A 144,179-nucleotide genomic window follows, 5' to 3' on the forward strand; every position below is an offset into this window, starting at 1 on the left:
TATCAGGAATGAGGGAGTGATCTAGGAATGAATAGGCGTGCAGAAGTGCAAAATAAAAGAGGGAAAAGCTTGCAACGTATTATTTAATTACACGCGTGTCACAGTTCGTTTTATGTTAGGACAGAGAGAAAAGGAAGGAACGTCTTCAGAACGAAAAACAGATTACAGGTAAGGTGATATAAAAGAATATGGTCTCACAGGTTTTGAGAGGAATTATAGAAGACAGTAAACAAAGCATAAATTAAACGAGAATGCATTGTTTCAATGGAAACTGGTAAATCTGTTTATAACGTTTTGAGAGAATGGAGTAGCAGTGCGATTGAAGTGATAATGTAAGAAAGGCGAAAGAGAGTGAGAGAGAGAATGGAGGATCAGTTACCAATGAATAAATGTAAGACGAAATAATTTGCGTAATTTTTGAAGGATGGAGGATGGATGGAGTGGAAGAGAAAGATATATTTGAAACACCACTAAACACTTTTAAAGCATCCATCTAAATTGATTGCTTTGTAAGTATCTAGACAGGGTATAAATGAAATTGAAATAGAATATTTAACAAACTGTATATTCAGAAGAAATTCGCTTTCGTTAAAAAGGAAACTCAGAGGAAAACTAACTCAAATTTTATTTTATCTGTTTCCATGGGATCTTCTACTGGCTCTCAGTGAGCAAAAACGAAGAAAAAACGACATAACAAAACGCCTTTCAGCACTCTAATAATTTACCAGAATCTCACATAAATTTTTTTTCTTCTGCCATGCATGTCGGCATAGAATCCATAAACCATCTGACATAACAGCTTGAAGAAGCAACTTCCTTCCAGACATCAAGAACACACTCCCAAAGAGCGTCACCTATAGTTGTTTTGTTTTATGGCCAGTTCTCTGTTAAGGATACAGGGTAATTTTCCGGCTTAGTATTATGTAAAAATCAACACCTATTTCTTTCAGGCACTGATTATAATGTATACGTTTTACAGATTTTTTGTTGATATCAGGTAAACAGATTAACAAATCAGAGGTATTTTGAATATTTTTGAACCTCCTTATGGCTATTAAAAAGAATTACAAAGAAACTGATGCATTTTTTCCCAAAATGCTTCCTCAAATTGAGGTACCGTTTAATCCAGTTTTATACGTTTGAAGGAGACCAAATTTTTAGCAGATATGCATGACATGATGCCTGAGGTACTAGACCTATTTCATTCCACCTATTATGTATATTACAAGGATAAAAAATATATCATTTTACATTTTAATTTTTACAATTTTTTTCCTAAAAAAACGTTATTTAGGCCTACTATAATTTAGTTGATTCTGCAATAAAGCTTAGGTCTACTACATAGATATGGACTATTGCAAGTTACAGAAAAATTAGAGCGATGCTTTATAAACTTTGGAAATATTTGTACCTGAATTCTCAAAAATACAACTTGCAGGAAGTTGTGAATGACGATATGAGTCCAATTAAACTGTGCCTCAGAATATTTCTGAAGTATAGTCTTCATCCTGCGGCATTTCTTCATCTTCAAGCTTCCTCTTGACATTCCTTTTAGCCCTTCTTGCTTCTTTGGTAACTTGAAGAGCGAATCTTTCAGCTTCATGCACCCGTTGTCTGTCACACGCAAGCAATTGATCTTCCATATTAGAGCCACATTTTATGCCTAAATTTCTCAGGACTTCCAACCTACCTATCACTCCATCACTGAAGCATATCACTGCATCTAGTACACCAACTATTAATGTATTTAGTCCTACAGAAACATTCTAGGGTAATCTTTCTCATATGCAATGGCTGAAACGTTCATTTGTATTCTGAGTGCCCCCATGAAGACCTTTACTAAGCAAAAGAGGGTCACTTGAGTTTCTAAAAATTGATTTTATTTCAATCATAGCAGGCTCAGGAAGAGAATGCTTATGATGGTATATTTGACCACTTTATTTTGCTTTTTGGTAACCACACCAAGAATCTGCTCCTTTAGGGCAAAGTCCGTGAACAGGGTGGTCATCTGTGGACAACTTATGAAAGTAGGTGGCTCATAAAACTTTTCTCGTTGCTATAACATCATTCAGAGGTGCAGTTCGTCTAATGGCCAGTCCATAATAACTCTGAAGAAGGTCTATTTCAGTTTATGTCAATCTGGCTCGGCCAGATAGCGATTATCCATCAGATAGCAACTTTCCTTTTATTTCTCTTCGTAGCTTCCTTAATCTAGCACCCATCCTGTTTTGCAAATGTCCACAACACTTCAGTTTTGTTACCAAGATATCACCATAAACATTGAACTCATTAATTTTATTGAAAGCTTTGCGTTCCCATCGCCTAGGTGCTTCGTATATCTAACGTTATAAACAGGGCACCGACCTCTGAAATATTTTTAGAGCTCCATCACACTCCATACCTCTACTGTAACCATCATAATTCTTAGAATACTGATGTTCAATGTGTTCTTCAGTGTTACCATGACAGTTGTGACAGTACTTAAACAAGCACTCAACATCAACAACTTTTCCATTCTTCAGAGAAGTAGCACTTACAACACCATTCAAGAAACGATGTCCTAGACGTTGCCATGTCCCATCAAGTGCAACAGCAATGTCCCTGGTTCCACTAATACACTCCTGGAAATGGAAAAAAGAACACATTGACACCGGTGTGTCAGACCCACCATACTTGCTCCGGACACTGCGAGAGGGCTGTACAAGCAATGATCACACGCACGGCACAGCGGACACACCAGGAACCGCGGTGTTGGCCGTCGAATGGCGCTAGCTGCGCAGCATTTGTGCACCGCCGCCGTCAGTGTCAGCCAGTTTGCCGTGGCATACGGAGCTCCATCGCAGTCTTTAACACTGGTAGCATGCCGCGACAGCGTGGATGTGAACCGTATGTGCAGTTGACGGACTTTGAGCGCGGGCGTATAGTGGGCATGCGGGAGGCCGGGTGGACGTACCGCCGAATTGCTCAACACGTGGGGCGTGAGGTCTCCACAGTACATCGATGTTGTCGCCAGTGGTCGGCGGAAGGTGCACGTGCCCGTCGACCTGGGACCGGACCGCAGCGACGCACGGATGCACGCCAAGACCGTAGGATCCTACGCAGTGCCGTAGGGGACCGCACCGCCACTTCCCAGCAAATTAGGGACACTGTTGCTCCTGGGGTATCGGCGAGGACCATTCGCAACCGTCTCCATGAAGCTGGGCTACGGTCCCGCACACCGTTAGGCCGTCTTCCGCTCACGCCCCAACATCGTGCAGCCCGCCTCCAGTGGTGTCGCGACAGGCGTGAATGGAGGGACGAATGGAGACGTGTCGTCTTCAGCGATGAGAGTTGCTTCTGCCTTGGTGCCAATGATGGTCGTATGCGTGTTTGGCGCCGTGCAGGTGAGCGCCACAATCAGGACTGCATACGACCGAGGCACACAGGGCCAACACCCGGCATCATGGTGTGGGGAGCGATCTCCTACACTGGCCGTACACCACTGGTGATCGTCGAGGGGACACTGAATAGTGCACGGTACATCCAAACCGTCATCGAACCCATCGTTCTACCATTTCTAGACCGGCAAGGGAACTTGCTGTTCCAACAGGACAATGCACGTCCGCATGTATCCCGTGCCACCCAACGTGCTCTAGAAGGTGTAAGTCAACTACCCTGGCCAGCAAGATCTCCGGATCTGTCCCCCATTGAGCATGTTTGGGACTGGATGAAGCGTCGTCTCACGCGGTCTGCACGTCCAGCACGAACGCTGGTCCAACTGAGGCGCCAGGTGGAAATGGCATGGCAAGCCGTTCCACAGGACTACATCCAGCATCTCTACGATCGTCTCCATGGGAGAATAGCAGCCTGCATTGCTGCGAAAGGTGGATATACACTGTACTAGTGCCGACATTGTGCATGCTCTGTTGCCTGTGTCTATGTGCCTGTGGTTCTGTCAGTGTGATCATGTGATGTATCTGACCCCAGGAATGTGTCAATAAAGTTTGCCCTTCCTGGGACAATGAATTCACGGTGTTCTTATTTCAATTTCCAGGAGTGTATTTACAGTTTCTTCTACTGCACGTTTCATAGATGCTTTAGACACAACCGTCAAGGCACCTAAAAGTATTTTATGTACTAGCTGAACGTACTGGGAGGAGGCGGAAGGTCCATAAAACGACAAAACGTTTGAGCAGCCTTTTTCCTTTTCCTATTGCACGCATTGCATACACTGGCTTCAAATTTACATCATATGAATTATTCACAATGTTCGAAGTCATTTTCGGGGTAGATTTATTGCTAAACCATTCCTGCTACTTTGTTGTTCAGTTATTTCCAGACAGCCTACACCATCACATTGTTTGCATTTCGCCACTTCCTGTGTCAAAGAAGATAAGATGCCCACAACAACAACAAATCCACTAAAAACAGCGTCACTGTTAAAACACAACAATTTGAATCGCCAGGAGACGTGCCATGTGGGAGTTTCTTCCCTGTAGGACTGATACATAAGTTGCTTTCAACAGTCTGTGTGGGTTGCTTTGTTTGTGAACTGATTACCACGGAATTTCCTTTGATTGAATTTCTTGATATGTGGCATAGTCCGTATTTATTGCACACTGAAGGATATGTACTTCCGAAATATATGTAGCACTTGGACAACAAACATCAAGTAACACGTGAACAAACTGCTCCAGCGAAACAAAAGTGAATGCTAGCAAAGATAATCATTTACAGGCACTAGAAACTCACTTTCTTCCTGCCTGAGCCATGAGCGCTGTTGGTAGTCCCTCTTTCAAGGTAGTTCCTCCACCATTTCGTTGCAGTAGTGTGTGGTACGCAATGCCTTCTGCCAGATTCTCTGGTGGAACATCCACCTTCTTCAGCAACAATGATGACTCTGTCTCGAGCTGATCTCTTCCACTGAGCCATCGAAACAGACACCCTGGTGTGAATTTGTGCTTGCCACTCTGATATTGCCAGGAGAGGAAGTAAACATATTTATGTCAAAAGGAGAGTCAGAGGCAGAGCCATGTGCTGCAGCCGTGCTGGCCCATCTCGGGCGGGGGAGCTGTTGACATGCCACCGCTGGCTCATTCGCTTCGGTCTCGCCTTGGCCCTCAGCGTCAGACTGCAGCTATCCGACCAGCCCGTCAAGCCGTTAGACCTGGCTGGCCATAGCTCACGATCCGCGGCTACAGGCCCAGGCTGAAAAGCCACGCTCATCCCTTCAAGGATCGAACGTTTCATCTAACCTACCCAAGTCTGCAGCATAAACTAACGCAGCTGGAGCTATTTTGCTATAATATGAACATTCACATGTACTATTGACGTTTCATTCAAATATTTAACGAAAATTAAGTTAAAGAATACATTCGTGATAAACGTAGCTACCACAAAATATTTCAAGTAACTAGAAATCGCACGACACAGGAGACTATTCTTTCTTGTAAGCGCTCTGCATTAGAGCTCACCTTAAGAAAGTACGAATTCTACCAATATAGCTAAGCGAATTGTAAAAGTAAATAGTTTTGGCGACAATCTTGCTAAATAATCGTTTATATGTAGTATATCATTCACAGTTTGACCACTTATAAAGTGTACTTGTTCGTGTCTCTGAAACGATAAGTGCTGCACGCTGGAAATTAAGTTCTGCAGAGGCATTTCATTTACATCAGAATGATACATGAGTACTCTGTAACACGCAGTTAAGTGTTCCATAAACGGTTCACAGAATCACTTCAATTTCTCGACTGTTCCACCGACGTACGAAACTCAAGAAAAACGAACGCCAAAATCTCTATGTGTGAATTCTAATGTCTCTTAACGTTATTACAATTGTAATATCATCCTTTGTACGGCAATGGCAACAAAAACTATCGGAGGAGGAAGATGGTGGTTGATCTGTCGCGCAAAATAAGGTGCTGCAGTGCAAAAGCGTTTGTTTTTAATATTGTATTCCCCAACTAACAGCTCTGCCCCCTCCCCCCTCCAACCTAAAGGAACAAAAAGAAAAACATCCGCGACACACTCTCCCCTAATTCGCTGTACTACTAATGTACTACTAAATCGGCTGCCTTCTTTGAACATTTTCGATGTCCTCTGTCAGCCCCGTGATGTAATGATCGCACAGTGCTCAGCAATATTCCGGAAGAGGCGGAATAGTCATAGAGCTGGCAGTCTCCTCAGTAGACTTCTTGGGTCTACTAAGGGTTGTGCCAACAACACAACACGTGTTTCTCCTTCGCCACAACATGCGATGTTTCCCAGTTATGTTGTTTGCATTGTAACCCTAGAACTTTCGTCAGATCTACAACTCTCAAATTTGTTTTACTTATCGATTACTCGAAGCTTGACGAAACCTTCTTACTAATAATGTGGAGAATATCAAACATTTTATTGGTTATGGTCTGTTGCCACGTTTTGCCCCATGAAAGTACGTTTTCAGCATCATTTCGCAATTCGCCTTGCTCTTCTGAGGAGTTTACTAGATGGCAGCTTTACTTGCCTGAAATCTAAGAGAAAGGTTCTGATTATCTGCTACATCGTTTATATATGTTACAAGTAGTGCCAACGGCCTTGCCGCAGTGGTAACATCGGTTCCCGTCAGATCACCGGAGTTAAGCGCTGTCGGGCTGGGCTAGCACTTGGATGGGTGACCATCCGGTCTGCCGAGCGCTGTTGGCAGGCGGGGTGCACTCAGCCCTTATGAAGCAAACTAAAGAGTTACTTGATTGAGGGTAGCGGCCACGGTCTCGTGAACTGACTTACGGCCGGGAGAGCGGTGTGCTGACCACATGCCCTTCCATATCCGCATACAGTGGCGCCTGTGAGCTGAGAATGACACGGCGGCAAGTCGGCACCGTAGGGAGGAGTGTAGTTATTTTAAAAATAGCAGAAGGTGCATATCACATTACTTGCAGAATCAGACTCATCACGTCCATTTCACTACTGCGAACTGTGACAGATTATCACGAATCCAGTCGCATACTGCGACGATAGACCTAGGAAAGCAATGTGGTTGGAAACTGCTTATGAAGAATGAGATCAAAAGTCTTTTTCGAACTATATAAATTCAGAATAAATCTGAGAGCCCTTGTACATAGTACATCATGTGAATAAAGTGCCAGCTTTGTGTCACAAGAGTGACGCTTTCCAAATCCATGCTGGTTTTATGTCAGTAGGGTATTTCTTAACGTTTTTATCCATACGTCCTGTTACATGTCGATTGCAATGAAATGGATCGGTAAGTCAGTGGATTACGATTGTTTCCTTTTGTATGTATCACAGTGGTCTGTGCAACTTTACATTCTTCTCGCTCACCATAAGTAGTAGAATACTCCTTATGACGTCGTAGGGCCGCTGCATCGTTGATGCATAAGACGCACTCCTAAATTGTTAGCCCACTCACGAAAGACATTGCCTGCAGGAACATAATTATCCCGCTACCACCATGATACGGTCATGACAACATAGTGGGACATGTCTGGTGACACTGAGGTAGTTTGGTTACTTCCTGGAATGACAGAGAATTATCTTGCAAGATTCGCGTCATACATTCGGGGTATACCAATCAGAGATTCTGAATGAATTACACTTAGGTGTGTCATCGACATATGAGATGTACCTTTACAGACAGCGGAGATTTTTTTTTCAAGCAGCAACTACAACTAATCTCGTTGTCTACATTGCGAATTATCTGTATCAGGCATCACAAGGGCAATGAGGAGGCGATGAACGTTGCAGTTGGACGTTTGATCCAAGAAAATGTCGACGCACTGTAAAGAGTAGGAGGCAATAGCTCTCAGTTCAAAACTGATGTGAGAGTAGCATTTTACCTCCTCTACGTCAGATCTATAAACAGCTATATAGAACTCAGAACGACATCTTTAGAATTTTCGTCATCGTAAGACGTCTTGCAAAGTTCAGTAACCTGTAGATATAGAGGCAAGAAACATAAAATACTGCAGAACTGCTATTGAAAATACACAAATCTGTTAATGAAATTGTATCAATGAACACTTTGTGAACTGTGTTTGATTCAGCAACTACTCTAACAGCCACATTGCCGTATTTTCCTTGTAGACAGGTAAAGCTACCTGAGTATGACAAAAGACTTCACGTTTAATTAAGACAGCTATTCGTTGTACGGCATTAAGATGAGACACCTGTTGTATTAGTGTAGTGCATATTAACAGCGTTTCCCGATGGGTTACTGAACAAAATAGACACAAATATCAGAGAAATAGTCAACAAAATATTCCACTTTGTTATTGAAAACAGTCTGTTGATGTGCAGGTAGTTTTTCGATCCCACGCATGTAATGACTTTCTGATTCTGAGTTAAGCCACGTTTAAAGCGCAATCGTCAAAACAAATCTAACAAAGACTAGCTTTCTTGGCGGTTGATCAATAAGGCCGAGAAAGGGTGCAGATTAGAAGACGTGTGGTAGGCGTGTTTGCCGACCAATCTCCTTGGTGCTATCTTCCAGGTCACATTTGTTACTCTCCGACTACAGGGCATCTCATTTGTTGACAACAAGTGTCAACTGCGAAGGACACATCCCTGTAAAGCAATTCGTAACACAAAACACCTTCTTTGTACCAACAGGAAATAATCAATAACAATATATTTTGTGGACGTATATAGGCCATCGTTTGAGATAATGTTTGTTATGGCTTACCCACTATTTTCCCGTTATGAAGCTACTATATAGTAATTCAAATCAGCATCAGGCTACACTGGTTTAGGTTTACGGTGATCTCCTTAAATCTATTACGGCAAATGTCAGGATCAATTCTTTGACGGGGCACAGATGACTTCCTTCCCCATCCTTCCCAGTTCTAGATTCTGCTTAGCGTCTAATCGTCTAATCTAATCTTTTAATCTCAATATGGCTACTGAAGGCAAGTGTCGCAAGAAGGTTAATTGGTTGTCATATCTGCCAATTATTCGACACACTGTCACTGTAAATCTTAGGAATGTCCTTCATCAAGATCTGTTCGTCTTCCTGAATGTTTTGATTAATTTATCTCAAAACCATCGTACCTGAAACTAAACTGCTTGACTGTCTCGATAGCACCCAATCCACACAGGGTAGAGGTGTTTCGAATTGCCTCCACTGCTTTCACGCGTTTATTAAACACGAACAGAACACAGTGTCACAAATATTACCCTTTACTCCGTCTTACACTACATTCATGCATAAATGACGCTCCTCATAATGTCAGTACTCGGAAACAATCAAGTTTTTATGGCACGAACTGTACTACATACCTCAACAAAATAAGACCATAGCTAAATATGCTTATAGCAAGATGCCATAAAAAATCGCCGTGGCGCATGCTGAAACATAGTATTATATCATATGCAACATTCTATAATGTTATACTTGCTATTTTGAGCACAGAATAGGCGGCTGGAGATCATAGGCTCTATGGCCGATGCATCACAATCACTTGGGCGGACGCTGGTCTGAATCAAGCGGCCGCCGGCTGATGTTAAAATCGATCTTACGATGCCAGACATCCATGAACCCTTCCACAAACACTTTTCCACGAGATTTTTCTGTTACTGGTTGATTAGAAGATGAACCAAACTGTCTCTGACCTTCTATCAAACTGATGCTCTTAGCAGACAGACAGAGTATAGCTTAAAAAAGAAAGGAAAAAGATGGATATGGTATCACGGCTTTGTGTTAGCACTGCATGACATTGACTACTAGACCACGAATAGGTTATTCACAACAACAGACAAACAATAACAGGTCAGATGAAAGTCAACATTTCTTGTACTGTGTGCTGGGTACCCCATTGTGACAAAAACATTATGCTAATACTTGTGAAATTGGGTGCCTGGTTAGACTGAGGCTAGCTTGTAATGGCTTTGGTGTGGGTTCGATTCCGTCTGGGGGAAACAGTTTTTAACAGCCAGAAACATACCATCTTCCCGCCAGTAATGCCGAGTAAAGAGCGCAGGACTGTGTCATGGTTCCAAATCAACATTAAACATGTCCATTCGCTGCTGACTGGAGCAGAGGTAGGTTAGTATTGGCTGTCAGATATGGTTGTTACTGCTTGCAGAAACTCTCTACTAAGCTTTCCTAAACTAGTAATGTTATTTTAGCTCATGAACCAGTCGTCATGTAATGTCATATGACCTTCATTTCTTGCTTTAAGTGACCTTGAGATTTTGGAAATATTTGCACTGGACCGGGGTTTGAGCTCCAATTCCAATTTTTCTCTGGATTTGAACTCTTCGAGAGGATTCTCGATGTTTCCTCATGATGCCTCTATGTACAGCGCGAGCCTAACTACTAGTGAAAGAGAATTTGGTAGTTGACACCTCTTCGTGTGTGGTCAACAACGACGATATGCGTGGGTTTGGAGTCCCAGGCATCACAGAGCTCTTCATTGTGTTTACCTCTAGCCGAGCATCTGCATATCTCTCTACTGCTGGAGAAACAATAAATATTTCATGTCTATTTGCAGCTATACGACAATAGTGAAAAGTGCTGTTTTCGAATCCCTGCCAGCAAAAATGTTTTGTATCGTCGTTTCAGGTTTCAATATTACGCTATTGGTGAACATATTTAATATCTGACATCTGACTGTGCTTAGTTAACAGTTTATATAGGTACCAGTTTCTACTCCCCATCCATCACTACAACTTTACTTCTTGGTGTTTCACACTTGTGCATTGCACTTCATTACATACCTTTCGTGGTTGCTTCTCACGGGCAATACAACCTTCACTGAGTTCCCGATGCAGTGCTAAACACATCGTCATTTATTTCCAGGTTCGGACATTCGACCTTGTACACTGAAACTGGTGATCGCTTCAATATCTTACGTCTCTTTGTGCCTAGTCGAGTCTCGATCAGACATGCAAGCTTTATTTGGTTAACAGTGGGTTCAAATTCGCATCAAGAACAACAACTCTTCATGTCATTTAATGAGTGTGATGATACTTCTGCATTGTCACTTATTGGAATGAAGTTTAATTTACAAGCGTTAGGGGTTATCTCATCTCTAATAACTCGTTTTCCAACATTTATTGTATGGCAGTATCGGTTTACATCTGTACTGACTGCCATAAAGAGCATCTTTCTCTAGTAGTCTCAAAAGGTACCCATTGTGTATAGTCACACAACTATACTGCACAGAGTTTAGAGGACCTGTGACACAGCTATGCTATGTTGGTTGCATACAGTCAGGTGGGGCTTACACATTAGAATTCAGGCGTGGTCCGCTTTACGTGCAGTCAAGTGTACCTACAATAGTAGAACAGTTCATGCTGGGAAGGACTCACCATGATACACAGTCGTCACAAAGAAACCTTTAAAGAAACGGAGACTTTTGCATAACAAGTGTAAAACAAAGTTAAGTCTTTAAATGGGGAGGTGTGGAATGGAATGCATTTGGCTGTAGAGGGAAATGCAGCTGCCACAGTAGAACATTGTTAAGGGATTTCTCAAAAATCCCAAAGATATTCTGGCTATATGTAAAGGCTGTAGTAGCACCATAGTTAGTGAGAATGAAAATGACGATAGCAAAGCAAAATTAAAAATACAGAACTCCATTTTCAAATGTTTCTTCACAGAGGGTAATCCTGGAGAATTGCTCCAATTTAATTCTGATATCACAGAAAAGACGAGTGAAACAGTTAGAGTAGTATTAGTGAGTTAAAGAAACAGCTGAACTCATAAAAAATGAGCAAAGCTTCAGGCACTCATAAAATCCCTGTCATATTCTACATAGATTATGTGGCACCTGTTTTAATCATATCATACTGCAGATTTTTTCAACACAAAGCCATGCTCAGAGATTGGAAGGAATCGTAGGTCATATCGATCTACAAGAAGAGTACAAGTAGTGATCCACAAAACTACTATCCATCATCCTTGTAATCCATTTGTTGTCTTTGATAAACGTCCTCTGCTCAAAAATAATGACATATCTCATACAGAATGAACTCTCCCATGTCAGCCTGCATAGAATCTGAAAACACTGATCATGTGAAATCTGTAATGTGGCAGAATAGGACAACGTATTCAGAGTACATCAATACCATGACAACAGTAAATTACAATACCCAATTTGATTATTGTATACATTTATGACAGTCAGTTATCTGTTTTACATATCAATGTATCTGTACATAAAAAGAAACAGTTTGCAGTATAGTTACCAGATTTCCACTGTAGTTTCAATATGTACTGTTTGTTAGTGGTCTTCACTGTAACTGGAATGTAAACTGGAATGTAAACATTTTGGCTTCCCGAATTTTTGGGCAGAAAAGTGGTAGTTACTATCAGACACAGTATAAAAAATAGTTGACATTTTCATGTAATGCATTGTTTACTAATTTGAAATCATACATTTGTGGGAGACAATCTTTGTATATCAACAGAACTATTACTTGGGATGGATATTCGAATCATAAGCACGGTTAATTCATCACTAAACTGTCAGGTTTATGAAAGTTTAATTGTAACTGATATGAAATGAAATGCCATGTGACGAGGGCCTCCCGTCGGGTAGACCACTCGTCTGGTGCAAGTCTTTCGATTTGACGCCACTTCGGCGACTTGCGTGTCGATGGGGATGAAATGATGATGATTAGGACAACACAACACCCAGTCCCTGAGCGGAGAAAATCTCCGACCCAGCCGGGAATCGAACCCGGGCCCTTAGGATTGACAGTCTGTCGCGCTGACCACTCAGTTACCGGGGGCGGACATTGTAACTGATAAAAAGTGGGCAATCAACAATCTAACTTATTTTTTGTTGTTGTTAGTTTATATGAGGTGTGTGGTTAGAGCAACATTTGAGCAGTGTTAATTCAGTATTCAGTACTCAGCATTTACACCAAGTCCTGGTACAGTTTCTGTCACGTGGATTCTGTATATGTTATTGTTACAATCTCAGTGTTATAATAAAGGTTAAAGTCTAGCTGTGGTTTGTCATCATTAGATCCATCCTATGTGGTGTATTTTTGCTGTGAAGTCGGTCATATAGATTAGATTAGATTAGATTATATTTACTTTCATTCCAATTGATCTGTAGTGAGGAGGTCCTCCAGTATGTAGAAAATGTCAGAAAAACAATACTACATGATAAATATTTGCAACTAAAACAAATAAGCTAATGTACCTTCCACAGGTCCCAAGCGGAAAGATCGTCATTTTTTTTAATGTACATGATATGAAAGGATCATTTTATAACACTCATTTACTAAGATCACATTAATGCACTGAATTTAAAATTTAGAAAAATGTTTTATTTATTTATAAGGTGATAAACATATAATAGTACTACTAAATACTTATTTACAATGAACACATTACTCCACTGAAATGGTGCAGAAGTTGGATTGTACTATATATATATATATATATATATATATATATATATATATATATATATATATATATAATCAGTTGGTTCCACTGAGAAATTCATCAATGGAGTGGAAGAAGTTGGTCACCGATAAATCCTTTAGGCTTCCCTTAAACTGAATTTCATTGGTTGTTAAGCTTTTTATGGCTGCTGGCAAGTTATTGAAAATGTGTGTTCCTGAATAATGCACACCTTTTTGTACAAGAGTAAATGACTTTAAATCCTTGTGAAGATCATTCTTATTTCTAGTATTGATTCCATGAACTGAGCTGTTGGTTTGAAAAAGTGATATATTTTTAATTACAAATTTCATTAAGTAATAAATATATTGGGAAGCAGTAGTTAGTATCCCTAGTTTCCTAAACAAGCCTCTGCAGGATGTTCTTGAGCTCACACCACATATAACTCTTACTGCCCGTTTTTGGTCCAGAAAACTTTAGCTTGGCTTGATGAATTACACAAAAAAAATAATCCCATATGACATTATGGAGTAGAAGTAAGCATGGCATGCCTGCTTTTTCGAGTTTGTATCCCCTATGTCTGACAGAGTTTGCATTGCAAACAGAGATTTGTTTAGACACTTCAGCAGTTCTGTGGTGCGCTCCTCCCACTTGAATTTATTACCAAGCTGTAATCCCAAGAATTTAAGTCTGTCCACTCCTTCTATTTGCTTGTCATCATAGTGCAGGCATACACTCATGGGATACCCATTACAAGTTCTGAACTGTATGTAGTGTGTTTTTTCAAAGTTTAGTGACAAAGAATTGGCTAGGAACCAGTGATTAATGTCCACAAATATTTTATCAGCTGGTCTTTCCAAGACTACACTTGATTTGCTATTTATTGCAATGTTTGTATCATGAGCAAGCGAAACAAACTTGGCATCTGATAATGTTATTGATGAAAGGTCGTTGACATACACAATAAAAAGTTAAGGGCCCTAAGATGGAACCTTGTGGGACCGACGTGTAATTAGTTCCCAGCTAGATGATGCCTGATAGCTTAACACATGTTTCTTTCCTAATAACACCCTTTGTTTCGTGCCAGAGATATAAAATTTGAACCATCTTGCAGCATCTCCTGTTACACCATAATATTCTAATTTCCTTAAAAGGATAATGTGATTTACACAGTCATATACCAGTTGTCTGCAATTTTTGTCTAATGAATTAAGTACATTCTCACTGTAAGTGTAGATAGCTTTCTCAATATCAGATCCCTTTCGAAATGCAAACTGCGACTTTGACAGTACGTTATTTGTGATAAGAAGGTTATAAAGCCGATTGTACATTACCTCTTGTAACACTTTTAAGAACTCTGTCAGAAGTGAAACTGGATGGAAATTTGATGCTATTTCTTTACCTTCCTTCTTAAATAGTGGCCTAACTTCAGTTTATTTCAACCATTCAGGAAATATTCCACTGATAAACGTCTGGTTACTTCAGGGACTCACACCTAGTGAGTACGTGGCTGGCGACCCCGGGGTCCCGAGCTGAGTCCTGGCATTGCTTCCACTTACTTATGCCAGGCTCCTCACTTTTATCTTTACTATTTGGCCACCCTCGGCCAACTCTTGTTCTTTTCCGACCCTGACGCTATTAGGTTTCGAGGGCTAGGGGTCTTCCATTTCCAACCTATACTTCTACTGAGCCGAATATCTCCTGGGATAAGGAGATTACCTTCTATCAATTGCCAACGGCCTTCTAGGAGGGCGGATGAGCGGCTAGAAGGAAGGGCACTCTTTTGCCCTTGGGGTGGGAAACTGCTCCTAAAGGCGGAGGAGCCACAAGGTGGCCAATGGCATAGAATGGAGAAGGCAACGGGAAACCACTCCATTAAAGACCCAGGCGGCTATCCTAAGTATCAACAGCTTATGATGGAAAGCTCTTTGGTTAAATTCTCCAGAGGTAAAATAGTCCCCCATTCGGATCTCCGGGCGGGAACAACTAAAGAGATACCAAAATCCAAAAGCATTAATGTAAGAAGGATAGCAACATGGAACGTCAACTCACTTCTTAAATGTGGTAAACTAGAAAATGGAAATGAAACGAATGGATATTGATGTACTGGGAGTCTCAGAAATGAGATGGCCAAACGCTGGCGACTTTTGGTCAGAGGATTACAGAATCATACACACTGGAACAGCAAAAGACAATCCCGGGATTGCAAGAGTGGGAATTATCCTCAGTAAAGAGATGGGGTTAAGAGTAAAAGGATTTGTTCGACATAGTGAGAGGATAATTTATGTCCGATTGGAAACTAAACCAAGAGACACAATCATAATCCAAGTATACATGCCAACTACGAGGCACAAGGATGATGAAATCGACATGATGTATGACCACCTTGAAGAAGTAATTGGCAGAATTAAAGGAGCTGAAAACCTTGTCATCATGGGAGATATGAATGCCGTTGTTGGGGAAGGTAAAGAAGAGGATGTGGAAGGGAATTTTGGATTAGGATTAAGAAATGAAAGAGGGGATAAACTTGTAGAATTCTGCCAAAGAAATAAACTTTGCATTACAAATACCTTCTTTAATCATCATCCAAGAAGAAGATATACTTGGAAAATGCCTGGTGACATTAACAGATATCAAATTGACTTCATACTAGTGAAGCAAAGATTTAAAAACCAAGTTAAGGACAGCAGATCATATCCAGGCTGTGATGTGGAAAGTGACCACATACTCATTATGATGACGACTGAACTAAAATTCAAGAACATTAAAAAAAGAAGTACATGTAAATGGGATTTGACAAACCTGAAAAACGAAAATACACTGAAGCACTATCAACTAGAAACAGACAAGAAAACAAATACACAGGGCTGCCATAACATCCAAAGCAGCTGGGAAAAAATAAAAACTGGTATTTTAGAAGCAGCAGAAGAAGTTTAACATTAAACAAACTACTATTCAGTGTGCATGGGTGTACAAGTGTAATACTATTAGTGACGTAAGCCCATCCACCACCGCAAGGTAATATCGCATAGGATGGAAAAAATCGGTTTTCATTTGTCCTGAGGCCAAAAACTGCATAAAAAGCATCATAACATCCAAAGCAGCTGGGAAAAAATAAAAACTGGTATTTTAGAAGCAGCAGAAGAAGTAATAGGAAAAGAAAGGACAGAGAAAAGGAAGGAATAGATCACTAATGATCTACTAAATATGTTGGAAGAAAGAAGGAAATTAAAAAATTCTGTGAAGAAGGAAGACCAAGAGAAATACAAGAGTTTGAAAAACAGAATCAACAGAGAGGCAAAACAAGCAAGAGAAAAATACCTTGATGATCTTTGTATTTCAGTTGAGGACAACATGAGCAAGGGAAATATCGACAAGGCCTATAAATGTGTGACACATTGCTTTGGAGACAGAAGAAACAAGTGTAGGACTGTGATGGATGAAAATGGCAATATGTTGGATGACGATGATGAAGTTGCAAGAAGATGGAAACAGTATATAGGAAAACTGTACAGCGGACCAGACCTGTCTGAAAACATCATGGAAGAAGAAACAGAAGTAGATGCACACAACATAGGTGAACCTATATTAAAGGAAGAGTTTGAACTAGCTCTGAAAAAATTGAAAAACAACAAATCGCCTGGTATAGACAATATCCCAGCCGAACTTCTGAAATCTGGAGGAGCCAAACTGACTCAGGAGTTGTATAATCTTGTTTTCAACATGTACGAGCAGGGTAAAATTACTACAGACTTTGAGAAAAACATTATGATCCCCATTCCAAAGAAGGCAAATGCTACAAGATGTGAAAATTATAGGACGCTCAGCCTAGTTACGCACGACTCTAAAATATTAACCTCAATTATCTTAAAACGCATAGAACAAAAAGTCGAAGCTACACTCTCCGAAGACCAGTTTGGATTCCGGAAAGATAGAGAAGCAACATTTGCTCTAAAACTAATAATAGAGAAACGACTAGATAAGAACCTGAAAACATACATAGCTTTCGTAGATGTAGAGAAAGCCTTTGATAATGTTAAATGGGATAAGATGTTTGAGGTACTCAAAAAAGTAGTAATAGACCATTAAGATAGAAAAATGATATGGAACCTGTACAAAAACGAGACAGCAGTTATCCGTGGACGGACAAAACAAGAAGAGGTGCAGATACGGAAAGGCGTCCGACAAGGTTGCGCACTATCCCCTGTTATCTTTGACGTATAAATTGAAGAGGCGCTGAAAAAAGTAAGGGAAAATTCACAGACAGGTGTCATGGCCAACGAATAGATATGATAAGATATGCCGATGATATAGCTGTCCTGGCTGAAAGTGAAGTAGTCCTACTGAATAGAATGGATAAAGTTATGGATGAAGAATATAATACGAGAATTAATAAAGCAAAAACAAAAGTAATGGCATGCGACAAAGAAGATCAAGTGAAAGTCCAAGTTCATGTAGGCAATGAACTGCTTGAACAAGTTGATAAATTTACTTATCTGGGCAGTAATATTACCAGGGATGGAAGGAGAAAGGCAGAAGTGAGAAGTAGAATAGCTCAAGCAAAGGCTGCTTTTAACAAGAAGAAAAACATATTAACATCTAAGAGCATCAGCCTTGAAATCAGGAAAAGATTTTTGAAATCATATGTGTGGAGTGTGGCATGCTATGGGTGTGAAACATGGACTCTCGGGGCAGAGGAAGACCAGAAGCTAAATTCTTTTGAAATGTGGTGCTATAGACGCATGCTCAAAATAAAATGTATCGACAAGGTCACAAACGAAGTGGTTCTGGAAAGAGCAGGTGAGAAGAGAAGCTTCTGGAGTTTCATTGTTAAAAGAAGAGTGCAATTTACAGGCCATCTATTAAGACATAAAGGACTCCTGAACACAATCACAGAGGGATATGTCAAGGGAAAAAGACCAAGATGAAGACCACAACTGAGGTACATGGATCAAATCGTGAAAGATGTGGGATGTAACACCTATAAAGAAATGAAGAGAAAAGCTGAAAGACGCACAGAATGGAGACAAGCTGCCATTGTAGCTGTTGCAAACCAATCCTTGGATTGACCACTACAGAAGAAGAAGAAAACGTCTGGTTACACAGATAGCTTAATACGTTACTTAGCTCAGAATCACATTCTTCAATTAACTTTGTTGATATTTCATCCTATCCACTAGATGTTTTTTATTTTAAAGATTTTATGATGGACATTACTTCTGCTGGGGTAGTGAGGGTCAAATTCATATTATGGAAGTTACTTGAAATGTCTGGTCTGAAGTATCCCATAGCAGCATCTTTTCAGTAACAGTTGTGTCACCCATGTGTCATTTACTCTTAATGCTATTTGCCCTTCTTCATGTCTGGTTCTACCAGTCTCCTCCTTCACTATATCCCATATTGTCTTTATTTTGTTATCTGATATGACTATCTTTCCCTTGCAATATATTTACTTTGATGCCCATATTACAGTCTTTAATATTTTCCAGTATTTCTTGTAATGTGCTATAGCATCAACATCAGAACTGTTTCGGATTGACAGATACAGTTTTCTTTTTGTTTTACCAGATACCTCTATTTCTTGAATAATCCATGGCCTCTTTGTAGGCTTTGCTCTAACCTTGGTTAGTTTTTTTTGGGAGGGGGGGGGGGGGTGTTCAAGTAAGGTAAGCACTTTATTAGCAAAAGTGTTATATTTTTCATTCATGCCACGAGCACTGTAAACAACACTCCAATGAATGTCTCTGAGGAGTGTCCTGAAATAATCAATTTTTGGCTTATTGACTGCCCTCTTGAGTTCAAATTTAACAGATTTTATATCCTGGTCAGCATTAACATTTAACATAAGGAACTGCGTGTTATGGTCTGAGAGGTCTTTGACTATTGGTTTTGTAATATAATTTTGTTCATTGGACTTTTCTATAAAGATATTATCAATGGCTGTTTGTGAGCAATTAGCTACCCCAGTTGGGAACTTTAAAATGGTAATTAAGTTGAATGACAGTGTTACTGACTCATATAAAATCTTATTGGCAGAGTCTTTAAGGAAATCTACACTGAAGTCACCAGCAACCACTATTTCTTTGTTTTTGGTTGTTAAATAGACCAGTACAGCTTCAAGGTGGTTTATGAACAGGTTAAAGTTACCTGCAGGTGCTTAATATACACTTAATGTTATGAAGGATTTTTTGTGAAATTCTACTTCTGTTGCACATTCTTCCATATGCTATTCTGGGCAAAATTTATGAATGTCTATGTTCTTACATTTATGACAGTTCCTGATGAATGTGACAACTCCTCCTTTCCCCATTTCTGGTCTACAAAAGTGAGATGTTGATCTAAGTCCTGCAACACTTAAAAGTTCTATACCAGCGGAGTCATGATGTTCAGAGAGACAGATTATATCAGCTGGGTTTGAGGACTCTAATTCATCTATGCAGATAATTTATTCATTAATTTTATTCTCAGTTCTCGAATACCATATTTTGATGCAATAAAGATAGTTGACATTTCACACTGACTGAGTTAATTTGTATAGAGTTGAATTTTCTGCTGATTGTTGAAAATTCTTAACCAACATCTGTTTATGCTGATGTAATAAGCTAGAATTACGTGTTTTTTGTTTCTTTCTCAAATTGAAGGTTTGTCTCAATCCTAACCTCTCTTAAAACTTGGTTTCTTTCTGTCCTCCCTACCCTAAAAAAGGGTCTTTTCTGAACCCTGTAACCACTGGTATTTTATCACTCATGACAGTGACTCCCCCTTTAACTTTTCTGCTATTTTCACAGCCAGTTTACCCTTCCCTTTCCTGTTGAGGTGAAGGCCTAGTATGATCCCACCTATTGAGAGAATCAACAGGCACCACACCAATTCAATATGTGACCCTGCACCCAACATAAGCAGCTGTTCCAACTCCAAATTAACTCTTCTGACAGAAGAGTTCAAATGAGGTCGGTCTTGGCGCCCAAGAACAGATACAAACTCAACACTAGTACACTTCGACGCTGATGTAATCTTTGCCAGGTCACACTCTATACTGTGCCCAGGAACTTTGTCAGCGCTATTTTCTGACCCACCCACTATAACCACGGTGTCTTCCTTAGTGAAATCTTTTCAAAATATCCTAAATTCTCTGTCACCTGCTCCAGACTAGCACTAGGTATAAAAAAATTGGTGATCTGGTGTTCTGATCCTAGTTCATCTTGCAAAAGTTGGCCAGTACCTCTTCCATGGGCACTACCTAACAACAACACGTCGTTTCTCTTTACTGATTTCCCTACATTTTTACTTTTCAATTTGCTGCTGAAAGTTTGTTGTGCACTGTCTACACCTGCAGCTGCTTTCATTACTGCAGGGGCAGTTTCTGTACACGGGCCATCACCTATATTTGTCACACTTACAACACGGATGGTTTGAAAATGGACGCAGGTGTCCGAAACTAGTCATCATCAAGAAATAAAAAATAGATACTTCTCAATGCAACCTATGACTGAGTTACAACCACTTACTTCAATTATAAAACAATTTGCTGACCTATTTTTCACCTGCTGCATGCTCCAAGTTCGAAAATAAACTTCGTGATAAAATACATAAGAGTGAAATGTACAGTGACAGTGCAGCAGCATAATTGTGAAAAGTCATTTGGGAACATCTCAGGGCATTGACACAGCGGTAAGCTTCTAGGGCTATTAAATTTGGTCAGTATAGTTTTTGCACTGTTTTTTTCCTTAATTGTCCCAGTTTTTTGTAAACTTTTTTAAATGTCCCGTTTTTTAATAAAAATTAAATGAACATACTAACTTAGAAAAAATATATGTATGTATGAACATTATTCACATCGACGATGCGCAAATAGCTGCACTGTATGTGCTTGTATCGATGTTCCGAATGAAACGTAACATATCGACAGAACAGCGCGACACGGATACGTCACTGAGTTTCAAAAAAGTGTTTAATAACATTCGTGATAAGGAGGTATAGTTAGGTTTTGCCTTTGCCAGTACTTGAATTTTGCCGAATCATCTGTTATAATGTCTTGATTAAGAAGCATAATTAGACACTGAAACAAGAGTAAACCATAATTGTCACTGTCAGTGAAAAGGAGTTTGTTCTGTTGAAGGTACGAGGTCCCAAAAAGACTCACTTAAAAACGTAATTTCTATGGAAATAACACTTGCCGTTGAGAGCGCCAGCTTATGTATCTGTCTCACGAAGCGTTAAAATACAAGAAAAATTATTGTTTTGTTATAAGCAATATTTCTGCTGATATGCCGGTACCCGTGCAGACCCCATCTAAATTTCTAAGATCTGCCTTTGTAAGGAATACTTTAACTTTATTACGGATGTTTTCGCAGTGATTTTATGGTGCTGTCTGTTCAGTTGGTATATGTATTTTATGACCTAAGAGATTAATTTCTTAAATGTAGTGCCCAGAAAGCATTCGGAAAGGTTTCTGGCACCTGAACATGGAGATTTCAAAAACCGTATTTAACCTCCAGACAACGAAGAAACTAAGTCAGTATTAATGACCCCCATGAAGTGCCGCATTTAGATATCTCCGCCATGCAGATTGATTGATTTTTACTTGGTCCTATTTGATTACATTTTGTGCAATGTATGTGCCTGTAAACAGGACAAGTCAACGTAATCTAATATCTCAAGCCTACATTTTACTATACAAAAACCTCAAATAGGGTAGTAATGTTACCTACAATGTTTCATTTGACAGTACCAATTGTGTACATAAGAAATGGTCTTTTTTGATCTTGTAGAAAACATTAACTCTACAATTAACTTTTCCTCAGAATGGGTGCCATAGGAAGATATGGATTCTTCATTGTAAGCACACTGGGGCTATTTAGTGCTATATTTTGGACATACATATCACAAGTACCACCACTTCCGGAAATTAAACCTCAATGGTGGGGTCCAGGCAAGCCAAAGGCAGTCGACAGATCAATAAGACCGTTCAAGATTAACATATCAGATGAGGTAATAAATTATTTTTAATTTTCTGTGACTCTTGTTAATTTTTTATATAAATCTCATGTTCAATAAATGTCATTCGCCAGATTTTTTTCCAGTAAACGCTCCATGTAGAATCCTACTTGTTTTTTCTTAATTTATTATTAAGCTAGGTGTAACTAGCAAAAAATATTACACATGGAGTGTTGTTAAGTTTTATGTTTACCAGTGGAGCCATTATGCTGCTACATGAATTCTTTTTAGGTAAAAATAAGGAAATGATGTCATTCTGAGTTAGTGTCAAAATTTTGGCAAGCTATAGTGGTCCAGGTTCAAATTCTGGTACAATACACAGTTTTAATCTATTTGATTTGGCCACTGCCAACCCCTGCAGTCATGGGTATTAGGCTTGTATGATGAAACCAACAAATCCTGCACTCCTACCTCATCGCTGTTGCTACCACCACTATTGATGCCACCATTTCTCACCCTCCCGTATTCCATCCCAGTAGCTGAGAGAGGTTAGAAACAAGAATAAAAACTTCACATGCACATACAGCAGTCAACTGTTTAAGCAGAAGAGAACGCCCTGTTCAAACTGCCAGAGCTTTCATTGTTGGTACCTTGTGGACTTAAAATTTTGGGGGCAGACGTGTTTGTCACAATAGCAGTTGGCTCAGATTAATCACCATGGCAACCAAACTGTTGGTAAATATAAATGTCATAAACTGCGGGTCATTTCTGGCTAATGATGATAAAACTGGCAGTAGCCTAGAAACTCAATTGTGACACCTTCAACTACTAGCCCACCAATGTAAGAGAACTTTGGTACTCATAACTTTGGAAGAATAATTATTGATGGCCTGAGAAGTCTTCATGGTTGTCTTTAATGCACTTTAATGGTAATAATTATGATAAACTATATAATTTATTTGTAATAAAATACCACAGGAAACATTACATTTGAAATAACTGCTACATACCTTACCCCCACAATATAGTAAATTGTGCACTGTATTCTTACATTCTCATTCCATTTGTAGATCTATATGGACACAGTAATTAAGCTGCTTGTAAACTTGCATTACCAGAAATAGAATGGTGCAGTTGTACATACTACTGTATTTTTTGGGTCAGTGGGTATGATTTAGCAACTGCTTCGCTAGGCCAAACCAGAAAGCAAGCATGCAGCCTCCTAGGGGAGGCTTCATAATGAATAGATATTGTCCCCTTTTGTCTCTCAAGGACAGTATTAGTCTTGAGTGGCAGGATCTAATATGTTTTGATAAGTCAGTATTTTCCAGTATGAGTGTATAGGCTACACAGTGTCTGTTTTGACACCAAATGCATCTGCATGACACCACAAATTGGCTGGTTTGTAAATGAAATGTTCCTCTGGACTTTGCTTCACAGGGTAGAGAGACAACATGGTGCTACCAAGTATGTCTGTATTATGAGTAATATTGTGATAGAATCAGGGCAACAATTACAGTGGTTGACAAAAATTTGGAAACACCATGAAAAATGCAATCTCGAAATTAAATGCAGATGCTAGCCAATCGTGCAGGTTGTGCTGTTGTATTTGACCATGAACAGTGCTTGTGCAATATCCGCAATACATTGCAAGCATCAGTTGTAGCCAGGACAGTGAATGCATTATATCAGAACTAAGTGAACTCAAACATGCCCATTTTGTTGCTACTTGTATGGTGAGTGCGTCTGTGACCAAGATAGCTGAAGGGTTTGGTGTTTCAAGAGGCACCTTAGATCGGTCTTTTATACAGGAAAAGTGGATAAACATCTTCCACAAATCACAATGCGGACGAAAGTGCGTTGAGTGATCATGACAAATGGTCATTTAAGAGGATTATAATGGAAAAATAAAAGGATGACAGTGCAAAAGTCACTGCAGAACTGAATGTTGCACTTGTTTATCCTGTCAGCACCAAAGCAACATGAAGGTAGCCACAGGAATGTCTCTGCAGGGCAAGCTAGAATTCCAAAACTACTCATCAGTGTTGCAAATGCTCGTACCCAGAAAACTTGGTGCCAAAGTCTGTGGAGCAATGGAAGAAAATCATTTAGTCGCATGAGTCTTGTTAAACACTTTTTCCAACTTCTGGCCAATTTTACATTACAAGAGTAAAACTTGGTAAGGGTTCGGCAATGATTCTTATGACATTTCAGAAAACTTTCCCACAACCAATATTCTTTTTCATCTCTTGTGATTTATTTGTAGATTCTCCTCTTCACCATTACCTAACCTTTCATTAACAACTACACTTAATTCCATACCAAGTATTACTAAGTCTCCCTATTAACTGAGCATGCAGTCATTTATATAACCATTTAACAGTGAGGTTAGTCTTAATTACTTTGTTAAAACTTACAATATAATTACAATTTTATAACCGAAATTATCTCCCTACAAGACTTGTATTAACATTTGCTTGGCATTTAACACAATTACAGTGGCAATTTTTATCAACATTATCCTTTTTTATGAAATTAGCAAACTAATAACATTCTCATACAGAAGAACTAGAATAGTAATTAGTGGAATCATCTTTCCAGGGAAAATCTCTCTTCAAAATCTGACATTTACACTCAGCGAGGTAGCGCATTGGTTAGTACACTGGACTCTCATTCGGGAGGATGGCAATTCAAACCCGTGTCCAGCCATCAAGATTTTGGTTTTCTTTGAATTCTCTAAATTGCTTCATGCCAATACCATGGTGGTTCCTTTGAAAGAGCATGACTGATTTCCTTCCCCATCCTTCCCTAATCCAAGCTTGTGCTCTGTCTCTAATGACCTGTTGTCGATGGGACATTAAACACTAATGTCCTCCTCCTCCTCCTATTTGAAAATTGCATGTATTACTTGATGTTAACAATACAATGTTTTATGTATTCCTCTTATTTGACTTAGTCAGCTACACTGCTTGACAAAAAAAGTGAAGAACAATATAGAGTCAAATTTACAAAGAACTTAGCAGTATGAGAGCTGACCACAACTGTTCAAATGTGTCATTGATATCCTGAATGTTGGTGTCAAAGCTGGTCCCAAACTTTCTATCACAGACAGATCTGGGGACCTTAATGGCAATGGGAGTTCCCCAACAACACATAGACAGCTGCTAGAGACACATGCTCTGTGTGGACAAACAACATAAGGAGGCAGGATGTCCATGACGTACCAGTGTCCCATCAGGTTACACTTAGTAATCCCTCAGCTGTGACCTGAAGTCATACCTATGGCTCGCCACACCATGATGTGAGGCTTAACCTCAGTGTGCCTATCCAGATATTTGGAAGAATGCAAACACTGCCCATGTCCCTGCCACACTCGCCAACTATGGTCATTTGGGGTAGTGCATCACTCAACACAGTGCAGCCACATTCATCAGCAGTCCATGTTTCTTGGTCACAGCACCACTCCAAACACAGTTGTTTATGTAAACGGCAACCTAAACATGGGACAGTAATTACCTAGTCCAGCTACTGCTTATTGCTGCCTAATGGTGTGGGGTAGTACAAAGTGCTGCAGGGAGTCAGTTATTTGTTCTTGGGTGGCATGTGCAGATGTGAAGGGTTGAAATGTGTCTGGTGCAGAATATGGAGGTCCTCGCTTGTGGTGGTCAGACATGGTTGACTAGAACTGTGACAAAGAGTATACCTGCCCTCATGCTCCCAAGCAGTTAAACATCCACTGCACCACATCTGAATGCCGCAAAAATCTATATATTGCATGATTCAACTAGGTGACTGAGTGGAGATTCATGATGACGCCCTTTTCAAACACTGTTAGGTGCAAATAAAACTCTCTTGCACAAATACACAGTATTTCTTTGTCCTTCTGTGACCACTCAATATCTGACAGTGCTATGCCTCGTATGTAGCCTACCAGACCTGTTAATAACTCTAAGCCCAAACAACACTAATGTACTCTGGTGGCCTTTCTACCTGTCACAGACAATTGCAACTCTTCCAGTCCACTGCAGCTGCCTAATGCTGTTTCATAGGATGTTGAATGTTGGCGGTGAGGGAAGAGGAAGAGAGTGTGGACCACATCTGCTCAACGTATTTTGAAATCTTGTTCCAGAACACTTCTATGTGACAAACAGTAACTATTATGAGTATGTAATATGTTCGATATTATTTTAACAGTATTTTCATTTTGATATTCTGCCTCTATATAATGAGGTGACAAAAGTCATGGGATACCTCCTAATATCGCATCAGACCACCTTTTGTCCAGTGTAGTGCAGCAACTCAATGTGGCATGAACTCACCAAGTTGGAAGTTTCCTGCAGAAATATTGAGCCATGCTCCCTGTATAGCCGTCTGTAACTGCAGAAGTGTTGCAGGTGCAGGATTTTTTGCACGAGCTGACTTCTTGATTACGTCCCATAAATGTTCGTTGAGACTCATTTCGGGTGATCTGGCTGGCCAAATCATTTGCTCAAATGATTTGGCCACCCAGATCACCCAACATGAATCTCAACAAACATTTATGGGACTTAATCAGGAGGTCAGTTCGTGCACAGAATCCTGCACCTGCAACACTTCTGGTCACAACCCCAGTAGAGGTGCTGAAGGTGATATCATGCTGTTAGCGTAGGCACTCACGTTGGTTGTCTGCTGCCATAACTGATTAATGCCAAATTTCATTACACTCTTTTAATGGATACATTTGTCGGTGATCCCACATTGATTTGATTATTTAATACAGTGTTGCTTATCTGTTATCAACGACAACTCTTCACAAATGCTGCTGCTCCCAGTTGATAAGTGAAAGCTGTCGGCCAGTGCGTTGTCTGTGGTAAGAGGTAATGCCTGAAATGTGATATTCTCATCTTACTCTTGACACTGTGGATCTCAGAATCTGCATCTACATTTATACTCCAAATTCCCTAACGATTCTCAAAAACAAATGTCTCATTCCACATTCAATTCTTGTTGTGCGGCTGTAATCACATCAGAAAGCTTTTCACATGAGTCAGCTGAGTACAAGGAGAGCTACACCAATGTGTTACCCTTTTATACCTTGTGCATGTGATACTACCACTGTCTGTATATGTGTGTGTGTGTCTGTCCTATGACTTCTGTCATATCACTGTATACACGCCTCAAAATCAAAATGAATAAACCTAAGCAATTGTAGAATTACTATGAAATGAAGTTAATTGTTTCATAGTTACAATTTAATGTTGAAGAATAGGGCATCTCCTGCAAGTGTTGTACTTTATTTTAACAGTGCTAGCTGTAAAATCCAAAGAAAGTAACACACAACAGCAATGTTAATAATTAGATGTGGTACACTACTACTGTAATGACATACTGGTTTGTTTTTATTCATTTACACTGTTTGTGAAATGGTTAAAATCCATGTTCATCCATCCTAAATTAGGTTTTCTGTGATTTCCCCAAATATCTTCAGGCAAATGCTGGAATGTTTCCTTTCAAGGGGCATGGCCAATTTTCTTCCCAATCCTTCCCTAATCCAGTGGGACCAATGACCTCGCTATTTTGTCCCGTTGTGCCAGCCAACCAACCAACCAACACTGTTTGTGGACTGCAGCATAAAAATGTTCAAAGCACAGAGATCTCTGGCACCAGTTATATGTTAGATTTGACACAATGAACAAATCATGCCATCACTGTCAAACAGCTGTTCAAAAACCTCTTACTTCGCTCTACAGTACTTCACGCTTGGGCACTTAAATCAGTTACATCTACCTGACTCCTCTAAATGTTGCAGGGAAGTTATGGTAGAACATATTTGGATTAAAGGGAATCACTCACTGGAAAGCAGAATTATTGAGTTGTCAACAGGCACACAAGAAAGAGGAGGAAAACTTGCTAGCATTCGGAGTAATCCTGTATCGAATGAGAGTAAAATTACACACACACACACACACACACACACTCTCTCTCTCTCTCTCTCTCTCTCTCTCTCTCTCTCTCTCTTATGCCCATGTAACTGGCAGAGGGTTCATCAAACCACCTTCGACCATTTCTCTACCATTCCACTCTCCAGCAGCGATAGGGAAAAACAAACAGTTAAATCTTTACATGTGAGTTCTGATGTCTCTTATTACAATGATTGTTTCTCTGTATGTAGAAATAAAATATTTTCAGAAGAAAGTTTTGGTTGAAATTTGGTGAAAAGACCTTACTGCACTGAAAAATGCCTTGGTTTTAATAATTACCGTCCCAACTCACCTGTAATAACCTTGATACTTACTCCATTATTTGCAGTAACAGAAAATGAGCTTCCCTTCTTTGAACTTTTTTTTTTGTCTCCATCAATCCTGCCGGGAACGGATCCCGTACCATGCAGCAGTACTGCAGAAGAGAATGGACAAGTATAATTTTAGTCTCTTTAACGGATCTATTGCATCTGTTAAGTGTTCTGACAATAAAATGCAATTTTTGGTTTACCTTCCCCACAATACTACCTGTGTGACCATCCCAATTTAAGTTGTTTATAATTGTAGTCCATAGGTATTTAGTTGAATTGACAGCCTTTAGATTTGTGTGATTTATCATGTAACTGAAATTTAATGGATTCCTTTTAGTACTCATGTTCATGACATCTACCTTTCATTATTTAGAGTCAGTTGATATTTTTCACACCATACAGATACCGTGTTTAAATATTCAACCTCATCTGCAAACAGTCTAACAAGGCTGCTCACATTGTTTCGTAAATCATCTATACAGATTAGTAACTGCAGAGGACCTATAACACTTGTTCGGGAAATGCCAAATACTCCTTCCATTTTACTAGATGAGTTAGACTTTTTCCATTCTACATGTTCATTGTTGTCAGTACATAGTCACACTAGTGATTACTGTAGCAAGTAAACATTTGTAGACTTCAAGAAGGCATACGACTGTCTCCATAAACCTCCAGTATTAAAAAATTTAAGGAATTTGGACACCATCCAAAACTAATTAAACAAATGGAACTTATTCCAACCAACACCACAGCGAAGGTGGAGTTTAGAAGAGAAATTTCTGAACTATTCTGCATAAAATAGGTGTTAGACAAGGAGACTGCCTATCACCATTATTAGTTAAACTGTTCAGTGGAATATAAAGTCTGAGAACCAAACCAAAGAACATAACAATTAGAAGCGTGAAAAATTATATAAGTTTAATATTCAAGCGGGTGTGCCGAGTTTTAAAAAAAGCATGTTTAGGTGCATGGAATATTCAGTACTCCACCTATGAGACATTGTAATTTCTGTAGGAATCAATTAAATAGTTATATTTTGGAGTAATATTATTATATATTTGTTTCAAAAGCTTTAAACAGCACCTGAATGAACCAACTCATGAAAAAATAGGTAACAAAAGTAAGAAATAAATTATTTAATTCACATATGACTGATATTTAACTTATAACCAGTATAAAAATGACTATAAATTTAATTTTAATTCTTTGATGTTAACTCTTTAGAAATATATTGTGCAGTCAATCTCCTCCTGTTGGTATGTAATGCACGTATGCTCTCTAATCAGATATGGTTGACAAGTAAACTTGTTGCTTCACACAAACTGTTGTCGTGGAGTTGTCTTTTTCCCTTCCGCGCACATGGCAGTGCACTTTCTACCTCTTCTCTGATGGCCCTGCTGTGTCAATGTCTTCTTCTGAAGGGAATTTTCTTCTTAGAAATTCCGAAATATTCGTCAGCAGTAATATGATCTATTTTTCAAGTGTTCATTCATCAGCGGAAATGTTTCTGGTTTGGAAAGTGAATGTAAAATTCGGCAATTTATCCCAACTATATTTAGAATAGTATAAAACAACACCATAGGGCATCTCCTTGTAATTCTGGAAACAGAGTATCCTGATACCATTTTGTGTAGTGAATCCAGCCCTCCTCTCGAGCAATTGTAATTGGTAATGATGATTGGCTTCCCTGTTTTCTGGCCGATATCATCCATGTTGTTCACTGTGAATGGGAGTATCAGTGAGTGATTTCTTTTTGTTTAGTATGACAAAAGATAATTGTTACCTTGAAAGCCAAATTTCAACACACTGACAGGTTGGTTTTTTAGAGGCAAAAATTGAGGCAGGATTGTCCTTTTGTTCATGTAAGGAGTGTCTAGAAGGTCAGTTTTGTCTCTAACATGTTCCACTAATTGGCAGTTCATGTACCAATTATCAGTGGTCACATTTGTGTGTATACCTTTGATATGACTGACACGCCTTTTCTTATAAGTTCCGCTGAGCTGTTTGGTGCTTGAAATGATCCATCCATCAGCTTTCACACAAAGTATTTTACTGGTGTAAAAATGCTTTGGGCCACACATCGAAAATATTTTTATCCCATATTTGGTGGGTTTGGATGGTATGTGTAGCAACCAGAACTGAGTGAGACCAGAGCGCACTGGTCAACAGGCCAACAGTTTCAATGGGGAATCAGCAGTACAACACAGACACACACAACAGGGACGACTGACAACACAGACCACAAGGCAAAATACAGAAACCAGAGAGCAAAACCAATTCGGATACCAAGATGTAGCATCTATTGGTGTCCAGAGCAATGATGAATAGATATACAATCACAAGTGGTGTCAGAACACAACTGTGGTCTGAGCCCAGTCCCGGAGCTTGTGATCAGTGGACATCAAAACATAAGTAGGCCACCCATGGAGGACACAGTGCATGACACATCACAAGATAGGGTCGCAGCATGTGTCCACCGCAAAGTGAGTGGCAGCAGTGGGAAACCCATCTGAGGTGTGTTGTCGTTCCAAATCGATGTGAAAACAGGATATCTCCAGTTGGTCAAGTGCCAGGTCTGGGACTGAGGGTAAAAGCAAGAGGGCATCTGCATTTGCATGTTGTGTAGTAGGTTTGTACTTGGTGGTACAATTGTAGGAGCTAAGGAAAAGAGCCCAGTGCTGGAGCCTTTGGGCCATCCGCTCTGGATGCCAAGAGTGTGTCCCAAAGAGTGGTACTAATGCTACTGTGGTCTGTAACATGGGTAAACTGGGTCCCAAATAGATACACATGGAATTTCTTCATGGCAGAGACAATCACCAACACCTCTTTCTCGATCCAGAAGTAATTGCATTGGGCAGGTGTCAGCATTTTTTATGCATAGGCAATACCATCATCATTTTGGTGTGCCAGTACTGCAGCAATGCCACAGGGAGAAGTGTCCACAGCCAAAACAATGGAGCATGATGGGAAAGGGGGCTAAGGCAGTGTGCAGAATGTAACATGCGCTTCAGCTGCGTGGAGGCCTGCACACAGGCTGCTGACCACTGAAACAGAATGCATTGCTTCCACAACTGGTTGGGGGCTACATAATGTGTGCTACCTGCAGAAGGAACTTGAAACAATAATTCACCATCCCCAAAAAAAAGCCTGCAAATCTTGAAGGTTTTGGGGACACGGGAAAGAGTCAATAGTGGAAACATTACAGTCAGTGGGCTGAATCCCATCTTTGGTGAGCAAGTGGCCAAGGTAGTCCACTTGATCCTGAAAAAAAAAAAGAAAGAAAGAAAAAAAAATGGCATTTGTGCCGATGGCACCTGGGCCCCACATCATGCAATGTAGTAAAGAGGGTATGTAGGTTACACAGGTAGTCTTGGCGCATAGGACCCTTAACAATGAAACCATCAGGGTAATTGGTATGAGCTGGGATGGACATGGTTAGCTGTTCCAGGTATTTCTGGAAGATCACTGAAGTAGAAGAGATCCCGAAAGGCAAACGTTTGAATTTGTGTAAGTCTAATGGCATATTGATGACAACAATGTGTTGTGATTCCTTATTGAGTGGAATCTATAAATAAGCATCAGCAAGGTCTATTTTAGAAAAACATTCACTTCCAACAAGCTTTGAGAGGAGGTCCTCTTGACATGGTCTGGGGTATTTATCAATTCAATAAACTTTACCAACAATTGCAGAAACTGGTTGCTTTCAGAATAAAGCAGGTGTTGGGACAAGCCCGTAAATTCATCAGCAACAAAATTAAATTAATGGTAACAACAACTGTCGTTGACTTTATAAAGAGATGTGTATCTGAGGGTGTCATTCGTAGGTATGCACAAGCCAAGATTAAAAAATCTGACTGGGTCAGCTGTACCATTAACGAATAATCAGTCTGCAGAAAACTGTGGAAGTCCTACATAAAGAAATCGTATACCTGAAGAAACAAAATCAGCAGCTAAGACTCACTCAGAGAGCATGTGGGACTTCAGAAGCAGTAAATAACAAATCGCAGATATCGAAGGTAACATGTACTGTAAAGGAACCTCCGCTCTGCGAAACGGATCGCCATAATAACAGCGTAGCAGCATTAAATAAACCACCAAGAAGAGTAAGGTTCGCCAACGTAAACAAATATTCGCAGCTCTTCCCCGTAGAAGACAGTGCAAAAACCTGTAGGGTGAACGTAAGTAAGCTTTGTCAACGAAGTAATGAACAAGAAACATTCGCAGCAAAACGGCATAATGCCAAAAACAGCATAAGTAGCCGCAGTGTGAATGTTAGCAAGCTTCATGAACAAAGTAGCGATCAGGAAACATATGCAGTGAAACATAATAGTGCTAATAAATACCAAAAAGAAATTCAAACAGGAGTGAAACAGTGTGATGGTCAAAGTTCAGTACGTAAAACCTGTAAAATTACCTTATTGAGTGATAGTCAAGGTCGTAATGTTTCAAGTTACCTTAATGAAAACGTAAATATCGAGTGTCTGGGGTATGTGTATCCTTCAGCAGAAGCCAAGGATGTCTTGCAAAACACTAACAAAAAGGCTTCTGAAGCTGATGTCGTCGTAATTATGACTGGAACAAATGACATAGCGAAAAACAACAGCGCGAACTTAATAAAAGGTTTAAGAAGCACATTACCAAGTATCACATCAAAAAAAGTGTTTGTTGTCGATGTTCCATTTAGATATGATCTTACAAAACGATCCTGCGTAAATCGGAGGTATTGGACGTAAACAAACGGCTATATCACCTGTGTTCGAAATTCAAAAATACCACAATCATTAAAGCTAGCGAGTTTGACAGGGAGTGCTATACACGACAAGGATTCCACCTCAACAACCAAGGAAGAAGATTAATCTCGAAACTGATTACCAAAACTGTGAGTAAAGAAATGGCCACCTTAACAGTAATACCGCTGGACCAGGGAAACCTGTAAAACCTGCTGGTCTGTCTGGCAAAATATTAACAGATATGCTCCAGCAGGATCAAAATAACCTTCAAACCATTCACTCTGAGTCCAGGAAACTAGATGCATCCAAACGTTGTCAAAATGGGGCCTGGCTACCAGCAGTAGACTTACAAAAAACTCAAGATATCAGCTGTGTAGAAGTGCCCTTAAGAAGACAATCTGAACCCTCATCTTTACTGCCCAGGGTTAGCAAAAATAGTCTTCTGTTCTTACATATTAATATACGGTCTTTAAGAAAGAAGTTGGAAGAATTGCAGTACTGGTTAGAAACTTCCAACTGTGGTATACTTAGTGTAAATGAGCACTGGCTATATTCATCAGAAATTGACCTCAATATTCCATTTGGTTACTCCTTAGCTAGCAGTTACTGCAGATCAACAATTGGACATGGGGGTGTTGCAATATATATTAAGAATAGACTAAATCTACAATACTTTACTATTGATGTCACAGACCTGTGTATAGACACCATCTTTGAGGCTGCAGTTGTACATATACCTAAACATAATATTATTGTTGCATCTGTATATCGCACACCATCTTCTAATGAATATGAATTTATTGTAAATTTAAAAAAACAGTTAGTCTTACTAACTAAGCCTAAATATAAATACCAAAGAATCTTAATTTTTGGTGATATTAATATGGATATTAGGGTACAGAGTCATATCATATTGGAATTCTTGGATAGCCTAAGAGCTTTTGATTGCTATTGTCTAAATGATAAGCCTACAACATATAATGCATGCTTAGACAATATAATAAGTAATATCCATGAAAATAATGTTGAAATTGGAGTAGTGAAGTTAGGCCTAGCTGACCATGATGGCCTATGGATTACAGTTCCAGTCAGCATTCCAGATGAACAACACAAAACTGTTAGACCTATGAATGAATGCAACATAAGAGAGTTTAGAACTAGATTAAGGTCAGTTAACTGGAATGACATCTTATACAAAGATATGTGTGTGAATAACACAAGCAAATTATTTATAGAGGAAATTGCAAGAATATTTGATGAGTGTTGTCCCAGATTAGTAAAAAGACAGAATAATAACCGAGCTCATAAACCACAGAGACTAAATAATTGGTTTACGCCATACCTCAACAGCATCAGGATTATGCTTCTTATGCTTAAGGACAGATCTCATAACGGCAACGAGTACAAGGAGATGTACATTAGAATAAGAAAAATTTATAGATCTGAAATAAGTTTGGCAAAATGTAGGGCGAATGATAACTATATTCTTAAATCCAGAAACAGCTGTAAAGCTGCCTGGGAAGTAATTAAAAGTGAAATAAATAGACCAACAACTCAACTAGCTATACCCATAGCCCCAGATATCTTAAATTCACACTTTGTTAACTTCAGTTTACAACAAGATTTGTCTCCCCTCAATGCCATGCTTGATGCTAAAACTCTTTTAGGTTCAAATAAGTATGTAGTCCATAAATTCTGCTGGGCAACAGTAACTGAAAATGATGTTAGCAAAGCAATAGGCAAACTAAGTAGTTCCAGAGCAGAGGACTTCTATGGTCTGTCAAACTATGTCATAAAGAAGATATCAAGTGATCTTCTGCCCCCTCTAACCACTCTCATTAGCCATATATTACAGCAAGGGATTTTCCCCGACTGTTTGAAAATAGCAGTAACTATTCCCAGATTTAAGAAAGGAGATAAATCAAATCCAAGTAACTATCGCCCTATCTCATTAATCCCAATAATATCTAAAATAATCGAAGACTGTGTTCACCAACAAATGAATCACTATTTTGAGAGGAATAATTTGTTAAGTAACTCACAGTATGGATTCAGGTCTAAACTATCCACAGTTAAAGCAGTTGAAAATATTGTTAGTGATATATATGATGGCTTTGAAAATAAATTAATCTCATGTGCTAGTCTCCTAGACCTGAGTAAAGCATTTGACACTGTATCCCATAGTACTTTGATCATGAAATTAAGACACTACGGCATGGAAGAGGACACCCTGAAATTATTAGAATCCTACTTAAGCAACAGAGTACAATTTGTTAGTGTAAATGGGCAGCTGTCAAACCCACAAACAATAAAAAGAGGTGTGCCACAGGGCTCCATACTTGGGCCCTTCCTGTTTGTAGTGTATGTTAATGATATGCCACAGTATTTACCCTGTAAAACAGTCCTCTATGCAGACGATACAACTTTTATCAATTCAGGACAGACTCTTGAATCTGTACGAGAAAAAAATAATACACTATTTGAAAAATCAGTTCATTGGTTTAGTGCAAACTCCCTATTCATAAATGAAACAAAAACTGAGGAAATATTCTTTAATTTGAAGGTATCAAACAAAGAAAATAAGTCCGTTAAACTGCTAGGAATGATGATTGACCAGAAACTTAGCTGGGATAAACACATCACATACGTCTGTTCTAAACTTGCACGTGCTATGTTCCTACTTTATAAGCTTAGGAGTAATGTCAGCCAAAACTTACTGCTGCATTCATATTTTGCTTATATCCACCCCCATCTTTCTTATGGTATTCTGCTCTGGGGAAATTCTCCCAGTTCAATATCAATTTTCAGATGGCAAAAAAAAGCTCTTCGATGTGTAGTGGGTTTATCTCCTAGGGATACATGCAGGGAACATTTCAAAAAACTTAACATCATGACAGTTCCTTGTTTGTACATCTATTATTGCTTACTACACGTAAAAGAAAACATAGCTCAATATCCCCTTAGGTCATCTGTCCACACCCACAATACAAGACGAAACCACACAATTGATCTGCCATACTCTAGACTGTCTAAGATACATAATAGTTATAAATATGTAGGCCTCGAACTGTTTAATATGCTCCCTAAAACTGTACAAACAGTATCTAAAAGTAAATTTAAGACAACATTGGGTCAATGGCTCAAAGGTAAAGCATTTTACTCAGTTGATGAATTTAAAGATTGTAATATGGCAGATTTGCTGTTTTAACATAGAGAAAGGTACCTCTGCCTGTAGTAGGACCTAAATTTGTATCAATAGCTTAGGATAATGACATAGTGTTATCAACATGTACATGATAATGACATAGTGTCATCAACATGAATACTCCCTGCTTAATATAAATCTGTATAATGTTTTCCTTTTTATTGTAAAATTAATAATATATAAAATTCCAAAAGTGTGCTATTGTAGTACACTAAATTTCACATGATTTATATATACATTGTTAAGAGAATATAACCATCTTTATACTGTAATTGAACTTATTGACGAAGCCCATTGTATAAGTAAATACTGCACGGCTAATAAAGATTCTTATTCTTATTCTTAAAGACTGAAGAATTTTGGATGAAACTATAAATAAGAAATTTGTACTCTAAATACGATGACCTTAGTAGAAGTCTGTATTTGAATCACCTGAGACTCAGCAAATTGTTAAGTTGTAACAAATTAGACAGTTTGTTCCAGTTTTCTGAGTGGGTAGTGGAAAACAAAAGAGGAAATATTTTTAACAATCACAATAAGAAAATTTGTATTCTAAAATGACGCCAGAAATTATGCACCAATAATGTGGTTAATTTTAGGAGTCACAAATTTTTCGATACAGCAGTTAATAGGACTGGCATTATCTTCAATAAGAAAGAACTTGAGCTGTTACAAAAAGGCAGTAAGTATGCAGTACACAGATCAATACATAATAAGGACATAAAATCATTGATTTTAGAGATTAAAAGAACTTTAAACTACTGTAAGGTCAGCAAACCACATTAGGTTTTCCTGGGTAATAATGTGGCTGAAGCTGTATCCTCACTTCATAGTATAAAATAAATAAATAAATAAATAATTTAAAAAGAAGAAAAGTAAAAATGTGAATGATGAGTTAGTTGTACACAGTATCAATGAGAAACTCAAAACCCATGAAGCAGTTGTCATTAAGGCAGATAAAGGGAATACCCTTGTTACGTTATACATATGTGAATATGTTAATAAGGTAAAGGAATTCTTTGAGAAGAATGAAATTTCCTAAGTTAATCATGATCCCACTAAATATTTTGCTAAGGAGATCAAACGTCTTCTAAAGAATATCTCCTTTTTATTTTTTAGAGTTTAGAGGCTATGAATCCACATGCCCCAAGGTTAAGAGGACAACCTAAGGTACATAAAGCTGATGTTCCTATCAGGCCTGTTGTTAGTTATATTGGTACTCCTGCCTACAAGGTGTACGACAAACTGAATGAAATTCTAGTTAATAATTGCATTTTTGAGAGATGTTTCTCTGTGAAGAATACTTACATTTTAGTAGATAAAATAAAAATCCCAGGTGGCTCCAAATGGGTATCCTTAGATGTGACTAATTTGTACACTAATGTGCCTACAGCAGGCTGGACTAGCTGTGGGGTGTTGTTTATCAGGGACATTAACCAATGTTTTTCTTAACTATATCGAAGTACCAGTCTTTGCACAATATCCTGGGTTGCATGACAATGTTCTATACTATTTTCACTGTGTGGATGACACCATTATGTTTTACAAAGAGGAGGACGGTGGCCTTGATAAAATCTCTAAGAATTTTCAATAACCTTCACCGAAAAATAGAATTCACGTATGAGCAGCAGGTTAATGAAAAAATTTATTTCCTCAACATATATGTGAGGAATAAGAGTGGTAGGCATAGTTTTGCTATTTTCAGAAAACCCAGAACTTCATGTGCCTTTATACCTGTGCATCCCATGCACTTCAACAGGTACAAAACCTCCTTTTTCTATAGCCCCGTCAACTGGCTAAGTAAAATCCCTTTAGAAGATACAGAAATCGAAAAAGAAAAGAATATACTAAGGGATATAGCAGTAAACAGTGGTTACCAACCTGAGATTATTGACTTAATTCATAATAAAATTGTCAGAAAGAACTCTAATTTGCTGATGAAATTACTCTCACCCAGGTTGAAACCAGTAGAAAAATGCACTCTAGCATGGAGTTTATAGGTCCTATTTCCTAAAGAGTAGCACAAGCATTCTGTAAAATCAACATTGAAGTTGGTTTTACTAGTAAAAATACATTACCCAAAGGCTCTTACTCATTCCATCAAGAGACATGAACCTTTTTTGAGGTCTGGGATCTACAAAATTAAATACAGTGACTGTGATGTAATGTATATTGGGCACACCGGTAGAACTTTAAAGAAAGATTTCGAGAGCATACAGCTGTGCATATCATCAAGCATTCTACTTTTAAGGAACACCTGCGAACAACAAAACAGGATTGTATGCATTAATGACAATCTAGATATACTGCACATCATTGATAAAGGTGGGGCTATGGATGTTTTTGAAGATATGGATATCTATGTCCATGCGGGGAAAGAACATCGAATTCTTTTAAATGAGCAAACAGAATCAAAGAATAATTTCTTTTTCGAAATTTTTCACAAACTATTGTGAATTGAAGTCTGGTATCTAAAAAGGAGATTCTATGGGTAGCACCTGCGCATGTTAGTTCTTCCCGCAGTCTGTTTCGTGTTGTGTTTGTTTATCACATGCATTCTACATGTCTATGATTTTATGATGTATCTATCCTTACCATTGACTGTCTTTTGACTCTGTGGAAATATCTTTGACCATGTTCATGGAATGTAGGTGGGCTCAGTTGCTGTGTCACGCTTTTGTATGAAGCAGCTGCTCAATGTTAAGTTGACATGCAGCACATATGGATTTGACGTTCATCTTGAACCTTTACTATAAGCTTCACTCCTTTGTGTTTTAAGATTGGAATTCACAATATCCAGTTTTATGGCGTGATACGATAAGTTCATTGATTTGAAAAGTGCATTTGGTGAGTTGTTTTTATTCTGTAGTAGCTATTGATATGATGAAATGGTTGATGCGATTGAAGTAGCCTTGCACCAATGTGGCCTCACTGGAATGTTATGATTAGGTTGAGGTATCATACTTTTGTTATTAGTGTCACTTGATACAGCTTTTTGTAGAATGGTCATTGTGCTTTTACTGTCCAGTTCCCTACCGATTTTATTGTGTAGATGTGCGATGTAGTTTTACATTACATTTGTTCACTTTCTTTTCATAGAGATCATTCTGTCTAGATGTAATACCTGTTAACACTGCTATTTTTAACTCCTGTCAAATGGTATAGGATGACAGCTGAAGAGTTATTGTTAGGTTTTACTGATCTTCTGTTTTGTGTTCAGTATCAACATTAGTGTTACCATATTTTGATGATTATATATTTTCATGGGTTGACTTCAGTAATAGTGGAGCACTTTTGTGGTTTTTATCCAATACAATTTTTATAATTACCGTATTTCGTATTGAAGTAGTCTTGACTTGAGGCCAAATCGATTTTTGTGAAGCATTTTACATTCATTGGCCAGTATATGATGTTCCTTTTAGTACAGACCAGTTTTTCCTTCACATGGTAGTCTTTGTTAGTGGTGCTCCTGTCAGTAGTCCAGTGGGACTGTTTTACAGAAGTGCGTGTCATATAAGAGATCGATTTTACCTATAACAGGGTGTGGTAGGGTCATGATTTTGTTTGTGAATACCTATATAGCTGTTTACACTTCAATCATTTATTTGATGATGATCCATGTTTGCTGATACTAGGGTTTCAAGGAGTTTCACCATGATATGGTCGGTTCATTGAGTGTGATATGTAGTTTGATAGCGACTTACTGTATTCCAGTGGGGCGATCTCTGTCATAACTATAGTACCATTTGAGCTTGAATAACCCATAATGATTTTGGCATGTCAGGGTCTAGTCATACGTAGTTTTTAGGACTTCATATTGTTATTTTTGGAGGCTTTTCTTTGGATGATAGGTGCCACTTTTGCTTAGCAATATTTATGTACCTCATTATTTAAGCCTTTACATGTTTTACCATTCTGTTTCTGACAATATACAGTTCTTCTTCTATATTTTGTTGTCTAAGAATCTTAGTATGAATGTAATTTTTCAACTGTACTGTAACACACTGATTGCTTACTATATGTCACTTTCATATGAGCTCATAGATCTTGTTTCCTCAATTCTTTGTATCTGCTTTATAGCAATCTACTCCCGTGGTAGGCAGCATATGTTTGTTAGTGACCATGTTTTCAGTTTATTGGTTTGTTATACGCTACTTTTATACTTAGGACAATGAAGCATTTAATGCTTCCTTACAATGAGAACTAGTGTTATCTATTGTCAGTTACCACCTTTTAACCATTTGCTTTCTAAACCCAAATTGACACATTCCCTAATTCACTTATGGGAATTCGGTATGTCTTGACTACACCTGATGAGTATGATTAGGATGCAGTTAGTTCATCAGTGTGTCAGTTTTGTCCTTACTTCCCCATGCGGTTTATGGAAAATGTTATGTTATGATGTCCTTTGTAGAGATGAGTTTTGAGATAGATGATGATGCTCGCTTTATGGGCTTCAGCTTCAACAACGTGGCGGTCTTCGCACACTCATTTACCTTTTATTTTTTTTCTGTACCCACATTTCTGATCGTGACACAACTTGCTATGTCTTATTATTTAGATGGTATGGCATCTATAGATGGTCACGTTAGGTAGTGCCCTATACTCCCAGTGAAATTCTACGAAGTTATCAGCTGTGAACTTCAGAGGATTTGCCTTGCTTAATGATTTGCTTTGCTTAAGTAGGATTTGACTTTCTTGTTGATTGGTTTCACTTTGGTAATGCCAAACTGTTAATCGATATAAAGGAAACCAAATCATATCATTTATTACGATTTCCTGTATAACCTAGGCCACAAGGTAGTTGTGAATATTCTTAGTGTTCACTATGCATGCTATTTTCTCTTAATATGTCAATTGCCATTGGGTTTTGCATCAGGCTATTTTTGATGCTGTGACAACTACTTGTCTTACCATCTGTGATATTGCCTAGGCTGTAAATATTCATACTATTGTATTTCATGGCTTACTGTGTGTCATTCTACTTTAAATGAAGATTGATACTCATATATACTAGGGGATTCCTCATCTAAAAGAATTTATATGGTGTTATTATTTAAAAGGAAAAAAGAAGCTGTGTTTCTACAGAGCTCTTAATTGTACACTGTCTAGTGCTGATCTTTTTAATGAATTTACATGTTCCCTAGTAAATCTGTGATATTAAATAGTTTTATGATGAACAAATATGTACACGTTTTAGTCTATTGTGCTGGATATACACAGAGATTTGGTTTAATGCTACTAATAAATGTGTACACAATTTAATTCCAATACTTTCACCATGTTTAAGCTGAAGCGATATTATGATTACCTGTCACATCCTGTAAGCTTTATTTGGTACACCCTTGTATTACTACATGTATATTCTTTTCCTATGCAGAGGCCTGAAGATGGCAAAATGAATTGCCGAAATTGGTTGCTTTAAGAATAAAATAAAATATCTTAAAGTGTACGGCTGTTGGTAAAGTTTATTGAATTGAAAAATGCGTATCAGCCGATGTCCGCTGGCCATAATGGACCAACAGAGATTAGTATGGGGTAGGTTTCCATCAGAGCTTGGGCATTAATCATAGACTTAAAATCTCCACACAGCCAGAGGGAGCCCTTTGCCTTCTGGACAATGACCAGTGGTGTGGTCCAAGCACTAGTTTTGACCAGTTCTATGACCCCCAACGTCATGAAGGTGATAGAGTTAGAGCTTAATGGTCATCCGTAAGGAGACTGGAAGAGGACGTGCTCAACAGAAACGGGGCACTGCATCTGGATGCAAAGAGATATATGCCTCAAAATTGGTGGCGCACCTGAAGCCAGGCTCCAACACCCCGAGACGCGAAAGAGGCACAAAGGTCATCATGTTCCTGGAAGGGGACTGTGTCTGAGACAACCCAAACTTTGTCCATGATGGAGAACCCAAACAGCAAGAAAGCATCTATGATGAAAATGTTGCCAGTGGAATGACTGTTGCCAACATACAGTGTTAGTGGCCATGTAACCATCTTACATGTTACCGTAGTGGAGAATTGACCTCTGTCACCAAATGCAACCACCTTATGAGAGGTGGGGCAATGTCGGGTAACTTGACAAGCGTATGTCGGGAGATGGACCAGGGAGACCATTGCTCCCATGTCAACTTGGAAACAGATGTCCTAACAAGCAGTTGTGAAATTAATAAACAGCTTGGGGGTGCAAGTATTCCCCTGGGGAACAGTGGCCTGAAGTTCATGCACTGTCCTGTGACACAAGTTATGAGTGGGGTTGGATTGATCAGATGCCTGATGGCAGACAGTTCAGAGTTGCCCATCCTTTTCTCAATGAGTGCAGTGCACCCAGCAATCAGCGCAGTCTGCACACTGGTGCATCACAAAACAGTTAGGACAAGAAGGCAGACCCCACTCTTAGCACCAACACAGCTGGACAGGCTGCTCAGAGGTCATTGATATGTACAAAAGTGATGAATCTTGATGCTGTCATCAGGAAGAAAGCTTGAGAGAACTCCCATCTCCATGGTGGTGGTCGAACCATTACAATCTGGGGGCGGGCCATAGAACGCTTGTTTGATGCCTGTGCGATCTTAAGAATGCATAATTTTTATAGAACGTTTGTTTGATGCCTGTGCGATCTTAAGAATGCATAATTTTCATTATGTTGTCAAGGAATGGTTGTCTAGCGGGAGAGCCATGTGCAGACTTCTGGATTGGGAACCAATTGGACCACTGCAGCATGAATCAGGGAATCGGTATATGAGGTTCTGCAAGATGTGTTGGCTCAGGTGAAATCACGACGACAACTCAGACACTGCAAATCTGTCACCCATTAGCGATAGGACTTTCATGGTTGCTTGTGGTGCTGATGGAACTCAGAGCGCAATGTGACCATGTTTAATCATTGTGAATAATAGTTTGACAGCAACAAACACATTTCCTTGAAAGTGATGGAGCCGGGTTTGAGAGGGGAGCCAACTTTTTAAGTAAGAAAAATGCCTGCAGGGAAACCCAAGAAAGGAAGAGTGAATGTTAGAGGGCATCATCAGAAACCTGAAATGTGGTGAAGTGCTGTTTCAGCCACTGCAAATACATGTCCCAATCCTCCTTGGTATTGTTAAACAACGGAAATGCAGATGGGCAGGACTCCATCTGAGAGGTGACCTCAGTCGGGATGGGTTGAGAACCTTGTACCTGTAATTCTGCACAGAAGCTGAGTTTCCTGATGCAAAAGGTCCATTGGCTGCTGGAACTGCTGTTGCAGGAGCAGCTTTTGCTGTTGTTGTTCCACGAGCTGTACAAGTTTTGCATCCATAATGCACTGTTAACCTTTTACCTCATCGCCAGTCCTAGTAACTGCAATCGAACTAGACCGGAGCACACCAGCCGACGGTGTCAACGGGGAATCATGGTACAATGCAAACACACACAACAGGGACGACCAACAATATGGACTACAAGGCAAAATAACAAAATCAGAGAGCAAAACCAAAGCAGGTACTAAGATGTAGCAATAATCAGGGACCAAAGCAATGATGAATAACTAAATGATAACAAGCGCTATCAGAACATGACTGCAGTGTGAACCCTGGTGATGCCGGCTTTGTAGGACCACCATGAGCTCAGGTAGGCTGGCATGGCAGGTGTGTGTAGTGCCCCCCACCCAATATATCCAAACCTGCACCGTCTGACTCCCAGAGTTCTTGTACCTTTACTTGTTGACTTTGACTTTTCTTTGTATCTTCCAAAAATAAAATGTCCAATGGTGCCATAATTTCGCATCTGTCCATAACTTTACAATCTTGTGCGTGTGTGTCTGTATGCAGAAGAAGCCGAGTAGCAGCGTCACTGTGGTGTATTTTAATTTCTATTTTCAGTTCGAGGACATTCTAGAAGAATCCACAGATATCAAGAATCATTGTACTGGAATGTTCCATAACTATACAAGTATATCTACCGTATGTGTTCTGGCCGCAGGCAGTTTGCTCCACGCTCTTGTATGTTCAGGTGCTGAATAAACCTTCGTTAAGTGAAGTTATGGTTTGTCATTCATCTCTAATTACACCTTCTTCTACATGACATTATTCTGGTGGAGGCACCGGATATTGAAACTTGTGATAGCTCACGTTATTGACGACACAGTGGCTCCCATCAGGCCACGACAGCCGCTGTTTACGTGGGCAGAAACTGGAGTTCGATCCACATTCAGCAGATTGCAATCTATCGGAGACAGAAGAAGACGACGATGTTACAATGACAGCAACTGTGTGCCACCACATGAGAAATCCTTCCGGGTTCTCTGGTGACGATGGCCAAGATCCAAACAAGTAGCTGAAGGTATATGATCCTATAGTCAAATTTAACAAATGAGATGACACCGTGTGTTTGGCTAACGTATTTTTCTACTGGGAGGGCACTGCCAAGCAATGGTATGAGAACAACGAGGAGAAGTTCACAAGCTGGGAAGTATTCCAGGTGGAACTGCGCAAGTATTTCCTGCGACACACGACGACAGAAGTGCAAGGTTGAAGACAAATTAAAGTGCAGGGCACAGTGTCCAGGAGAAACTACAGCATCCTACATTCAAGTTGTCTTGTAGCTGTGTAAAATAGTGGAACCTAGAATAAAGGAGGTAGGTAAGGTTGCACATCTCATGAAGGGTGTTTCTGAGGACATGTATCAAGCGTGATACATGTCCTGAAGCAGGTTTCAACAGCAGACGACTTCATAAAAAGATGCCAGTATATCGAGAAAATTCATCAAAAAATAATTACACGCAAGAAGTTTGAATGGCTTCCAAATGTCGTATCGATGTCCGTGATGGAGGAAGGAACGGATTTCACAAGTGTTCTCCGTCAGATAGTGAGAGGGGAAGTTCAGAAGGCACTTGGATTGCACAGCGAGCAAAAAACAGAGATGCTTCAAGAGGTCATAAGGGAGGAAGTGGAACAGACATTGAACCCAATCTCTCGTCCTTCATTTCCCTTTAAAACGGTGAAAAAGTCAAGACCCAGGCGATATGACGTTCCTACAATGCCGCATGAGGAACCTGTTTGGACACCAAGAGGAACCAGGGTAACCAACCAGTATGTTTCCACTGTGAACGACTGGGACATGTGGTGCACTATTGTCAAGAAAGACGGCGGATATTTTATGATGTCCGCACCAGAAGACAGCATATGGATCTTAGCAAACGCCAACTCCGGGACACCGAAGATGAAGAAGATGATGATAGTGCAGGATGACGTAGGTCACCATCGCCACAAGCTAGCCGCTGGAGAGGACACTCTCCAACATGCCAATCAAGGTCTCCATCACCGTTTTGAAGCTCCACCCAATCACCTAGCCGCCACAACTTGGAAAACTAAAGGGTGTGACCTTGGAGGTGAGGCTGTCGAAGAGAAAAGTCCTCCGCTGTCAATCACTACAAAAATTATAGGAAACTACGTCGATATCCTCATGGATGGCCGACCAGCCCAAGCTGTTGTGGACTCTGGAGCATCATATTCAATCATTTCGGAGAAGTACCATCACCAGTTGCAGAAAATCCTATTCGTCGACAACAAAACATCTCTGCTGAAGGTGGCTAATGGGAAATATGTAAAACCTACAGGAAGATGTGTCATTTGTGTGGGTATAAGTGGCCACACACATCCCTTAGAATTAATCGTCTTAAAAGAGTGTATTCATGATGTCATTCTCGGTTGGGACTTTTTGAAAACTTCTCAGGCAATTATAGATTGTCGTCACTCGAAGATTATGCTAGACGAGATGAGATACTGTGGACAGGAAGATGCGCATCCGAGTGTGTGTGCTGGATGAAGTGATCATTCCTGCAATCAGCACTGGAAAGGTAACTGCCATGTGTCATGCCATGCATCAACCCATGGATCGTATGTAAGAGAAACATACCACTGAAGAATAACTTGGTCATCCCAGCCTCTGTCACCTCGTTTAAGAATGGATGCAGCGAACTGTGGATAGTTAACTGTCATCAAGAACTGCAGATCCTTCCAAGATGCATGCGCGTAGCAAATGCTGAGCCATTAATTGCCGAACAGCTGAGCATCATAGAAACCTCCCGTGCTGAGTCTGTGGGTGAAATTGAAGCTACCACTACGAGACAAGATCTTCTAGCTTGACTATCACCAGATCTCACTAAGGAACAACAGAAGAAGCTACTTGGCATTCTATAAGAGTTCTCTGAATGCTTCAATCAGCAGGTGAAGAGCAAATTAGACAAATAGACAGTGAAACACTGGAGACCATCAACCAATAAGCCAGAGAGCATACCGCGTGTCAGCAACGGAACATCGAATAATTCATGACGAGGTACAGAAAATGATGAAGAATGACATCATTCAGCCTTCACAGAGCCCATGGTCGTACCCAGTGGTCCTCGTCAGGAAGAAGGATGACAGTTGGCACTTTTGTGTTGATTACACGAAGCTTAAGAAGATAACTAAAAAGGACGTTCACCCCCTGCAACTAATTGATAACACTAGATTGTCTGAAGGGGGCTAAGTTTTTCTCAACCATGGACATGTACTCACGATACTGGCAAACTGAAGTAGATGAGGCTGATCGTGAGGAAACTACATTCATCACCCATGAGGGCCTGTATGAGTTTAAGGTAATGCCATTTGGTTTGTGTAATGCATCAGCAACTTTTGAACAGATGAAGGATAATCTTCTAAGGCACCTGAAGTGGACGATGTGTCTTTGTTATTTAGATGATGATATAGTGTTCTCAGTGACATTTGATGAACATGTAAAAAAGACTGAGGGCCGTTCTTAAGTGTCTCCAAGGAGGCAGACTGAAACTTAATCCAAGAAAGTGTCTCTTTCGAGCAAAAGAAATCAAAATACTTGGACACCTTGTGTCAAATGAAGGTGTGCATCCAGACCCAGAAAAGGTAATATTAGAGATGTGAGAAGCTTCCTCGGATTATATTCTTATTACCGTCGTTTTATCAACGACTTTTGTATCAAAGCCAGGCCACTCCAAGAGTTGTTAAAAACCGATGCTAAATTTATCTGTGGTAGTGCTCAACAAGATTCTTTCAATGTGCTGTGAAAAGCTCTGACAACTGACCTTGTACTTGGTCTGCATGATGAGCACCTACAGAAATACACACAGATGCCAGCGGGTATGGGATCGGTGCTGTTCTGGTGCGAATTTCGGATGGAAAAGAGAAGGTTATAGCCTTATCTTCTAGGACACTTACAAAAGCCGAGAGAAACTACTCAACTACAGAAAGAGAATGTCTTGCTGTGATCTGGACCATGTGCTAATTTCGATAGTATCTATGGAAGGCCATTCACAGTTGTTACAGACCGCCATTCACTTTGTTGGTTGACAGGTCTTAAGAATCCAACAGGACGACTCGCCAGGTGAGCACTACATCTTCAAGAGTATGACATTACCATAGTGTACAAAAGTGGAAGAAAATGCGAAGATACTGTCTGTCTCTCAAGAAACCCTACCATAGTGTACAAAAGTGGAAGAAAACACAAAGATGCTGACTGTCTCTCAAGAAACCCTGTGCAAGAGTATCAAGACTTTGATTAAGATAGTGACTGTCTCGCTGCACTCAAAGATCTCTCTGCTGAGCAGGAGGAGGACACCAAGATATCTCAAATTACGCTTGCCTTAAATCGATCAGAGGATGTGAAAGGGCAATTTAAGGTAGTCAATGGATTACTTTGCAAGACTTTGATCCATTTGGAAAGAGGTGGCTACCAGTGACTCCTGAACACATGCGCTTAGATGTTCTACAGAAATTGCATGACACACCAGGATTTATTAAGATATACGATATGATCCACAAGAGATTTTTCTGGTTTATTTAGGAGTGTCCGTCACTATGTGTCGCACTGTCGAGAGTGCCAAAGGAGAAAGGCAGTTCCTCAGAAACCACCTGGCCGACTCATACCAATTCCACCAACTGAAACACTTTTCCAGCGTGTTGGGATTGACCTCCTCAGACGATTTCCAACATCTGCTAGTGGAAATAGATGGATTATTGTTTGCACTGATTATCTGACACGCCATGCCATTACAAAAGCCATGAATACAGCCGAAGCATTCAAGGTAACCAAATTCTTCATGGAAGACATCATATTAAAACACGGTGCCCCAAGGTCATTAATTACAGATTTAGGGAAAGTTTATCAATCGAATCTTGTGACAGAGAGAAACCGTCGGTATAACATTACTCATCACATGACGACTGCCTACCATCCGCAAACTAACAGGCTTACTGAACACCTTAATAAGACCTTGGCCAACTTGCTATCAATGTTCGTCAATGTTGAGCAGAGCAACTGGGATGAGGTGCTACCTTTCGTGATGTTTGCCTAAAACACCGCCAAACAAGACACCACAGGATTTGCGCCATTTTCCCTGATGAATGGGCGTGAAGTGGCTACGATGATGGACACTGTGTTTACATTACATCCTGATGACTTGGACGACGACTACATTGGCCAGATGTTAACCAGAGCTGAGGAAGCTCGGCAGTTAGCACGAATCTGCACGCTGCAGGCTCAAGAAAACGATCTCCGAAGGTATGACGGGAGCCACTGCCCTGTTGTTTACCAGCCTGGTGACCTCATCTGGATCTTAACTCCTGTTCGGAAGGTTGGTCTCTCTGAGAAGCTCCTCAGGGGTGCTAGTTTGGACCTTATAAGGTTGTAAGACAGTTGTCTGATGTTACTCATGAAGTTAAAGTTTTTGACCCCGACACAAGATGACAGAAGATCAGAGATACGGTCCACGTCCTTCGAATGAAGCCCTATAAGGATCCTGCAACCCAGGGTAAATTTGAAGTTCCAGTGACAAGCAGCAAGGTGATGAAGAGCATAGCGGCAAAGGAAGTTCTGAGAAGATCACCGCCAGGGCGAACATCAGTCATCGGGAGTCGGAGTATGCAAGACCGATGACTCGTTCCCGGACTAGGCCGATGTAACACCGAGACGCTGTTCTCTTAAGGAGGGAGCAATGTTGCAGAAGAAGCTGAGTAGCACTGTCACTGTGGTGTAGCTGTTATGATACTAGACTGTTGCATGGGGGGTCTTGAGTTCAAAACTCACCTGAACTGTAAAATTTTAACTTCTATATTTGGCTCGAGGAAATTCTAGAAGTATCCACAAATATCAAGAATCATTGTACTGGAATGTTCTGTAACTGTATATATACGTATGTGTTCTGGCCGGAGGCAGTTCGCTCTGCACTCTTGTATGTGCAAGTGCTAAATAAACCTTCGTTAAGTGAAGTTAGTGTTCGTCATTCATCTAATTACACCTTCTTCTATGTGACAGTATATTAGTATGGAATACTAGCATACTTATCAGTTTCATAAAGCTTGAAAAATGCATCAATTTCATTAGAAATGTTGTTTGAATAGCTTGTGAGCTTGTGAAACTTAATAATATTTTTTGCTTAGTTTTTTGTCTTAGAGGCTGGTTTTTTACTCATTTTCATAGTTTGCCTTTTTCTGAGAAAAAACCAATTTCTGAACTTCTTTCTTTCTCATTCCCACTTTGTCTTCCTGTTCAGAGTTAGTTTCATGGTCTTGATTGCTACAATGAACTTCTTTGTCACTCAGCTCACCTTCCCTTTCAGCTATCTCAACAAGATTTATTCCACGTCTCTCAACTTCAATGAGTTCTTGAAGGTATGCGAGTATCTTGTCAAGCTCTATAAAATCTTTGGACCTGGGAACAAATAGACAAAAAATTATAATTGTTGGCTAACAACTCTTACATAATGAAAAACATACAAAACATTACTTTTATATTTTTCAATCCTTGTAATAAATACTGTTATGAGTACTTTTAGAGTTCAGTCATTTTCTTAGATAAAGTAAAGTGGCACACATGTTAAAACTGACAAGAAAGTATAGCACAAGCAGATGCTTGGGATACGGAGTGCTCCATTACCCTTATCCTTGTGAAACAACACGATGCTGAGGGCCCTGAGTTGATGATGGGGAGGGGGGGGGGGTCAAGTAACAAGTAACAAATACCTAGACCTACCACAGTGCAGGGCTTTACATTACGCTACAGTACCCCAGTGCACCCACTCGAAGGTTAAACTGCTTGAGATTTACTGCTGATCTTTCTCTCCTAGCCAACAATGTTCAAGAAACCAGACAAGAAGTTGAAATCGCTATTAGAAATAGCACAGAAAATTGGCGTTAGAATATCATTCCTCCTGTGGGCTTTTGTAGCTGCTCCTATGGGCTTCTGTTGCTGTTAATAAGAATGCAGACATTGTTCATAGTTTGATAGGCTGAAAGAGAGATAAATTTATAGAGCAGAAACATTTGTGAAAAATTGAAATTGTATTTCAGACCAGAATTTGGACTCTCACCACTGGTCTCCATTGCTCTCGAGATGCCCCCCCCCCCCTGGCATTTAAGTGACCTGCGCTTTCTAACCTTCTCCTACCTATCCTTCATTACTCTCCTAGGAAGGAAATAATAGTTCTGAAAGCTAGGATAGTTTCTGGTATTTTTATGGATGTCTGCTGCCAGTTGTAAAAAAATAGTTTCCTGAAGGTAAATAAGGTCAAACATTCTCTCTTGTAATTGTTAAGTTTTTAAGAATATTTGTTTGCTAACTGAGACTGACTGTTAATTGCAAGTTGTAGAATGTAGTAAAATGGTGTGTTTTGGTGTTAGTATGCTTAGTCCCTTAAACAGTTTTCTGCATGAAATCTAGGTGTATACCATATGTTATTCTCATTGAATATTTTCTGCACACTGTATTGATAATTTGTAGAATTTGGCCTAATAGTTAAATGAGTAAATGAGTGAAAAGACACAAGATAGCTTTTGGACTCTCGTTTTGCCAAAATGAGCTGTCCTATGCAGAGGAAAAAGTTCATGAATTTGAATGTTTGTGATGGTCAATTTTTTTTCTATCAAAGCACGTAGTAATTTAGAATATTCTGTTACATTTATTGGTCCATGCTGGGTAGCTGCGCAGTCTGGGTGCCTTGTCACGGTTTTGCCCCCCCCCCCCCCCCCCCCACCACCACCACCACTCCTCACCCCATTGGAGGTTCGAGTCCCTCGTGCATGGGTGTATGTGTTGTTCTTAGCGTAAGTTGGTTCAAGTTACATTAATTACTGTGTAAACCTTTGGGCCGAGACCTCAGCAGTTTGGTCCCATATGACCTTACCACAAATTTCAAAATTTTCATTTATTGGTGACTGAATTTCTGCTTCTGCCATTACATTGGAAACTGAATGCCACCATGGTGTGTGTTAAAATTATTGGTATTTCTGTTGTGTGTACATGTGGTATAAGATAGCTCATAAAACATCAAATTTATATCATAGTGATTCAGTATTAACTCTTTTTAACTATTTGTCACAGGTCTTGGATGATTTACAAGACAGACTTGAATTATTACCAACTCTTACTCCACCACTTGAGGGCATAGGATTCCAGTATGGGTTCAACACAAAATATTTGCAAGAAGAAGTAATAGAATACTGGAAGACAAAATATAATTGGAGAGAACAAGAAAAGTTTTTGAACAAATTTCCACAATTCAAGACTTGTGTAGATGGCTTAGATATTCATTTCATTCATGTTAAGCCAACCAGTGTTCCTGAAGGAACTGAAGTGTTGCCATTGCTGCTACTTCATGGTTGGCCGGGATCTGTGAGAGAATTTTATGAGATTATACCTCATCTAGTGAAGCCACAAGCAGGTTTCAACTTTGTTTTCGAAGTTATAGTGCCCTCATTGCCTGGCTATGGTTTCTCTGATGGTGCTGCAAAGCCAGGCCTTGGAGCTGCTCAAATTGCAGTAATTATGAAAAACCTTATGGGAAGAATTGGGCTGCAAAAATTTATTGTACAAGGCGGAGACTGGGGAGCTGTGATAGCATCTAATATGGCCACCCTTTTTCCAGAGAAGTATGCTTTTATTTTATTTGGATGCAATCGAATAACTTTAATCTCCATTTTAACAATACAAGACTTGTTATAAGCTTGAAGTTACTTAGAATGTATTTACATGAAATATAGTGTTTCCGCGTAACTTATTTTTGTCACAACACAGTTTGTGTTTAATAGTACTAATTTTTGGCATATATGTGAGACAATTCATCAGAGCAGAGCAACTGTGACGTCTGTTATTTCTAAATTTTTGTAAGATGTCTGATTAATATTAACAGTCTTGGGTCAATTTCAGTGTAAAGGGGCTTCATTCAAATGCCTGTTTTGTACAGAGCTTGAAAAGCACAATAAAGCTGTTTTTGGGGAGTCTTTGGCCAACATTTGTGGTTGAAAAGGATTATGTTGACAAAGTTTATCCTCTGTGGGAACATTTTCAGTTTTTGCTTGAGGAATCTGGTTACCTGCATCTCCAAGCCACAAAACCAGACACAATTGGTATGCTATCATATTTTATCTGTATTGTTGTAAACATAGTTCCTTTGTTTGAAATTAGCTGTAAGACTTATACTTAAACATAAACACAAAAGGCAAAGTCAGGAGTGCATTAAGAGATATTCACAGTCAGCCAATATCTATAGCTCACACTCACTCTATACCAAGGATAAATAATGATCAGTTTGTTTCAAACGCTGTTACACTACACACTAGTCAAGATTACTTAAACAGTGAAAAAGTATTTTTTGGTCATTTACTAGAGGGAAATATAATCCATATTTTATAGTCAAAACTGGTAGTAAAGAGGATAACATGATGGGGGGGGGGGGGGGGGGCAGAGGGTAGCAATTTGTTGTAGCTTCATAGTGAATGACAAAGTAGTTTTGAAATTTTAAAACAAGTGGATCTAAGTGCACTTATTACAAGTCACTGGCCAATAAGTGTTATGATTGCTTCAGACTAATACTGAATTTCCAGAGTGAGATTTTCACTCTGCAGCGGAGTGTGCGCTGATATGAAACTTCCTGGCAGATTAAAACTGTGTGCCTGACCGAGACTCGAACTCGGGACCTTTGCCTTTCACGGGCAAGTGCTCTACCAACTGAGCTACCGAAGCACGACTCACGCCCGGTACTCACAGCTTTAATTCTGCCAGTATCTCGTCTCCTACCTTCCAAACTTTACAGAAGCTCTGTTCGAGTCTCGGTCGGGCACACAGTTTTAATCTGCCAGGAAGTTTCATATCAGCGCACACTCCGCTGCAGAGTGAAAATCTCATTCTGGAAACATCCCCAAGGCTGTGGCTAAGACATGTCTCCGCTATATCCTTTCTTTCAGGAGTGCTAGTTCTGCAAGGTTCGCAGAAGAGCTTCTGTAAAGTTTGGAAGGTAGGAGACGAGATACTGGCAGAATTAAAGCTCTGAGTACCGGGCGTGAGTCATGCTTCGGTAGCTCAGTTAGTAGAGCACTTGCCCGCGAAAGGCAAAGGTCCCGAGTTCGAGTCTCGGTCGGGCACACAGTTTTAATCTGCCAGGAAGTTTAATACTGAATTGCTGCATCTGTCTGTCTGAGACAACTCCCCTCTCCTGCCCCTCAGAGAGTACAACCTCATTAATAGTCGTTACTCAATGTGAACATGTTGCCTTCCATCACTAATTAATATTTGCTGTTTGATATGAATTATTTATTGTAATTAAGCACACCAGACAAAAACTCACCCCAAAGAGACATCACTTTAATACCACATAAAACTGCCTGTAGCCTTGATAATGGCCAAAGTTCAGTAACGGAGATGATTCACAAGCTTCTTCATTTATTTATGGAATACTCTGTCAGTTCATGGGAGGAGCATGTACATACTAAAAACTCGAATACTTAGTATTAATGTTCCAGAATAATTCTTGTTTAATATTAGTTATGAACTGGCTTTTGGCTTTCTAGGCCATTGGCAGGTAACTTTATACTAAACAGATAGTCCACACAACTTCAGCAAGAGTTCATAGCGGTGCAAAGATTACTTTTCAATGATACGTAACATTTTACAACTATAGCGATACAAAAACAGGTATGCTGTATCCAGCTGAAGCCACCCATTAGAGTGCTTAGAAATTCCCATTACAAACTTTTAGGACTTGTAAAGGAGAGTGCGTACATAATATTTTGAATAGGAACTCGTGTCCAGAAACATACCATTTCCATTCTCCAACAGTTTCAGTTCAGATGATTAACTCATCCACTTCTACTTGAGTGATTTAATTAGCTGTGAGACAGTACAGTTATTTAGATAACAATTTGAAAGAAAACAGAAGTAAACATCCATTTATCACTTATGCATATTTGTTTACATTAACCCTTAAACATTGTCTTTACATTATTCCAAAACAAAAAAGAAGCCAGCATACTGTGTGTACAGGAGAGTACTGATGCATTACAACAGTGGCTCAATGTGATGACCACCAACATTGTTACAGACATTGTACCTATGAAGCAGGTTCTGATACGCATTTTCCATGCCACCTGTCTCTCTTCAGTTTCTAGAGAAGGAGCCACAACTCATGCAAGCAGATCTTTGTCTGTCTATGTAGGAGTGTCATAAATTAAACTTTGCATACAACCCCACAAGCAGTAATCCCTAAGAGTTAAATCTGTCGATCACAGTGGCCATGCTGTTGGACCACCTTGGCCTAACCATCTTTCACCGTATCATCTGTTAGAGATGTCTCCTAACCACTTGTTAGAAGTGATGTGGTGCACCATCATTCTGAAACCACAATTTCTTGGCAGAAATTGAGTAGCACAGCTTCCAAGAATGGGTCCAATACACTTTGTAGGAAGATTAGGTGTGCAGGACTAGATAGCTTGAGTGGAAGGAGGTATGGCCCAGTCACGTGACTGACATGCCTACATGTTTATCCAGAATACTTGCCCACATCTTAATACCAAACCTGTGCTGAAATCCCTGAACTTGCATGGCAATAGGGGTTCTGTTTGCCCAGACATGGCAGTTCTGTGAATTCTGAGCACAGTCCCCTAGTGAACTTACATAACAGAACTTGACACGGAAACAACAGCCATGTTCAGTAGGCAATGTACTGTGGAAAATTGGCTGGACCCATAGCCATACCCTTTGTAAGTGGTATGGATGTAATTATTGCTCAAACACAACTTCCCAGATTATACTGTGACTAATATCCAGTGTGTGTGTGCGCAACTGTTAGAGTACTCATTGACGGGTTCTCTTCAATGCAATGCAGTACATCTTTTTCAGATTCAGGCATACAGCTTTACCATGGAGTACCACAGTCCTGCCTCCTCATCGTGAAAGTATCTATTTGCGGAGCCACTGCAGAACTTGGGCTAAAAGTTTGTACAATGGTATCCTATGTTGCAGAAAATGTTTTTGATACAGCCAACTAGCAGCTCTTCCATTACCTCGAGCTTCGCCATACACGAGGAGCATGTCTGTGTATTCCGAAAAAGTGTACTGAAACATGTTTACTGTATCAGAGATGCACAGGCATTGTATGGGTCTCACAGCAAGGCATACGTTAAGTGACATCAGGTGACAGTCTGATGCAGTACACATCATCCTGTATACCCTTTTGTACACCAGGACAAGCAACTGTGAGATTTTTCTCTTTTCCTCAGGAGACATGGATGAATTACACATCTGAATTGAAACCATTTTGAATTGAAAAGCATGTTTCTGGACATGGGTTCCTATTCAAAATATTATACACTCACTTCTCTCTACAAGTCCTAGGAGAATTAAAGGGAATTTCTGAACACCCCATATACTACAGAGCTCCATAATTGTGGGGATGCTGATTGCTGTGTTTCATCCACTGTTTTAAATAGTTGTGCTATTTCTTGTAGGATTAAGATCAGTTTATTTAGCGGGCCAATCAATGTGTGAGAGGTTGTAGACATGTTTGTTGTCATCATGGAAGATGGGATTGTTCTCGGCATACACATTAGGAAATTTATTTAAGTCTGCATGCATACCTGCAGACCAATGTGAAATGCATGACAGAGGGTATTGTATATGGGGTGTTAAAAAAATAGGTTGCCATGTTTTCCAAGATAGTAGTGTTTACCAAAACAAGACCAATGTGGGTTTTAAAATGCATAACTTAAGAGCCATCATTTCCAGTAAGAGCAAATCACCACAGACTTCGCACCATTCATATTTTTGTTGTGGAGGAATGAGAACTGCAGCAAGTCGAAGAAGATCCTGGAATCAGTGTGCATAGAATTTCAGCATTTATCAGAGTTAATCACTGTCTTTTTCTGAGAAACCATGCATGACTAGTTGGTATACCAGCATCATTTACAGCCCTAAGGCCAAAACATCATCCTGCCAGAATGCAGTTCTGCCAGTGGCTGTAGCAAAGATGTGGCGAAGATCCACTTTTCACAATAAAGATACAATTCATGGACAAAGTTGGTTTCACATAAGATGGGATTCTTAATTTTCATAACCAACATGCAGTCCTGATGCAAATCCAGTACCAGATGAAAGACAGGTAGTGTGATTCATTTTCTCCAAAACATCTGTGAAGTCCTCACACAGACATTTAATGGGCAAAGGACAGGTCGAGAAGGTCAAGTACATTGGCCAGCTTGCTCCCCCAATGACAATCCCTTGGATTTTTAGTTTTTAGGGTCACTAGAAATCTTTGGTTTATGCAAGCCCCATTAATGATGTACATACACTACAGGAACACACAAACAATAGCTGCCAGCACATCTGTGACCAACCTAGAGTTTTTCAGTGTGTGCCTAATCCCTGAGATCCATGACAGAAGGATGCTTTACTATGAATGGACACCATATTAAGCTCTACCTTTAGCGGCAGCCTACAAGTGTAGTTGATATATAACAGCAAGCAAATTACATTAGAAGATCTGCTGTTTCACAGTTTCATATGACTAGAAAATGTGATGGTTTCATTTCATACCCCCACAAATTGTTACATCTAGGTATTTGTGTGAGTTAACTGATCCAGTTGCGACACAATGATATTGTAGCTACAGATGCTATGTTTTTTCATTTTTTGAAGTGCACAATTTTACATATCTGATTGAACATTTAAAACCAGTTGCTAATATTTGCAACACTGTGAAATCTTATCAATATATAACTGAATATTTGGGTAGCATATTCAGGTGGCACTTCATTATAGATAACTGCATTATCTGCCAAAAGTCTGAGGCTACTATTATTATTGTTTGCCAGACAGTTCCTTCTATTTATGTCAGTGACTAACCATGTGTTTTCCTTATTAAGAAAAATTCTCAATCCAGTCAAAAAAAAAATTTTTAGTACCCCATACAGTTGTACTGTTGTTAATACTTGTTGATGCCCAGTTTCTGTATTGTTGTACCCTTTGAAGATGTGCCATTTCATGTGTTGCTGTGACCAGTGCATTTGGTAGGTACCAGACTCCAAATGACCAATGCATGCAGTTCCCTTGACAATGTTCATTCAAAAACTGGTTGAAGTGGATCTCTATTCACTGACAACAGCAATTCCTGCCAGGACTGAAACAAATTGTCATACGAGGAGATGGCCACCAATAGATCTTCTAGATTTATCTTAAAATGTATTTTTTTAGGACCTAAACCTCTTATGACTGCTGGCAAGTTGTATGTTCTTTAATAATGGACAGCTTTCTGAATCATAGTGAGTTTGAATCTTTATGTAGATTATTCTTAGTTCTAGTATGGATTCCTCAAAATGATGTTAGTTTGAAAAAAAAAGTGCTAATTCTCAAAAAAATTCATTAAGGAATAAATACACAGTGATACAGTAGTTAATATATACTGCGAAGAAGTAGTTAAATTTCCTAGTTCAAAGCCAGATGGTCTTGTACCAAACCTAAAACAATATTGTAGCATATGATAAAAGTCATTGTAATTCTTTGCAGAGGCCAAGAAACAAGGCTGCTTGCACGTGAAACATAGCGTTGCTGCCTTGACAAACATTGTTTGAGCTGTTGTGACAGTTCTTATAGGAGACAATCTGTTTTATGTAGCTATCTTGATAACCATTCCATTAACTCACCCAATGTTTTCTCATACTGGAATTACACAATTTCCTTTGTTTCGAGTTGACTTATTTTACATTCTTGGTTACATAATTGAAATGAAGGTAAATGGTATAATAATCAGTACCACGAGTGGTGAAAATTAAATGAAATTTCTGAATGTCAAGCAGGCCCAAGAGCCTGACAAGAGTGCCTATTAGGTTCTGTACCCAATGAACAAGTGAATTAGGCTCACTCTAAACTATGATTTACCACAAAATTTCTGTTCTATGGGACAGATATCTCAGATATATTCTGATATCACACTGTTGGACTAAATGCAATCAAGTTATAATGTCTTATGATGAATGAGATTCGTTGGATAAAAGAGCACTTGAACACAAAACATCAGAATTAACAGTGGTAACAGGGAAAGGGTATGCAGTGGAATAAATTGCAGAAGATAAAAAATACATCAAATGCAAAATATATATAAGGATTCCAGGCGTTCGAGAAAGTGGTTGGTGTCTTTGATGAAGGATGGGAGACTGCATGTAATGGGTTGACGGTGTTGATCTGGAATCCTTACCCAGTCTGTTACCCCCGGAAACCATCCTTGTAACCATTGATGCCACTTCTTTATACACAAATATTCCGCACGTCCAGGGCCTCGCTGCGATGGAGCACTTCCTTTCACGCCGATCACCTGCCACCCTACCTAAAACCTCTTTCCTCATTACCGTAGCCAGCTTCATCCTGACCCACAACTTCTTCACTTTTGAAGGCCAGACATACCAACAATTAAAGGGAACAGCCATGGGTACCAGGATGGCCCCCTCGTACGCCAACCTATTCATGGGTCGCTTAGAGGAAGCCTTCTTGGTTACCCAGGCCTGCCAACCCAAAGTTTGGTACAGATTTATTGATGACATCTTCATGATCTGGACTCACAGTGAAGAAGAACTCCAGAATTTCCTCTCCAACCTCAACTCCTTTGGTTCCATCAGATTCACCTGGTCCTACTCCAAATCCCATGCCACTTTCCTTGATGTTGACCTCCATCTGTCCAATGACCAGCTTCACACGTCCGTCCACATCAAACCCACCAACAAGCAACAGTACCTCCATTCCACATCAAACGGTCCCTTCCCTACAGCCTAGGTCTTCATGGCAAACGAATCTGCTCCAGTCCGGAATCCCTGAACCATTACACCAACAACCTGAAAACAGCTTTCGCATCCCGCAACTACCCTCCTGACCTAGTACAGAAGCAAATAACCAGAGACACTTCCTCATCCCCTCAAACCCAAAACCTCCCACAGAAGAACCACAAAAGTGCCCCACTTGTGACATGATACTTTCCGGGACTGGATCAGACTCTGAATGTGGCTCTCCAGCAGGGATACGACTTCCTCAAATCCTGCCCTGAAATGAGATCCATCCTTCATGAAATCCTCCTCACTCCACCAAGAGTGTCTTTCCGCTGTCCACCTAACCTTCGTAACCTCTTAGTTCATCCCTGTGAAATCCCCAAACCACCTTCCCTACCCTCTGGCTCCTACCCTTGTAGCCGCCCCCGGTGTAAAACCTGTCCCATGCACCCTCCCACCACCACCTACTCCAGTCCTGTAACTCGGAAGGTGTACACGATCAAAGGCAGAGCCACGTGTGAAAGCACCCACGTGATTTACCAACTAACCTGCCTACACTGTGAAGCTTTCTATGTGGGAATGACCAGCAACAAACTGTCCATTCGCATGAATGGACACAGGCAGACAGTGTTTGTTGGTAATGAGGATCACCCTGTGGCTAAACATGCCTTGATGCACGGCCAGCACATCTTGGCACAGTGTTACACTGTCCGGGTTATCTGGATACTTCCCACTAACACCAACCTGTCAGAACTCCGGAGATGGGAACTTGCCCTTCAGTATATCCTCTCTTCTCGTTATCCGCCAGGCCTCAACCTCCGCTAATTTCAAGATGCCGCCGCTCATACCTCACCTGTCTTTCAACGACATCTTTGCCTCTTTACTTCCACCTCGACTGACATCTCTGCCCAAACTCTTTGCCTTTACAAATGTCTGCTTGTGTCTGTGTATGTGCGGATAGATATGTGTGTGTGTGCGCGAGTGTATACCCGTCCTTTTTTCCCCCTAGGGTAAGTCTTTCCGCTCCCGGGATTGGAATGACTCCTTACCCTCTCCCTTAAAACCCACATCCTTTCGTCTTTCCCTCTCCTTCCCTCTTTCCTGGCGAAGCAATCGTTGGTTGCGAAAGCTTGAATTTTGTGTGTGTGTTTGTCTATCAACATACCAACACTTTCGTTTGGTAAGTTATATCATCTTTGTTTTTAGATATATTTTTCCCACATGGAATGTTTCCCTCTATTATATGTATACCTGCAGCACTCCCAATCTTGCTTGGAGATTTTGAAGACACAGTTGCTGATTTGCAATTTGTTTGAAAATTTTTTTTGAAAGGGTTTCTGTAAACACGTCTGCCAGTTGAAGTGATTTAACTTAAGAAGCAAGAATGGAACCATCATTTATTTTTTCATGAATGTAATGGAACTTACTGTCAATGTGATTATTCCTTGTGTGATGTTCATTGTTTTTCATTAATTGTAATTCACTGTATGGACAGTCGGAGCTGAGTTGGTTATTCCACATTGACACCAAGCCCCTGTAAGAATTTACAAATCCAGGTGATTTTGCATCAGATGCTGCAACATACTCTGCTTCTGATGTATACCTGGCACCACATTTTTGCTTGCAAGATGATCAGGTAACAGGTCCTGCAGTCAGGATACCGATATGGCCTATTGTTGAATGATGAACATAGATATCTGCAGCAAAATCAGAATCTAGATACACATGAAGTTAATAATTACTAACACTAAATTTAATACCCTTGCCTCTTGTAGCTTGAAGACATTTTAGGATAAGTTTAACAGCAGTCTGATGAGCAATTCATGGTTGTTGAGTAACCCACTTACTTGACTGACAGAAAACATTATTTCAGGTCTTTGTCTTCATTAGCTGGGCACTGACTCAAATGCAACTGTATACTGCAACCAGTGTGTGTTGCATGGGACATGCATGTTGAATTTTTCTTCGAGGTGATGAATATAACCCTTCAGGCAGACAAACAGTTGTTTACTTTCAATGGGTCACATGATTTATAATCTTTCAAAGTGGACAGAATCATCAGCCACAATGTTTCATGAATTCTTCAAATATTTTTTTTTATAATTGTTGTTGATTTAGTCAGAATTACTCCATGAACAAAAATAGTTAGATATATTTCTTGGTCATCAAAATGAGGATGAAACAATTATCTGAATAAAGCAGTCTCAAATCAGAGCACCTGAATTGCAGGCGCCCGTGACAGTTGATCGAACATGATTGTTGATCACTGCAGAAAGTCCTGGGGGTCTCTCTCAGTAAACTTGCACCCTATGTCCTCAACTATTTGCTAATGTAATCCCATCTTTTGTCCTGCCTACAGTTTTTACCCTCTACAGTTTCCACTAGCACCATGGAGGTTATTCCCTGATGCCTTAACACATGTCATATAACCATGTTCCTTGTTCTTGTGAATGTCTTCCGTATGCTCCTTTCTTCACCGATTCTCTGGAGAACCACTTCATTCCTTACCTTATCAGTCCACCTGACTTTCAACATTCTTCTGCAACACCACATCTCTAACACTTTGCTTCTCTCCTGTCCCAGTTTTTCAACTGTCCTTGACTGACTACCATACAGTGCTGCGCTCCAGACATACATTCTCAGAAATCTCTTTCTCAAATTAAGACCTATTTTTGATATCAGTATCCTTTTTATGTCCTCCTTGCTTCATCCATTACTGGTTATTTTGCTTCCAATGTAGCAGAATTCCTTAACTTCATCCACTTTGTGACTAACAATTTCAATGTTAAGTTTCTCATTATTCTTATTTCTGCTACTTCTCATTACCTTTGTCTTTCTCTGGTTTATTTTCAGTCCCAATTTTGTACTCACTAGACTCTTCATTCCATTCAACAGATCCCATAATTTTTCTTCTCTTCCACTGAAGGTAGCAGCAAATCTTATCATTGATATCCCTTCACCCTGTATTTTAATCCCATTCTTGAACTTTCCTATTATATCTAGTATTGCTTCTTCAGTATGTAGAGTGAATAGCAGGGAAAAAAGGATGCATCCTTGTCTTACATCCTTTTTAATCCAAGCACTTCAAGCATATTCTCCAATCTTATTGTTCCCTTTGATTCTTGTTATTGTTGTTGTTGTTGTTGTTGTTGTGGTCTTCAGTCCAAAGAGTGGTTTGATGCAGCTTTCTATGCTACTCTATCCTTTGTGAGCCTCTTTATCTCCATATAACTGCTGCAACTGACATCCTTCTGAATCAGCTGACTGTGTTCATCTTTTGATCTTCCTCTATGATTTTTAACCCCCACACTTCCCTCCAATACTAAATTGGTGATCCCTTGATGTCTCAGAATGTCTTCTGTCAACCAATCCCTTCTTCTGGTCAAGTTGTGCCACAAATTTCCTGTCTCATTTCTGTTCAGTACCTCGTCATTAGTTACATGATCTACCCATCTAATTTTCAACATTCTTCTGCAGCACCACATTTTGATAACTTATATCCCCCTTTTGTCTAAATTGTTTATCATCCATGTTTCACTTCCATATGTGGCTACACTCTGGACAAATACTTTCAGAAAAGAGTTCCTAACACTTAAATCTAAATTTGATGTTAACAAGTTTCTCTTCTCCAGAAATGCTATTTGTGGTGTTGCTGGTCTACGTTTTACATCATCTCTACTTCGGCCATCTTCAGTTATTTTGCTGTCCAAATAAGAAAACTCATCTACTACTTTAAGTGTCTCATTTCTTAAATTAATTATCATAGCCTCGCCTTATTTCTTTCAACTACATTCCAGTACCTTTGTTCTGCTTTTGTTGATGTTCGTCTTATATTCTCTTTTCAAGGCAATGTCCATTGCATTTGACTTCTCTTCCAAGTCCTTTGTTGTCTCTGACAGAATTACAATATCATTGGCAAACCTCAAAGTTTTTATTTCTTTTCTCTGAACTTTAATTCCTTCTACAATTTTTTTCTTTTGTTTCCTTTACCGTTTGTTCAATGGACAAATTGAATATCATTGGCAATAGGTTACAACCATATCTCACTCCCTTCTGAACCACTGCTTCCCTTTCATGCCCCTTGACTGTTATAACTGCCCTCTGGTTTCCGTCCAAGCTGTGAATAGCCTTTCACCCTGTGTATTTTACTCCTGCTGCCTGCAGAATTTCAAAGAGACTATTCTAATCATCATTGTCAAAAGCTTTCTCCAAGTCTACAAATGCTGTAAACATAGGTTTGCCTTTACCTATCTTCTAACATAAATCATGAGGTCAGTATTGCCTCATGTGTTTCTACATTTTTCAGAAACCAAATTGATATTCCCCAAGGTTGGCTTCTACCAGTTTTTCCATTCTTCTGTAAAGAATCTGTGTTAGTATTTTGCAACCATGGCTTAATAAACTGATAGTTCAGTAATATTCACACCTGTCAGCAATTTCTTTCTTTACAATTGGAATTATTAAATTCTTCTTAAGCTTTAAGTGTATTTCACCTGTCTGATACATCTTGCACACTGGATGAAAGAGTTTTGTCGTGACTGGCTCTGCCAACGCTATCAGTAGTAAGAAGGAATATCATCTACCCCTAGGACCTTGTTTTGACTTACATCCTTCAGAGATCTGTCAAATTCTTCTTGCAGTATTATATCTCCCATCTCATCTATGTCCACTTCCTTTTCTATAATGTTGCTTTCAAGCTCATCTCCCTTGTATAGACACTTAATATACTACTTCCACCTTTCAGCTTTGCTTTCATGGTTTAGGACTGGTTTTTCATCTGAGCTCTTGATATTCATATGCCACTTCTCTTTTCCCCAAAGGTTTCTTTAAATTTCCCTTAGGCAATATTTACCTTTCCCATAGTAAAACATGTTTCTAAATCCTTGCATTTGTCATCTAGCCATTCCTGCTTAGACATTTTGCACTAACTGTCAATCTCATTTTTTAAATGTTTGTAATCCCTTCCACCTGCTTCATTTGCTCCATTATTATATTTTCTCCTTTCATCAATTAAATTCAATATCTCTTGTGTTATCCAGTGATTTTTACCTATTTGATCCTCAGCTGCCTTCACTATTTCATCTCTTAAAGCTACCCATTTGTCTTTTACTGTATTCCTTCCCCCTGTTCTAGTCAACCATTGCCTAATGCCCCATCTGAAACCATCAGAAACCTCTGGTTCTGTCAAGCTATAGAAGGTCCCATCTCTTTAATTTCCTATCTTTATCTCCCCACCCCCACAGGGAGCCAAAGCTCTTTCGTGCGTACATGTGTGGTGCACACAGGTCCCTGAGCTATTGCAGCCTTTATTCTTTTCCGGGCTGCTTTATCATCCCTTCTTGTTCCCTGTCCCTGTCCTTGCTCCTGTGCCTTTCCCTTTCCCCCTTCTTTTCCCTCTTTTGGTGTTCTTCTTTATGTCGGCCCGACTATCCTTCTGACTTCCCTAGCGTCTTTGGCGTGGGTTCTTCTCCCCCTTGTCCATCCCCCCCGTCCTCCTCCGCAGCCCTTTCGTCTCCTTGCTAGACCACCAACTCTATAGCCAAACCATGTGGTGTGGCTGTTATGTGCTCGTCTGGCTGAGCCCCCTGACACCACAGGGATCACACTGCTGGTACCTGCATTGTTACAGCCTTGTGCAAGCCTAGGGGTGGTTGCCCATCTTTTCGGGGCATCAGAACTCCCGGCAACCACTGTCCTGCTGTTGCTGGGCAGTGCTCACAAGGAGAGCCCCTGTTTAGTGAGAGTGGTACCAGGGCATTTAGTGTGAGTGGTACCAGGGCATTTAGTGTGAGTGGTACCAGGGCAGACATTTGGCACATGAAACATGTTAAACTCTCTGGTCACTATTCTGCGGCCACATCTCTTCCTCAACATAGTTCTGTCTCAGTTCCTGCTTCTGCATTCCTGGTCTTACTCTTCTTAGCTACCCCTCCTGGGAGGAGAGCCAGGCCTGCTGGCTTGGTGCAAAACCCTTTCCATGGTTCCTGTTCTATACTAGCACGCACTGACGTTGTAGCGTTTCTGCCTGCTTTATTTATTTCTTCATTTGTTGTCCTCAGTGTCGACGTACTGCGTTGCTACACCGGCTGAAAAATGGGCTGTGGAAGTACAACACACTACTTTAAATGATGTTGCTGACAGAGGCACAGTTGCGTTTCACTGTCTTTTACTTTCACTTTTCACAACCCCCAATATTACATAGTTATATGACCAGTGCACTATTGTTTAACATTTGATAAGCCTCATTAATAGTTAGCAGGTGAACCATCCACATACTGCTACAATAGTTTACTGTTGAACATCTACGAGCACTAAAAGCCTAACCACAAAGTTCACAGTTCTTGAAAAATAGAAAGGTACATACGAATCAAACACTGTCATTTTTGCACACGGTCTAATTGTGTAACACTTACTACACTGTTAAGTTGATGCATTGTTGTCGTTCTAACCAACACAGGTTCCTTGTCTGAAACTTGGCCGTGGACTGACTGTCTCATGACCAAAAATCGGGCCATTATATGTCCTCACAATAATAGGGGCCAAAACTACACTTTGTTCGAAGTTAAATTTACAGGAATTACAATTAAAACTTAACAGATTAAATTTACTGAATACATCAAAAAATTCGTTCTTTTTTAACAGTTTCTATTTCTATGAGGAATAAGTCTAATAATTTGTTTAATGATGAAATTAACAGGTATTGTTATGCAAACAATACTTTGGACAAAACTATTAATTACTTTTGAATTAATTAAGGGCTGGCTTTGCTAACATGTTTATGAATAGAGCTAAATAGATACTTTAAGATTACTAGTATTTCGTCTTCCAAATGTCTATAATTGGTACAGAATTTATATTTGTTTATATGTCAACAATAGAATTTAAGTTAAGACAACTACTGATTTCGCCCTATAATGAAAAATACTAACTAGTAATAATCAAAATAAATTAGAAAATAAATTACATTCATAAAACAGAGCACAAAATTAAATCTGGGGTTTATATTCCTTAAAACTGAGGGCTAAACTTTCCCTTTTATGAAAATGAAGAGTCTATCCACATTTGTTAATGGTAATGAGTTAAAATTTAAAAAATGAATTTTAAGGAGGCAGATGACAAAACAAGAGGGGAAGTAAAAATTTTCCCAGCTTGCTTCGTCACAATGAGGAGACTTTTGCTGCCACCAGGCCTCTTTTCTTTGTGGAACATATTGAGGATAAGTTCAGTGAAGCTGAGTCATTAAGCAAGATGAGATCTGGTTCTCTCCTTATAAAGACAACTTCAGCCAGTCAGTCAGCCCTCCCTCATGTCTTAGGAGACATGCCTGTGACTATTGCTCCTCACAATTCATTCGAAAAGACACAGGGTGTAATTTTCTATAGGGACCTTCTCCTCCAGTCCGATGATGAACTTAGGGCTAATCTGGAATGATGTGGCATTCATTTTATTCATCTTGTCCAGAGAGGCCCTAAGGATCATCGTGTAGACACTGGCACTTTCTTCTTGGTATTTGAGGGCCATACCCTGCCCAAGAAGGTCAGGGTAATGGTGCGCAGATGTGACGTGAAACTGTACATTCCACCTACCATGTTTCACTTTCGTTGCCTCAAGTTCAGTCACATGTCCTCGCAATGTGAGGCCACTCCCATCTGTAGCGACTGTGGCCACCCCTTTCACGTGGGAAGCCCTTGCATCCCACCACGTGACTGCAAACTGCTCTGGTCTCCATTCTTCCCACTCACCGGAGTCTTCAGTTTACATGAAGGAAAAAAGAATTCGGGAAATAAAGATCTTTGACCATCTCAGCTACTCTGAGGCCCAGAAGAATTTTGATGGACTTCACCCTGTAAATCTGTCCTCTATCTTTGCCCCAGTTACTTCCCCTCATCACCCGCCTCGTTACCTACACCAAAACTTTGAGGGGCCAATCGTAGGGTCGCCTCAGTTCATTTGATAAACAGGTTTCTGGCTTTATCTGTGACTAACGAAGCCTCGAAGCCAGATGCAGTTGTACACCCTGTTCCAGGGTAAGCTTCTCAGTCCACAAGGTCTGGGCATTCACAGAGGGTGGGTTTGCTGGTAGTTGGGAGCTCCAACATTAGGCGCATAATGGGGCCCCTTAGGAACAGGGTTGCCGAGGAGGGGAAGAAAGCCAGTGTGCACTCCGTGTGCATACTGAGGGAAATCATTCTGGATGCCATGAAGAGCACAGGGTGCAGCCAGCTGCAGGTTATGGCTCTTGTTGGTACCAATGACGTGTGTTGCTTTGGATTGGAGGAGACTGTGTCTGGTTTCAGGCGGCTAGTGGAAATGGTAAAGACTGCCAGTCTTGCTTGTGAGATTAAGGTGGAGCTCACCATCTGCAGCATTGTCGATAGAACCAACTGTGGTCTTTTAGTGCAGAGCCCAGTGGAGGGCCTGAATCAGAGGCTCAGGCGATTCCGTGACCATGTAGGCTGCAGATTCCTTGACTTGCGCCATCGAGTGGTGGATTTCTGGGTTCCACTTAACATATCAGGATAGCATGGGCTGGCTTCGTTGCCCCATCCTGAATCAGACACTGTTTTTATGAGTGTCACCAGAGATGACCACCGACCAAGTGACATGATCTCCCCTCACTTTCTTTATGTCTCACCTGGACTCTCACCACACGATAATCCAGTGGAATTGCAATGGATATTATCGTTGCCTACCGGAAGTACAATGCCTTGTGACCTATTCTGCATCTTTCTTGCTTTTCAAGAAACGCACTTCCGTGATGTCCACTCTCCAACATTTCATGGCTAGCAGACATTCTGTCAGAACCACCCTGGGGTAGCATCTGGAAGGGTCTGCACTTTGGTTCACACCGACGTCATGGGTGACTGGATCCGCCTTCATACCAACCTGGATTCAATAGTGGTTAGTGTGCAAACGACTCCAGAAATCACTGTTTGCAATGTCTACCTCCCACCAGGTAGGCCACTGCCTTATGTTGAACTGTCTATTAAAGCTATTAAAGGCATCTTTATTCCAAAAGGACTAATACATATGTATATGAAATGAAAATGGTACACAAGTGTACAGTACCTCACCAGTACCACCACCGCAGTGGGAGCTTACATTGGGTGACACACCTCAAATGTATATATTACATAGAAAGATAAACATAGACAATTTACAAAATAAGAGGAGAACATGAAAATAGGAATAAAGATGTTATCGCTCCTGTGGCATACCCCAGGAGTAAGGGAGAGACACGCAAGCACTCTACCCAACGCCAGCCCTGGGCATCGGCTGATGTGCCGTCATTCGCTCAAAGATCGTGAACGATGCACAGCACAGCATCATCACTCTGGATGAGATGATGGAGAACTCCTGTACCTAGAAGCCAGACTTCAGGAGGTTGCTCACAGACTGTGGGACTATGTTCCCCTCCAATTCAAGGTGGCCGACGAATAGGTGACGCTCTCAATGCCAGGACACAGATCGAGCACAGCACACCTGATAGACAGCATATTGTACTTTACCGCCTTCTGCTGGTGGCACCAGTCAAGCCAGAGGTGGTCGCCATCCCTGGGCGTCGACTTTGCAGGCCTTGGCCGTCTTTGACCACGATGATGTCAGGCTAGCAGTTTCCTTCTAGTATTCGAAACTGGGGCTCCACCGAGGCATCAAAGCCCCTTTGCATGTGTCCACGTGCAAGGTACTTCACAACAGGATCATGACGTTTCACACAGGACCCGTGCATTTGTCCGCAAGCCTGGATGATGTAATTGGCAGTCTTGAAGGCCCTGCAGCCCTCGTGGCATCAGTTGTCAGCCTCACACCTGTGACTTGTGTCGCGCCTTGGAAGGCAAGGCGTTGATGCAGGCACAGATGGCATTGATGAAGTCGTACCCAAAGAGAAGATGACTGGTGTCGACAACCCACTGGTGCTGCCCCCAGATGGTGGCAGACTCGGAGAGGGCTGACCTGCTCTGTCGTCGTGAGGAGATGGCCTTCCCATGTCAAGGGGAGGAGATCATAAGATCAGTAGCAGGAAAGGTGCCATGAGTGGCACTGGAGTGGGTAGGGGAACCGTCATTAAGGTGAGACAAATCAAAGTCCGTCATAAATTTGTCAATTATTAGACCTCTACCTGTCCAAAGTGGCACTCCCCCATTGGGGGTGGTGTGCATTAAAGTTCCCAAGGAGGAGATATGGGGGTGGAAGTTGATGTCTTTGGTGGGAGTAACTATGACACTCTTAAGGTAGGCAAACAGCGGTGACTCGCCTACAGCTGGAGTTTGCTTCCTGAAGCCTGGTCTTGCTGCGGCCAGGCCACTGCTGTGAGGCTCCTTCTTTGGGTTGTAGTTACAGGATGAATGATGCGCAATACATGGGCCTAGCCCTCTTAGCATCTCCTCACCTGTGGTCTTCCCCACTACACGTGGCCCCACTGATCTCGCTGAATGGAAGACCGCACTGGTGGCTTGGGGGGAGGGGGGGGGGGGTATTATCAGCCCGCCCCTCACATTGTATCCTTTCTAGTTGGGGGCAGCAAATACAGAAAACAGGGGAATTGGCCCTCTTGGAGGTGCCAACCCAGCTACTCCAGTGCCTTCCTAGCCAACCGAACCTGCTGAGTGTCCTGTACAAGAAACAGCACACGAATGCCCTGAATGCGCCCGCACCTTCACTACCAAGTCTGGCTTGGGGGTCCACCACCGTCGACAACACTAGATGCATTCTTAATGTTAACACCTTTGCTTTTAATCCACCTAAGATTGTTTTCACTTTTTGTCGTGCAGAGTCAGTCCATCTGATGATCATTTCTTTTTCAGCTTCTTCTCATTTCTCTTGCAGCCATTTCACCTTGGCTACCCTATAGTTCCTATTTGTTTCATTCCTGAGTGATTTCTATTGTTATATTCCTGTCTTTCCCCAAACATTTTTTGTACTTGCTCCTTTCGTCACTCAGTTGAAGTATTCCTTCTGTTACCCAGGGATTACCTTCCTTTTACCTATGTGTGACTAACTATAGAGATATTCACTCTTCTTCAACCTAACTGCCTACTGTGGTATTCCTTATCACAGTATCCACATCCATAGTGAACTTCAAATGCACCTCATAATTCCTCAGTACTTCGGTATCTCACTACTTTCCACAGTAATTCTTCCACACAATTATCTTAAACTCCAGTCTGCTCTTCATCATTACTAAATAGTGATCTGGGGGTATATTGGTTCCTGTGTGTGCCTTACAATCCAGTATCTGGTTTTGGAATCTCCGGCTCACTGTAATGTAATCCATTTGAAATGTTCCCGTGTCTCCAGATCTTTTCCAAGCATACCTCCTCCTCTTGTGAGTCTTGACCAGAGTATCAGCTATTATCATGTAAAATTTATTGCAGAACTCGGTCTTTCTCCTCTTTTATTCCTATTGCCCAACCCATATTCTTGCTTGACCCTTCCTTCTATTCCTTCCCTTAAAATCACATTGCAGTCCCCCATGGTTGATAGTTCCATCTCCCCTTACATACTAAAGTACACGTTCAGTATACTCATATACTTTCTCTGCTTCTTCATCTTGTGCTTTGAACATTGGCATATGTACCTGAAGTATCACTGGCGGTGTTGGCTTTTGTCAAATCTGACAAGAAGAACCATATCACTGATATGTTCACAGTAGCTCATTCCCTATCTTACTTTCCTATTCATAACAACTCCTACACTTTATTATACTATTTTCTGCGGTTGTTGGTATTACCCTGTATTCATCTGACCAGAAATTCTTATTTTCTTTGTGTTTCAATTCATTGGCCCCCACTATATCTAGTTGAGCCTTTGCATTTCCTTTTTGATACTTTTTCTCTCTTCTACTACATTCAAACTTTTGATATGCTCCATCTCATAGAATGTTATCCTTTGGTTGCTTATACCATCTTTTTCTCATGGTCATCTCCCCCTTGGTAGACTCCTCCCAGACATCTGAATTAGGGAATAATCCAGAATCTTTTGCCAATGGACTGATTGTCATGACACTTTTCAGTTACAGACTACATGCCCTGTGGATACACATCGTGTGTGTTTATGCCATGGTTTCCATTGGTTCTGCATCCTCATGTTGTTGATCATTGCTGATTCTTCTGTGTTTTTGGGGCAGTTTCTCACCCCAAAGGCAAGGGATTGCCCTGAATCTATCTTTTCACCCACCCATTTCTGAGGGAGTGTATTGAGAGCTACTGAGTTTTCCTAACTCCCAGTGGGGTCAAAATCAGTTATAATAATAATAAACATGTGAAACATTTTTAGAAAGCTGTTGATATTTTGAGATAGTTATATTGTTTGATTAGGAAAAATTCTGCTGTGTTATGCGTGATGATAGAAAATACAGTTGTTGTTGAATTTTTCCTGAAAAATATTTCTACAATTTCAGGAGTTGCTCTGAGGGATTCTCCAGCTGGTTTAGCAGCATATATATTGGAAAAGTTTTCAACATGGACTAACCCAGCATGGAAATCGTTGTCAGATGGTGGTCTCACCAAGAAGTTCTCTCTTACAAAATTACTGGATAATATAATGATGTATTGGGTAACAGGATCAATCACAACCTCAGCAAGATTATACAGTGAAACTTTCACCAAAGCTCAAATGGAATTAGAATTAGACAGGTGATTTAAAATATTTTTCAAAAATAAGCAAACTCAAAATAAATACAGCAGTCCCCTGACATTGCTGTAACTTTGTGCTTTGGCAGACTTAGTGACATAAAGTACGGACCTGCTGCTCCACCTCGTTTAGACATAAATCTTGATCAACACTCACACTGGCCCAAAGCTGATCATTTGGTGTTTGCAAGACGCTGTAGAAAAACAAATTGAAAGTTCCAGGCAGACTAAAACTGTGCCAGACCGAAACTCGAACTTGGGAGCTTTGCCTTTCATGGGCAAGTGCTCTACCATCTGAGCTACCCAAGCATGACTCGTGACCCACCCTCACAGCTTTACTTCCACCAGTATCTCGTCTCCTACCTTCCAAACTTCACAGAAGCTCTCCTGCGAAACTTGCAGAACTAACACTCCTGGAAGAAAGGATTTGCAGAGACATGGCTTTGCCACTGCCTGGGTGATGTTTCCAGAATGAGATTTTCACTCCACAGCAGTGTGTGTGCTGATATGAAACTTTCTGGAAGATTAAAACTGTGTGCCGGAGTGCTAGTTGTGCAAGTTTTGCAGTAGAGCTTCTGTGAAGTTTGGAAGGTAGGACACAAGGTACTGGCAGAAGTAAAGCTGTGAGGATAGGTCGTCAGTCATGCGTGGGTAGAGCACTTGCCTGACAAAGGCAAAGCTCCCAAGTTCGAGTCTTGGTCTGGCACACAGTTTTAATCTGCCAGGATGCTTGATATCAGTGCACTCCCTGCTGCAGAGTGAAAATCTCATTCTAAAAACAGGTTGTACACAAAGTACAAGAACACAGTGCACCAAATGTAATTTGTATGTGCCTTTCAGGGAATTCAAAGTATTCAGTAACATATCAGACACACAAGTGATAACTTTGTTGCTTGTAAATATTGTACTTTCATTGTGTTTTTCAACATGTGGTGTATCTTCTTTTGGTGTGAAAATTGCAGATTTATCGACGAAATGTGAGCTTTGTTCCTTGCAAATAACAGTGCACCATTTTGAATATAGCACCTCCTCTCATGAGAGAGTTAACAAGGCAAACAAGTGAATCATGGGTAGGAAGATGTCTGCCACAATTTGAGAGATTGTTGCTACACTGTGAAATAGTTGCAACAGCAAATGTACAACTGTATTAATTGTGTTATTTGAAGTGCTTGCAGAATTATACATAATTCCAAGTGGTGTGTTAATTGAATCACTAGCAGCCATAATGTTTCATTTTATTCTTGCCTGTTTCCTTACTCTTGTAGGACTAAATTCACCAGTAGTGTGCTGTAAGTCCTTTTCATCAGTGTGTCTTAAGTGCAATCTTGTCCCACTTGATATCAATGCATATTGTATGTTAAACACTCCAGTGGGCACACTGGACTAAAGTGCATTCTTTGATCTAGTTGTTGTGTGACTGTACACATTTTGTCACAGTAAATGATGCAATGCAATAAGAGTGCTACTATTCAGTTGGAGATGGCCTCAGATTATTGAGACAATACTGATTTTTGTTTTCCACGTTTTTGTAATTTATTCTGACCTAATGCAAGAGCTATTCATTCAAGAACTCTTCAATATTTGTCGAAGCAGAAATCTAGTATGACAGTACTTGAAATTACATCTTTGCAAGACATTAATATTAACTGAAAAGTTTGGTTCACAGTACCTTTTTGTGTTGATTTTTTAATTACAAGGAAGCTTAATGGCTGACTAGTTTTTACTTTCAGGAAACGAAATGCATCTTCAGCAAATGAAATTTACCTCAGGAAATGAAGTTTCAGATATTATCAAGAGACACATCCAAAAGTAGGAAATACTACTCCTAGCTGTAGGAAATTCTATGTTCCTTCTTTGGGAACAAAATAGTGGTTGATTCAAGAATGTCGAAAAGCAGGGGTAGATAACTCGTACCACAGTTTGACTGTGACCCACCTGCTGTGATATGGTTCCTCTGAACCAAGACTCTTGAGTTACCTGCCTGTATCTATCAATGGTCTGAAAGCTTCGAATAAAATATATACATTGCCTGAAAACTGTATGCCTCAGAATTTATTTTGTGTTTATTACACTGGAAAAAAAAATTCATGACCATTTGTCTTCTGTTTTCAGCATACCAACAGCTGTCCCCAGTGGATGCACAAATGCTCCCAATGAACTTATGTATTTGTCTGAATCACTACTTCGTGACAAGTACGCCAACTTGATCCATTTTTCTCACATGAAAGCTGGAGGACATTTTCTCGCTTTTGAGGAGCCACAATTATTAGCCGATGATATATGGCAATTTGTAAAGAAACTGAGAACTATTGCAAAATGATGGTAAGGAAAACTGATCCTGAATTGTTATGTTTATTATTTTCATTGCCTAAATTGTATAATTTGGCCAGAATATTGTCACAAATCAAGTTAATGATACTTATGTATGATATGCACCCTCCCATTCTTGATAAAACATCAGTTGTCTGTTATAACCTTTTTTCTATATGTGGCAAAATAATTAATTGTATACAAAAAGCTGCTCTAGTGGTAAAATAGCAGGAAAATTGATTCTTGCATAAAGTAAAAATGTATTTGAGATTACTTTGTTTAGTCATTTGTTTGACCATACAGCACAGCTTTCAGTTTTTTGGCAACTTTGAGACATTATCTTGGGCAATATTTTCTGTAAAGAAACAAAACTAGGCCATTTTGTACAAATCTTTGTCCTCTCTTAAATAATAAGAAAATATTTGGTGATCAATTTTCGTATGTATAATAAACAGTAGTTGGCCATCAAAATAGCCGCTTGGAAAAAATACAAAATTAAATCTCCTGTAGTAACTGCAGAAGAAAACTGAAACTTCTTGTTTACCAACAGAAGGTCTACAAAGTAAATTGTGTTCTGCTACTGTTTCCCAGTTGTTGACATATTGAGGGCAAAGTTAATGATTTTTGCAAACATGGCAAAAACAGGTATTTTTAGCCCTCTTCTACTGAAAGTATTTTCTACAAACTCTTTTACATTATTTTTATTAGCAAAACCATGTACCAAACAACCTAAAACAGCAGGTTTCATTTTGCAATGTAAGCATATGAGGCACTAAAAATGAGTGACAAACTGGGGCCAAAGCGATAATGTGTCCGTATTGTGCTGGCACTCAAATTAAATCTGACCTCCTTTTTATTATGTTTTACAATTGTTTAGTATACCCTAGAGAAGGTAATATCAAAATTCGTAATGAAGACCATATGAGCTCAAGTCAGAACAACTTGGAAAACTACAAAGAAAAGGGGAAAGGGCTGTATTATGTAATCACTCATCATGAGTTATTTCATCCAGTTTTTCTGCTGTAGTATCAACAGAATTAAACTAGTTTTAAGGTTCAAAATTTAAATTTGCATTGACAAGGCACTGGATATCATTGTTGTAAAACTGTTGCAGAACAGCTACAACACAAATCCTGTAAACTGCCTTCAGTTTTACACCATTACCACAATGTGTAAATTTTGGTGAAGTTCATAGCAGTATGCCTGTGCCCCCCCCCCCTTTTTCTTTCTTTAAATGAGTCATCTTAATGAGGATTTTGAATGCATATAGTGCATGTAGTGCTACTAATGTATGGTGCTTAAGTGGGTAGAGCACTAGACTCCAAACTTGGAGGTCCTTGGTACAGGCATGAATAGGCGAGTGGATTTGTCCTCATTCCAGTCCTAGGAATGGGGCCAACTTCACTCTACCTGCTGTCGGACAAGCACCGAGCATCTTTTCTGGGGGTGAAAGATGGCAGGGCCAACAGGTGCACCACCCTCTCACTCCCAGTGGCGTGGCGAAGAAAGGCTGCAGTCCATGTGCATTCAGGCCTATGGCTTGGTCACGAGCTTTCGTCACAGACTTTATTGATACACTCTTTTAATTCTGGTTTAAAGTACAGCATATTTTGTGTTTGCAGTTTATGTGGAATGTAAGTGTACTGATGAAAAATTGTATAAATGTTTTGCTATGGACCACAGTTGCTTAACCGCTGTTGGTTTGTTTTAAAGTGGGAAAATCAGCATCCCCATCACAAGAAGACCAGGTTCAGTAGCTGTGCAACAGCTACCATGGGTGAATTTCTTTGCCACAGGATCCTAGCCTGATAAAGGTTTGTTTCCACAGGGTCCCATGACTGATCATACATTTACTTAAGTGTCCCAGGCCAGAGCTAGAAGAGATCTCTTGTAGGCTCCTAAGCTTATTTTTACTCAAAGCCTCCAAGTGACTTTAATTTTTTAGAGGTTTCATAAATTTGATGTTGCATATTGTAATGGATCTGGGAGGTGTGTGTGTGTGTGTGTGTGTGTGTGTGTGTGTGTGTGTGTGTGTGTGTGTGTGTGTGTTTTCCTGCCTGATTTGTCGATACCAAATCTAATGAGGGAAGTTGTAAATGTTCTCTTATATTTTTGTCAGAATATTTTTTTTTTTTTGTGAATTGTAATTTGCCTTATTTCATGCTAATTTGCTTATATGTTTGAGAGTGACAGCATATTGAGTAATATTAGTAGATGTGACGAAGAATATCAAAGAGACTGGTTACAAGTGGAAGCTTGTGTGTTGTGTAAAATGTCTTTGATGCTGGAGTCGTCTTTGACCGTAGTCAGTCGGCAGTGAACTCTGGGTTTGTGTGTGACAGTGGAACAATGTGCAGGTCGCCGTTATAATAATTTACAAGTGAACAGGAAAAATGAATTATGTTACTACTTTTTTATATAAACATCAAGAAGGAACCACATTCGAAGAAATGGTATTTGAAGCACCAAAAATGAGGCAAACGCATTGAACCAGGTCATTTCTGAAGCCGATGAAACAGCATTGTGAAATCATACTTTCTCTAGACGACTGAAGCCAACACAAAAAGACAAATATCATGTTACAAACATTTAACGGAAAAGGTGCTGTCACGAAATATGCTAAATTCAAGTAAATAAAAATAGTGAGCATATTTCAATATCACAAGGAAAACTATACTGCATTGTCAGAAGAAAAATGTCCTGATAACATGACAGACACCAACATTTTGTTGCTACTTCTTCATTAACTCCATCCATGGTCATTAGCTTTGTTTGTAAACTGTGTCTTTGTAATGGATCCATTGCTTTTACACAATAACATCATATGGATTACAATCCATGAAATAGCTGGCAACTGCAGATGATACAGTTTCTGATCAAGGACACATTTGACAGCTATACAGCATGCGTTCTTTACTTTCCTAACAGCAAATTGCCTTGTTGAGAAAATTGTTATAATATTCCCTTATTGCTGCTCTATTAACTATAAGCTTAGCATTCTGGTGAACTACACTATCACAAACTGCATTCATTCCAGCTGATCTAACTGTTACTCTCTATTTTGGTAAGGTCGCAAAATTTTTAGAACCCTTTTTGTGACCCATTTCATTTCTAGTAGCACACATACATTTCCCGTAGATTGCACAGCAGCAAACTTTTTTGCATGTATGTCTTTGTGCTTGTAAGTCTAAATGTCTTGCGCCCTTTTTCCATGGAATGATCTGCTAAATTCATAATCTTCAAAAACAATTAAAATCCACTGTCTTCTGCTGATAATTGTCTTTCTTGTTGATTTTCAGTGGGTGCTAAAATGCCTTTCCCTACTTAATCTTTCGAGCATGCTTTACCATTTTTTAGGGTTCTGTGCCTCAGTCTGTAAAAACAGAACTCTTATATCAGATCCCTTTGTTTTTCATTTGACTGACAGACTCACTCACTCACTCTTAAGAAACCTTCCTCTCAGGCAGACGTGTGTTCAAATTTATGTCCTATATTAAGGTCTATGGCCCCTTGGAGGTGTAAAAATTTTAAGCTTTAAAATAACTTCAATCAAAAGATACAGACGTTTATGTCACATATTTTTACACTAAAAAACGCACTCATCAAAACCTATAGGGTGCTTCGCGTTGACCTAGGATCATGAAATTTGGCAAAAGCAAGGTTTCACAATGCAAGTAAAGGAAAAAAATCCAAAAATTTTTCTTTTATAATTACATCACATGAAAAAAATTTTATCCCTCTGTCTGTCCATTTTTCAAGACCCATTTTTCTTTGGAACAGGTTGATGTATCAAGTTCAAATTTATGTCACATATTGTCCCTTGGCGATGTAAATAATTTAAGCTTGTAAGTCAATGCAATCAAAAGATTCATTCATTTATATCACATATTTTGGTACTCTCACACTCAGTTGCTAGAAACTATAGGCTACTCCCTTGACCTAGAGTCATGAAATTCAGCAAGAAGGAAGGTTTCACAGTACATGCAAAGTAAAAAACCTGAAACTTGTTAAATTGTAATTATATCACATAAAAAATCTTTTGGCATTGAACATACATTGCATTCACCTTCCATCAAAAGTATTATAGACAAACGTTGTTGAACGCGAAAGTAAAATGTAAGTCGCAGTCATATTTTAGTAAGTAAATATTTTTTTTTTCTAAAGCTTCTCTCTCTCTCTCTCTCTCTCTCTCTCTCTCTCTCTCTCTCTCTCTACATATACAAATTGAAGTCAGCTGTTCACTTCTTTTTGTATATCTGCGCTAGTCTCAGGAACTACTATAGAGATTTTGATACAGTCTTGGAATTCCCAGGACAAATATTTTCTAGGATAAATATCAATAACAGGCAAAAATTGATGATACACTGTGATGATGAGGGTGATAAATCTGACTCAATGTATTTAATTAATGTGGTCTTGCAAGCTGCATGAATTTTCTGACCTGGCATTGATATGAACGAGCTGCTGCTGCTTCATCATCAGAGCTCAAGCTGTTTCAGCATCATCTGACTGAATTCATGTCTTTATGTTATGATTCCATTTTCCAGCAGATTACAGCATTTTTTTTATCAACTCTCATATTGAGTCAGCAAAAGAGCTTCATAGTGCAAGCAAACTTGGGGTATATTGCCCAACTTTGCTTCAGAGTGACTGCCAGGCTAGTAGTTCTTGTTTGCAGTCACTAAAATCTGTAAAAAATTTCAACCCATCTTTTTTTGCATAGAAAATTGCTGCTCCTTTCTATTAAATCAGAAAAGTATTAATTGCAAAACACTGTGTGCCCAAATTGCAGCTAAACTGCAACTAAATGAAGTTATGCACATTGTATAACACTGGAATAAAATACCTAACAAAAATTTATGATGCTATGCAGAAGTAATAAAAACTGATATTATTACAAATATAGAATGGATTATAAATCTTGCGTGATCTTCTGAAGCACAAAAGCGCTACACTCAGCCAAGAGAACTCGCTCACTATGCTGCAAGCACAACAGCAAAATGCAAATAGTGTGAACAAGGCTCCACAAGATTGAAACAAAAAGAAGTATAGCCAGTTATCAGAGTACGTATTGATATGTTTTCTACAAAATGTGTGCCTACAGATATTTTCCATGTGAAATTGGTTTTTAAATAGTTACAGACTTACTTTTAACCCTTAGCGAACACAACAAAAAATCACTAGATACCCTGTGTCTAGAAAATTAAATACTGTTGAACATTCACTATGAACATGTTTGTCATGCAAGGCATGGTTCAACATGCAGTGCTGATTGATTGAGGACAGTGTTTGATCGGACAGAACCCAAAAAATTACAGTTTGCAAGTGGGATTACCTCAAATTATTAGGCACAAAAAAGAGAACAATACTCCTTTCATTGGATTCTTCATACCCTTTCATTTAAAAAAAGAAAAAAATTGCAGAGCTGAATGCTTTGGTGGTTTTTGAATAAAAAGTCTTTTAAAAAATCTTTTTTTTAAAAAAATACTGAAGCTTTATTTCTATTCATTTGGACTTCTTGCACCTCCATCTTGTCATTGTTCTAGAAGACCTTATATGTTTGCATTACAAAGCCAAATCCAGTTTTTTGAGTGCTTTAGAACATGTTCTGTCTGACGAAAATAGTTTAAAAGAGTTTGAAGAAAATACTATTTTGGAAAAGTGAGCTGATATTACCTATTTTTGCTATTTTTACAAAAATCATCAACTTTGTCCTCAATTTGTGAACTATGACCTTTCGTTTGTAACTTAATAAATGAAAAATTTTACATTATCTTGCAATTATTTCTACAGATATACAAAGGCAAACTCTACATTTTCTCAAGCAGCTATATTTTCTATCAACTTTGCTTCAAATTATCTGGATGAAAATTGCTCAGGAAATCTTTTTTTATTATTATTTCACTTAAAAGACCAAAAGTAGTTGTACAATATGGCCTGGTTTCTCTCTCAACTCAGTGGTGTATTATTGAAAGTTGCACTACAGGGACAAGCAAATGGCTATATCTCTGTAAGTATTACCTTGTCAGAAATAATGCTTTACCAATGCTTATTGGCATGTGTGAATTTTCACACAAAATTTCATCAAAATCTGTGATAATCATGAGGGAACTTTCTTGAAATAAGAGTAGTTGGCATGGAGTGGCCCTGCTGATGGTTTCTCTGCATGTAGAAACTATTTTGTTGTTTCAGTAATATATATGTTACAATCCCTTATGAAATGACAGCTCCATAGCCTGTGTGTCGTATGTCATTCAAGCATAGACCAGTGCCATTATTCCTATGACACAGAATCGCGAAATGTGACTTTCTTGTGTCCACATAATGCAGGTTATTCATTCGTAAACTATTATAAATAATTCTGTTACAGAACTTGAGTGGTATATTACTGGCAAACACCAGAAATATCTAATCTAAGTATCTATCAGCTCACTGTATTCCATAGGTCCTGTAGAATTGAGATTGCATACACCAGCAGTAAAGTTAAGTCACTTAAAAATGAACTTGGAAAACAGCGGCTTGCCTGGAGTTCATACTTTATCCATCATGCTTTACCCAACAATAAATAAGCTCAAATTATTCAAACCAAAAAAAAGTTTACTTGGGAGATACTACTAAAATTATATACATACAAAATTTCTGTGCAGTTTTAGTGCATAACTGTATTAGAAGCATGGGATCATGTTGCATTCATGTCACACACAAATATTATTGACAAACAAGACCATACAGCTCTGCACATCAATAAATAAGGGCACAGGTTTTAGATATCCTATGTAGAATTATTGACATAGCTCCTGTAAACTGCTTTTTATAGCTCAAAATGAGAGTCTTAAATGTACAAGTGTGTGCGTGTGCGTGTGCGTGTGCATGCGTGCGTGCGTGCGTGCGTGCGTGCATGTTTGTTTTCGTAGGTCTATTCTCATTTTTCTTCTGTTTCAGAACACGAGAGTCAAAAGTGATGGAAGATGATTTGTTATACTCCCATAAAATTAATGAAAACTCCTCTGTTTGAATGGGGAAGTTAACCTGATAACATTTGTCAACACGCCACGTATTAAAAAAATGTTTCTGGTAATTATAGTATTCTCTCAAAGTAAATAATGTAGATCGTGGTGTACATTTGAAGAACTTTGAAGGGAATGATGAAAAATAGCAATTTATCTGTCACTGCCTGGGCATCACAAATCACATGGCTACCAATGAAGCTTAAAATCTGTGCTGAAGACTTGAAAACATGCAAAGCAAGAGGGTAATAGGATGATAACACTCACATTCAGTATTTCTCCTTCCATGATGCCAAACAACACACACTTGAAGTGACGCAAAAAATTGTCATAAATGTAGTGAACAATTTATTGATGTGAAAGAGGCTTTGAATACTTCACATTGAGGCTCCATGAACATAAATTTCAGCATATAGTATTTCTCCTTATCGCAATGGAGATGGTATGAGTGTACTTCCAGAAAACGCTTCATGTGGTGTGCATCATGGTATTTAATACCCATAACAGTGAAGGCTTTCCATTGCATGTATTATTGTTTTATTTTTAATAAAGCTTAAAATGAATTTTGTGTATCAGTGTATTATTAGTATATTATTCAATTTGTTATTATGGCACTAATATAAAAGAAAGAGTGAAATGGGCTATTTGCTTGCGGAGTTTAAATTTGTTCTTTGGTCATGCAGTAGAAGTTTCTAAATGCTTTTTTATTCTGGGGCACAGAAATATGGCACTGTAAAAGGCATCTATCTTCTACTTTAATTTCTTTTTCTTCTGATAAATATCAGTTTATCTCAGCAGTACCTTTTCATTTATCTCATAACTACATATCATTTAGAATAGTTAAGTCACCACCAACCATACAATTTTCAACTGTAGAGTTTTCAGCATCTTAAAATTACTATTTTGTATGATAATGTTAAAAAAAGCATTGCCTTATTTTGAACACCCCAATGCTTTCTAGAGTGGGAGAAAATAGGCTATAACCTTTAACCCTGCTGTACTGTTTGGCTCTGCTATCCAAATTGGTTGTAAATTTCAGTTCTCATTATTTAAATACTAAAGCAGCTTTATGAAATTTGATTACTTTTGTCTGAAAATGCATGAGAAATGTGTGTGTAAAGATCTTTTAAAATATTTTAAGTCGGTGAGTCATAAATCATAATGACCCAACATAAGTATGATTACTCTAATATCAAATATTTTGTAGTTTTCTGCTACACTTTATCATAATAATGAACTTTATCATTACAAAATGTACCCAACTGTCAACAATGCCTCTGCATTTACAACAATGGGCTTGTTTCTTGCTTTCTCCAAGATATTGCTTAGTGCTTCTCAGTTATTTGAATCATACTATTTCTGCTGCTCAGTTCGAATTGTGACACCATGCCAGGTGGATCAATGACTGATATTGAATTGGAAGACTTAGTAAATTCCTCAACAGGTGGAGGAAACCTTCAGAATTTGAAGACCATGTCAGCTACAAATCTGAAAACAAATGTTCTAATGACACTCCTTAGCCTCTACAAAATAGTGTTCAGTATTTTCTGTGTAAAAACGAGGGTACAGAATAACCCTTACACCTACCAGCACAACATGACTGCCTATCAGCTTCGAATGGCATCAAAAATACCCTGGAGTTCCCAGATATGCAACCACAATTTCAAATAGTATTTTTACAGTGCTTCAAAATAAAATAATAGTGATGTCAAATATTGAGGGGCAGCAAATTTGTGGAGAACAGTGGTCAAACATCGATGGTTCCCTTTTTCACACACACGTAGGACTCTCATTCCTTGCTGACACACAGTACATCGGTCACATGGGGAAATCTACAAAAACTTTGTGGGATTAGGATTCTGAGCAGAACATATTTCGGGCAACCATGTCCAATGAAACATTCTGTAAAAGACCGCGTTTCTACGGTTTGATAAGAAATCCACTAGAGAAAAAAAGACTATGTACTGATAAACTTATTGCAATTTGTAGTGTTTGAAGTGGGTAGAAGCTTATTACAATTATTTTTAGCAACACACAGAAATTTGACAGTATCAACAACTGTATGAAAAAGCTTTTTGCAGTATTTTCATTACAGATCAAATTGACCTGAGCAGTATATTTGTACAGTAAAAGTGTACAGAACAGCAATGTTAACTAGCTGACAGATTCATCTGCAGAAGTAACTGGAAATGAAAGGGAAAAGCTTCGTTGAATAGTATATATTAGGATTAAGCGGAAAATTACTAGCCAGGCTCACAGCTGGTGTTGATACCAGAGAAATTTTGTTTTTGCTATGTAAGTAGAAGTTGAGCAAAACTGTAAATTAAATGTTGACTTTAATTACAAAATAGTTTTGTTTATACAGCTTTATGTTCAAATGGCTAAACTGAAATACTGCTATCAAAAAATTACTAGTTTTGAATGGCATCTCAGCAACAGAAATTCATTTTTTAAGTTGTTATACATTTGTGGGGAGTGTGATTCTCCATTTTTATTGTAAAGGAAACAAACAGTTGAATGCAGCTCCCTTTATCAAAGACAGTCCATATGAATTATGTAAAAATGCATCCACAGACTAAGATATTAATAGTGCTCACAACATGGCATTAAACAACCTGCAGTTAATGATGTATAAAATAGCTGATGCCAGAGGCTAGGCTGCTCCAACATTGCCCCACAGTATCCAGGTCATTGTAACACTGCTCACATGCTCCCAGCTGGTGCAGAAATGACACTGCTACCTGTCTGCCCATGTGTCAGCCTGTTGTCCACCCCTGCCATGGACACACGGTTTCCCTTTCGCAGGCGTATATTTCATATGAATAATTAACTATGAAAAAGGTTTGCACAAGTTTAATACATGTCATTCTGTCCCCAAGATCTTTTCTTTCTCAAATCTTACATATTGTTCTGCATATAGCTTTTCCCTCCATTCCCCCCTCCTCCACATGACCTCCTTCCTGCTTACCCCCTCCCACCACTTTTCACCTTTCCAGAGACCTAGATATTCTAGTTTGCGAGACAAAATATCTATATTTATATTGTCATTTGCTCCTTTGCTGTCTCAGAAAGTAGTGGAAGGCACTTATTTTCTTTCAAAAGGTAATTGGAAGATCTGTGAATGATTGGGTAATATTTTCATTGTGCTTTCTCCCTTTCTGAACCAGAACAGCAAAAAAATCGAAGTTTAACATCCCTGCCAGCTACTGACATGGTCACAGAAGTTAACACAGTTGGGAGTGTAATAACAGATGAGATGCATCCAGGTGGTAGTGCACAATTTAATACTGTTTTGTCATAAAGGGGTAAAGGGACATTGTTGCCAGATCCTTTGAAATTTTGTAAGATGTTCCTTTTTTTTTAAGTAGTCTTAAAATATTAAATTTTTTATAAACTTTGTGAAATTTTCTGGTATTCTTTTAGCAAAAAATAATTGTACAACTCACAATTGCACATTAACATGAGCTAGTACATCTCTCCCACTGGAGTCTTACCCTGCTGTCCTATGCTTACCCAGAGACATCTCATGCTCTCTATGAATAGTTTCCACGTGGAATGATGTGTTACCTTATTTGAGTAGCACTGTCAGTGTTGCACATGGAAACATCCACATGGTTGTGTGGGAGTGTTATGTGCTTGCGTAACAGGAGGTTGCCAACATGAAGGGGGAGAGAGCATTGTGTTGTCATTACTGGTGATCTTTTTCATGATTCAAGACATCCCTGAATACTCTGCATCCAAATTTCCACTGAAAGACAGCAATGAGAGTATATTTACAACCAGTGTATGCTCTTCATCATGCTGATTCATGTGGGGATAACTGGCAAGGAAACCGAGCACCACATGTTAAACACTGCCAAGGGTGACACAGTTGGAATGGATCGAGATCTGTGTATTTCAAATTATGTTCCCAGCTGCAGACATGGGACTGATGGTCTCTACTACATACAATATTAGCAAGTAGTTTAATGTTTCATGCAACTGAAATTAAATCATCTTACATGATGAAAGTTGTATTGCAGTAGTATATACTGCTACAGATACATGGTTTGAAGCTTCTGAAAATTAGAAAGTTCAGATACGTAACAGAATTCTGACCGAAACAAAAAGCTTCAACACTCTTGATGTATATGTACTGGTTATGTAAGTGACCTTTTAATTTAACTATAGATCAGAAGCTTTTGTCCCTATAGTTCTTAACACTACAACTGTGTATAGAATAATTGTAAGTTCATACATTGCTCCTCACCCCATGTAGGTGGCATCGAGTTGCAGACAGGCACACTGAAAAGACTGCTAAACATTTAAGCTTTTGGACAAAAGTTCCTTCTTCCAAAATAGAAAAAAAAACACACACACAACAAACAAACAAACAAAATTCTTGCAAGCACAATGATGCAAGGGCTGCAAAACCCATGGAAAATGAGTACTACACAGCCAAAATGGCCTGATTTAGTCCAGTTCGATCTTGAAGAGGGGCAATGGGGAACTGTTCATAAGGCACTGGGCATTGTTGTTGGTTGGGGGAAGGGACCAACTTTCAAAGGAACCATCTCGGCATTTACCTGAATCAATTTAGGGAAATCACAGAAAACCTAAATCAGGGTGGTCGTACGCGGATTTGAACCATCGTCCTCCCGAATGCGAATCCAGTGTACTTACAACTGTGCCACATTGCTCGGTCCACTGGACATTTAGTGACTTATCAGGTGACACAAAGACCTTGTACAAAGCAATGAATTGTTGATTTGTGTGTATATGTCAAGGTACGTTTACACTGCGATTTGTATCGGCACATGTATGAGATACATGTATATGCGATTTTGCGACATGTATCGCGACTTGTATGAGTTGACAAGTATCAACCTCATACATGTATGAGCGTGCGTTTACACTGCTTGATATGTATCACTGTGCGATAGCTTCCGACGACGATTTGGAAGATTTCACATTTTTATGTGCTGATACACTTGCTCTTTTGGAAGATGATAGGAAGAAAAGGCGGAGGAAGCGTAGATGGTGGCACAGAGAGTTTCTCGCGAATTAACGCTAGAGGATGGCGCATATTTTAGAAATTATGTTAGGATGAGTATGGAGGATTTCCGCGGTTTGTTATCACTTGTGGCTCCTCTTGTGTCCAAAACCAACACAAACTTTCGGGAAGCGATTCCACCAGAGGGTCAGTTGGCAGTAACACTCCGGTTTTTAGCCACTGGGGATTCCTCGTAAAACGAAGATTTCATGACAAAACATTTGCATTGTCGCGCCATTGCTAATGCCAACGTCTCACACACGATTGTCGGCATCCGTTGTCAACATTATCACGCGAGGAAGCCGGAATAATAGCGAAACATTGATATACGTGCCATATGCATGAAAAAATTATATAATGTATTACATACTCTGATATATATATATATAAAACTTTTACCTTCACTTCTTGGGATAAAACTTGCACAATGGCCTCGCAAACACGAAGAATAATGTTGCATATGGCACTTTTTGATATTCTATGCAGATACATTAACGTCGAAACGACAGTCGGCACCTTCAAAACTCAAACAGCCGCCAAAGAGCCTGGTACTACGCATGCGCTAATCGTCGAAATAAGCGGCAGTCGACAAGACGACAGGAAATGATAGTACTGCACATGCGCGAGTTCTTCAAATGTCGCTCATACATGTCGCGTATATGGCCAAAAAGCGATATACAAAATGTATACGCGACATGTATGAGCTCGAGGGTCCGCATACAAGTTCCGTGAATTTTTGTATGAGGTGATGTATCGCGACATGTCAAATTGACATGTCGCTCATACATGTCGCGATACATGTATCCCAGTGTAAACGTACCTTCAGTTTGAATTTGGATTCTGAATCTGTGCTGTCAGCATGTGACACAGTAGAATATGTTATCAAGTTTAATACTCAATGGGTAAAAAGAAGCAGTAAAAATGCGTTATCATACCTTCTGCTTCACTTGTAATTGTGATGTGAAAACAATGGTAACAGTGATACAGTAAATAACACAAGTGGATAGAAGCATGAAGTGAAGTGTAGTGAGTTGTACAACAGAGGCAACTGAAAATCGATACACCATCAGATAGTGATAATTTAATAACAGCAGACATGTGAAGTCCCTAAAATTCACATTGCCAGTTTTGTTTCCCAGCATGAGTTACCACTTTGGGTGATTGAATATTTGCTGAAGTTTTCCGAAGCTGTAAACCCCAGTTCAGAATAAAAGTATGAGGGATTATAAATAATTTTATTGCAAAGCAACTTATGTGCAGCTATTAAAACACACAAGACAAATTTGGTCTCATCATTGATGAATCAACAAATAATTGATGTGTAAAATACTTGTGTGTTGCAGCATGTGTCCTGAGTGTTGGAAACAAAGTGATATCTCCTTAGGACAGATTACAGTTGTTGATGCCAGTAGGAATACAGTATATCAGGAAATAGCTAATTTATTCTGCGGCCACTCTGTTCACTATGTTCACTGTAGTTGAAATGAGGTAATGTATAACACTACAAACATTTACCGAGAGAGGTGGCGTAGTGGTTAGACACTGGACTCGCATTCAGGAGGACGACAGTTCAATCCCATGTCCGGCCATTCTGATTTAGATTTTCCGTGATTTCCCTAAATCGCTCCAGGCAAATGCCGGGATGGTTCCTTTGAAAGGGCATGGCCGACTTCCTTCCCTAATCCGATGAGACCGATGACCTCGCTGTCTGGTCTCCTTCCCCAAAGAACCAACCAACCAACTACAAACATTTAACAAGTGAGTAAAACATGAACATATTCAATAATCTTTTTCATAATGTTGGGCCACAGTCATAATATATTTCTTTAAAGTCAGTACTGCCATTAGACTGTTTTTTATTTGCGGTGTTACATTACACAATCATGATTTTGGCTTTAAAGTGCCATTATCAAGTGTCTTAATGTTATACAGTGCCTAAGATGGTATACTGTCATTTTTAAAATGCACAATTAGACACATTGACCCTTAGACAATGTGTCTAATAGTGTATTTTAAATACAACAGTATGCCATGTAATGCAACACTGCAAATAAAAAACAGTCTATTGGTGGTACTGACTTTAAAGAAATGAACATATTTATTCACACAGTGTTCAAAGTAAAGTGTACTATACATATTTTTTGTGTGTCTGTTCCATCCTGGTTGTCATACAGCCAATCACTTCATATAATGAAGTTGATCTCTTGCTAACATTTTCAATCTCTGAATTGTCTGTACAACAATGTTGATTTGCTAACAGTTTCAGTCACTGAATTCTCTGTGCAATATTAGTAGCGTCATGCTAGGTACTTAGTTGTCTAACTGCAAGTCTTCAGATATTTAGGGCAGAGCTCAGTGTGCACCATCTTAAAAGGACTGTGGATGGATACATTGCATTCAGTGATTAAAAGCAAAGACAGCTTACTCTGATGGTGTCTGTGGTGGCCTATATAAGAATACAGTTAGCCCTGTAGGTGGTTAAGCTCATGCTGGTGCCTGCTGATAGCCTCTTTAAAAATCATATCCTCTACAAAGACGTGGGTGGCACATGGAGGGCCATGCCTGGTCAACATAGACACCATCTATTTCACGTTCCTCCTCCACACAAAACTTCACACCCTCATCACATAGTGTGGGCGCAGGTGATGGCGTGGGGAAGATTTGTGCCATGGTGCAGCTGGAGTTTGATGCGGCTCAGTAACAAATGGCACTAACCAACCTGTGTCCTGACATTCACCATGCGAACCATTGGGAACATCTGGCAAAAAAACCAGATGTAGGACATCCACCCAATGCCACAGGTGGGTGCAGCAGTGGTGCTGCTGACAAAACTGAAGATTGTGAAGCTGATGTAGGTTCAATGTCCATGACTGATGTCACTGTAAATGGTGACGCATGCCATGGCATCGGGTGCGTAGGTGGGCGAGGGTCAATGTGCATGGCAGTTATCTGTTGACCCATTTACCTGAACATCACACATCAGCAAAGGCTGCTCAGTGGCAGCAGACTGGGTTGCAGGCAGTGTTAGTGAAAAATGAAAGTCCATGGCAGGATCACAATAATAATGAAAAAGTTTGAATTGGTGCCGTTGATGTGTGACTGTTCTGCAATGAATGCTGTACTGAGCTTGGCCAGTAGTCTGAATGAGAATGCTGGATTCCCAGTTTTGAGGTTTGTTATAGGTGTGTTAGGAAACTTTGTTGTTTGTGTGGAACTTCGTTGAAAAGTTGGCATCTGGAACAAGCTGTTGAGGGTGAAGAATATGCAAAAAATGCGGTGACAATGGCCGTGTAACAGTGCTGCCCGCAAAATGACATGAAAAGCAAAAGGTGCTGAGAATCAACAGCAAAGGATTTTTCCCTCAAGTGCGAAGAATGAAATTTGAACGTCTGACCCTTGAAAGTGCAAATGAAATTTTGAGCTTCACCATTCAATCAAGAAGACAATGAAGCCATTCAGACATGTTGTATTCCATATTGTTGGCAAAATAGTTGAAATTCAAATGAAGAAAGCTGCATACCATTATCCAAAACTATAGTTTGTAAAAAGGCCTTCTAAACAACAGATAGAAGTGAGCACATCAACAGTGCTAGCTCTAATTGGTTAATTCATTGAAATGTCACAGATATCTACTTTGTGCATGGACAATAACTAGCCACTGTGTGTTCCAGAAAGGACCAGCAAAATCAGTATGGGTTCGTTGCCAAGGACCGTCAGGTCGAGGCCAACTGAAAAATTCTTGATGTCATAGTGTGTGTGGCAGTTGGCAACTATTTGTTCATGCTGTTTATCAAGAATGAACCATGTACAATGTTGACACACTAGCAACATAGTTTTAACAATTTTCGAATGTTGTCTGCATAAAGTTTCAAAACATTCTGCTGCGTGATGCAGGAATCATGACTATCTTTTGTTCAACATGCAATAAAATTACACTACTCTGAAGAGAGGGACTGTTCCATTGCATATGTGGTGTTTGCAAACTACTGCATCTGGGATTGATTTTGGAGTATAAGGCCAACCAATGTAAATGTAGTACTTGAGCGATTGATCGTGTTTAGTAGGTTGTGTGAGCCACCAACAGTTAATGGAAAAAGCTTGTAGTGCTTGCATATCAGAGTGGTCAATTTGAAGACAAGAATCTTCTGATGCATAGAATTTCAGATCACATCCCCATAGGTAAGCGAGACAGAATGTCAGCGTTTGTGTGCTGTGCCATAAGTTGATAAAGAATTTCATACTGGTAATTTGACAGAAGTAATGACCAACATTGCAGCTTATGTGCTGTATGATAAGGCACATTTATTGTTTGATGAAAACAAGCAATCAGCAACTTATGATCAATCATGAGAAAAAAATTTCTGCTATGGAGATATTGATGGAGTTTTATGACACCATATGTGATGGCTAAGAATTTCTTTTCTAGTTGTCACTTGGTCAATAAGGAGCATTCAGTGTTTTCAACCATGTGAAATAAAACTGCCTCTATTTGTGTGACGATGCAGCAACTGCAAGCAATACCAATTTCTGCAAATCATAGTGAATAACATATGGGTGAGTAAACAGTGCATTTTTCAACTTATGAAATGATTTTTTGTATTCTCTGGTCAATAGGAAACAAACATCTTACACCAGAGGCAATGTGAAGAAGCAATAACTTGCACTGTATTCAGAATAAATTTAATGTAGTAATATTTTTTTGAGGAACTGCTCGTAGTTCCTGTATATTTTTATGAGAAGGTAACATCCAACTTGAAAAATGGATTATAAATTTTTGACACTCAGTTCTAGTGTTTGTCTGGGCACAATGTCATTCAAAGAATTTGAACAGGATGGAACTTTCAACATTAATAGGTCGAGAAAGCATTGAAACAGTGCAGGAGTAGGTGTACTTCTGAAGGGGAGGCACTGCTAGTGATATAACCTGAAGTGTGTATTGATCACCAGAAAGTTTTTCTCTTCCACATCCAGGGGAAGTTGAAAGTAAGTATCAGCTAAATCAATTTTGGAAAAGTACTGTCCACATGCTAGGCAATACATAAGTTCTCGATATGTCGAAGCAGGAAAGAATCAATAACTGTCTGGGCATTAACTGTTACTTTAAAGTCTCCACAAAGTCTGATTTTACCATTTGATTTTCTTGTAATAATCAGAGGATATGTCCATTGTTTTTCTGAAATGGGTTTCAAAGAATCAGTTTCTCCCAAACAATTGAGTTGAGAAGTAATTTCATTGCAAACAGTGTGAGGTACAGACATACAAATTACAACTTTGGTTGAGTGTTGTCCTTGACCGTATACTGCACTTGAGAATTCTTTGCATGTCTCAATGTGTCATCGAACAAATATCCACGTTTTTCACACAGTTGATGAATGCTGGTATGAGAAAACTTGAGTAGGTATAGTTTATATTTTTGTTGCAAAGTGTACATATCAAGAACAGAAACCGTTTCTTCACTGTAGGCTGTGAGGTGCAGATGTGATATATGTAGCTTAGGACGTTTCACTTGACCATATGTATTCTGATTAAATAATGTGATTGAAGCACCACTGTGTCACAGAAATGGTATAGTTTGTTTGCAAGTCTGTAAAGAGTTGAACAGTTTGTGGTCATTCCTCTGATTGTGTGTCACAGGTCTGACTTTCAGGAATCTCCATTCGTCTGGTTGGTGAGTGACACTGTGTGTTGTTGTTTGCCTCTTTGAGGAGAGCCGATTTGAATGAATAAAATTTTGCACTGTGCATGTAGCTTTATTTCTGTCTTCTCACTTTTAGATTTATGTGGAATACAGTTTACTTTGCGATTCTTTTGCAGGCACACTTGCTGTGTGTGTCATGACTTACAGCAGTTTAGCATTTTACTTACATTGCACCCAACACAAGACTTCAGAGCACAAGAACTTACAAACTGACTGGATGCCTCGCATACTGCTTATGGTGCTACTCACAACTGTTGTTTACATTTGCTGCATGTTGTTGAGCTTGTTTAGAACTATCCACAGCCAATATTGCACATCCTGAGGTTCACACACTTTGAATACATCAGTGAGACCAGGATTGCAATGTTTTAAAATCCCAGCCCATATTCTGTTGTGAACAAGGTTCTGAACAATAGCACCATGGAGTATTTCTTTCTGAAATGAAGCTCCGTAAGTGCAGTTACAGTCGCATTTCCTTGTCATGCCTTTGAGTTCAGTGAACCATTCCATGTTAAGTCTGATTACTCTGAGAAATAATTTGAAAGGAACAGCAGCTACCTGTGTCTGGGAATCAAAAATTTCATCTACCTTCATAACGACTTCCTCACAGCATAAGGTTTGGAGTGTGTCTAGTGTGCGATGCGAGGCAAGCTGTGTGTGGTCAACATAACACTCGATACTTCACAGAATATGATTTGGTCCACAGTGCCCAGAGTGAATGCTCTGTTAAGAGACCTTTCATACTTTGCCTACTTCATAAGACATATCGGAGGGTATGTGGTGAAATGCATTTGCCATTTGTGTTTCTTACCCATGCTTAAACTACCTAAAGACACACAAGTCCTACTGAGGAATATATGTAGTTAAGCAGTGTCTCCAAATTCTGTTAGGACTGTGCTGGTGGTTGTTGTTGTTGTTGTTGTGGTCTTCAGTCCTGAGACTGGTTTGATGCAGCTCTCCATGCTACTCTATCCTGTGCAAGCCTCTTCATCTCCCAGTACGTACTGCAGCCTACATCCCTCTGAATCTGGTTAGTGTATTCATCTCTTGGTCTCCCTTTATGATTTTTACCCTCCACACTGCCCTCCAATACTAAATTGGTGATCCCTTGATGCCTCAGAACATGTCCTAGCAACCGATCCCTTCTTCTAGTCAAGTTGTGCCACAAACTTCTCCCCAATCCTATTCAGTACCTCCTCATTAGTTATGTGATCTACCCATCTAATCTTCAGCATTCTTCTTTAGCACCACATTTCGAAAGCTTCTATTCTCTTCTTGTCCAAATTAGTTATCGTCCTTGTTTCCTTTCATACATGGCTACACTCCATTCAAATACTTTCAGAAACGACTTCCTGACACTTAAATCTATACTCGATGTTAACAAACTTCTCTTCTTCAGAAACGCTTTCCTTGCCATTGCCAGTCTACATTTTATATCCTCTCTACTTCGACCATCATCAGTTATTTTGCTCCCCAAATAGCAAAACTCCTTTACTACTTTAAGTGCCTCATTTTCTAATCTAATTCCCTCAACATCACCCGACTTAATTCGACTACATTCCACTATCCTTGTTTTGCTTTTGTTGATGTTCATCTTATATCCTTCTTTCAAGACACTATGCATTCCGTTCAATTGCTCTTCCAAGTCCTTTGCTGTCTCTGACAGAATTACAATGTCATCGGCGAACTTCAAAGTTTTTATTTCTTCTCCATGGATTTTAATACCTACTCCGAATTTTTCTTTTGTTTCCTTTACTGCTTGCTCAATATACAGATTGAATAACATCGGGGATAGGCTACAACCCTGTCTCACTCCCTTCCCAACCATTGCTTCCCTTTCATGTCCCTAGACTCTTATAACTGCCATCTGGTTTCTGTACAAATTGTAAATAGCCTTTCGCTCCCTGTATTTTGCCCCTGCCACCTTCAGAATTTGAAAGAGAGTATTCCAGTCAACATTGTCAAAAGCTTTCTCTAAGTCTACAAATGTTAGAAACTTAGGTTTGCCTTTTCTTAATCTAGCTTCTAAAATAAGTCGTAGGGTCAGTATTGCCTCACGTGTTCCCATATTTCTATGGAATCCAAACTGATCTTCCCCAAGGTCGGCTTCTACCAATTTTTCCATTCGTCTGTAAAGAATTCGCGTTAGTATTTTGCAGCCGTGACTTATTAAACTGATAGTTCTGTAATTTTCACATATGTCAACGCCTGCTTTATTTGGGATTGGAATTATTATATTCTTCTTGAAGTCTGAGGGTATTTTACCTGTCTCATACATTTTGCTCACCAGATGGTAGAGTTTTGTCAGGACTGGCTCTCCCGAGGCTGTCAGTAGTTCTGATGGAATGTTGTCTACTCCCGGGGCCTTGTTTCGACTTAGGTCTTTCAGTGGTATATCAAACTCTTCACGCAGTCTCATATCTCGCATTTCATCTTCATCTACATCCTCTTCCATTTCTATAACATTGCCCTCAAGTACATCGCCCTTGTATAGACCCTCTATATACTCCTTCCACCTTTCTGCTTTCCCTTCTTTGCTTAGAACTGGGTTCCCATCTGAGCTCTTGATATTCATACAAGTAGTTCTCTTTTCTCCAAAGATCTCTTTAATTTTCTGTAGGCTGTATCTATCTTACCCCTAGTGAGATAAGCCTCTACATCCTTACATTTGTCCTCTAGCCATGCCTGCTTAGCCATTTTGCACTTCCTGTTGATCTCATTTTTGAGACGTTTGTATTCCTTTTTGCCTGCTTCATTTACTGCATTTTTATATTTTCTCCTTTCATCAATGAAATTCAGTATTTCTTCTGTCACCCAAGGATTTCTACTAGCCCTCATCTTTTTACCTACTTGATCCTCTGCTGCCTTCACTATTTCATTCCTCAAAGCTACCCAATTTCTTCTACTGTATTTTATTCCCCCATTCCTGTAAATTGTTCCCTTGCGCTCTCCCTGAAACTCTGTACAACCTCTGGTTTAGTCAGTTTATCCAGGTCCCATCTCCTTAAATTCCCACCTTTTTGCAGTTTCTTCAGTTTTAATCTACAGTTCATAACCAATAGATTGTGGTCAGAGTCCACATCTGCCCCTGTAAATGTCGTACAATTTAGAACCTGGTTCCTAAATCTCTGTCTTACCATTATATAATCTATCTGAAACCTGTCAGTATCTCCAGGCTTCTTCCATGTATACAGCCTTCTTTCATGATTCTTGAACCAAGTGTTAGCTACGATTAAGTTGTGTTCTGAGCAAAATTCCGCCAGGCGGCTTCCTCTTTCATTTCGTACCCCCAATCCATATGCACCTACTACGTTTCCTTCTCTCCCTTTTCCTACTACCGAATTCCAGTCACCCATGACTATTAAATTTTCGTCTCCCTTCACTATCTGAATAATTTCTTTTATTTCATCTTACATTTCTTCAATTTCTTCATCATCTGCAGATCTAGTTGGCATATAGACTTGGACTACTGTCGTAGGCGTGGGCTTCGTGTCTATCTTGGCCACAACAATGCGTTCGCTGTGCTGTTTGTAGTAGCTTACCCGCCTTCCTATTTTCCTATTCATTATTAAACCTACTCCTGCATTACCCCTATTTGATTTTGTATTTATAACCCTGTATTCACCTGACCAAAAGTCTTGTTCCTCCTGCCACCGAACTTCACCAGTTCCTATTATAACCAACTTTAACCTATCCATTTCCCTTTTTAAATTTTCTAACCTACCTGCCCGATTAAGGGATCTGACATTCCATGCTCCGATCCATAGAACGCCAGTTTTCTTTCTCCTGATAACGACGTCCTCCTGAGTAGTCCCCACTCGGAGATCTGAATGGGGGACTATTTTACCTCCGGAATATTTTATCCAAGAAGACGCCATCATCATTTATCCATACAGTAAAGCTGCATGCCCTCGGGAAAAATTATGGCTGTAGTTTCCCCTTGCTTTCAGCCGTTCGCAGTACCAGCACAGCAAGGCTGTTTTGGTTAGTGTTACAAGGCCAGATCAGTCAATCATCCAGACTGTTGCCCCTGCAACTACTGAAAAGGCTGCTGCCCCTCTCCAGGAACCATACGTTTGTCTGGCCTCTCAACAGATACCCCTCCGTTGTGGTTGCACCTACGGTACAGCTATCTGTATCGCTGAGGCACGTAAGCCTCCCCACCAACGGCAAGGTCTATGGTTCATGGGGGGGGGGGGGGCTGACTGTGGTTATGAAGTGTAAATTATGTTCACAAACTCACTGTATTTATTCAAAATAGTCTCCCCCTGCACCAAAACTCAACTGAAATCATTTGAAAAGTGTTTGTAAAGAGTCATTGTAGTCCTTTATTGGAGTTGCATTTAGTACTGTGGGAAAATTTGGTATTCGGGTCTAATTTGATGAATTCTCGCCCACAAATGCTGGAGAACGCAAGAAACTTTATGTTGCCTCACTGCTCCACTGCCATTTTGCAATGAGTGTCAGATTTGCACTGTTTCGTTAATGGTCAGGACTCCTGTTGCAGTAGTGCTAGAATTTTGACTTTCTACACAGCTGTTTTTGAAACTTCAAGGATCATAATGCTTCAGCTCGCCATGAGATAGCATTGCAGTTTGGAATTTGACACAATCAGTCCTAATGCACCTGGGACACACTGTGTATGTCCAGTGTAATGTTAAGTGAGTTGGTGAACTGAAAGAATTTCATAAGTTTGTAAAGGGAAACCATGCAAATAACTTAATCGCATCCAGACATGCTGCTCCATTTAAATATGGCTGTATCCAAGATTATTGAGCAACATGATCCCAAAAACCTTTTTATGGATGCTGTGGCTAATGTCAAGTGACACAATCGTACAGAAAGTATATGATAATTCTGCAAAGCTCTTTCTTAATTTTTTGAAGTTTGTGTTGACTGTATTAATCATAAGATGCAGTCACACTCTCCTCAAATCCATTTTATATATTGCGATGCTGAGGGAAGATTGAAAACTACTTGTATCTAAGAGCCATCAGCCTGGCCCACTTTCACACGGGTAGCATTAAGTATCTATGGGCAGACCATGAGTGTGATGTATCATATTTTGCTTTGCAAGCTACCGTGAAAAGTTATGAATAAATTTCAGAGAACAACGTTTAGTAAGTGAATATCTTCACTTTCATATAACTTAGGTGATGTATGCGTTGCACGATAACAAAGTTTTCTGGAGACATGAATGTTGTGTGTTTCATATTGAACTGGCATTTGGAATGACATCTCAAGGCAATGATGAAGGAGCACCTTGTGATGTAAGTAGTAGTATAGCATCAGATTGCCAATGTCTGCTATGTGTGTTGTTGTCACGGCTCATTTCTTGGAGCTGTTATGTATTTGGGTTTGTTTATTCTCATAAGTAAAGTTTCTACATTTCACAGATCACAAAACTGATATTTCAAGCACTACCATCTGTGCGTTTACATGGAGCAAATGTGGCGATATTATTATATATACAGGTATTGGTCCATTGGAGCAGGTGGCCAGTGATTGAAGCCACTTGCACAGACCAGTGTAAAGTTTCATCACCCGTACTATGGGAGGACCATATCCTACAGACTATCACTCACAAGAGGGGGCCTGTGTTATTCTTTCATAGGTAGCTAGATACATCATTTTTCTGCAGTAACACATCCAAGCAGTGTATGATTGCAGCTTTGTACATTCCCACACATTTTGTTTTTCCGCCAGATTTCGAGGTCTGTGTAATTTGCATTCTACTCAATTTTTGAACACAACAAGCATCAGCGCGTAACGGGGAAACTCTGTAACTAGGTACACATTACAATGCAAGAAGTATGTAACACAAAAAGCCAAACAATAAACTGTCACTGCTATTCCACTGGATGGTGCGTAATTAAATCTGACTTGCTTTTCTTCTCCAGGCCATAAACATGAACCAATATACAGGTATTCTGCCCTTCAAATTTAGGTATGTCCTGAATCTTGATGGGGAAATTGATACCATCAAAGTTATAACACTTATGAATGTCAAGGTATCTGCCGTACTGAGTTGTGCACTGTGGATCTCTCGTGTAATTTCTCTCGCAAGCCAGGATTAACCATGCAAAACAAGCCTGATCATTTCTATTTTTGACATTAATACATGCATGCTTATTAACTATATCTTTAGTGAGCTTGGTATAGCTAGACCCTCCATTTACTGGATCATAGACGTGTATGGATGTCCAGGTGTAGTATTTGGCTGAGTGCTTTAGCTGACCCTCTGACTTCCATCTCGGAAAACCGGGTCAGTATAGCACTCAAGGTGGGTTTACAAAACCACTCAGCAATTTATGTGCTTTGCGTTATCACACCGTTTCCCCTCAATGATAATGAAGATTTGTCTCTTCAACACCAGAATCAACTTTTTGGGGGGGTGGGGGGGGGGGGGTGGGGGGGGTGCGATAGTTCAATGATGCAGAGCACTGTACTGCATTTGATGGTGGGATACGGTGGATCATTGACTACCTTGAGTTGCTCCGTTTCCACGGCAGGAAAGCACGCCTGTATAAAACCAATAGGGTCGTAGTACCCTCCATTTCTCAAAATTTGCCAGTGAGTGTGAGTTGCATCTAAGCACGCTGCTCTTTTCTGAAGGTGATAATTATCACTATGTTTGGATCAAAGACATGTCACTACTCCTTTCTGCCCAGATGAATAAATATGAACATAAGCAGCATATTTGCTTAAGGTGCCTGAATTATTTCTCCTCGGACATGCTATTAGCAGTGCATCTTGTAGACTGTGCTTCCAAGGCCCTAGTACGTGTTATTATGCCTACTGGGAAAAAAAAGGCCTCTTGACTGAAGCCGCTACTATTCAGTCGAGTAGCTCCTCAATTGGCATCACGAGGCTGAGTGCACCCCGAAAAATGGCAACAGCACATGGCGGCCTGGATGGTCACCCATCCAAGTGCCGACCACGCCCGACAGCGCTTAACTTAGGTGATCTCATGGGAACCGGTGTATCCACTGCGGCAAGGCCATTGCCTATTATGCCTACTGAGGAAAATAAAATCATAAAGTTCAAGTATGCTCACCACCAGGAGCGATGCCCTTTTGTAGTGTAGACCAACTTTGAATGCCTCCTCGCTCCTGTGACCCACTGCGAAGGTGACCCTACAGCCTCACACACCACCTTTACAGAAAAGCATACCAAATTGTATAATCCTATGATTCCAGTCTTAACCACTACAAATCTTACGTCGGAGATAATCCTGTGGTTTGGCTGCTCACTGAGCTCGAAAAATTTTCAGAGGAGGTTGATAAGCTTTACAGCAACAATGTGCCCATGACCAAATCAAAGGAGAATGAAGATTTGTATAATAATGCTGTTGATTTTCATATTTGTGGGCTGCTATTAGACAGAAAAGCGGAAACTCCTCGTAGGAGTTACTGTCATCTAATGGGGAAGTTCTGTGGCACCACTGTTGATTTTCATATTTGTGGGCTGCTATTAGACAGAAAAGCGGAAACTCCTCGTAGGAGTTACTGTCATCTAATGGGGAAGTTCTGTGGCACCACTCACAATGCATGCAATTTGAAATACCAGCTATCAAGGCAAATACCCATTTTCTTTCGTATTTAAGTGGGTATGATGCTCACTTTTTAGTTGAGCACTTGGCTGATTTCGGCTTGGAGAACAATCAGGTCAGTGTCCTACCTGAGATAGTTGAGAAATACATTTCATTCACCAAATGAATGATGCCAAGAATTACGCTAAGCTTCCTTGATAATCTACATTTTATGCACGCGCCACTCCAGAAACTCATTGAAACTCTACCTCGGGAGGATATGCATATCACTTGAGCTGCATTTCCTGATGAGGAAAAGTCTCCACTTGTGACTAGGAAGGGGGTTTTCCCATATGAGTATGTGGATAGTGTGGGGAAACTCAACGAAACCAGGCTACCCAACATAACTGCATTCTCCAGCAACCTTACAGGCGATGCCATAACAGATGCACAGTATGAACATGCCATGAATGTTTGGCAGGAATTCAGTATTTCAACTTTAGGAGAGTACACAAAGCTTTACATGGACACAGACGTGCACCTGCTTGTGGACGTTTTCAAGAAATTCCAGAGTCTATACATGGCCACATATTCTCTGAATCCCACCTTTTATTACACGGCACTTGGGTTGTCTTGAGACACAGTGCTCAAGAAAACAAAGTGCAGCATTGATTTATTGACCAATGCTGACATGCTTCTTTTCTTTGAGATAGGGATCCATGGGGGACTTTGCCAATGTGTCCATAGGCTTGCGAAGGCAAATAACCTGTGGATGGATGACAGGTTCATCGCATCCCTTGATTCGAGTAACATAATGTATCTGGACGTAAATAACTTATACGATCATACCATGCAGCAATCACTGCAGATTGATGAGTTTTGATGTGTGCCCAAAGGTGAATGCAAGGGATCAGGTGGAAAAATCATGGGGGGGTATGGCAGCTGATTCTGATGTAGGGTATGGGTTGGAAGCAGAAATCAAGTATCCTATTAGTTTGATGGTTGAGCATGCTGATTTGCCACTGTGTTCAGAGAAACTAGTTCCGCAAGGAGGCTCCGTGCCAAAACTGATTACAATGCTGGGGGATAAGCAGAGAGACATTATTCATTATCATAATCTCCAGCAGTGTCTCAGCTTTGGTGTGGAACTGGTTAGAACCGCCTGGGCTATCTCCTTCAAGCAGTCTCCCTGGTTGAAGGAGCATATTGATTTGAATACAAGACAGTCCACAATGTGTCACTTTTGAGAAAGATTTTATAAATTAATGAATAATTCAATTTTCAGTAAAACAATGGAGGATTTGAGGGAACGACATGAAATTTTTATTAGAACTGAATGGGATCGGTGTTATGGTGTAAGAGAAATGCATTTCCAGACCAAATTTTAAGTGGGTTACAATTTTCAATAAGAACTTTGTTGCTGTTGAGATGGCAAAGACTGCTGTAGAGTTTACAAAACCTGTTTATATGGGGATGTGCATACTAGACCTGTCCAAACTGATCCTAAATTACTTTATATGGATACAGATAGCTTCATCTGTTGGGTGAAGAACTGTGATCCATATGAAATTATGAGGTGCCACAATAATGAATTCAACACATCCTCATACATGGCCGATAATCCTCATGGTATTATTCCACAGAACAAGAAGGTTATCAGTCTTAAGAAGGGTGAGGCAGATGGATTGCCAATTGCAGAGTTAGCAGGTCTATGCTCAAAAATGTATGCGTATCGCACATTGGAAGGTGACACCCAGAGGTGGGCTAAGGGTGTGCATCGTATAGCATCTTGAGCCCTCTCTGTCAAAGACTATTTGCAGTGCCAGTGCAGTGGTGTTCACGGTGCTGCACCGTGGCCACTGCTTATGGTATGGCAGACCAGTATTCAATCAAGAGGACTGTGCTGCAGTCTAAAATCAGTCTGTCACCTCATGACGATAAAAGGGTCATTTGTGATGATGGGATTCAAAATTTCCCGTACTCACACTACTCACTTGTACCGAGAGAAGGGGTGGGGTACTCTGATTGAGTATTCTCAGATTCCTCTTGATGTCACATACTTGTTCCCATGTACAAATTGTTCTGCACCAACCAGAAGATATGCAAGTACTTCCTCAATTTCCCTGCATTTTGGTATATATTCCCTCAATTTATACGTATTCTCCTGTCATTTTTCGCAATTCTATCGATTTTATGCCAGTTCTACCCCTGTGATCATGACATAAGCTCTCGTTCTGTGTCCTAAAATTGCTTGTAAATGTACAAGTAGTTTTGCTGCCAACACCTAGCCCAAATGCACTGGTCGATAGGCATAGTACAGCACTGTACTCAGTTGTATCCAGTCACCTCCTACCCACATATTCCACATTTGGAGAGTGTTTGCTCTGTTTTCTGTATGTCTGTGTATATGCATGTGTTATAATTTCCAGTCTATATCTTCAGAATTACATTGTGCGAGCGATACTGCTGTGCAAGCGATATTACTATATGCTCGATATCGAGAAGTACCACAAAAATGGTATGATAACCAAACCATGCGAAATTACATATGTTATTGTAATCCCATAGTCTGGAGATGTTTGTAGAAAGTCAAGCAAGCAAGCATGTCCGGTCCAGAAACAGTAATGCGTTGGTGCCAAAGGGAGCCAACCCCGAATTTGAAGAACACTTCTGAGAGTGACTTCGATCCACTGAGTGCACTCTCCTCACGCGTTAGGAGTGGATGACTGCCCGACCTTGCGGGAAACTTCTAGTGCCACGAGTATACTTACAGTGCACGTGCTTATGCTGTCTGTCTTTGCGGTATGTGTACAAATGATGTATAAGGGGTGATTTTGTATGGTGCATGATTCAAATTATAAGTTTACTACATCGATATGGTATATGGTGATATATTGCTGTGTTGGGGATCAGTTTCATGCCCTAATATTCAAGCTCCTGTCCTCAGTGGGAGAGCAGTGTAATTGAGTAAGAGTATTTCCGTATTTGACCATATGTAGGGCACTTTGCAAGGTTTAATTGTCGGTGCAATATGACAATCTGTGTAAAATAGTTTTTTGGTGCTGAAAGTCTCGTCTGCAGAAAGAAAAAAAAAAAAAAGGTGGATGGTGCTTCCACACCAGCGGCATCAGTAATTGGACAGGTAAATTAGATAAGAGCCAATCACAATGCTCAATTCATTCATTAGACATCCTTTGTGCTGGGATATATAAGTCTCTACATAGTGGTGAGAACGTTTGCATATGTTGAAAGTACGAAGGGTAACACATGATGGATGGGGTGCCACGTTAAGACCGTGAGGAAGAATCCATTCGACATTATTCTGCACTATTTTCGTAAACAGGTTCTGTTAGGACAAGGATCTCCATGCAGACAAGCTGAGACATCATGGAAGCTCCTACAAAAGCGAGCATTAACTATTTCTGGGACACTATACAATTTCCAAGAGGTCGACTTGGTTCTTACTTTACATAGCCATGTGACATCAGTATAACATTGAGAACCATTTTAGATGCGCTTGCTATGGTGTGTAGCTACACGTGTGCATTTTGCGGCGATGTGTCAGTCGTGCTGGGCAGGTAAGCATGGCTAGACACAGCTCGAATGTCTCGTTAGGATCGCGAGGAAGAGAAAGCAGCCTGTGCTATTCTTAGAAGTAATGGAACGGATTTCTGCAGCGTCTGCGATGGTGAGTCACTCTGCAAATAGGTCTTCGCTCCTGTCTGGTTGCGTCAGCAACAGTGCCTAGATCAACATGTATTTTGAGAGGAGTTTCTCAGGTGTCAAGTATGAAGGAGGTGCCACTGCCTCATGCTTGCGGGACCAGAACTAACACCTACGTGTTGCCTGGCGGCGGCGTCACTTCACAGAGACCACCAGTACATCCTGATTCCTGGGGACGTGTGCAGAGTCGGCAGTGTCAGCACTGACTGTTGAGCGTTGAGTGGTGAGATTTGTTTTTTATTAGCGATCTTTTGTTTGAACTGTATTCAATCGATTTCACTGACCAATAGGATGCTGCAAATTAAAAAAAAAAAAAACTACCCCATACATTTGAAGAATATCGATTAATTAATTTTCATAAATTTTTTATATCAACATGTTGTTAGCGGTACAATAGTTAAGGAGAGGGTGTGCATGAGTGGGTGACATGGAGCAGAACAGCAGGTTAAGTGCAGAACAATAGGTTAATCTGCATAATTTTTATGTAAAATGCAGTGCAATAGTTTAAGGGGATGGGTGACAAAGAAGAATGAGCCAGAAATGGCGTTCAAAAGCGTGTGAAATTCTAAAAGTGTGCGAGAAAATGGTGGGAGAACATAACTAATTACTTAATTTGGTATCAAAGGGCGCTACAATAGTATAAGGAAATGGGGGTATCATGGAAAACCACTTAACAGAACAATAGGTTAAGTGCCGACAAAGGGCTGAACATTAGGTTAAGACACGCAGAGTACAGTGCCGAACATTAGGTTATGCAACATGTTTGCCCCATGTAATTACTTCTTACAAGACCTACATGTTTCCAAACAGCAGAGAATGATGAGCAAGAGAAATCCAACCCCCACAAACTGAATTTTTTATAAATAAACAATATACCCTTGAATTTCCTCTCCACCAAAGAGCCACCCATATCCATATAGTCCATACACTACCTTGAATCCCCTAAATTGTTGAAATAAACAATATTCCACAGATTTTCTAAATTGTTTAAACAATATTCTATACACAGCAATCTATTTCCCTCCAAATGACTGAGCAACTGAGTCTTTTTCCCGCCAATTTCTGGGAGGGTGGTTGAGAGGGGTGGGGGGGTTTACCACAGGGGGAGAGGATAATTAATTGATCAATTTAATTAAGTAGCCAATCAAACTGATAAGAGTGAGAGGGGCTACTCCAATAACTCAGACCTGAAAGTTTACCTGTAGCAACAAGGGGGAGGGATGGGTTTGGAGGTTTCCTGAGGGCGGAGGGAATTGGGATGGGGTAGGGGGATAATAGGTTAAGTGCCTGTCAATCAAAAGGAACGATCCTTTTAGCAGAACAATAGGTTAAGTACCTGTCAATCAAAGGAGAACAGTTGGTTAAGTACCCCTCAATCAAAGGAGAGCAATAGGTTTGCCCCTGAGTGCATACTTGCCCCTGATGTAGGCAATCCGCACTATGAAAATGGACTGGCCCTGCTTTGCTCTACTACTCTGGCATAGGTCATTTTACATGTGGGAAAAACACTCCGCATTTCCACCTGATACCATCCTGACATGTACATGCTGGTGTCTGAAAGTGGGATCATTCCCACCGTTTGATCCGAATCAATATTTTCTTGCTGATCCATTGTGCTGGCAACTATAGCAACGCCCAGTGGTTTACCATTGTGGGCCGCTTAGCTGTTTGCAGTAGACATGCCTTTGGGAGTACACAACATGTTAGACGATGACGGTGCAATCAAACATGTGAACAAACTACATGGCCACGCACCACTATGTCGTGTCCCAAACTGGGGCGAGCCTGTGGCAATAGAAGAGTCGCTGCAGGCCGTGCCACATTGTACACCTCCTCCATGCCCCACCGCCTCTGCCGCCATGTGATGTGTTACTGCAAGGTGTTCTGCTGGTTAATAATTCTGGCAGACTTCTGCCGAGGCATCTTTCCATTGCTTAGAATACAGCGAGACCTTTTTTGTGTACATCTGCTCGGTCTCAGTCCCAGTTTTGTAACCATGCCTGATTTACATCCTCGCCAACCAACTGAATTGGCTCCATATGCTGCAACTGCGGCCCAGAACGAGCCTGATCGCATTACTTTACTGCAACAGCAGATAAGCACCCTGTCACTTGAAAAAACAGAGCTACAGGAGTGGCTTAACGCGATAACTCGTGACCATGAAGCCAGACCTGCCGAAAATGCGTCAACTGAAGGCAATTCAAGAGCCCCTTAAGTTGAAACAAAAAAATTAGTACCAGATATAGTCAGTATGCTTCCAACCGTAACTTCTGTACCTTCTTTTGCTGGAAAAGCAGACGAAAATGTAGCAACATTTTTGCAAAACCTCAGAGATGTAGGATGTACATGCACATGGCCAGACCATTTTTGTTAAATGACGCCAAGCTGAAGCTTTCGGACAATGCGTGAACTTAATGTTGAATCAGTAGACGCATTGTGGGAAACACCTGCTTTTGAATTCTTGGCAAAGGGGTTCGCAGAGCACTACTCCAACAACCGTGGTGTTAGCTGTTACCGTGATCAGTTGCCCACCCTTAGACAGAAAAACGGGAGAACTCTGAAGGAATTGCAATCTCGATTATGGCACTGTCTTCGGAATGAGATTTTCACTCTGCAGCGGAGTGTGCGCAGATATGAAACTTCCTGGCAGATTCAAATTGTGTGCAGACCGAGACTCGAACTCGGGACCTTTGCCTTTCACGGGCAAGTGCTCTACCAACTGAGCTACCTAAGCATGACTCGCGCCCCGTCCTCACAGCTTTACTTCTGCCAGTACCTCGTCTCCTACCTTCCAATCTTTACAGAAGCTCTCCTGCAAACCTTGCAGAACTAGCACTCCCGAAAGAAATAATATTGTGGAGACATGGATTAGCCACAGCCTGGGGGATGTTTCCAGAATGAGTTTCACTCTGCAGCAGTGTGTGTGCTGATATGAAACTTCCTGGTGAGAAAGGTTGGCACATTAACACCTTCATTAAGAAATCAGTTGAAAGAGTAGTTGGCACATTTGCTGGAGTCAGAGCAAAATCTTATGTATCCAGTTTTAGAGGAATATGCATGGTTATTCAGACCTGATAGGTTAGCCGAGGGCGCTAATGCACTGCATCCTGGACTCTGGTAGGCGCGCTGGCCCCAGGTCGACTCCGCCAAGCGGATTAACGACGACGGCCAGTGTGCCACCTGGATGTGGTTTTTAGTCCGTTTTCCACATCCCACTAGGTGAATACTGAACTGGTCCCCTTACATAACTCGCAGACATTTGAAAACGTTCACACTTTTTCATTGCTTCCACTAGATGCAGACAGCTGGGGTACACTAATTCCATCCCACGGCGTGCGGGGTGGCGACAAGAAGGACTTCCAGCCACCCTCTGACACTGACATCGCCAAATCCATAGTGACAGGGCCGAGCCCGCGCTGAAGTGGGACAAAGGCCCAAGAAAATGACGACGATGCGTGGTTATTCGAGGAAAGACAACTGACCTCATACAACACGAAATTCCCCCAGGAGTTGCGACACCAATAGCACAGAAGCCGTATCGTCTACTCCATCAATTATCATCTGTTGTTGAAGATATGATTCAATAGCAATTCGTTGCAGAGATAATTCAACCATCTGCAAGTCCTTGGACCAATCCAATTGTAATCGTGCCAAAAAAGTCAATCAATGGTGAGAAAACCCATCGTCTATGTGTCGATATGAGGGCATTAAACAAGGTTACCACACAGGACACTTACCCTCGGCCACATATCGACGAGACCTTAAACAGGTTAGGAAATTGCAAATACTTTACCTTCTTGGACATGCGTTCTGGATATCAGCAGATTCCGATTGCACCAAAAGAGAGACCTAAACTTGCTTTTGTGGTCCCATCTGGATTGTATGAATTCTTACGGATGCCTTTTGGACTAAGAAATGCGCCTGTCATTTTTCGAAGATTTGCCGACTTGTTATTGAGAGTTTTAAAGCCTACTACGGCCATCCTGATTTAGGCTTTCCGTGATTTCCCTAAATCGCTCCAGGCAAATGCCGGGATGGTTCCTCTGAAAGGGCACGGCCGACTTCCTTCCCCTTCCTTCCCTAATCCGATGAGACCGATGACCACGCTGTCTGGTCTCCTTCCCCAAACAACCAAACCAAACCAAAGCCTACTATGTGTCTTGTGTTTCTTAACGACATCGTAATTTTTTGCGAAAACAATGGAATAGCATGCCGAAAGCTTAAGAAATGTATTGTCTAGATTGTAAAGCGCACACTTGAGTTTAAAACTAAAAAATGCTTTTTTTTCACAGTAATAGGTTCAATACCTAGAGCACATCATTAGTTCAGACGGAGTTAACCTAGACCCTAGGCTAACTGAAACAGTGGATAATTTTCCAACCCCAAAAAACGTCAAAGAATTACAATCTTTCCCAGGTTTAGGCGTTTTGTGCAGCATTATGCTACAATAGCAAAACCTTTAACAAAATTGCTAAAGAATGATGTAGTATTTGAATGGACAGATGAGTGTGAAGCAGTAATGAGGAAAATTAAAGAGATTTTACTATTCCACCTTTATTAATATATTCAGATTTTGGAAAACCATTTATTATTTCGACAGATGCATCAGATTACACTGTCGGAGCTGCTTTTAGTCAGGAATGTAATGGTGAGGAAAGATCAATTGGTTATACCTCCAGAGAAATGAACTCAGCACAAATAAATTACAGTACTATCAGGAAGGTGTTGCTAGCTCTCATGTTTGGGGTAAATTACTTTAAGTGTTACTTGTATGGACTTCGGTGTATTGTAGTTACAGACCACGCTGCTTTAGTATGGATGTTAAGTTTAAAGACCCCAGCAGTCGCTTGACTAGATGGGCATTAAAATTGTCAGAATATGATTACACATTTTGGCATAAGCCTTGCCGCCTGCATAGCAATGCCAACAACCTAAGCAGAAAGGTTAAAGTTGCTCAGACAGATGATGTTTCTATAGACGAATTAAAAGACTCACAAGAGAGAGCTGTAGAATGCCATCGGTATACATCACTGATTTTGCTGCTGACGACGGTATACTAATGGCAAGGCCCTGCTGGGTAACTATAATATAAAACAATAATAATAGTTTAGATATATGGAAATAATGAGAATAATTTTTTAGTGTGTCGGACAAGCACAATAAGCTGACCTATGCCTGTAAAACGGGTAAAGAATCTTTTCATATTAGTAGGTTTATGCTTACCAATTAATAATACTACGTCCGATCGCCGTATCCACCTGCAAAATCTTGACCGTGTTCGTCGTTACTTTTGTAATCGAATCTTTGTAATGACTCTGAAGTACACAGGTGGGCTTCTTGGGTTTTTGTATATTGCAGTACTACTTGGGATGGTGACTCAAACAATTTCTCACCAGTGAAGTAATACTATATTCTTCCTTCTACGCACATAAAAAATACAGATTTTTTACTTATTCTCACAACCAAAACGGCTACCGCCGATTTCCCTCTAAAATAACTTGCGTCTACCTTCGTTCATTAACAGAAAGCGATTCCTTCGTCTTACTGAGGAACAGGAAAAACATCTTATGTTTCTTAACATTTGAAAATCAAAAATACATGACGGTAAGCGCAGGATCTACGCTGTCCTACCCTCTGCTTCACCTTTTCTCTTTGCCTTTGAAGAAAACGAAAACATAAAAGCATGAAATGCAAAAGATACATCAAGCCGCGTACACACTGCCACTGGAAACATGTTTCTGCCGGAAACATTGTTTTCTGCGATGTTTCGCAAATGTTTCCGACTTTGTTTCTGGTCTCTGTTTCCGTCCACACTGGCGGCAAACATTTCTCGTGTGTTCACGCCGTCTGCAGTGCCCCTTGTGTTATTGTGTTCGTATCGTCTGCTGCTGCGTTATGTCTGGTGTCGAAGAAACAATAATGATATGTGGAGCTGCATTATTAATGCTAGAAGGTTTACACAAACAAAATGAAAGGCGTCCTCGTCGTTGGTGGAGAAAAACATTCTATACAAGAACTGGCGGAAATAACCTGCTACTTGAGCTGAGTATGGAAGACGGCTCTGGCTTCCGCAACTTCACTCGGATCTCACCTACCGATTTTGAATATCTGGCAAATATGATATCACCATTTGTTTCAAAAAAAAGACACGAATTTCAGGAAAGCTATTTCAGTCAACCAAAGGCTTGCAGTTACTCTTCGTTTCCTGGCAACAGGAGATTCATTTCAGAGCCTTGCGTATATATTTCGCATTTCGAAACAAGCAATATCTAAAATAGTACCTGAAGTATGTGGAGCTCTGGTGGAAGTACTGAAGGATTATGTAATGGTAAGTAAATGAAAAACATCGTTAAATAAGCACATTTTCGAAGTGTTATTATTTCTCAATTACGTTACATAATTCGTCAAACACAACTTCTTCAACTGCGTTGTCACCGTCTTCGTAGCTTGTAAATGTAACAGGGGAATTGTTACTTGATGATGATGATGATGATGATGATGATGATGATGGCCCTGCTACATTCATACCCCTTTTCGACTGCTCACTTTCTAAATACACTACATGTTGTTTCATTAATACATTATTAAGCAAAGCCATTGTTTTTGCTCGTTCTAACTCGGGCAATTTCCTTAAAACTGATGCCACATACTGCCCATACGCACTGCATTCATCGTCCTTGTCTTCTTGTTTTTGCAGCACTTTAGTTAGCAATTGAGACGCAATCTTGAAGGGTTGCTACATGTCTTTTTTCTCGCCCATCATCCTTCTGATTTTTGGTGGTGGAGGGCTGGAAGGTCCAGCTGCAACTTCATCATCATTTGTGCCCTCTGGCGAATGTACGAAAACCTGAAAATCAAATTTCTTTCTTTCAGATACCTGCGACTGAAAACGACTGGAGTGAAACAGCATGTTTATTCTCACAGATTCTTCAGTTCCCCCATTGTGTCGGAGCAATTGACGGGAAACATATCGTGCTACAGTGCCCTGTTGGTAGTGGAAGTGAATATTATAATTATAAAGGTTCCTTCAGCATTGTGCTGCTTGCTGTCGTCGATGCCAGCTACAATTTTTTGTACGCAGATATCGGCTGCCAAGGCAGAATATCAGATGGTGGTGTGTTCAAAAACTCGAGCATAAATGAGTTAATTAACAAAAAGAAACTTAACTTGCTACATGCTGAATGCTTACCAGGTGGCACCAAGGCCCTACCATATGTTTTTGTACCAGACGATGCTTTTCCCTTACAGGAAAACATTATGAAACCCTACCCGGGAAAACATGTTAAAGGATCAAAAGAGAGAGTTTTTAATTACAGACTTTCAAGGGCCAGAATGGTTGTCGAAAACACATTCGGCATTATGGCTTCAGTTTTTCGTGTGTTTAGAAAACCTATGTTGCTACAACCGGAAAAGGCAAAAACTGTCACACTTACAGCTGTATGTCTCCACAATTTTTTAAGGTGAAATGCTGCGGAAAGGAACCAGTACACCCCACATGGAAGCTTCGATTCCTACGATTTACAAACAGGTGAAATGATTCCAGGAACATGGAGACGAGATGACACTGCATCAGTTTTCATTTCAGCACAGAACATACCAAGGAAAGCTGCTTCTACGAATAAACAAATTCGGACGATTCCAGAATGAGATTTTCACTCTGCAGCGGAGTGTACGCTGATATGAAACTTCCTGGCAGATTAAAACTGTGTGCCCGACCGAGACTCGAACTCGGGACCTTTGCCTTTCGCGGGCAAATGCTCTACCAACTGAGCTACCGAAGCACGACTCACGCCCGGTACTCACAGCTTTACTTCTGCCAGTACCTCGTCTCCTACCTTCCAGTTGGTAGACCACTTGCCCGCGAAAGGCAAAGGTCCCGAGTTCGAGTCTCGGTCGGGCACACAGTTTTAATCTGCCAGGAAGTTTCATATCAGCGCACACTCCGCTGCAGAGTGAAAATCTCATTCTGGAAACATCCCCCAGGCTGTGGCTAAGCCATGTCTCCGCAATATCCTCCTTTCAGGAGTGCTAGTTGGTTGGTTTTTGGGGGAAGAGACCAAACAGCGAGGTCATCGGTCTCATCGGATTAGGGAAGGAAGTCGGCCGTGCCCTTTCAGAGGAACCATCCCGGCATTTGCCTGGAGCGATTTAGGGAAATCACGGAAAACCTAAATCAGGATGGCCGGACGCGGGAGTGCTAGTTCTGCAAGGTTCGCAGGAGAGCTTCTGTTAAGTTTGGAAGGTAGGAGACAAGGTACTGGCAGAAGTAAAGATGTGAGTACCGGGCGTGAGTCGTGCTTCGGTAGCTCAGTTGGTAGAGCACTTGCCCGCGAAAGGCAAAGGTACCGAGTTCGAGTCTCGGTCGGGCACACAGTTTTAATCTTTTTAGGAAGTTTCATATCACTACACACTCCGCTGCAGAGTGAAAATCTCATTCTGGAAACATCCCCCAGGCTGTGGCTAAGCCATGTCTCCGCAATATCCTTTCTTTCAGGAGTGCTAGTTCTGCAAGGTTTGCAGGAGAGCTTCTGTAAAGTTTGGAAGTTAGGAGACGAGGTACTGGCAGAAGTAAAGCTGTGAGTACCGGGCGTGAGTCGTGCTTCGGTAGCTCAGTTGGTAGAGCACTTGCCCGCGAAAGGCAAAGGTCCCGAGTTCGAGTCTCGGTCGGGCACACAGTTTCAATCTGCCAGGAAGTTTCATATCAGCGCACACTCCGCTGCAGAGTGAAAATCTCATTCTGGAAACATCCCCCAGGCTGTGGCTAAGCCATGTCTCCGCAATATCCTTTCTTTCAGGAGTGCTAGTTCTGCAAGGTTCGCAGGAGAGCTTCTGTAAAGTTTGGAAGGTATTAGACGAGGTACTGGCAGAAGTAAAGATGTGAGTACCGGGCGTGAGTCGTGCTTCGGTAGCTCAGTTGGTAGAGCACCTGCCCGCGAAAGGCAAAGCTCCTGAGTTCGAGTCTCAGTCGGGCACACAGTTTTAATCTGCCAGGAAGTTTCATATCAGCGCACACTCCGCTGCAGAGTGAAAATCTCATTCTGGAAACATCCCCCAGGCTGTGGCGAAGCCATGTCTCCACAATATCCTTTCTTTCAGGAGTGCTAGTTCTGCAAGGTTTGCAGGAGAGCTTCTGTAAAGTTTGGAAGGTAGGAGACGAGGTACTGGCAGAAGTAAAGCTGTGAGTAACGGGCGTGAGTCGTGCTTCGGTAGCTTTGTTGGTAGAGCACTTGCCCGCGAAAGGCAAAGGTCCCGAGTTCGAGTCTCAGTCGGGCACACAGTTTCAATCTGCCAGGAAGTTTCATATCAGCGCACACTCCGCTGCAGAGTGAAAATCTCATTCTGGAAACATCCCCTAGGCTGTGGCTAAGCCATGTCTCCGCAATATCCATCTTTCAGGAGTGCTAGTTCTGCAAGGTTCGCAGGAGAGCTTCTGTAAAGTTTGGAAGGTAGGAGACGAGGTACTGGCAGAAGTAAAGATGTGAGTACCGGGCGTGAGTCGTGCTTCAGTAGCTCAGTTGGAAGAGCACTTGCCCGCGAAAGGCAAAGGTCCCGAGTTCGAGTCTCGGTCGGGCACACAGTTTTAATCTTTTTAGGAAGTTTCATATCAGCGAACACTCCGCTGCAGAGTGAAAATCTCATTCTGGAATTATCCCCCAGGCTGTGGCTAAGCCATGTCTCCGCAATATCCTTTCTTTCAGGAGTGCTAGTTCTGCAAGGTTTGCAGGAGAGCTTCTGTAAAGTTTGGAAGTTAGGATACGAGGTACTGGCAGAAGTAAAGATGTGAGTACCGGGCGTGAGTCGTGCTTCGGTAGCTCAGTTGGTAGAGCACCTGCCCGCGAAAGGCAAAGCTCCTGAGTTCGAGTCTCGGTCGGGCACACAGTTTTAATCTGCCAGGAAGTTTCATATCAGCGCACACTCCGCTGCAGAGTGAAAATCTCATTCTGGAAACATCCCCCAGGCTGTGGCGAAGCCATGTCTCCACAATATCCTTTCTTTCAGGAGTGCTAGTTCTGCAAGGTTTGCAGGAGAGCTTCTGTAAAGTTTGGAAGGTAGGAGACGAGGTACTGGCAGAAGTAAAGCTGTGAGTAACGGGCGTGAGTCGTGCTTCGGTAGCTTTGTTGGTAGAGCACTTGCCCGCGAAAGGCAAAGGTCCCGAGTTCGAGTCTCAGTCGGGCACACAGTTTCAATCTGCCAGGAAGTTTCATATCAGCGCACACTCCGCTGCAGAGTGAAAATCTCATTCTGGAAACATCCCCTAGGCTGTGGCTAAGCCATGTCTCCGCAATATCCATCTTTCAGGAGTGCTAGTTCTGCAAGGTTCGCAGGAGAGCTTCTGTAAAGTTTGGAAGGTAGGAGACGAGGTACTGGCAGAAGTAAAGATGTGAGTACCGGGCGTGAGTCGTGCTTCAGTAGCTCAGTTGGAAGAGCACTTGCCCGCGAAAGGCAAAGGTCCCGAGTTCGAGTCTCGGTCGGGCACACAGTTTTAATCTGCCAGGAAGTTTCATATCAGCGCACACTCAGCTGCAGAGTGAAGATCTTATTCTGGAAACATCCCTCAGGCTGTGGCTAAGCCATGTCTCCACAATATCCTTTCTTTCAGGAGTGCTAGTTCTGCAAGGTTCGCAGGAAAGCTTCTGTAAAGTTTGGAAGGTAGGAGACGAGGTACTGGCAGAAGTAAAGCTGTGAGTACCGGGCGTGAGTCGTGCTTCGGTAGCTCTGTTGGTAGAGCACCTGCCCGCGAAAGGCAAAGGTCCCGAGTTCGAGTCTCGGTCGGGCACACAGTTTTAATCTTTTTAGGAAGTTTCATATCACTACACACTCCGCTGCAGAGTGAAAATCTCATTCTGGAAACATCCCCCAGGCTGTGGCTAAGCCATGTCTCCGCAATATCCTTTCTTTCAGGAGTGCTAGTTCTGCAAGGTTTGCAGGAGAGCTTCTGTAAAGTTTGGAAGTTAGGAGACGAGGTACTGGCAGAAGTAAAGCTGTGAGTACCGGGCGTGAGTCGTGCTTCGGTAGCTCAGTTGGTAGAGCACTTGCCCGCGAAAGGCAAAGGTCCCGAGTTCGAGTCTCGGTCGGGCACACAGTTTCAATCTGCCAGGAAGTCTCATATCAGCGCACACTCCGCTGCAGAGTGAAAATCTCATTCTGGAAACATCCCCCAGGCTGTGGCTATGCCATGTCTCCGCAATATCCTTTCTTTCAGGAGTGCTAGTTCTGCAAGGTTCGCAGGAGAGCTTCTGTAAAGTTTGGAAGGTATTAGACGAGGTACTGGCAGAAGTAAAGATGTGAGTACCGGGCGTGAGTCGTGCTTCGGTAGCTCAGTTGGTAGAGCACCTGCCCGCGAAAGGCAAAGCTCCTGAGTTCGAGTCTCAGTCGGGCACACAGTTTTAATCTGCCAGGAAGTTTCATATCAGCGCACACTCCGCTGCAGAGTGAAAATCTCATTCTGGAAACATCCCCCAGGCTGTGGCGAAGCCATGTCTCCACAATATCCTTTCTTTCAGGAGTGCTAGTTCTGCAAGGTTTGCAGGAGAGCTTCTGTAAAGTTTGGAAGGTAGGAGACGAGGTACTGGCAGAAGTAAAGCTGTGAGTAACGGGCGTGAGTCGTGCTTCGGTAGCTTTGTTGGTAGAGCACTTGCCCGCGAAAGGCAAAGGTCCCGAGTTCGAGTCTCAGTCGGGCACACAGTTTCAATCTGCCAGGAAGTTTCATATCAGCGCACACTCCGCTGCAGAGTGAAAATCCCATTCTGGAAACATCCCCTAGGCTGTGGCTAAGCCATGTCTCCGCAATATCCATCTTTCAGGAGTGCTAGTTCTGCAAGGTTCGCAGGAGAGCTTCTGTAAAGTTTGGAAGGTAGGAGACGAGGTACTGGCAGAAGTAAAGATGTGAGTACCGGGCGTGAGTCGTGCTTCAGTAGCTCAGTTGGAAGAGCACTTGCCCGCGAAAGGCAAAGGTCCCGAGTTCGAGTCTCGGTCGGGCACACAGTTTTAATCTTTTTAGGAAGTTTCATATCAGCGAACACTCCGCTGCAGAGTGAAAATCTCATTCTGGAATTATCCCCCAGGCTGTGGCTATGCCATGTCTCCGCAATATCCTTTCTTTCAGGAGTGCTAGTTTTGCAAGGTTTGCAGGAGTGCTTCTGTAAAGTTTGGAAGGTAGGAGACAAGGTACTGGCAGAAGTAAAGCTGTGAGTACCGGGCGTGAGTCGTGCTTCGGTAGCTCAGTTGGTAGAGCAGTTGCCCGCGAAAGGCAAAGGTCCCGAGTTCGAGTCTCGGTCGGGCACACAGTTTTAATCTGCCAGGAAGTTTCATATCAGCGCACACTCAGCTGCAGAGTGAAGATCTTATTCTGGAAACATCCCTCAGGCTGTGGCTAAGCCATGTCTCCACAATATCCTTTCTTTCAGGAGTGCTAGTTCTGCAAGGTTCGCAGGAAAGCTTCTGTAAAGTTTGGAAGGTAGGAGACGAGGTACTGGCAGAAGTAAAGCTGTGAGTACCGGGCGTGAGTCGTGCTTCGGTAGCTTTGTTGGTAGAGCACCTGCCCGCGAAAGGCAAAGGTCCCGAGTTCGAGTCTCAGTCGGGCACACAGTTTCAATCTGCCAGGAAGTTTCATATCAGCGCACACTCCGCTGCAGAGTGAAAATCTCATTCTGGAAACATCCCCCAGGCTGTGGCTAAGCCATGTCTCCGCAATATCCTTTCTTTCAGGAGTGCTAGTTCTGCAAGGTTCGCAGGAAAGCTTCTGTAAAGTTTGGAAGGTAGGAGACGAGGTACTGGCAGAAGTAAAGCTGTGAGTACCGGGCGTGAGTCGTGCTTCGGTAGCTTTGTTGGTAGAGCACCTGCCCGCGAAAGGCAAAGGTCCCGAGTTCGAGTCTCAGTCGGGCACACAGTTTCAATCTGCCAGGAAGTTTCATATCAGCGCACACTCCGCTGCAGAGTGAAAATCTCATTCTGGAAACATCCCCCAGGCTGTGGCTAAGCCATGTCTCCGCAATATCCTTTCTTTCAGGAGTGCTAGTTCTGCAAGTTTCGCAGGAGAGCTTCTGTAAAGTTTGGAAGGTAGGAGACGAGGTACTGGCAGAAGTAAAGCTGTGAGTACCGGGCGTGATTCGTGCTTCGGTAGCTCAGTTGGTAGAGCACTTGCCCGCGAAAGGCAAAGGTCCCGAGTTCGAGTCTCGGTCGGGCACACAGTTTTAATCTGCCAGGAAGTTTCATATCAGCGCACACTCCGCTGCAGAGTGAAAATCTCATTCTGGAAACATCCCCCAGGCTGTGGCTAAGCCATGTCTCCGCAATATCCTTTCTTTCAGGAGTGCTAGTTCTGCAAGGTTTGCAGGAGAGCTTCTGTAAAGTTTGGAAGGTAGGAGACGAGGTACTGGCAGAAGTAAAGCTGTGAGTACCGGGCGTGAGTCGTGCTTCGGTAGCTCAGTTGGTAGAGCACTTGCCCGCGAAAGGCAAAGGTCCCGAGTTCGAGTCTCGGTCGGGCACACAGTTTTAATCTGCCAGGAAGTTTCATATCAGCGCACACTCAGCTGCAGAGTGAAGATCTCATTCTGGAAACATCCCCCAGGCTGTGGCTAAGCCATGTCTCCACAATATCCTTTATTTCAGGAGTGCTAGTTCTGCAAGGTTCGCAGGAAAGCTTCTGTAAAGTTTGGAAGGTAGGAGACGAGGTACTGGCAGAAGTAAAGCTGTGAGTACCGGGCGTGAGTCGTGCTTCGGTAGCTCTGTTGGTAGAGCACCTGCCCGCGAAAGGCAAAGGTCCCGAGTTCGAGTCTCGGTCGGGCACACAGTTTTAATCTGCCAGGAAGTTTCATATCAGCGCACACTCCGCTGCAGAGTGAAAATCTCATTCTGGAAACATCCCCCAGGCTGTGGCTAAGCCATGTCTCCGCAATATCCTTTCTTTCAGGAGTGCTAGTTCTGCAAGGTTCGCAGGAGATCTTCTGTAAAGTTTGGAAGGTAGGAGACGAGGTACTGGCAGAAGTAAAGCTGTGAGTACCGGGCGTGAGTCGTGCTTCGGTAGCTCAGTTGGTAGAGCACTTGCCCGCGAAAGGCAAAGGTCCCGAGTTCGAGTCTCGGTCGGGCACACAGTTTTAATCTGCCAGGAAGTTTCAAATTCGAGACGAATGTGCTAATTATTTTTTAAGCCCACAAGGAAGTGTACCGTGGCAAAATAACTGTGGGTGAATGTGACTGTGTACTATAAAATACAAATAAAGACAAACAAGCATAATTTTCGTACCTCACTTTCCACAGTATCCGTTGTCTCCTTTGGCTCATGTACATCGTTCAAGAACTGCAGCAGCCGATAGCCGAACCAGTTCGAGTCATATGCGGTGTCTGCACCACTACCAGATGGTCTGCTGGCAATAATTTTTCTTTTCTCGCCCCTGTACGCAACAACGAGCGGTCATATTTTTTTCTCAACACTTCCCTTGTCCGTGCCAAAAGCTGCTGCAATTTTTGCAAGTGCATCGTGTTTTTTAACGGTGTTTTTGTATTCCTTGCTCTGGACGTTCCATAAATAATCCTCCCCCTGGTACATTGCAATTAAATCGACAATTTGTTGCCTTGACCACTCCATTATTCTACATAAAAAAAGCGAAAACGAAAACGACAGTAAACAGAACACCACTAAACAGTTGACGACACACACACACACACACACACACACACACACACATACGCTAGCGGCGTGCAGCGGTGACAAGTGGTAGCTAACCTGAAACATTGTTTCTTTTGATCTGTACCGACACTGCTACGGATAGATGTTTCTGTGTTTCCAAACATGTTTCGAAACATGTTTCCAAATGGTGTCCACATCAAGCTACCGGAAACATGTTTTGAAAACATGTTTCAGTCTCAGTGTGTACGCGGCTTCACAGTAACAGAGTAGTAATGCCAAAAGAACTACAACAACGAATAACAGCACAGTGTCATGACAGTTTACAGGCCTGCCATAATGGGCAATGAGCCTCAAATTACTAGTGGAGAGTTCGACAAGGCAACGTTAGAAAGTATGTACAAAATTGTGTGCCTTGTTGGCAGAGAGCGCCTCCACCAAGGACTAATGCTCCTTTATAAACATTACCAGAAATATCGAAACCATTTCAAATTGTGGCCCCAGATATCTGCGGCCCATTTCCACAAAGCATCAAGAATAATAAATATATATTCTCTATTATTGATCACATTTCACGATACATAATTTTGATACCACTTGCAGATATGACAGCTGATACTGTTGCCTGCGCCTTTGTCAATCACTTGGTACTGCCTTTTGAAGGGTCCTGGCGCAATACTCACCAACCAAGGCTCAATGTCAGTGGGTGCCTAGAGGAAGTGCACAAAACTATTTTATGAACGCTATCGTATTATGTAGGGTAGACTCAGTTAGATTGGGACACATATATAGGATTTGTCGCCTCAGCGTACAATAGTCATGTCTGGGAGGTAACAGGACACTCCCCATACGAAGCAGTCTATGGGAGACCCATGAATTCACCATTTGAGATTGGCGGATTGCCCTCTGATGTCAACATAGACTAGCCCGCCGTCTCAAAGACATATGGGACCAAGTTAAACACAGCAATTTCAAAGCCACACAAAAGCAGCAAGAACGCGGCAACAAAGGCGCTACACTCCCTCAATATAAACCTGATGATGTAGTATTCCTCCGAAATCCTGTGGTAAAAAAAGGGACGAACTAAAAGGTTCACTCATCGGTACTAAGATGCCTTCCCTCTATCGCGCATCCCCTCCCCGGTGAATGGCGAAATTAAGTTACCTATCGTGATACAACAGTAAACTTTGATCGGCTAAAGCAGTATCAAGGCCTATCTGTGCCTCCTCAAGCATCACCGCCTGGTTCTACCCCTGAAGTCGCTCAGACGGGTAAAGGTATCACCACAACAAAGCAGAAAAAGAAGAAAGGTAGCGTGTTACCAGCACGTCCTCGCTATTCCTTAAGAAACAAGCATCCCTATGCCCTGAGGTCCAGGAATTAAATGAGATGAAAATAGTGATAAGAATGTCTCAACAGGATAAGAAAGATAAGAATGACTTACTTATTTGTTTGTATCTACAAAATGTATTAGCCGGAATAAACTGAGTGCAACAGAGATGCATGCTGTTCCGCTAAAACCAAAAAAATAGCAAGGGTTGCTTGTGCCCTTTATGTTTCTAGTTGTGTCGTGTGCCATAAGTCGTAATGTTAAGCATCAGCAGTTGTAGCTGAGGAAAATGATAAGATTCAAGTTATGAGAACTAACCGATAAGCGAGCTAATTAGTTAATTCTTTTTTCAGTTGTGGCAAACTGCTGCCAGTTACAGGAAAACGTGGAAGTATGAGTAAGTTTGTGATACAGCAGTCACGAGTTACGTAAGTTAGACATAGCTTGTCACTTACATCTGGTCGTGAACAGAAAAGCTAAATATAATAAGTTGTTACGAATCCACGGTAACACATTGCTTAACTTTAATTAATGCATGTCCAGGGAGACGAAAGACTTCCACAAGGCGTATAGGAAACCAAATCAGTTTGCATAATGTCACTGCAAGTGAAATAGACACTAAATGTAGTGAAAGGCCTCTCAAATGCTTAATAGTAATCCACTCCTTAGAAACACATGTGGCCGCAAGTGAATACAAATGTTACATACATGTGAAGAACAAAAGTTATTCTCCACTCGACAGTCAGTCAGAAACTGCTTCTTGTACCGTAATTTGAACACCAAAAAATGCAGAGAAAGTTAACTGCCATCTCACTCAATGGTACTAGTACCGCTGGATAACTTAAGACATATAATCTCGCACTTACAAGTAACAGCTGTTACCAGTAAGCAACGGTTTCCTTTCTTCCTACAATGCTTCAAGAATTGTACAGTTCTATTTCTTAACAAGTATTAAGAGATGTTTTGTCAGTCAGTTATTTATACTGCCACGAGCAAATTGCTTTGTATGTATACAAAGAGTGTAATACAAACGTAAGACGTTACCCACTGCCATTACTTTTGAAATCAACCAATTTTACTTATACGGAGATGAAATGGTTCACAAACACAGCTAACTTCTATGCAAAAACTTAGAGTTAGAACCCGACTTTTAAAACAAAGCCATGATGTTATTTTACATTCAGATTTCGCGCACTGGGGTAGCAATTCAATCCCATTTAGGTTCAAAATTGTTGATTATTATCTAATAGTAACGAAAATTTATTATAAAACAAGAAACTAGTAAAGATAAGCTTACTCTCGTCAGCTTAGAGGCAACAGGGTCAAAGCGTGTCACTAAAGATTTCTTCACTGTAGGATCATTTACCAACTTCCTGGTGAATGTCTTTCCATTCTCTAATAGGAAATATACTACTGGCCATTAAAATTGCTACACCACGAAGATGACGTGCTAAAGACGTGAAATTTAACCGACAGGAAGAAGATGCTGTGATATGCAAATGATTAGCTTTTCAGAGCATTCACACAAGGTTGGCGCCGGTGGCGACACCCACAACGTGCTGACATGAGGAAAGTTTCCAACCGATTTCACATACACAAACAGCAGTTGACCGGCGTTGCCTGGTGAAACGTTGTTGTGATGCCTCGTGTAAGGAGGAGAAATGCGTGCGATCACGTTTCCGACTTTGATAAAGGTTGGATTGTAGCCTATCGCGATTGCGGTTTATCGTATCACGACATTGCTGCTCGCGTCGTCGAGATTCAACGACTGTTAGCAGAATATGGAATCGGCTGGTTCAGCAGGGTAATACGGAACGCCGTGCTGGATCCCAACGGCCTCGTATCACTAGCAGTCGAGATGACAGGCATCTTATCCGCATGGCTGTAACGGATCGTGCTGCCACGTCTCGATCCCTGAGATAACAGATGCGGACGTTTGCAAGACAACAACCATCTGCACGAACAGTTCGACGACGTTTGCAGCAGCATGGACTATCAGCTCGGAGACCATGCCTGCGGTTACCTCTGACGCTGCATCACAGACAGGAGCGCCTTCGATGGTGTACTCAACGAAAAACCTGGGTGCACAAATGGCAAAACGTCATTTTTGCGGATGAATCCAGGTTCTGTTTACAGCATCATGATGGTCGCATCCGTGTTTGGCGACATGGCGGTGAACGCACAGCGTGTATTCGTCATCGCCATACTGGCGTATCACCCTGTGTGATGGTATGGGGTGCCATTGGTTATACGTCTCGGTCCTCTCTTGTTCGCATTGACGGCACTTTGAACAGTGGACGTTACATTTCAGATGTGTTACGACCCGTGGCTCTACCCTTCATTCGATCCCTGCGAAACCCTACATATCAGCGGGATAAAGCACGACCGCATGTTGCAGGTCCTGTTCGGGCCTTTCTGGATACAGAAAATGTTCGACTGCTGCCCTGGCCAGCACATTCTCCAGATATCTCACCAACTGAAAACGTCTGGTCAATGGTGGCCGAGCAACTGGCTCGTCACAATACGCCAGTCACTACTCTTGATGAACTGTGGTATCATGTTGAAGCTGCATGGGCAGCTGTACCTGTACACGCCATCCAAGCTCTGTTTGACTCAATGCCCAGGCGTATCAAGGCCGTTATTACGGCCATAGGTGGTTGTACTGGGTACTGATTTCTCAGGATCTATGCTCCCAAGTTGCGTCAAAATGTAATCACATGTCAGTTCTAGTATAATATATTTGTCCAATGAATACCCGTTTATCATCTGCATTTCTTCTTGGTGTAGCAATTTTAATGGCCAGTAGTGTATTAACGCAGTTACAAAAACTTAGCCCGTCCGGCGAGCGACGCCACATTGTCGCCTGCGCGCGAACGTTCGAAGACGCGCCGGCTCCCCCACCACTTCTAGCGCCAAACGACGGCCATCATTCTGATGTGGTTCGGCGCTCAGCTGTCTGGCCACGAGCTAGCTTGTTGTCTGACCTGCACATGTACGTTTCTGTTCTAACCTGAGTATACCGGAAGATTAGCCCCTTCATAAAACACTCACTGTATCCCAACGGCACAGAATTATTTAAATGTAAAGTTACAACAATGAATCCATTATCAAACAAACGGTTACGCGCTTGCCTAGTGGTTAAAGTAAGTCCAATGTAAGACTGCTCAGAGCTCATCTGAAATCGTTATGCAGAATCTACCATATCAATCCTAGTATGTAAGCTAATGCTAAAAGCTTTCATTGGATAAACGAAAATATTTAGAGTTTCTCAGGCAAACTGACTCCGTTGTGTGACAAGAAGCAGGGCCACGATGGACGTAATTTTGAGCAAACACAAGCCTACCAGCCCCTTTAGAAATTTCAGTTAATATTTCCTGGCAGATTTGTCTATCTTATCTGTTACTGTAGCAGGAGTTACTAACGGAGATCCATATTTTAGCAAGGGAACCACTACGAAATTCATTTTCGTGGAAATCCTTGCTACATGAGAGAGAGAGAGACAATATGATACACCAGTATAGTCAAATCCTGCCCGAGTAAACGTACTCCTAATAGAGATTTCAAACTAAGAAGAAATCGGATATTAGGATACAAATATCGCCAAGTTCTACTCAGGATATCATGTAAGTAATATTAGTTATCGACCGTGTTCAGCAATGCTTCACTCGAATTGGGGCGATAACTGCTATTTATAATGTAGATGCAATCACGGTATGGGGACTTGAGCATCTGAAAGTGACTATGGGTGACCGACCAGCTTACCAATCTGAAGTATTTCCAGCCGTATCCTTACGTCGCAAAACGCAGTTGAAGTAAATTACATGCTTAGCATATGTAACGATAACAGAAAACTATCGAGCATTATAAATCTATATTCATTCTACCACTGCGCTAACGAGCCAGATTCATTTTCCAACGTTTCTCAGCTGCGTGAATATTGCTCTTTATAAAGACACCGTATGAGCAGTTCTCGCTCCAGAGGTACACTAGCTACTAGACTTGGCCACTGTTTCTATGTTTCGATACAGTGTATCGATACGTGGAACTGTTTCAGTGTTTCGGAACGGCTGTGGTTCACTGTTTCGAAACAGTGGTGTTTCATTCCGCCCGTGTCTCGGATAACCGGAACAGATTCGATCTCGAGCCAGACACAGAAACTGTATCGTTGTTTCAAAATAAGGCTGTTTCAGTCCACCTGTGCTTGGAACGGACTAATTGTATCGAAACAGTGATGTTTCATTCCGCTCTGTCGGACGAGATTCGGGCTCGGCACAGGTACTGAAACACAACATACCACTTTGTGAAACACTTTCAAGAGTGTCGAAATCTTTTTGACAAGCAATAGCATGAAGCTTAAGATATCCGAAAGTAAAGCTTCGTTTCTATCTGACTGCCCTATTCCGAAATGGCGTAACATCTGCTTTATAAACACTAACCAAACAATAAAACAACGCATACTATTCACATTCAAAATAATAGATATGTGAAAATCATTCAGTTAAATTACACTTTTTTATAACACACGTTTCTCTGGTCATGTACAGTAATCATATTAAGAAACGCAAGTAAGCCTACAACATTTTGAATAAAAAAAGGCGTAGAGTGACAGTTATTAGACATATACATAAATCTGATGTAGGTATAATTGCAAGCAACCTGTTTGACATATCACTGATAGTGTAATGGTGATCGGGAAGGGCGGGGAAGCATGGTGAATTTATAGTAACGGTTCGAAACACCTTGAAAGACAAAATTTTTCTGTTATATTTTGTTATTTATTCGAATTATTTGGCCTTATTTGTGAGTCTATAGCCACTGTGCCTATTATCCACAGTGATTCCCTTTGTGTGCATGGAAATTAGCAAGATGGGTATATTACCCATACTAACGGAACGTGGGAATCCCAGTAGCATATCCGTTGTTTCTGCAGTTTGCTCCCACCTCCAGTTCCGTTCGTGGTGGTTCTTCTGTTTTCAGCTATGACTGTCCTCAGCCAATTGAAAAGTATGAAAGTCACCACGACACGAAAACAGCGCATTTGCTTCAGGTAATACGAAACTGCCAAGACGCCTAAGTGATAGTTTCGTACTTTCTGCGATATGATTAGCGCTCTCACACCTCATTTATGTTTATATGGATATATGTATACAGTAGACATTCAAGATGATAAAATGTGTAGATTTATTAGATCACAAAAAAACAAACTGTTTCAGTGTTTCGAAACAGCGTATCGAAACATTACAATGTACTGTTTCATTTGTTTCGAAACAGTTACGTGTTTCAGTTTGCCCATCTCTACTAGCTACTGACGCGACACCGGATGCTACTGACTACAGCTCACTGCACACAGCGCCACAGCAACTGCAGTTAGAAAACTTTGGAATACAGCCACAATCTCCCCTTCACACATTAAAATAGCTTATTGATTTTACCAAACACAGTTATACATACATGTCCTCACTTTTTATGGTTTACAGCGCCGACTTGCGGTTTTCACACTTCAACTGAGTTTGTCGCTTCAAAATCAACTGCCACCGTCTGCAAGAACATCCGATGCAGCGCAACAATTCATAGGATCTTACAGGTAGGTTAAATCACCGCCAATGGCATCAATGATGACTTACAGGAATAAAGAGTACAGGCACAAAGAAACAAATCACGCAAAGATACAAAATCCCCAATGAACACATCACCCCAGTATTAAAGCATTTGAGAGAGCCAAAAACTGTTTAGAAGATCATGTCTTACCAACAAGCAGAAGTAATATCGGAATTAATGACGCACATTAAGTTACATGGAGAACTGTTAGATGCACATTTCTCAATACTTTCATGTGAAATATACCACATTATAAGCAGAAGTAAATGACAGCAGAGACAACAGGAGAAAAGTTATCGCGACAGCCCCTGCTCTAGCTACTACAGAAAAATATATGTGAAAATGTTTACTATGTTTACTGTAAGATTTTGGAGCTCCGCCTGCATGTATTTGTATGTCATTATGTATTTATGTCTTTTATCTGTTCAGTGCAATTAGACACTGCCCAAATTGGGCTATGGAGAAACAGCAAATATATATACTTCATATTATTGTAATTGAGAGAAACATTCCAAATATGAGGACTTACCTTCTTATCTAAATATTGTGAATAATTATTCGCTCTCACTAAGAGACCCAGTGCACTTTACACAATGAATACTTTTCATGCTGAAACCAAGCACGGTGTTCGCATCATGGTTGCAGCTTAATTCTATAATTTAGGTACAGTAGAAAGGGAGATAGGAAAATATTAGCCCATAAGAACTGTTGGTAGTTACCTGCACTAGCATATATTCAGTGTCACTGTTACTAACGGTGACGCCATAAGCTCTATCGATATGCCAAAGTAATGCACACCAGCTTGAGAAAAACTCGCTTAGTGGCCACGCCACTAGGCCCTTAGGCATATAGAAACGCCGAAACGCGTAGTATATCGCTTGACGCTAGACTAGACACTTATTGGTTAATGGCGAACATTGCACTATGGCACTCAAAAGCTTACATTACCACAATTCTGTAGTTAGAAAATCACTGTGTGTTGCTTAAGGCTATGTGCACAGTCAAAGAATTACAGTTGTGTAACACAAAACAAGGGAAAGACAACATATACACACTATTATTATTACTGCTGTCAGCCTGGTACTGCAGATGTTGTTGCTAGTGTCATCTGAATACTGGAAGTACTAACATATTCAGTGTTGAGCTGTATATCGACTCGTGCTACATCTTGTGTTTAGATTGCATTGGTTTTCCTTTTCTTTCCTTGACATGTTTGTTTGATATGTTGTCTGTCATTAAGTGGCTGCTTGGTTGTCTTTTCACTCTGCTATCGATATCTGCATTTTTGCTTCCGGGAAACTTCTATGGAGGAAGTGAGGTCTTTGACCGGTTGTAACCTTGTGTGGTGGCGCGGAAGTAGGGGCGTGGTGCGCTGAGTCTGGTGGACACGGGAGGGCAGTGTGGCTCGCCGGCGCGGACCGGGCGTGGTCGGTTGTACCGAGTCGCCACGTGATGTTTGTCGGTTGTGTGTAACGAGCGGGTCGAGTTGACGGAAGAGCTCCCTGCGGGTTGGTTGTATACAGAATCGCCCCACGAGTAGTTGCTGTTCATTTCACCTTGGTGGGACGTTAACAAGCCTCTTTAAGTCCTCCGTTTCAACACTGGAGTTTAAAAAGGAGACACCTAACATGAAGGAGCGGTCACTACCGGTCAACGTTGCAGAGAAGACGTGATCTCCGGTGACAGATCGTGTTGTCGCGTGACAGTGGCGTGTTGGGTACACTGGCGACGGGTGCGCGGTCGGATGTGTGGATCCTTGCCATCGGAGGTCGTGTACTGCCTGTACGCGCATAATTGCAAGTTAAGTTAGTGGAAGGTTTAATCATTAAGTAATAAGTTTGCGTAACCGTGTCTCTTCTGCCTTGTGGCCGCCGGCGATTGGGTTTCCTGTCCCCGGCAATGGTGTAATTGTAGACAGTGATCTTTCCTCCTCTTCTCGTTACTGCCCGATGAGAGGTGTAGTTTTGGCAGTTCAATTGTTTCGCTATTCTGTCGTGTGTCATGAGTAAATTCATGCTTCTTGTCGGTTGATCATGTGGTCTCTCATTCAGGACTGTGTGGTGTAATGTTTCCTTGCACGCGGTTAGCTCTAATTTTATCAGCAAGTTAAGCCATCTTATGATAAGTTTTCGCTGGCTAAAAGTCGGTGCAGTGACCAGCCTGAGAGTGGAAATTGTGTTTACGGGCGTATTTAAATTAGTCAGTATTCTGCCTAGCCTGAGCATCCCTGAGTGGGTGATTTGTGGCCGCTTTACACGGGTCCGTCATATCTGTTATGTTATAATGATATTCCAGGACACTTTTGTTTAAAAACTTTTTTAAATTCCTCCATTTCTTTATTGCCATTAATCGTGTGTGCTGAGACCTTTGATTTTTTTAATGGCGGTGTTGGTAGTTTCACTACCTCACCGTACTTTATTAACAAAGTTCTGTATTTACTTTAGGAGCCTGTTTATTAATGTTCTTTAAATCTTTAAACTGTTGTATTGCTATAAATTACTTGATTGCCGTTAGCGGCTTGTTTTGAAAGGCTGTTATTGCCGTACTGTTAGCTTCTGTGTGTTTTTTAAAATTTAAACTACTGTATTGCTATAAAAGATTTGATTTCCGTTTTTAAAAGAAATTTTTAAACTGTTGCATTGCTGTAAATTACTTGATTGCCGTTAGCGGCGAGTTTTGAAAGGTTGTTGATTGCCGTACTGTTACTTCTATTTTTTTAAAAAAAGAATTTTTTTTTAAATTGTTGTATTGCTATAAATGATTTGAAACTTCCTGGCAGATTAAAACTGTGTGCCCGACCGTGACTCGAACTCGGGACCTTTGCCTTTCGCGAGCAAGTGCTCTACCAACTGAGCTACCGAAGCACGACTCACGCCCGGTCTCACAGCTTTACTTCTGCCAGTATCTCGTCTCCTACCTTCCAAACTTTACAGAAGCCCTCCTGCGAACCTTGCAGAACTAGCACTCCTGAAAGAAAGGATATTGCGGAGACATGGCTTAGCCACAGCCTGGGGGATGTTTCCAGAATGAGATTTTCACTCTGCAGCGGAGTGTGCGCCGATATGAAACTTCCTGGCAGATTAAAACTGTGTACACGGTTTTAATCTGCCAGGAAGTTTCATATCGGCGCACACTCCGCTGCAGAGTGAAAATCTCATTCTATAAATGATTTGATTGCCGTTAGCGGCGTGTTTAAAAGGTTGTTTATTGCCGTATTGCTAGTTTCTGTAAGATATGAATAAAACATTTATGTGTGAAAATCTCAACTCGACAGTAAACTACTAGAAATTTGGCCCCATTTCCCAACTTGTGGTGTGGCTAGTAGTAACCGTAACCACTGTGTGTGTCAAGTGTCAAGTCACGGTCATTAACGTCAAACAATTGAACCCCCAATTTTTTCAAGATATCATCTTTTGAAATAATTTTGCCCTCAGTGGTTGAGTAGAATCTTTAGGACACCCAAAAACTTAAATAACTGTTTCAAGACTATCACATTCTTTTCCAGCCACATAAACCGAGTTATCGCTCTTACCTTGTTGCAATGATGCACCTCGCTTTCTCAGTTCTTGCCTTAAGGCGTCAACAGTGTCCTAATTAATTAACCAAGTAAATCACTAACATGTCAGAAAGTAAAGCCTTAAAACGATAGCAAGCGCTTCACACTTCGGTAATGCATGTCTAACCTTAAGCGACACAAATACAACTTTGCTACTTGTTGGTTGTTACAAAATTGTGTTCTTTCGTCACTCTAGTTGCTGTCACGCACATTGCTGAATGGCCACACAGAATTATTCCAATCGAGTGGTCATTCCCAGCGTTTCGTCTGTGCCTGTAGCTCTACTGGTCATTCCCAATATTGCAGGGATTTGATATAAATATGGCTACTGTAAATCCTGGGAGTCACCACCACAGGCTTTACCAGATCCCAAGCCAGAAGGTGAATACTGTGAGTAATGTCTGATGAGTCACATTACTTCACAAACATGGCCCAACCAGTAGGTTAAGCTATAGTTTTGTATAACTGTGTACTCAAGTTCAAATGATTCAAATGGCTCTGAGAACTATGGGACTTAACATCTGAGGTCATCAGTCCCTTAGAACTCAGAACTACTTAAACCTAACTAACCTAAGGACATCACACACATCCATGCCCGAGGCAGGATTCGAACCTGAGACCGTAGCGGTCGCGCGGTTCCAGACTGAAGCGCCTAGAAGCGCTCGGCCACTCCGGGCGGCTGTACTCAAGTTTTATACAAATTTGTTACAATTTATGGAAAAGTACTTTTCAGATGCCAGGAGTAAAAAGAAACTAACTATTTGTAATGAAAATGTTTGAAAAGTGGTTTGATTGTCAATTACACCTCTTACAGTCTTATTCTGTATTCGTATCTATCTCTTGTTGTTAGTTTACCCCCTGTTTATTGTGAGTCACTTGAGCCTCCATTGACGTGATTCCCCCCTGTGAGTGTTGCAGTCGCTGGTACTCGACACGCAGCCGGCCCTCTACTCACTCAACTCCGGGTCCGTATTACGGCGCCTGAGTGACAATACGCTTCGGATCATCTGCAGTCCAGCTGGTCGACTCCGACAGCTTCACGAAGTGTGTAGAAAAAGACATTACCAGATACCTCTAATTATGAGCGACTCAAGAGACACCAATGGCTAATGATATTGTAAAGTGAAAACACAAACTTTGTACTCCCTGTCCTATTGCATATGTCATGATCATTCTTTTAAATGAAAATGCATCCGTCCATTAGTTTTAAGATCCCTCTTTTAAATAATAAAAAAAAACATTAAATGTCGGGCGCCTTCTATGCACGTCAAAAGAAAAACTTTTTGTGTTTTGAGTCAGTCATTAATAGTGATTAGTGTCAACTGTTGTAACAATCACAGACCCGTATATGTTAATGGGCAATAATGGTAAAAATTTTATTGTATTCTACTTCCATTATTTTAACTTAGTCTCAGGCAGTGGCGTGAGCAGTTACATAAACTACTCCAGAGTACTTTTGGCTGGCTCCCATGCTATTACGATGAGCTAGAGATGCCACCACAGAATTGCTGAGTGAGAGACGTCAACTTTCTGCCACAAACCCGCCAATGGGAGGACCAGGTGCTGTCCGTGAGGTAGGCAGGAGCGTCAGTGAGGTGTCAGCTGTAACAGCAGCTCGCTGTCTTGCCTGCCAGCTTCCTTACCCTCTGGACGTGTCCTCCAGTCCTTCCTACTGAGGGAGAAATCCTCTTTCCATACCATGTATGGTTCACTTCACAGCCAAAGCCAGTTTTCGTGAACATTGTACCCATTAGTGGTAGTGCTTGGGAATAAAACCGATTTTTCCTTGAATACTGGCATTGAACATTTTACGTGTAGGAAAACACCCCAAATTCCCAACTGGTACCATCCTGACATGTACATTACGAAAGATAGGACTTTCTCAATGCAAAAATGTTTTAAGTTATGCACAGTCAAACAACCATGGACTGTGAGAAATTGATAGGAGTGGTATGAACACTGTAGGAACAGTATGTAAATAGGTACTAGGATAAGATCCATGGTAGGAATAGACTTAGTTAATGTAGGCCCAAAAGCAAATACACAGTTAGTTGCAAGTAATTAAATTACTACAACTATTCCGTTTAATACAAAGAATGCACACAAATAATAAATATTCTGAATGGAAAAGAATATAATATTAGAGACAAATGCTTTTGGCGAAAACATGCAACTGTTTTTGGAAGAAACTAATGAACAAACAAAGATTAATTTTGCTAGCTTTCAAGTTCTTAGATTATAATGTAAAATATTATGAAATATACAATATAATTAAGACATGTAATTTTTATTGATTATTTCTAGTACACGATATGTGAGTAACAAACATGAATGGTAATGATTTACTTTAAAATCAGTATACAGGTACTCAAAGAGTGGGGTATTTTATTAAAAATATAGTGTGCATTTTTTGTTAAAAGATAATGCTTTAGATATAAATTTGTAACTTTTAGGACTAATCACATAAGAAAAAATTATCAAGAAAGTAATTGTGGCAAAAAATTATATTGCCTATGAGTATCTGTTATTTAAACAATAACTAAAGTCTATAAAAATGTAATATTTGTTGAAAGTTTGATAGTAACGAGCTTAGTGTCAACAAACTGCACAAACAGTTACTCCAACATCTATTGTAACATACCTACACTATTCTGTGACATTTCATCTCATGTTGTTCTTTGACAACCCGTGATGAAATGGAGGGCATGTGTAATGATACATGTATTGTTACAACCCAACAGATAGATCCAGGCCATGCAAATAAATCTTTGATGTAACTTTATCACGAGTGTTCATCAGGCATCAGAGGACACTCAAATATAGCAGGCAGCGAGGCGACAGTGAGTGCGTAGTGTAGTCATCTACCACCTAGCAGTCGAAGTATAGAACTAAATAAAATGAATAGAAGTGGCTGAAGGGTGCTGCCACCTAAAGAATAAAGAGCAATCTAAACGCTACGCCCGCATCTCGTGGTCGTGCGGTAGCGTTCTCGCTTCTCACGCCCGGGTTCCCGGGTTCGATTCCCGGTGGGGTCCGGGATTTTCTCTGCCTCGTGATGGCTGGGTGTTGTGTGCTGTCCTTAGGTTAGTTAGGTTTAAGTAGTTCTAAGTTCTAGGGGACTTATGACCACAGCAGTTGAGTCCCATAGTGCTCAGAGCCATTTTAAACGCTAGGATATTGATTAAATAAATACTTGTCTAATGTGTAATACGTTTTGTAAAAGAGTTTTTCTATTTTTAAATGTATTGTAACTATGTAAACAGTTACATAAGTTTTCATGGCTTTTGGCCGGCCACGGTGGTCTCGCGGTTCTAGGCACGCAGTCCGGAACCCTGCGACCGCTACGGTCGCAGGTTCGAATCCTGCCTCTGGCATGGATGTGTGTGATGTCCTTAGGTTAGTTAGGTTTAAGTAGTTCTAAGTTCTAGGGGACTGATGACCACAGCAGTTAAGTTCCATAGTGCTCAGAGCCATTTGAACCATTTTTTCATGGCTTTTATATTAAGTCATGAAGATGAGGGGAACCACCAAATATCAACTGACAGCAAAAAAGGTTACTATTGCTTTTGTCTAAGAGAACAGTCTCTGTAAAGTTCGAGTATGGCTTTACAAGAGTGAATACATAAAACTGTGTTTTTTGGTAAAGCTTTTATTAAGAACGCCTTGGACCAACGAGTTTAAAGTAGCTACCGACACCACTACAGCGCATATTCAGCAGCAGAATTCCAAGTAAGAAGAAGTGGCTATATTTAATTGACAATTAGGAAACAGTGTGTACTGGCTTGTTGTACTAAATACGCAATTTCAAGAAACGTTATACCTGCCAAGGATAGTAACAACAAATACTACAGTTGTGGATACACTATTACTTGCTGCAAATTATTCTTTAGGTAGCATTACTCGTTTGGGATCATAAACTGTGCTCTCCACCAAGCAAAAGGCTTAAGTATAATTTCATTAGTGCAATTTAGTGTGTCATATACTGTGGGACAGGAATACATCTTGTGGAAGCCATGACCACTGACGAAGTCTAAAAGTTAGTTAATATATATTTTGACTTTTATAAAAAGCAAATGGCTTTAACAATTTCCTTATTTCATTAAAATATTTGAGTGCACCAACAATTGTTTCATAAACTGAACAATTATAGCAGAATACTTCCAGATAATTAATTGGTTGAATGTGAGTTATAGCATTGAATATTTATGGTGAATACATGGAATGAAAACGTAAGATGAGGGACTGACATTTACCAGCTAAAATCACTATAAAATGCTACATGAATAGGACGCAAAGTAGCAGATAAAGACAACAAAAGTACTATGATTACTTTCGTTTTGAGGAAAGTAAATACATTGGTGGATATTGAAGTTACACACAATTTTATGAGAGGTTTTTATGTGTGACTAACTTTTCTCTCTAAGCTATAAAGTGCAGGCTAAAGCGATACTAGTTCTCAAAACTGTAATTGTTTCAATACGGACTATCTATTGCACAAAAATCACAACTAAGTAGTTAGTGAAAATTGCCTTCAAACTAATACAAACAAATTGCGTAAAGAGATGCTTAAGTTTATATCCAAGAGTTATACATTTTTCAAAATTTATCACCACAGTGGCTAAGCACCTTCAATGCTTAGCAGATGTACAGTAATATTGCAGAGTACATTTGCATAATTAATGTATTTTACCATCGAATATATGTTTTGGTGCTTGTGTCAGTGCTGAAATCTTCGATGGGTAGTTTTATGTCTGTTGCCCATCCATATTAGTCACCAGACTGGTAGGTGTCATCATCACTAAGTAGACTAAAGTAGTTGTGCATACATTTTTATGCTATTAACTTTACAACAGTAGTTATTCGGTTCCTTTTGCAACAACTATTTTCATATGGTAAAGTACTTACTCTGATGTTGGTACAGCGATTAAGATTGGTTGCATGCTAAGTACTGTATTACACGCGATTGTATGCCCACATTTATGAATGAATCCTATCGTCGCACATGGTTGCTTTCAGGAGAAAAACAGTTATCTACATTAGAATAAAACTGGATAGGGCATCACAAGTCTCCATCTGCTCCTGTCACCAGAATGACATGGGCCTTTTTCTTCTCTGCTGATCAGCCTGTCTCCAAACCATCCCATTTTTGACTTCACAATGTAGCGGGTGTCAGAAGGGTGTTCCAGAGGGAGAGGTGTGAAGATAACTATTCTTTACTATTCTCTTAGGCTTGAAGAGTTGCCTTATCTCAGGTACCTAATGGTTTTGAACCCTTAATATTCCAGTGTCATTGTGGCAGAGGTAGAGCAGACAGCCCATGCGGTGTATACACACAGCTGAGATGTGACTCTTGAAGACAAAACATGGTGTTACTGGTGTTATGTGATCTTAGCTAAACATTCAACTGAATTCCTGTTGACCTTCTACTAAGGAAACTGGAGTGGCTTGGGTTGTGTTGGAGTACATTAGCTGTGATAAGTACTTGTTCAAGCAACAGGAAACAATTTCTCTCGATCAGAAATGTAAATTACCCCTTAACGGAAATCAGAGCAAGTCTTTCATAAGGATCTACTCTTAGACTCTTCTTTTTTTCTTACAGCGATCGATGATTTACCGAATAACATAACACACTCTATTATACATTATGTTGATGGTGCAACACTACTTGCCACACATCATAGAATTACAGGTCTAAATAGTATAACAAAACAAACTCTTGATATAGCCTTGCAATAGTCTGCAGTTAATAAACTCCTACCTACTCACGATAACACAAACAACTCCCAATGGGAATGTCAGATGGAATATAAAATAAGTCAGTAAAACTTTTAGGTATTTACAGTGACTGCAAACTCTGCTACAAGAAACATATCAATCACATACATGAAAAAATATCTTGGGTGTCACATCTCATTTTGAAACTTAGGGATATAGTGAGCTTGGATTACCTTAGAGTGACATATTTAGGACTAGTCCAGTCGCATGTATCATGTATAATAGTATGGCTTAACGACGCCGGACATCACACCATCCGATGTTTCTTCTCAACGACAACTGCAGAGATGATGTGGGGTGTTGACTCCTCCACAATGCAGACAACGCTCCATGACACCGAGTGAGCTACAAGCAGAACGACGCAGCGCGTCGGACAACAGTCAACAATTCGCCGATCCCCCAAAACAATTGTGCGAGCCCGAGGATGTTTCGGTTGTCACACGATGTTCTGCCTTCATTAAAATGTCGCACCTACGAACGCACTTTCGACACATCCATAACTCCATCACCACATGTCTCCTTCAACTGTCGATGAATTTCAGTTGGTTTCACACCACGCAAATTCAGAAAACGAATGATTGCACGCTGTTCAAGTAAGGAAAACGTCGCCATTTTAAGTATTCAAAACAGTTCTCATTCTCGCCTCTGGCAGTAAAATTCCATCTGCCGTACGGTGCTGCCATCTCTGGGACGTATTGACAATGAACGCGGCCTCATTTTAAAACAATGCGCATGTTTCTATCTCTTTTCAGTCCGGAGAAAAAAAATCGGAGGCCTTAGAACTTGAATGCACCTCGTATTTCCGTGCAGCTGGTCAGAATTTGATAAGATCCAATTTATCATGTCTAAGATAACAGGAGAAGCTGCATTATGGGCCACGGAAATTAGTGAAACGTGTAATACGTGTTCAGAATTTGAAAGGGTTTTCTTGGCGAAATATTGGTCCCTGAGTCGTCAAGAACGTTTACGGAAAGAAATTTACCAAGCCGAATTTTATAAGCCTAGAAAAGAAACATTAAGGCAATATTTTGAACGCTACATAAATAAAACTAGGTACTGGACAGAACCTATTTCAAGTATATTGAAGGCAGGCTGCCTTTCAATATAAGGGAAAAACTTATTCATTCACTGGATTATGACGTAGAACAGATCTTAGCAGTAATTGACTCGATAGATATGTTAATGGAAGACGCCAGACAATGGCACAACAACCATAGTAATTATAATAGTGGGAATAATGGTAATAACAACCACTGGACCAAAATAGGTCTAATAATAATAAGAGTTTTAATAACTGTGACCACAATTTCAAAAACAGTCATGCACGAAACGATCGTATGCAAAAAGAAAATCAAAATTGGAATGGCAATTATAATCGTCCTAAAGGTGCTTTTACACCAAACAATAACCAAGGGCAAGGACAAAATAGTTTTCAACGAGTAAATGTAGTAACCATGAATAGGAAAAGAAAGTATGGAGGGCGGTAATCACCAAACGACCAATGTTGTGGCGATGGCTGACAAAACAACTGTACTCTGATGGAGCCTTCGAGTAGATCCAGATGGGGAACGTGTCAAATGACTAATGTAGATTGGAATAATCCCAATACTGCCAGTAGTCCATGTAATGCTAATCGACATATACCATTACTTGATAATAGGAATGTAAGAGGAGATGACGTGTACCAACAAAATGGGAATGAAGTGCATTTAGTTGAGATACACGAACCACCGAGGAACCTAACTGACGGGCGGTCAAACGAAAGCCAGTCATTTTAGGCCTTCCTCAGATGGCTGGTTATGAGGAGGGAGGCAAACTTCACGGGTTAATCAATGTCCTTAATTATAATAACGGCTCTGACATCAGAGACGAATTAATGAAGAAACCAAGGGCTGAAGTCACCAAAGAGGATTTTACGTTACAGGCGATAATAGATGCTAAGATTAATAGTATTCCTATAAGTTTTCTGATTGACATAGGTGCAACGGTCAGCGTAATGATGAGTAATTGTTTAAGTGTGGTTAGTAGGCAACAGAAGCTACTCACTTTATTAGTGTCGGGATGTACCGTTTCGGGGGCTTTTAGCGCTAAAGCGCAAAAGATAATTAAACAAGTGCAGGTAGCAGTAGAACTACCAGAAGCAAATTTGAAATGTAATTTCTTGATAGTGTCTAAAATGACTACACTGTGCGTCTGGGGAATTGATTTTTTAGGTGAATATTGTGCAATCCTAGACATTAAGGAAGGAGTTTGTACCTTAACTGTTAACGACAAGCCATTAAGAATGATGTTAAGAAAGAAGAGAATAATCTTAGGAAAATATTGTCGACATTTAGTTGTAAATTATGTTCCAAGGAATATTGTGCATTATGTAGGTGACGACCGTGACAAATTAACCGATGTTGACACAGATGTTAAGCATCGATGAAAAGGTTAGGGAATCGGAATACTTGTGAATTCAACACCAGATAGAGTTAAGTGAAGTGTTAAGATCATATTTGCCTGTATTTAACAAGAAGCCAGGCATAATTAAGAACTTCGAACATCACATTGAGACCTATCCTCATAATACGTTTTGTAAGACGACATACTCGGTCCCTTGGTCAAAAAGAGAAGCAGTGACGAAGGAAATCAAGAAGATGTTAGACTGGGGTATTATAGAAACTTCAAATTCCGAGTACTCCAGCCCTCTTTTAGCTGTAACTAAACCAAATGGAGAAATACGTTTAGTTTTAGATGCGAGAGATATTAATAAAATAATTAAACCAGTAAGGACTCATCCCGAAAACCTTGAAGAACTCATACAAACATTCCATGGAGTGAAGTTTTTGACTTCTCTTGACCTCAAAAGTTCATATTGGCAAACAAAGATCCCAAAAGAACCAAGAAGATATACCGCTTTTATCTATTTAGGTAGATGTTATCAATTTAAGGTAATGCACTTTGGGTTAAACATCAGCAATGGTGTATTTATATCAGCTCTAGACAAGGTGCTCGGTCCAGATCTGTTGGAACGAGTGACGGTGTATGTAGATGATTTATTAATTGCCACAGAAACCTGGGAAGAACACCTTGAAATATTAAATCATGTATTTGCTAAATTCTTGGAGTATGGAGTGACAATAAATTTGGCTAAATCAAAATTCGGTAGAAATCAAATTGAATTTCTTGGTCATATAGTTACACCGGAGGGAATAGTACCAAACCCTAAGAAGTTAGATGCAGTTAAAAATTGCCCGTATCCTAACAATAGGAAGCAACTAAAATCATTCTTAGGATTAGCGTCCTTTTTCAGGAAATTTATCTTGGATCAGTTGTTAAATAAAGAATGCTTGTTACAATTGTTGAGGAAAAATATACCACGGCATTGGACTGATACTTGTAGTCAAGCTTTTGATGAAATACGTAGCGCTCTAGTTAATGCTCCACTGCTGCATCATCCGCGAATCGTAGAGGATTTTTTCATTGCGACTGATGCATCAGACGGGATTGGGGGCTACGTTATTTCAGATGGATGATGAAACTAATGTAGATACTATTAAAATAACTGCCTTTGCTAGTAGAACACTCTCCAGTTGTGAACGTTCATACTGTATCACCGAACTAGAAGTATTAGCGATAATATGGGCGTTGAAGAAATTCCGATACTTCGTGTAAGGTAGGAAAATAGTCATATATTGTGACAACAAAGCTGTCACCTTTCTTATGTCTAGTAGAATGTTACATGGACGACTTACACGATGGGCATTAGTGTTACAAGAATACAACATAACTGTTAAGCACATCAAGGGTCGCGATAACGTCGTGTCAGACGCATTGTCAAGGCTACCAACAACTACGTCTAATGGTGTGTGTGGCGCCTGCCCCCGGATTCCAATAGCGTGATGATGTAGTCGACGCTGTAGAGCTGCTACTGCCACGATGCAACATAACGTCAGTCCCTGTAGATTAACCGGGGAAAAAAACTTCCAAAAAGGCGTTCCTCGCGCAGTCGTTGTATCTCAATTGAAAGTCTGCAGCGTTTCCACTTAATGCGAACTCGAATAATTGATGCTTTTTATTATTAATATTGTATTGTTAATTGCCCAGATTTGCAGTAGTTATTAATTCTTCTCTCGTTCGCATAGCACACACCACTGATTGCGAGGAAAAATTATAGTTAACAGTTTTTTCTTACGCTGTTGTCTCATTGCTATGGAATTGTTGTGCTGGATTAGATTAGATTAGATTAGATTAATACTAGTTCCATGGATCATGAATACGATATTTCGTAATGATGTGGAACGAGTCAAATTTTCCATGACATAATTAAGTAAAAACAACATAATTAAGTTAATATAACAACTTTTTATATTTTTTAATAATTTTGTTTGGTGTTTTTCTTTTTTTCTTAATTTATATCTAAAAATTCCTCTATGTAGTAGAAGGAGTTGTCATTCAGAAATTCTTTTAATTTCTTCTTAAATACTTGTTGGTTATCTGTCAGACTTTTGATACTATTTGGTAAGTGACCAAAGACTTTTGTGGCAGTATAATTCACCCCTTTCTGTGCCAAAGTTAGATTTAATCTTGAATAGTCAAGATCATCCTTTCTCCTTGTATTGTAGTTATGCACACTGCAATTACTTTTGAATTGGGTTTGGTTGTTAATAACAAATTTCACAAGAGAGTAGATATATATATATATATATACTGAGAAGCTACTGTGAATATCCCTAGATACTTAAATAAAAATATGCACTATGATCTTGGGTGGACTCCGGCTATTATTCTGATTACACGCTTTTGTGCAATAAATACTTTATTCCTCAGTGATGAATTACCCCAAAATATGATGCCATATGGAAGCAATGAGTGAAAATAGGCGTAGTAAGCTAATTTACTAAAATGTTTATCACCAAAATTTGCAATGACCCTTATTGCATAAGTAGCTGAACTCAAACGTTTCAGCAGATCATCAATGTGTTTCTACCAATTTAATCTCTCATCAATGGACACACCTAAAAATTTTGAATGTTCTACCTTAGCTATATGCTTCTGATTAAGGTCTATATTTATTAATGATGCCATACCATTTACTGTACGGAACTGTATGTACTGTGTCTTACCAAAATTCAGTGAGAGTCCGTTTACAGGGAACCACTTAGTAATTTTCTGAAAGACATTATTGACAATTTCATCAGTTAATTCTTGTTTGTCAGGTGTGATTACTATACTTGTATCGTCAACAAAGAGAACTAACTTTGCCTCTTCATGACTATAGAATGGCAAGTCGTTAATATATATCAAGAACAACAAAGGACCCAAGACCGACCCTTATGGAACCCCATTCTTGATAGTTCCTCAGTTTGAGGAATGTGCTGATCTTTGTATATTATGAGAACTGCTTATTTCGACTTTCTGCACTCTTCCAGTTAGGTACGAATTAAACCATTTGTGCACTGTCCCACTCATGCCACAATACTTGAGCTTGTCTAGCAGAATTTCATGATTTACACAATCAAAAGCCTTTGAGAGATCACAAAAAATCCCAATGGGTGGTGTTCGGTTATTCAGATCATTCAAAATTTGATTGGTGAAAGCATATATGGCATTTTCTGTTGAAAAACCTTTCTGGAAACCAAACTGACATTTTGTTAGTACTTCATTTTTACAGATATGTGAAGCTACTGTTGAATACATTACTTTCTCAAAAATTTTGGATAAAGTTGTTAGAAGACAGTTTGGACGGGAATTGTTGACATCAGATCTATCCCCTTTTTTTATGCAAAGGTATAACAATAGCATATTTCAGTCTATCAGGGAAAATGCCCTGTTCCAGAGAGATATTACACACGTGGCTGAGAATCTTACTTATCTGTTGAGAACAAGCTTTTAGTATTTTGCTGGAAATGCCATCAATTCCATGTGAGATTTTGCTTTTAAGCGAGTTTATTATTTTCCTAATTTCAGAGGGAGAAGTAGGTGAGATTTCAATTGTATCAAATTGCATAGGTATGGCCTCTTCCATTAACAGCCTAGCATCTTCTAATGAACACCTGGATCCTACTATATCCACAACATTTAGAAAATGATTATTAAAAATATTTTTAACTTCGGACTTTTTGTTCGTAAAGATTTCATTCAATTTGATGGTAATACTGTCTTCTAGGTGCTCTTGGTTGACCTGTTTCTCTTTTAATAATATTCCAAATTGTTTCAATTTTATTATCAGAGTTGCTGATTTCAGACATGATACACATCCTTCTGGATTTTTTAATAAATTTTCTTAATGTAGCACAGTAGTTTTTATAACGTTTGATAGTTTCTGGGTCACTACTCTTTCTTGCTGTCAGATACATTTCCCTTTTCCGGTTACAAGATATTTTTATACACTTAGTAAGCCATGGTTTGTTACATGGTTTCTTACGAGTATATTTAACTATTTTCTTGGGGAAGCAGTTTTCAAATGCATTTACAAAAGTGTCACGAAATAAATTATATTTTAAATTGGCATCAGGTTCACGGTGCACCTCATCCCAGTCTAACTGCTGTAGGCTTTCCCTGAAATTTGCAATTGTTAAATCGTTGACTGAACGTACTACTTTGTAGGACTGCTTAGCACTGCTGAATGGAGCTATGTCATATATTGTAACGAGCTGTGCACCATGATCAGAAAGACCATTCTCAACAGGCTGAGCATTTATCTGGTTAAACTTATCTTGGTCTATAAAGAAATTATCTATCAGTGAGCTGCTATCCTTTACCACCCGAGTATGAAAATCAAAAACAGGTGTCAAATTGAAAGAACCGAGTAATACTTCAAGGTCATTTTTCCTATTACCCTCGTTCTGAGAATCTACATTGATGTCCCCACAAATAATAATTTGCTTCCCCCTGTCTGACAGATAGCACAACAAGGAGCCCAAATGTTTCAGAAATAGATGAAAATTTCCTGATGGAGACCTATATACAGTTACAGTTATAAATGTGCCTTTATTTCATTTAAGCTCACAGGCCCATGCTTCTATATGTTTCTCTTCACAAAACTTTTTGTTTCTATACTTTTTGCAGAATGATAACTTTTGACATATATGGCAACTCCTCCTTTCTCCATATTTTCTCTAATTACATGTGCAGAGGGCTTATATCCACATACATTTACTTATCCATATTAGTAACAATGAGATGCTCAGAAAGGCATACTATATCTATTTCATCCTCAGCTTCTAAATCTTCTAAACAAACCAGAAGCTCATCTATTTTATTCTTTAAACTCCCATTATTTTGGTGAAATATACTTACATTATTTTTAATTATACTTTTATGAGAACCTTTCCTTATTCTAACATTTGCAGTACTCTCCTGTCTGAGTTTCTCATTGTGCTTAGGCCTAGTTCCTATACCAGTGGTCACATGGTGTTCAGAAAGGCAGATTATGTCAACTGGGTTGGGTGACTTTAATTCATCAATGCAATTACCTAGGACTGAGATACAACTTGGTGGAGATAAAATTTCTGGTGATTGGTGAAAATTTATAATTGACAGCTGTGATTGGTGATCCAATGTGCTAGAATTGTGCTGTTTAATTTCTTTCCTAAACTGAAGATTTGTTTCGATCCTGACCTCTCGTAGAACTTGAGATCTTTCTGTCTTACCTATCCTAAAAAAGGTGCTGCTCCAACACCTGTAACCACTGGTATTTTACTATTCATGGCAGTGCCTCCCCCCGTAAATTTCCTGCTATTACCCCAGTCAGTTTACCCTGGGGTATACAGCGAGATCCAGAGATACTCTTTGATTCAGTCTTTGTAAGATTGCGTAGTAATACGAAAATATTTTAAAGTTCACTTCTCAATTAATGACGTGAATATTTGCACTTCAATGAAATAGTCTTTCATGAGTAGTCGTTGACTTAGTCATTTATCAAACTATTTAATGATGTAGTCCACACCGGGTATTTAACTGGTAACGAACAGTTTATTGTTATTTTATCGCTAAATACTTATAACTCCCGCACCACACGCACATGGAATAGTTTAGTTAAGTCAGTCCGATTGGGTTTTTGTTTCTTGGCAATTACCACAACTCAATACCTTAGCAGAATTGTTTTATCTTCATGATGTCGTGTACTTGGGTCCTACTCAAGACTAATTGCGTGTATTCTTTCATAAAATGTTCACTTCTCCTTAAGATCCAACTAATTTAAAGCCAAGTCCAATGTTCACTAAGTCCGTTATTAGATTTCAATTAACCCACAGTGCATGGTTAAATGAGTCTATCTGTTACTGTCTCAGTTCATAAAATCAGTTTCTTAAGCCGTGAACCCCATCACGCAACAAACACTTCTAAACTCGAAAACAATCTCCTCACGATTCGCAATCTCAATAATTCAGATCAGAACTGCTCTCATACGTCAGCACTGGATGAGTTCTAGCAAGCAACTTCTTCTGTGGAAGAGCATTGTAGGCGCATTGAATTTCTTCGTTGCGCTTACAACTCTCTTCCACATAAAAGTTATCTCTAATGACATTACTTTGGACTTAACTTTTGGGATATTAATTTCACATTTGTCACATGGATATTTGTCAATTGCTGAAATATGATGTTTCTTTTTTCTCTTTCGCTAACAAATATGCTCAGTGGTGTACAATGCAGTCGTTGACAAAACTCTTTCGTGTTAGCTCATCGGCAAAGATGTCGTAACTGCAAAGATAACTTTACCTACTTCATGTTCTTTCTTAATTGACTTTAAGGTGGTCGTTGGGGCGTTACAATGGGGACACTTCCCTAGCATCAAGAATATTATAAAAATAAAAAAGCGCTATGCACAATGTGTAAAACATTGTCATATGGAGCACTGTTGTCCTCTCAGTCTCAGAACACTCACAGCTATAAGTTTATACATCTGTGCCTGTGCAAAATTTCAGGATTTGCTGCTAGGGGAGGAAATTTGTGAACACAAATCAGAGCTACGGCTAATTTAGATATACCAAGGCTCAGGTTAGCAAGAACTAGAAATTCTCAGAAAGTGAACCAACTCAAAATTTTCAACAAATTACTAATCTATGTTTGGTCTCTTTATGTAAAAGTGTTTTAAATTAAGTGGTACAGCTGGCTATTAGATCACCCATTTCACCATATTAAAAAATTCTTTGAGCTGCCTGAGGAGAATAATAGTGTTTAACAAATTTTCCTGTAGTTTATTTGTATTATTGAGTGCTGTGGTTGTGTTGTATAATTAGGTCCTGTATATTCTATCCAATTATTATTCACACGATTTATACCATACTATATTATAGTACAGCTTATTGACACTAGCTCATAGAAATATTCTTGTAGTGTATTTTATTATTGCTGTGTTTAATATCTGTACTATAGTTTATTGACATTAGTTTATTTTATTATTAAGAATATATATTACTAAATCTTGTATTGCAGTCCAATGACAAAGCCTATTTCATTGTAAAGTGATCAATGGTGATTAAAAATTCTTGATTCTTAACATAGATACAAATATTGTGATCACTGATGTCTTAGTATGTACCAACTTCAGTGTGTGATTTGTTTCTCTCGTTGTGTAACAGTCTACCCACAAACACACCACCTAATTTACTATGTGACGTTTTCTGCACGTTCATAACAGATCTTCAAAGCGGGCTAAGAATGTTAACATGAACCACCCTTTTGCCCCCATGTGACCACACTCTAATGATTGGCTTGTGCCACATGTTCTTGGAGGTACTGCTCAATCTAAAAACATACTATTTATAATTATTTATCTGCAAATGAAGTACATACCGATGTAATGTTATTCAGTACACTATTC

General features: G+C 40.3%; 1 protein-coding gene, 1 non-coding gene and 2 pseudogenes across 3 annotated transcripts; 3 read left to right on the forward strand and 1 right to left on the reverse strand.

Annotated features, from left to right (window-relative positions):
- The first annotated feature begins 6,548 nt into the window (after positions 1–6,548).
- On the forward strand, positions 6,549–6,666 carry LOC126210527 (5S ribosomal RNA; annotated as a pseudogene).
- A 14,560-nt stretch (positions 6,667–21,226) lies between these two features.
- Positions 21,227–82,072, forward strand: LOC126195184 (juvenile hormone epoxide hydrolase 1-like). 2 transcript variants are annotated; one of them, XM_049933707.1, is made up of 7 exons: positions 21,227–21,313; positions 22,144–22,330; positions 51,851–52,398; positions 52,676–52,875; positions 71,954–72,188; positions 74,298–74,507; positions 81,438–82,072. In XM_049933707.1, exons 2-6 carry the CDS (start codon positions 22,145–22,147, stop codon positions 74,503–74,505), a joined length of 1,377 nt encoding a protein of 458 aa, XP_049789664.1. In that variant the 5' UTR covers positions 21,227–21,313; position 22,144; the 3' UTR covers positions 74,506–74,507; positions 81,438–82,072. The 2 variants fall into 2 exon arrangements, with proteins under 2 accessions (XP_049789664.1, XP_049789657.1); XM_049933700.1 differs by having other exon boundaries at positions 21,249–21,458.
- A 17,050-nt stretch (positions 82,073–99,122) lies between these two features.
- Positions 99,123–99,240, reverse strand: LOC126211963 (5S ribosomal RNA; annotated as a pseudogene).
- A 16,455-nt stretch (positions 99,241–115,695) lies between these two features.
- Trnas-cga (transfer RNA serine (anticodon CGA)) lies at positions 115,696–115,770 on the forward strand. The gene has a single exon. It is a non-coding gene; the product is annotated as a tRNA-Ser (tRNA).
- The last annotated feature ends 28,409 nt before the right edge of the window (positions 115,771–144,179 follow it).

Source organism: Schistocerca nitens, chromosome 1 (genome assembly GCF_023898315.1).
Source record: "Schistocerca nitens isolate TAMUIC-IGC-003100 chromosome 1, iqSchNite1.1, whole genome shotgun sequence".
In the NCBI taxonomy this organism is placed as follows: Eukaryota; Metazoa; Arthropoda; class Insecta; order Orthoptera; family Acrididae; genus Schistocerca; species Schistocerca nitens.

Bases quoted from the DNA above. Each gene is read 5' to 3' on its own strand.
- LOC126195184 (XM_049933707.1), top strand. From the start codon at position 22,145: ATGGGTGCCATAGGAAGATATGGATTCTTCATTGTAAGCACACTGGGG. The intron at 22,331-51,850 runs GTAATAAATTAT...TATTTGTCACAG, and splicing joins AGATTAACATATCAGATGAG to GTCTTGGATGATTTACAAGA. The intron at 72,189-74,297 runs GTGATTTAAAAT...TTCTGTTTTCAG, and splicing joins ATGGAATTAGAATTAGACAG to CATACCAACAGCTGTCCCCA.